Source organism: Ceratotherium simum, chromosome 7, assembly GCF_057802395.1.
Source record: "Ceratotherium simum simum isolate JZ-2026a chromosome 7, ASM5780239v1, whole genome shotgun sequence".
NCBI lineage: Eukaryota > Metazoa > Chordata > Mammalia > Perissodactyla > Rhinocerotidae > Ceratotherium > Ceratotherium simum.
Genome location: NC_141906.1, coordinates 38,411,086 through 38,532,981, shown reverse-complemented (window position 1 = coordinate 38,532,981; position 121,896 = coordinate 38,411,086). Strand labels below are relative to the sequence as shown.

Genomic DNA, 121,896 nt, shown 5'->3' with positions numbered 1-121,896 from the left:
TTCTTCATCTGTAAAACTATATAATCTTTACTTCAAAAACCTTAAAAAGATAAAGAAAGTAATGATGATCCTTTGGTTGTAGCACATATTAATGAACCTAAAAGCAACTTGGATACAATTTCTGCTCATAAAAAGAAAACTGAATATGACCATTAGTTAATGGTCAGAAGGCATGGTGTGATTTCCTCAAATCTACAAAGAACTGATAAAAGATGGCAGCACTATACAGCACTATAAGTACTACAAGTTAATGGAACTATGTTTCTAGGCTGCTTAGATACGCAGAGATGTGTTCAGGGCTGAGTTCTTAACCTGGGGCACATGAGTGGATTGCAGGGCGGCTGCAAACACTCCAAAATTATGGGTTTTGCACAAATACAGATGTGAAGGTGGTTAGGGCAAGGAGAGGGACTTGGCTGTTTCTTTTTGTGTATAGTGGGAGAGGTGACATCCTAGATTGGTCCATAGCTTTTACAAGATTCTTAAAGGTCCATTGACCCAAAGGACCACTACTCTAGGGCATGAGAAAAATCCCTATTTATTCAACAAACATCCACCAAACACTATGTAGAGGCACTATACTGTCTGTGCCCTCGTTGTAGCACATATTAATGAACCTAAAAGCAACTTGGATACAATTTGATCCAAGTTGAGAATGATATGAAAAACAAATATTCTGAATAATTCCAATGATTTATGGCTTGAAAGAATTTTTCTTCTTTTTGTTATCGGACAAATAGGCTCCCTTGGCGATGTCTCTCTACCTATCTGCCTATCTCAATGACCTAAAGAAGACAGGCATGTATAAAGTGCCTAGCACATAGTAGGCCCTGAAATGCTAGTTCCTTTCCCTTCATTTATCAGTTTAAATCCACATCCATCTCCCTCCCTTTTTCCCCTCTCTAGTGTTACTTTTAATATTCATTGAAATGAGATCTTGCTGTAAGAATATGTTAGCCAGGATTGGAATAGGAGGCATGGTGTGATTTTCTCATATCTATATGCCTATAAAGAACAGCAGCACTATAAAAGTCCTTAAACAACATAGGTCAAATACCCTACATTAAAAGTTCTGGCACACAGAAGGTACTGAATGAATAGTGACTAATATAAACAAAAAAATCAAAATCAGAAGAATAGGTGCAGATCCAGAAGAAGTGAGAATAGAAGTAACACTAGTAAGTTTTAGTAGGTTTCATAGTCATAAAATGTGAAACTGCAAGGAACCTTAGAGTATACACGGTCATTCTATAAACGAGAAGACTGAGGGTCAGAGAGCTGTATCACTGGAGGCCAATTCAGATCAGCCTTAACTTTGCTCTGCAGCTTCTGACATCACACTACATGAAATTTTAAGAGATCATAACACCGGATAGAGCTTATTTACTTTATCTACAGATGTGTCTCTCCAGTTACAACTGGAGGAAACTCAAAAAAAACCCACTTACACACACAAGGATTTTGCATCTAGTTGAACACTGAAATGGACTTTTGAATATACTTAATCCAACCTTATTTTTTATAGATGATAAAATTGAGGCGAAGAAAAGGGAAGTGACTTTTCAAGAATAAGTTACTGGCAGAATCCGTACCAGAATCCCAGGTCTGTAGCTTCAGATAAGGATAGATCAGTCTTTACATGAAGGCCATCCCTCTTTGAGACTCATCTCCTCTTTCTTGGATGCCCCCTGTCTTTGAGGATCCAGGGCCCTTATACTACTTAAAACACAAAACACACTACCCATATCTATCCTTCTATGCACATTGTTCCATGGTCAGGCCCTTCTCCACCTCCTGACCCCCATCCTCTTTCTAACCTAACACACAAACACACTACATACACCACAGGCACTCTACCTTTTCTGAGTCCTAATTCTTTTCAACAGCTTAATCTTCAAACTAAGGTGCAGATGACTAACAATGGTGTAATGATTTATCCCCTCCTTGGATATCAATATTTCTACAGAGGCTTATTAAAGGTACTGTATTAACCCAAAAGATATACTTTTCTGAATAAGAAAAAGATGTACATGGAACAAATATTACTTTTTGAAAAGTAAAATTATTTTTATCACAAAAAATTATAAAACGGGCAGCACAAGAGAATTTTTTGTTGTGTATCTTGATTGTGGTGGTGATTACATGACTCTATGCATTTGTCAAAACTCATAGAATTACACACCAAAAAGAGTGATTCTTATTGTATATAAACTTAAAAATTAACAAAAAAATTTTTAAAAGGGGAAAAAAGTAATTTCATAGCCCATTAATACCCCTTAGTTTTCCTGCCCAGAGGCAACCTCTATGCAATACTGGTCTTACAAAGAATGACATTTTAATGTGGACATTTAGTCACTGAGGCAGACGTATTGAGGAGATATTTTTGGAAATGATGAATTTTTCATTGTCTTAAACCAGGAAATCTCCTACTCTACTACAATATCATACTATAGTGCAGCATTTTTGGCTTACAGATCTATTTTTCCACCTCTCCCCTATGAGACTGTTAGACTTCCAAGGCCACGTCTGTGTTTAGTTATCTTCACGTCCCCAGAATCTACCTAGTATAATATCTGACACCTAGTGGATATTCAATGAATATTTGCTGAAGAAACAAAAGTCCTGTTTTAAGCACAGAGGGAAATGTGAAAATATATATGGTATAGCTGCTGCTTTCAAAGGAACTGACAACTTAGTGGTCATGTATCCTCAATATAGTGAGGAGTACACAAATATAAGTGAGAAATAAAAGAGGACAGAAGGTAGGGAAAGATTGAGTGTAGGCTGACTACAGAAGCCTTCAACCTATCTTAACGTTCTATTATGAACATTAGTGCTATAGTGTGTAACGGGAGACCCTTTAATGTCCTTTCATAGAGCTGTGGCTGATGATGAAAAACCTTACTGGGTAACAGGAAAATAGACCAGATGTAGGCAGTTTATCTAAAAACGCTTTACCTGACCAATTGCAGAGTATTTTTTAACTTTTAAAGTAATTGAGGATGGACAGCCTTTGACAAAATTGCATCATCGTGGAATTTATTACCATAAAGAATCAAGTCCCAAAGGAAAACAATAACAATAATTAATGTCACTAAAACCAAGTCATTGTGGAAACATTTCACAGGCTTCCTTTGGAAGATAAACTTAAGTAATGGCTTTATGGTCATATGACGTTAAACACATGATGACATAAAAGCTCAGCTATCAAGAAACAATATTTTATTCTCAAATATCATGGCCCTCTCTGCACTGGGAATCAAGGATTCCAAGTGTCTCCAGTCCAGGCCATGTAGGATTTCATGAAGCAATGTTCTATTTCCTTTATTGTCTGAAACAGTCTATTTCACTAGCACAAAATCTGTCACAAAAGAATCAGGTGATAAGGGGTGATGTAAGTCAATTATTACTTACAGAACTAAGCAATCCAAAGTTTTATAATTTAACTTATTTATCCCTTAAACAATTGCTGCATGCCTACTGTGTCTGTGCCAGGCAGAAAAAAGGAGCGTATTAACTACAGGTAACAATAATATCTGCGTGCCAAAGGCAGCTTACTGGTTTCCGAGCCAGTCATTTTGCGATTCTGTGCTAAAAGAGGAGAGTAAGAAGGTAGAATCAAGTTGTTTCCTCGACATTGTAATCAGCTTTTGGGGAATTTTAAAGGTGGTTTTCTAATTCTCTCCATTGGTCTACAATTAGTCACTGGTTCTACCTTTCTCAGTATATTCATAATTATTTTCTCCAAAATATAAAATTGTGTCATGTGATCTGCATAAGAACTACAAGTTAAAAAAGGATACTGGAAATTAAAATTGTTCTGTAAAGTCTGGGACATACTGTCACTGTGTTTATGCATCCAAATACCAAATCACCTAGATGACTATTCGAGAAAGGAAATGACTATAGGTCAACAATCCCTTATCCTAAACCCTTTGGACCAAGTATGATGCAAAACTTAGAAATCCTTAGAGTTTAGAATGGCAATAAAGTCCATATACCATGCATTATGGAACGTCCCCAGCAGGGTCTGGGGCAGCACACTGCAATCAAACAATATTTCTGCAGTGAAGTAAATGCATGCTCACACTAAGTAGCATGGGTAAAGCCTACAAATGGCTTCACATCAGTACAGGTCAGGCCAGGTTTTACTGCCCAGCTACCCAATTTATTCAAATGTAAAATTAAGTTTTATTCATCTTCTTCAAGTTATGGATTGACCAACATGATGGCTTCTGAGTTGGAATTGTAATAATCTGTATCATGCACTAATTTAGAGATATTTAGAGTCTAGCGTTCCCCATGTAGATCAAAAGGGCCTGGAAATCACTCTTCACTCTCGATAACATTTTCTTACTCCAAACAATGATGTTTTTGTCTAAGCTGCTTTACTGCCTTCTAAAAAAGCTATGTGAAAACATACCCACTGATATTGATAGGGGGTGGGGAGGTAGAAGGGGCATTAAAAAAATCCTTTTAGCTGTCAATTACCAGCACAAACCCCAGAAACCTTGAAATGTTTTTCTTGGAGGGTAGAATAGATGAAAAGATACCAAGTACATCGTGAAGGCAAAGCAGAGAAAATTATTGCAGCATAAACTACAGCTTATCTATACTTAAAGTTTTAAAAATATTATATATTTTCAAATAAGACTTATAAATGTGCTTTAAATAGTTATGGAACTTTTATTTCATCACCTGGTCTTAGTTTCCCATAGTTGTGTCTCTTTGGGAAATGTGGGAAGACCACAATTGTAGTCTTGGCCAAATGGAAATGCTTAGGTCTGGCACATTTACTTTGTTTCCTTTTGTTTCCCCTAAAGTAAAAGATACCAGTAGCAGTTCTTGTGTAGCAGATGTTTTTTTTTTGAGGAAGATTAGCCCTGAGCTAACATCCAACACCAATCCTCCTCTTTTCGCTGAGGACGATTGGCCTTGGGCTAACATCTGTGCCCCATCTTCCTCTACTTTATACAGGACGCCGCCACAGCATGGCTTAACAAGCGGTGCGTCGGTGCAGGCCCGGGATCTGAACCTATGAAACCCGGGCCGCAGAAGCAGAGCGCCCACACTTAACCACTATGCCACCTGGCAGGACCCATCTTGTGTGGTAGCTTTTAAAGGTTGAACAATCCTGGGTTCTATTCTCAACTCCTTTACTTGTTAATGGGTGACCCTGGGCAGATCTGTGCCTTAATTTTAAAATGGAGGTGATTCCTACCCTGAAGTATTGTCGAATGAAAATGGTAGCTAAATATATATTTACAGCAGTACTTATCAGCTTTCTGTTGAAAATAAAATATCCCTCTTCATTCACTTATTGAATGTCTACTAAGGAAGAAGAGATATTTTTCATTTCCACAGTTGGAGGTAGGTTAATGCTGAAATGTTTGAGCAGTGTCTAGAGAAATAGAGGTACCACAGATTTGAGGCTAAGCAGGTGAGGATAAACTAGTTGAGTGTACCAGGCACTTTCCTAGGCTTTTGGAATACATTAGGTACCGTGAACAAAACAAAAATCCTTCCCTCATGGAGCTTACACACCACTGGGACCACTTGAGGATGCTAGCCCTATTCTTTAATTCTACCTACAAGAGACAACTTGGGTTACAAACAACCCCTCCAATCTGTTCATTTATAGAGCAAATAGAGCTCTATAGTTAGCGGCTACTATGGTATTCTATTTTTCATGATGTACTTTGATGAATTCAATGTTCTCTAAAATTGTGAACCCCTTATCAAAAAGGTGCATTCATTTATTCTACTATTATTGAGCTCTTAATAATGCACCAAGTGTGGTGGATATAGACAAGATTGGATACTACTAAACCCGTACTTTCAGACAACTCTAAAGATCTTAATCAGGCCTTGAATACAACAGTGAAAAAGAGAAAGTTCCTATCATTAAAAAGTTTAACCAGGGTTCTTACACAGAGGTTCACAAATAGAATTCAGCGTGTCCATGAACTTGGATGGGGCATAATTACATCTCTATTTTCAATAGCTTCTAATAAAATTTGAATGTAGGCAACGGATCACAGTAGTGTGAACAGCAAATGTGACTGTCAGTTGAATTCTGATATATTCATATTATATTACGATTGTTGAAGACAACTTGAAATATCATTTATGCTCATCACTATGTTGAAATTATAGTAGTTATTAGAGCCACTGCTAGATCTTGTTAATGAGTTAATAAAGCATATATATTTCCAGATCAAAAATTTGCTTAAAAATTTTGTAACTATTTCAGTATTATTGGCTTCCTTTGTAATCCAATATATTGTAGTTTATGCATTTAAAAACATTTTTTTGAAGTGATCTATATAAACCACTACATTGACAAAAGGGTCCATGACATTAACAAGGTTGAATTTAATGGTCTAGAGGGTCTCATACTTGGTAACTACTCAGTACACACTTACAGAATGAAAGAAATGGATGTAGATCTGGTTGAAACTGTGCCTCCCAAATATTGACTTTGGATATCTATAATAGAATACTGTACGGCTTCTTATTTGAAAAAAATTTTTTTATCAAATGCTTTAGATGAAGACATGGATCACATAATTTGTTCATTTCCCTAAAAAATTTTTTTATTATACACTTTAATTAACCAATACTTGTTCATGCGGTTGGATTATATTCTTAAACATGTTTAAAATTTTGACGTGTGTTTTGGAATTGCTGTAGGAATAAGAGGTACTGAACAGAATGGAAAAAAGACTGAATTAGGAACATAAAAAAGAGAGGGCGCCTATTATTTAGAGGTCTGACTTTGGCGAATTATTTTACCTTGGTACTTTTAAGTAAAATTAGGTGGAGAGGAATGACCTGGTGAGTTTATTAAAAATGCAGATCCCCAGATCTCACCCGCAGATTTTTTTAAGCACCATATCTAGGCTGGGACACCAGAATCTGTGTTTTTAGCATGTATCCCAGGAGAGTCTGATGTTGGAAGCCTGCAGACCACACTATAGAACTAACATTACAGAAAACTATGTATTTGTTGTTCTATGTTAAATGCTACATTTTTAAAGATAAGGAAACAGATTCAAAAAGTTAATTTGCCTAAACTGACACCTTAGTTACTAATTACCAGACCAGGAACCCAGAACCCTGGCCTGACTCCAAGGCAGTTCTTTTGAGCTATGCCTTTGAAATTTCTTACAGATGTAACATTTTTCCAGTGGGCCATATAGCTTGAACTCACTTCAGGTATTTGCAGACCAAACCCTGAAAATGATTTTAGACAATACTTTTTTTATTTTCTCAATCTTTAAATTGTCAATGATAGAGTTCTTCAGTTAATTGTAAATCACGATACATATATATCATGATATATATATATATATGGTACACAAAAATTAGTGTATAACGTATCATTTACTAAGCTAGGTATTTGGTAAACAAAACTCGTGACATTGACGTACAACATCGAAGGCAGAGAAAATCATACTCTTCATGATAAAAAATGTTCTAATTTTGAAGGATATATGTACTTTCAGTGAATCCTAATCTATGCTGAGTAGACTTGTAAAACACTTGTTTTTGCCTCAAATAAAAAGTGATCTCACTTGTGATAGTGCTTTACATACTCATTCAGTTCTCACAGCAACCCAATGAAGAAGGTATTATGCCCACTGCATAGATGAAACTGGGGCATAGTTAAATAACTTGCTCAAAGTCAACACAGTAATTGGCAGAAGTGTGATTTCAACCCAGGCTGACTGGCTCTGAGACTACACTCTAAGCCACTATACTATACTGCCTTTTGAGTGCTTATTAAATGTTAGGCATTTTTCATATATTTCCTTAATTCTTAGGAAAACTCAATGAAGTTGTCAAATGTTTGTAGGAACGAAAGTCTCAGAATAATAAATATGCCCAAAGTCACAGAACTGTTGAGATTCAAACCCAGATTGTTCTGTTGCTCAAGTCCATCTTCTTAATGACTAAACCAACTTCCCACAACCATATGGTGATGATCTTAAGTGGATTTATCCGTAATAATGTATAATAGTATAAACAAATACATTGTCACAGGCTGTAATTCTATTTTGACTTCAACTAGTACAAAAATCTTTTAACAGCATGTCCCTGCCAGTGTTATCAGAGGAATTAATTTCAAGTTGTCTGAACTGTTAAATGCATTTTAAGTGAACTCCACAGTACCAAGCAAGATACATCCTAGAAATTTAGGGTTATCTCAAGCTACAATGGGTCATACATAACTTCTGGGTCTCTACTTAGATTATTGAAAAGCAGAATGGGCTCAGGCACATAAACAAATAGCCAACATGATATTTCTCTTATCTCAGACTATTGAGCAGGTATTAAGTTAATAATTAACAATGAAGTTAATAACTAATTACCTTAGCAGCAAACAGGGGTGTCAAATAGCTTTCTGAATGTGGGTATAGCTTTGGGCCCATGACAATAAACAATTACTCTATTAACACTTGTTTTCATGTCTTTCTCTCCCTCCAAATGGTTGAAATGGTAGGTGATTGCTGGACAGTCTTATGTTTTCCAGAACGAGGAATTAGCTTGGACACAGTCAAGTTTTAGCCTAAATTGGGGAGTCACACTGGATGTATGGGGCCTTGCACCACGCATTGTAGTTCAAAATTTAACTTACAGCAGAGAGCAATTTCAATGGTAGCCACAAGTTTGTCTTTTCTTAGAAATACCTCAGGGATTCCTCTGGTGCAAACCTCATGAAAGGTAATGAAATCACGTTTGGACATACTGGGTCACAGTGCCGGATCTAGTAATAACCAACCCCCTTTGATATATTTTTTGATTATACTGAATCTTATGTCTTAGCTGCTCCCCTTTTTTGCTGACATCTTTCCATTTATTCTGCCAGTTAACCTCTGAAGGGAAACAGCAGCTCATTTAAATTATTGAGTAATGGGATGACAGTGAGTTCAAGTTACAGAAAATTTAGTTCATAACTGTGTCAGAATTGGATTTTCCACTTTTTGTGGAGGGCTTTGTTGCCCTAAGGTGTTAGTTGTTTTTCTTTCCTTGTGCATTTTTCTGTATTTCTACTATCATACCTTCCCCACATTAGGAATCTAAAGAATTCAACTATCTCAGATTTCTCCTCCTCTAGGTAATGTATATTGATAACCATAGTTGGGTGAGAACAGACAAGTCCGGGTTTAAGTCTAACCCTGGTTCAACTGAACACCAACTGTTTTCCCTAATAGTGGTTGTGAGGATCCCAGGCAGATTTGGCTACAAAGTATTAATGATACAGGTATAAAGGGTGGACACCATATTTTAGAACCAGTAATTTCTCAAAAGCAGCTGAGGCTCATGGTTATTGCTATGCTTTTTTGGAATCATCATAATAATGCGCTATTCTTGGAGTACAAGTTTGGTTAAACAGGCAGCCATGAAAGACCTGGAAATACGTGAAAAGTGGGAAGTAAAAAGAATCAAATCAAATGAAAAGCATCGAGTATTATGTAGAAAAAATTAGTAAAGTACATTACAGCTCTTCCCCCTCTCCTCCTGGCCCGATTTCAGGGCAGGATAGAATTTTAAGTCCTGATTCCTTTGGGAAATGATCCGACTGCCCTAAAGTAGAAGGTGATTTTGAACTTTAAGTAGGAAGATTTAAATATAAACCATCTTTGGATCCCACATGCCCTCTGTAACCTATTATTTCTTGTCTCTTTCAGAGCCAAACCTAAGTTACCTACATTCAGAACCTACTTCTTTCCCCATTCCCGTTCATTCACTCCTCAAACCCCTGAAATCTAGCTTCTTCTCAGTACTCCACTAACTCTTAAGACTTTCCATACAAGCAACCCAGAACTCCAATAGGTCCCAAGAATGAGAAAGATGAGAGAGCAGAGTTTACCTGGAAAACAAGAAAATGCAGCAACCTGTCTCAGGCAGATACACTGCCAGATGAAAAGCAACAAAAATTGCTCATAAATTATCTCAGGAACAGCAAAAAACAGAGAGGCAATCAATCTTAGAAAGACAAACATGAATACAGAAAACAGAACAGTCATAGGACTTAAACTCGAAAGGGGCATAATGCCCAATATTAAAGATAGAGTAAACAGAGTTGAAATGCAGATTCTTGCATTGAGATTGTCAAACGCAGAAGTAATAAATGTAAAGTTCATCACCAAAAGTAACACTAATTTTTACTACATTTTTCTGTGTGTGTGAGGAAGATCAGCCCTGAGCTAACATCTGCCAATCCTCCTCTTTTTGCTGAGGAAGACTGGCCCTGGGCTAACATCCATGCCCATCTTCCTTCACTTTATACGGGACGCCGCCACAGCATGGCTTGACAAGCGGTGCGTTGGTGCGCACCTGGGATCTGAACTGGTGAACCCCAGGCCGCCGCAGCGGAGCGTGCACACTTAACCGCTTGTGCCACCAGGCTAGCCCCTTCACTACATTCTTAATTGTTGAGCAGGGTAAATGTTGTACCACATTATTGTTAGGAAAGCATTCCACTGAAATAGCAAGGGACTGGTAAAGGCCATGTACATTACACTTATGTAAGATGCTACTTAGTTGTATACAACTGTAATGGAAGTGCTCTACTACGCTATTTGCAATAGCATAGTTTTATACATTACCGCTTTGGCAATTGCTTTAATTCAGCATGTTTAGAAACTTAAGTTTTTCTGTATTTTTCTGTTTTGTATATAAAATACTACAAAACATTCACAACGAAACGGCTCTACATATGCTGACATTGAGCCAAAAAAACAAATGTGGTCCACCTTGATGCGGACAACTGCTAGGAAACTATAAAAGATCCCACTTGATACATTAATGACTAAAAGTCTGGTGAGGGAGGGTAAGGTAGGAGGAAAGCTGAATTTTATTTTGGCTCAAAGTCTTAAAAAAGTTTATCACTTAAGTTATGTCGAGGATTACGGTTACTGAATTTTATCTTCTGGTAGTGAAGTAGCTCAAACAGGTCTCCCGGCTATTCAATCTGAAAAGCACCTAGGTGCTAAACTCATCAAACGAGGAGTTAGGTGAAGAGGGTGACTCTGATGAACATTTCCTAAAATGTTTTAAGATAGAACTTACAGGATCCTCAAAGATTCTGTATCAAATTAAGAATTATGAATATGTACCTACTTACATAATTGCTTATAATTGCACATCTCTGCAGTTTCCTTAAATGGCTATATTCATGAACATATATTCAATTAAACTCATCTTCATATACAGATGGTCCCAACTTATGATTTGACTTACAGTTTTTCGACTTTATGATGGTGTGAAAGCGATATGCATTAAGCAGAAACCATACTTCAAGTATTGAATTTTGATCTTTTCCCAGGCTAGCGATATGCAGTACAATACTCTTTCGTGATGCTGGGTAGCTACAGCGAGCTGCAGCTCCCAGTCAGCCATGTGATCACAAGGGTAAACAAATCATACAACCATTCTGTACCCATACAACCATTCTATTTTTCCCTTTTAGTCCAGTATTCACTAAATTACACGAGATATTCAATGCTTTATTATAAAATAGGCTTTGCGTTAGATGATTTTGCCCAACTCTAGGCTAATGTAAGGGTTCTGAGCACGTTTAAGGTAGGCTAGGCTAAGCTACGTTTGATAGGTTAGGTGTATTAAATGCATTTTCAACTTACGATATTTTCAATTTACAATGGGTTTATCGGGACATAACCCCACGGTAAGTTGAGGAAGATCTGTACCTACTCTAGCAAAGAAATGTTTTCTGGTGCCACCTTAGTTATCCAAACCTATTAAAAATTGAGAAATAAAAATCATAGGATAGAGGGCTCACTTTTCTGGTTAATCATGAACTGTGGAATCTGGATTTCAAATCTTGACCTTGGGATATTTACTGCATTTACCTCTAGTGGCATATTAAATCCAGCTGCTAAAATTATGCGAGTTTGTTATAAACACAACAGTGGGTCCACTAAACAAGACTAGAAAATGTTTCAGTTCCTGAATATTGTTAACTCAAAATGTTCAAAATATGAAATATTAAGTTTCCAGAACGAGTTAAAGATCTTCCCTAGGGAAACTTCAACTGTTGAACGCTGAACGGCATGCTCATCTACGTCCACTTATACAAATGTACACTAGAAAATATTTAACTCAATCTAAGGTGAGGTCTGAAAAGGTATCTTTTGGTAAAATGCTTTTCTTTTTTCTCCCTTAAATTTGTTTGTCTCAACTCTGTGATTAGGTCAGAATAATTCTTAATGTAACTGCTAGGTCTATATCTCCTGAGTTACTGGCATTTCGTTTCTGAGACAGGTAAGAAAATTGATTCTATTTTGGAAACCATAAACAGAAAGGCAAACATGACAGATAGCTGTTCTCTCATAGCGCGGACTATAAAAGCATTACTTGAGAACTTTGTAAGGTATGAAGCATTTTTTGTAATTCAGAATATCATTTTCTTTTAGAGAATTAACTAGTGATTCTCAATGAAGACAGGGCCTGATTTTCATTAGCAACTGTGGGGCTTTTTCAAACTACACAGGTGCATAAGCAAAACCAGTTACTGTTACGTAATTTTTTTTACTTCAGCCACCCCAGGCACTACCATAATCTCTTAGTAACATAACTCGGAAACAGGAATTTTGTATTCCTTATTAAGTGATATGGGTTGAAAAAAATTGTTGCCCTATATCATCACTATATCCAAGGAAGAAATGGAACTGTAGTTGGATAAGAACTTAGTCACACAAGTTTCACTTATCAACGAATTGTTGAAAGAGTGCATCTGAGGTAATCCCTCGCCTTGGGGCCCTAACTACTCTGGGAGTACTTTTTTTTTTTTTTTTTGCTGAGGAAGATTCGCCCCGAGCTAACATCTGTGCCAATCTTCCTCTATTTTGTACCCAGGTCACTGCCACAGCATGGCTGACAAATGGTATAGATCTGCACCCATGAACCAAACCCACGAACCCAGGCTACTGAAGCACAGTGCGCCAAGCTTAACCACTAGGCCACAGGGGTGGCCCCTGGGACTACTTTTTAAAAACTTAAAAAAAAAAAAAAAATCCACAACAAATTTACATGTTTTAAAGTCCTCTGCTAAATGCTTTACATAGATTATTTTGTTTAATCCTCACCAACACTGCTATGAGGCTATTACTACTGAGGCTTAGAATGTTAGTAATTTCTGTGATACTGAGCAAGCCATTCAAGATAGATTTCAAACTAAAGCAACAGGAATCCAGAGGCCATGGTATTGTTCTCCAGAACACTAAAGGCAGTCAGTTTTCATATACCCTCTCTAAGAGGATCTTTTTCCTCCAAAAAAGATGGGCCCATTAAGTGTTTGAATCTTGGCGCTGCTTTAAAAATTTCAAATGCTTATTCTCTTGGGTCTTGTTTTTATTCTTTAGCAGGTATCGGATGAAAGAATGTTACAGGATTTTGAATGTAAAGACCCTAAATTTAGTAATTAAGTGAAAGAATTTAGAGCCAAAAAAAAGATTTCCATTATATATCATGCACCCAAACATCAAGAATACTAAGACAGGGGCCAGCCTGGTGGCGCAAGCGGTTAAGTGCGCGCGCTCCGCTGCGGAGGCCCAGGGTTCGCAGGTTGGGATCCTGGCACGCACCGATACACCGCTCGTCGAGCCACGCTGTGGCGGTATCCCATATAAAGTGGAGGAAGATGGGCACGGATGTTAGCTCAGGGCCAGTCTTCCTCAGCAGAAAAAAAAAAAGAGGAGGATTGGCATCAGATGTTAGCTCAGGGCTGATCTTCCTCACACACAAAAAAATAAATAGAGAATACTAAGATAACATCAATAATTTAAAAAATTTAGGATTTAAAGCAAGCAGTTATTAAAATTATTTTCAGAAAATTCTAGTATCTTGTTGCCTGTCTAGATACTTCTATTTCTTTTAAATATCTAAATAGCTTTACCATAATTTTGTCATAGCACTGAGTTCTTACTGGGTGTCTCTAACCATCAGACTTTCTCAGCATTAGGCTAAACCCTCACTCTAAGAAATATCCAGATTAAGTCAGGATATTGTGGTCTTCTTAAGGCTAAAACTGATCTTCTCTATCTTCCATCCCTCCCCCTCAACTACCATGTATAAACTGATCCCCAGGTGATTTCCTCGTCTAAACATTTTCAGAATTCATTTATGGATATTATTAGTAATAAATGTAAAATCTTTTGCCAAAACTTATTACTACCGTGACACACCACAAAAAAACACAAACAGGGGATGTGGAGGACTACTCTACCCTACCTCTGTACACTCACCTAGAGTTTTTTTTTTTTTTAAAGGTTTTATTTATTTATTTTTCCCCCCAAAGCCCCAGTAGATAGTTGTATGTCATAGCTGCACATCCTTCTAGTTGCTGTATGTGGGACGCGGCCTCAGCATGGCCGGAGAAGCTGTGCGTCGGCGCGCGCCCGGGATCGGAACCCGGGCCGCCAGCAGCGGAGCGCGCGCACTTAACCGCTAAGCCACGGGGCCGGCCCTCACCTATAGTTTTAAAAATACACAACAGCTGGTTCCAGCCCTGCAGATTAATATTTTGAGAGTTCTACAGGTGGTCCTGACACTTAACCCTGTTGAAAAAACCTTTGCTCTGTAACAACAATTGACTTGAGCTACCTATAATTTTAACACAAATCAATGTACTAATTCTTTTTTGAGAGATGAAAACGTAGGTTTCTTTATCTACCTAAGGCATTCCTGATTCCACTTTTCAAAGTGGAAAACTTCAAATTCCTAACCCAGTGTTTTCTCTAGGACACTGAGGTTATTCTTTCAGAAGCAGGCATCACCAACTCCTCAAATATTAATTTCGTAAATGAGATTTCTAAAGAAGAGTGTAGGATTTTTTTCCCTAAAAGTTAAGGGTTAAAAAATGGAGTCTTTTTTCAGATATTAGCTAGATTTGCTTCATTTCTTTATGGTTAGATGTCCATTGTGTATAAGGCCGGAAAAACTTTAAACTATGAAGTTACACATGACACATGATAAATTATAGCAATCACTACATTACACAGGTCTCATTTCTCACACACAAGATTTGAGAAATCCGCTGGTTTTTTACCTCCCACAAATCTGTCTTCCATAGTAACTCAAACTGAGGAGGTTAGTGCTTATATAAAGAAATATCTTACAAAATGAACAATATTCACTATAAGTTTGTATAAGACACAAGAACATCTCTGAATCACCAACCCCTAAAAATAATTTAAGAGTCTGAAACCAGGCCTAAATGTAAACCTGGCCAGTCTATTTTATTTCTATTAAGCTTAAAACAGTTCTATAATTATATTGAAGGTCAGAAAGAAAATAGTAAACATTTTGTTCCTTCTCCTATACTTACCACCAATACTCACAAAGAAGGTATTTCTAAACAACAGAAACATTTGCATGAGCCCTCCCCATTGTTGTATTCACGGATAAATGAAACCAATACATATTACCTATGTTTAAAAATGGAACAAAGCCACTTATCTTGTAAATGACTTGTTCCCTAAAACATGACATATAAGATCACTCTTGATAAAACTGGTTTAGCAGTTATCGGCATATATCGGAGACTGCTTCTACCATGTTTTTGTCATTTGTAATCACTCTCTTTAGCCTTTCTTTGATAGGAGAATCCATTTATCAGCTATAATTTTATTAACTCCTAACAGGTGAAGTGCACACCCTTACTGATCCAAATTTTGTTTTCAGAATAATGTGCAAAAGGGAGGGAGAAAAACAGCACAATATCAGCATTTTTAACCCTTCAGACACCCTCAGGAGGTAAAGAAATTTCCCATCTTTCCATAGTGTAGACAGACTCTGAAAAAGAACAAACACACAGCATTGTTTTAGTAACACAATTGGGGAAAAAATACAGTTCATTTGAAATACTGACCTAAATGACTTTCAGTTACTTACTTAAAAAAAAAAAAGTTCTTAAAGTAGTCGCAAATATGGAGTACCACAAATTAAACACTAAAGACATTTTTAAAATAAATTGGTTATCCATGCTGATAAACATCCCGTGTCCGCAGTATTTTACATACACTCTAGGTTTATCCAAGAACCCGTGTTACTTCGGAACCGATGGCCAGCCGTCAACAGGCCCATCATCAACATCCCCTTTCAACATCTCCCTGTTTTCTCTGGCAGGTATAAAGACGTCGTTTTAAACCGGTGCGTTGCTCCTTTAGGCCTCTCCTTGTCTTCTTAACTGTGGGGCCAATAGACCGTCCCTTTCCAGCTTGGCTACCTTTCAACATTGATTTCTTTGGACCCTTTTGCAAATCATTCCTATAAGAAAAACCAACGAGGGTCCGAAACCTTGGGGAACGGTCAGAAAGGTTAAAAATAAATGACAAGGAGATAAAAATAAATTTGGGATTTGGGAGGGACGGCCCAACTCCGTAGGTGGAAGGTTCTCCGACCAAAGGCGAGAGGGTGGCCGCCCGGAGTCCCCCTACCCCAACAAAGATACCAACCGCCCCGACTGTTACAGAGTCTAAATGATGCTCTGAACCAGAAGTAAGTTGACTCCTTCAATACCGCCGTTAGAAAATGGAGCAAGAGGCGTAAGGGCCCTGTGCAACCCCTGCAGGACCGTGACCCCGAGGCCCACTCGCCCTCTTGATGCCGCCTCCACCCGGACCCGCCCTACATCTGTCCCCAGATACCGCCTCCACCCCCCGGTTCCTAGGTTCGGGCCCCTGGCTCTCCCATCGGCTTGTCCTCCACCTCACCGTCCCCACTGCACCACCACTCGGCTCCCGCGCTCCCTAAAGCCACAGCCCGGCTCCGCACAATCGTCCCAACACTCCTAACATGGCTGCCGAGTTCCCTTCGTCCGCTCGGGGCGCGTCCGACCTTGGCGCATTTTGGGCATTGTAGTTCCGGCGACAGCCTCGTTGTCTCGCCAGGCCGTAAGAAGACTACAATTCCCAGAATGCAGCGCTCCTGAGCATGGCTATTGGGGCCTTTCGGACAGAGGGATGATGTCATTGCAAAAACCTCACTGCATTCATTGTGCTACGGTCTATCCACCCCCTTACTGCTGCTGGGCTTGCGATTGCCGCTCGCTCCAGCTGAGCTAAGAGTAGCAGCAGCACCAGGGCAGGGACTGACTCCAGCCCTTGGACTTAGGACAACGCAACACCTTCCCTTGCGTGCGAGACTCGTTCGCACATCATTTCTTTTTATGCCTGGGGTGGGGAGAAAAATCCCAAACCAGGTGAGTTGAAGTGCTTTATTCAAATGGTTCTACCAAGTTATTCCTCCCGCTTAGTTCTCAAGGCTTTCTTTTGGGAAGATGGGGGCGGGAGGATTGGGGAGGTGCTCGTAAGAGCTGCTAAGCGAAAAGCTCTGTGCAATTTGGGTCACTGCAAAGAACAACTCCAGCAACCTTCCCTCGCCAGAGGACCAATGCTTGCCAATTCCCTCATCGCAACTCTCCTCAACCTTTTTGAGGCTTGGACAGGGGAATGGGCTGGGGAGGATGTTGGGAAGTGCTCTTGGAAGATCAGAAGAAGGCAGAGGTGGAGGACTGCAGTCCTGTCACATACGGCCCGAGGGCTGAGGTTTGAGTGGGAAGGGGTGATGCGTGGGGAGAAACGGAGACAGTGATTTAATGTGGTCGCACTACTTTAGAACGTTTCTGTGTCGCTTGGGCTAGCACACACTATTTTTTAGATCAGCGTGCTTCTTCTGAGTAGGTTGTTTTGTGGGGCTCTATTTCATGTGTGTGTCTATGTCGTTTGTCTCGCCTTTTCTGCTAATTTGAGGTGACAGTGTCCTTTAATGGTGCACTCCGTGCCGGTCAGAAACATTTCACGTGTCTGGGAAAGGTTCTCTTAGGCTACGGAAGCAGCATTTTTTGTTAAGTGTTTTTCCTCTCCCGACTACAGGATTTCAGGATTGTTTGGAAGTGTTGTCGACAGATTTGTGCTTGTGTGAGTGTTTTAAATTACATTGCAATAGGCTCCTTGCCACTGAGAATGGTACCATAATGAGCTGCTATTTCCTGAGGCAAGTCACCAGTCACAAATAACGGTTTGGGGAAGCGATCATTAGGGAAACCTGGGTTCATTTTAACACATTAGGGAAAGGGATAGTTAGAAGCGCTGTTAACCTTCAAACCATTACTGAAAGCTACCCATGGAAGGGGGATCCTGGCCAGGGAAACCGAGGAGCATAGCAGTGTTTTTTTCCGTTTGTTTTTTGTTTTTAAACGAACTGACACTTTTAAGAGGGCAGAAAGCGGTCTGACTTGTATGATATTGGCTCTGTTCTTGTAAGAGTTATTAGGATGATTAGTACAATAAATATGTTACTTTGAGAAAAACAGCTGGCTGACTCCAGAACAGATGGGGCCAGTCTTTGCTGAGAGATCTACAACCTTGGAAATGAATGGACCTGGGGTCAACCACACCCCCTCTTGGAATGTCAAAAGAAGGAGAAATGCAGAGTGTTTTATGCTTAACTCTAAAGTACCAAACCTTTTCATAGCCAAGTCAGGCACAGGGGGAAAAGTCATTACTGGTTTTTTCCTGATGCTGAACCAATTTTGTTCATTCTAAATTCAGACCTTTAGGTCTCCAAAGTTGCAGCTGGGTGATGCTTCGTTAAATGCTGCTTGTTACTGAATGCAAGGACAGTCCATTGTATGGGCTTTGTAGGAGAGTGATTTATTGAGATACCATGAGCGCTTTTGGATTTGCAAAAAGATGGACTGCCTGGCTTTGCCTCTCTTTTCGTCTCTCTGTTGCTTACTGTCCGCTTTTCTGGGCACCCTACCCTTTTCCCCTGTACCTTCCTTTCCCCACCCGTCTACGTCGCTTGAAGTTCTTTCAGTTTCTTTCCCTGGTGTTTCCATCTGCAATTCTCATTTTTCTCTCTATTTCAAAATCTCCCTCTTAGCACCAATATATCACATCTCTTTCTCTAAGACTCTTTCCAGTCTCTGAATAACCTCCTCACCCAGAAAGTCCAGGGTGGATGTAGACTGTGTGAATATTTATTCTACAGAGTCCTCTTTGCCTTTTTTTTTTCTTGCAGTCAGTGCTAGGCAGGATGAGCAGCAACGAGCCTGACCCCTTGGCCTGGTATTGTGGCTTCTGTGACAGAAATCATTTGGCCCTGGCAGCATGTGGACAATGAAATGTTGCAATTGAGCTCGTGCCACTTTTCCTTTCATGGGTACCTGTATTAAGAACCGCCAGTGGGTTAGCAAGGTTTTCAAATGCATTATGTGAATTGTTCTCATAATTCTCAAAGAATAAGTAGACTTCAAATGGCTTCTGCCTCATTTAATACATTTTTTTTTCCTTATCCCTGCTCCAGTAAGTGGTGGGAAGGGTGTCTTTTCCCCTTCCTTCCCTGTCGAGTGTTGAGGAGCAGCCCAGGTGGCCAGACTGCCCGTTTGTTTTTTTGAAGACACTTGGAGCGGCAACAGCTTTCCCTCCTGTGGTTTCTTCTTTGTGGATGAAAGAGGTTTGTTATTTTGTACCCCCTCCTAAGGAGAAGGGCGTGGTGCTGGTTATGTTTGTTTAACATTTGTGCTTCTCTAGGCGTGGAAAGCCTTAACTGCTGTCCATCTGGAGGCAACTTGTATGACAGGGAGATTCAAAAGCTGTCATCCTGGACCTCTCTCTCACCATCGTCTCATTCCTAATTTTCGTCTTTTAAGATGCTCCCTCTCCCACCCACGCTTTTTAGTGTTTTAGGGAGGAGAAATGAGCTGAATGATGGATTAGATTTGGCCCCATCGCTACTATCTCTGTGACCTTGAATGACTGCATTTCTTTCTGCCTCAGTTTACATATTTGCAAAGGGATAATGGTCTTTGCACCTTGGATTACTTGGCCTCATGTCATAATCTGCTACAATCTGGCCCCAGCCTGTCAGTCTGACAACAAACATTAATTGAGCAGCTATTGTGTTCTAAAGACTGTGGATACATCAGCGAAAAGAGAAGCTTCACCTGCCCTCGTGGAGTTTATATTCTAATAGTGGAGACAATCATTGGACAAGTAATTGCAAGTGTGATGAATGTTACTGCCAAAGGGGGATGTACTACAAGGTGGAATAGGAGTGCCTACCTGGTGCTCTCCACTGGTCTGGGGGCATCAGGGAAGGTTTCCTGTTGAAGTGACATTTCAAGAGACTTGAAGAGTGAGTGGAAGTAATTTAAGACAGCAATAGGAGGTTCTTAGAGGGGGACAAAAAGAGTTTCTGATAGAGGGAACTATATGTTCAAAGTACAATGAAAAGAGTGGTATGAGAATTTGAAAGGAAGTCAGTCAGTATGGGGGCAAAACAAGGGGTGAGAGACCAGAATGAAGAATGAGGCTGGAGAGGTGGGCAGAGGCTAGAGAGTGGGCAGTTTTCTGAGCTGCAGGTGAATTCAGTCTTTATCCTAAGAGCAATAGCACCTAGTGAAGGGCTTTTAATGAGCTAGATGAGTTACATGTCATATCATTCTACTGATATTAAATGATATGATATTAAAAACATCACCATGGCTGTTAAGTGGGGAAGAAATTGGAGAGAATTGGCCAAAGTGAACATGTGAAGACCAAGTAGCAAGTCATTTTTGTAGTCTGTGTAAGGGATGATGGTGGCTTGGATCTAGGGTGGTGGCGGAAGGCTTGGAGAGAAGGGAAGAGATTGGAGAGACACCAAGTTTGAAGATTATAATTGATAAGGTTGTTGATTGATGAGATGTGGGGATAGGGAGAAGAGGAAGTCAGGACGACTTTAGTTTTTCCTGAGCCACTGGGTTTGCCATTTACGGGAAAGAGATGGGGACCAGATTTCTGTCTGTTTTTTTTGAGAAGGAGGAACTTTTGGACATGTTGAGTTGGGGGTTCCAGGAAGAACTCTAAGATCTTTCTCTTACTCATCCTGTCCGTGTGTGATGCAGCATGGTGGAATAGAAGAAAGCTCTGGTGAGGCTTTCTAAGACCGAGTATTACTTATTTATTAGCTGTATAATGTTGGACATGTCATTTTCTTTTTCTGAGCTCTAGTTTCCTTATCTGTAAAATATATTCATTCCACTAATTTGTACTGATCCCCAGCTATGTGTGTACTGTGCTGGGAATACAGCGTTGACTAAGATAGTGTTTGCTTTTGGAAGAATTTGCTCAAGTGAGGGAGACAAACATAAACAAATAATCACATACGGAGAGGTATGTAGGCCATGCTAGGAGACCACAGCCCCATGGGAGACTTTCATTCTTCCTTACTGGGGGGAAGGGCGGTGTCCACAAAGTGGCAGGTGACCTTTGACCTGAGATATGAAGGCAAGAAAGAACTCTCCAGACTGTGTTCTCAGGCACCTAATAGAGTGCCTTGCACAAATTAGGGACTCTGTGAATGTTTGTTGATTGAGTGAACTAACCTAAGTCACTAAGGGACCATTCAAAAGCAGGAAAGATCAACACATTGGAAGAGGGCAATTAGTAATGCAAATATCAAATGTAAAATGTTTTAACAAATGCATTAAAATGTATTCCTGAGACCTGCAGCCTTTGAGATGTCTTGTGGATGACTTTTAGGGAAATTCAGAAGTATTTCAGATCTGGTTTCTTTTTGGGCTGAACTTCCTTTATTCAAATTAGTTTCTCAAAAATAATTTTATTTGTATAGAGTTCCCTAAATCAATGGGTCTGAAACTTTTGAATTTTATAGATAAGTAAAATTACAAAAAATAAGATAAAATTGGATGAGCTGTTGACAATGGTTATTTTTCTATAGTAAAGTTATATTTTTAAAAATATCTCCCTTCACTTTTATTTCATAAAATAAAAGACATTTAATATCAAAAGTTGTAGGAAGAGCATAATTTTAAAATTAAAAAATATATTTAGCTTCAGAAAAAATTCTCTATTGTCTTTATTTTTCTCATTTTGTTACAGAATAGTAAAAAGCAAGACAAACAAACACCAGAATGTTATAATAGTGTGTGGAACCATTGCCCTATTTTCTTGGCTATGGTGGAAATGTAGCCCATCTCCAAATAAGAACATTTCCAAGTATGGAAGAATTTTATATGGACCGCAGATAATTTATTTTCAGTTTTTTCCCCATAGGAATTCAACTCTAAAACTAGGTATGCCTCCTCTAGCTTAGTCTAAGGTAGGGATTCTTAGCTTGTCCCCGGAGGATCCTAAGGGAGACCATGAACCCCTGAGATCATATTTTAAAGTGTGTAGGTGTGCATGTGTGTGAGTTCACATGTGCATACACACATTTTTCTATCACTACATGTATGTCCATGGGCAAATTACTTAACCTCTTTGAATCTCTGTTTCTTTGCAAGACTGTTGTGATGTTTATTTATTTATTTATTTATTTATTTATTTATTTATTTATTTATTGTGAGGAAGATCAGCCCTGAGCTAACATCCATGCCAGTCCTCCTCTTTTTTTGCTGAGGAAGATTGGCCCTGGGCTAACATCCGTGCCCATCTTCCTCTACTTTTATATGAGACGCCGCCACAGCATGGCCTAACAAGCAGCGCGTCCGTGTGCGCCCGGGATCTGAACCTGGGCCGCCAGCAGCAGAGCACGCGCACTTAACTGCTACGCCACGGGACTGGCCCCTGTTGTGATGTTTAAATGAGATAATATATTTTAAAATGTCTGGCACTATGCCTGGTATAGCTGGTGCTCGTGGTGGCTGTTTTTAACATTATTTATTGTTTTTAGTATTTTATTTATTAGCTGATGCTTGCTTAGTACCCACAGTGACAAAATGAAGAAACAGATATCTTAATGTAGCTAGACAACCTGATGCAGAATTCTTGCCAGAAATGTTTAACCTAAATCTAATCATGAGGAACTAATCGGGCAAATCCAGATCGTGAGACATATTGCAAAACAGCTGGCCTGCGATCTTCAAAAATGTCAATGTCATGAAAGACAAAACAAAATAAAACAAAATGTATGGGGGACTGATCCAGATTAAAGGAGACTGAAGAGCTGTGAATAGCAAATGTAAAATGTAACCCTTGGTTGGATCCTGGACTTAAACAAAAGTTATTAAAGACATTTTGGGGACAATTGGGGAAATTTGAATGGGAGCTGCATATTAGATAATCAGTAACAATGTTAGTTTTCTTGGATGTGGTAATGATTCCGTCTGCTTAGCCTGACATGCTGTGGATGTTGGTGTCTAGAACAGTTGCCATTCCTGAATGTCTTTAGGAATGTCACTGCAAAGCTAGAAGACATCAAGGGCTGCTTCAAAAGGCAGTGATTTTCTTGGTCACTGCAAGTATTTGATTAGCCTATGGGCTGGAATGCCACTTGTTGGGGATATTGTAAGTAATGTTTTATGTCGTTTCTAAAACATGATCCTGTCATTCTACAAGAGTGCAAACTTCTGCAGCTGGCACTCGATCTTTGATATTACTAGAGGTAGTAATGCAGGTGGAGCACTAGTTGTTTCCAAAGTAAAGAGGAAAGGACGGGAAAGGGCACATAAATATATATCTTAAATTTGGTTTTTGATTCTAGAATAACATAAGATTAATCAAAATTCTTTACAGAAACACGCAATGAACTACGTAGGGAGAGTTCCCCTTAATTCCACCTCACAAAGATAATCAACTGTTTAGATTTTTTTTTTTTTTTTTTTTGTGAGGAGGACCAGCCCTGAGCTAACATCCAATGCCAATCCTCCTCTTTTTTGCTGAGGAAGACTGGCCCTGGGCTAACATCCATGCCCATCTTCCTCTACTTTATATGGGACGCCGCCACAGCATGGCTTGACAAGCGGTGCGTCGGTGCGCACCCGGGATCCGAACCGGCGAACCCCGGGCCGCCGCAGCGGAACATGCGCACTTAACCACCTGCGCCACCGGGCTGGCCCCAACTGTTTAGATTTTGATGTGTATTCTTCTGTCATTTTTTCCCAGACATATACTAATGATATTGTTATATATTATTCTGCTTGCTCTCTTTTACTTAATGTATTTTGGGCATTTGCCCCACGTGTTTGCATATTACTCTAACCTTCCCATTTTAGTGGTTGTTGGACACTGCTGCAGCGAGCATTTGAGTACACATGCTTTTGTGATGAACTTGTGGGAATATTTCTGTAGGATAGATTTCTAGGGGTAGAAATGCTGGGTCAAAGGGCATGAACATATAAACCAATGTTACTGCAATAAAAACAAAACAAAACAAAGGGCATGAACAGTTTCCCTTTAGTTGTCCCCTAATTTAAGTTCTTATCGACAGTCTTTGTGCCATTTCTGCATACCTTTGCCAAGTCCATTAGCCATTTGGGCTAAACTCTCTTACTAAGGGAAGAAAGTTGTGATGGATGTACAGAAAGTGGGCAAAAATGGAATCAAGGAGTTCCTGCTGGTTTTTGTGATGGCTATAATAAAGGTTGATATGTAAATAGTGTGGAAACCTCTGGAAGTGAGAAATAAAATACATTATCCCTGCCTGCAACACAGCATGATGTTTGAAAAGTGAAGTGAAACAATAAAGCAACCAAGAGCTTTCCCCAGAAAATTCTGCAGAAAAATTTTACTTCGGAGTTATGGTTAACTTCACTAAAATGTGGATGCCATCAACCTTGAGATGAAAATAACCTCTTCTGCTCACTTCCTCTCCGTCTCAGTCTCACAACCACACTAGAAAGGGGAATTTAAGCTCTACTTTATAATATGTGGAGCAGGTGGTTAAAAGCCCTGATTGTTCATTTTTCTGAATATCAGTAGAAGCAATCCCAGGGCAGATTTTTGGCATTTTTCTGTAGAAAAAGTATGTATTTAGGAGTGGCCATCAGTGACTCACTCCGCCCAACAGAGGCCCTGGGGAGGAGATTGTAAGGATCATGAGCTGTGAATTATTTCCATTCCTTTAGCCAATCATTTCCATTCTTTTGTGGCTGTGTGGAGCAAACACAAATTTGAACTGTGTGCTATGTGAGTAATTTATCTTCTCCAGCCTTAGTTTCTTCATCTATAAAATGGGAATTAGTGTGAGTCTTAAATGAGATGATTTTTTTTAATCAAAATTTTTATCAAAATTTTCTTTATCAAAATTTGTGTGCACATAAATATGTGCTGTTGTTAAGGTGCTGCTGTCTCTGACTGCACCAGCTGATATTAATCTTTCCTTTAATTCCAATGGCATTTGTAGCCTGAAATGCTTTTTTTAGGCATTCTGTCTCATAATGTCTTATTGTTACTTCTTCAACCAATATTTGTGAGCATAAATGCAAGATCCTGTGCTGGGTGTTCTGATGGGCAAACAAAAGTGGAACCATCCAGGAGCTTTTCTTCTTCCCCACTTTTATTCTAGGAGGCTAATATCTTTTAATGAGAGTTTTCAATAAATGATGCTTTACAAAAGTGTATTATATATGCTGTTCTATTCTATTAATTCTAGGCGATATATTTTAGCTCCATTTTTCCATATAAATGAGGAAACAGTTCTTAGTGAGGTTAAGTAAATTGTTTTGTTTTTTAAAGTTACCTAGCTTAAAAAATTTGCAGATGTAGGCCCTAGGTAGATTTTCTGGAACCAAAACCATACTGCTTCTGCATTGGCTTCCTGTTTTTACCTTGCCCTCTGATCAAAAGTATAAGCTTCATGAAGCCAGGACTGGCTGGTGGCATTTACTTTGATATCATTCATTTTACCTACAGGCACCGGGGGAGGAGCTTTCTGTAGATCTATTGAGTTAGCTGAAGCCATGATGTGAACTGTCATAACATCTAACAGGTGCCAGGTGGTTTACATGTTTTATTTGATTTTTTCCCAATTTATTTTGAAAAATTTCAAACCTATAGAAAAATTGCAAAAATGTGACAGTGAACACCCCATACATCCTTCATCTAGATTCATTTACTTTCTTTTTCTGTGCACAGACACACAGATACACACTTTTTTTTCCCCTAAACCACTTGAAAGTGAGTTGTAGACATCAGCCCACTTTATCTCTCAGGGCTGAGCATGTATCTCTTAAGAACAAGGACATTCTCCCATGTAACCACAATATCGTTACATTGAAACAATAATGTTTTTTGAATTTCCCCAGTTGTTCCAATGTTGTTCATAACCTTTTTTTATGGACCCAAGATCTAATCAAGGATTACTTATACAAAGTAGTTGTGTCTCTTTAGTTTCTTTTAATGTAGCACATTACCTCTGCCTTTTTTGTTTTTTATGACTGTTGAAATTTTGAAGATTCTAAGTCTGTTGCCTTGTAGACCGTAAATTGTTTTTGTCTGATTGTTTTCTCATTATTAGACTCAGGTTAAACATTTGTGGTAAGAATTCCCCATGCATCACATTAGGTGACACGTAATGTCAGTTTGTGACATCACTGGTCATGTGAGGTTTGATTATTTGGATGAGGTGTCTTGCCAGATCTCTGCATTGTAAAGGTACCCTTTTCTCTTTGTAATTAGTAAAATTATCTGTGGGGTGACACTTTGAGATTGTTTGGATATCCTGTTCCTCAACAACTTTCATCCAGTGGTTTAACATCTTGATAATCCTGGCCTAGGTCAATTGGTATCTATAAAAGACTGATTTTCTAATGGTCTCTCTCCTTCTATATTTATTACCTGGCATTTTTCTTATGGATTGGCTTTCAGCTTCCCTCCTCTTTTTTTTCTGTTTTTTTTTTTTAGTATCACTTGGACTCCTGGATTCTTTTTTCTCCGAATATGTTATAATCCATTATCAACCTTCTGCCTTTTTTTTTTCCCCCAAACTTAGGCTTTTTGATACACAAATTGCCCCAAATTTGGCCAGTGGGAGCCTATCTTATCTTATTTAACCCTAAAAGCAACCTGATAAAGTAGGTGGGATTTTGCCCATTTTACAAGTGAGGAAATCAAGGCTCAAAGAATATAAGTAACTTTCCCAGAGTCACATAGCTAGTTAGCAGAGGCCAGATGCAGACTGAGTTCTGACTAACTCTAAAGCGGTTCCTGCTACTCACGCTGCCTCCTGGTAGTCTGGGAGCAGAATGTCACCTGATGAAACCAAGTTAATAAGAAAGCAAAAACATTGCATCATTGTTGCCAATAGCAAATGATTGGAAACAACCCTAAGTGTTCATCAGTGGGTAACCAGTTAAATAAATGGATATGTTTACACAAGGGAAAACTATAAACTGCAAACAAGAATTAGGATATTCTCCAAGTACTGATATGGAAAGATCTCCAAGGATCTATTAAGTGAAAGAAGGAAGGTATGGAAGAGTGTATATTTTGTGAAAGAAGTGGGGTAAGAAAATATATTTGAATTTGCACAAAGACACCCTGGAAGGATATAAAATAACAAAGTGGTTACTGGTATAGGGCGATAGAAGTCTGTGTGTGTGTGTGTGTGTGTGTGTGTGTGTGTGTGTGTGTGAGTGTGTGTATAGTGAGATTTCTCAAGATATACTATTTTATATAACACTGGCTTTTTTTTTTTTAATTTTTTTTTATTTATTTTTTTTCCCCCAAAGCCCCAGCAGATAGTTGTATGTCACAGCTGCACATCCTTCCAGTTGCTGTATGTGGGACACAGCCTCAGCATGGCTGGGGAAGCAGTGCGTCTGTGCACACCTGGGATAGAACCCGGGCTGCCAGCAGCAGAGCGTGCGTACTCAACCGCCAAGCCACGGGGCCGGCCCAACACTGGCTTTTTAAATAGCTTTATTGAGATATAATTGAAACATCACACAATTCACCTATTTAAACTGTACAGTTCAGTGGTTTGTGGTATGTTCACAGAGTTATGCAGCCATCACAAAATCAATTTAGAACATTTTCGTCATACCAAAAAGAAACCCTGTGCTCATTAGCAGTCATTTGCCATCTCGCTCACCCTGGCCTCCTAGACCCAGGCAACCGTTAATCTACTTTCTGTCTTTGTAGATTTGTCCGTTCTGGACATTTCATATAAATGGCATCAGGCAATATGTGATCTTTTGTGACTGGTTTCTTTCACTGGCATAGTCATTTCAAGGTTCATCCATGTTGTAACATGGATCAGTGCTACATTTCATTTTATTACCAAATAATATTCCATTATATGGATATACCACATTTTATTTAATCATTCATCAGTTGGTGGACATTTGGGTTGTTTCCACTTTTTGACCATTATGAATAATGCTGCTATAAATATTTGTGTATGGTTTTTAAGTGGATTTTTTAAAAATTTAATTTGCATCTATACCTAAGAGTACGATTGCTGGGTCAACTGGTAACTCTATATTTGAACTTTTGAGGAAATGCCAAATTATTTTCCAAAGCAGCTGCACCGTTTTACAATCTCTCCAGCAACGTATGAGGGTTCCGATTTCTCCACATCCTTGCCAACACTTGTTATTATGTGTCTTTTTTATTATAACCACTCTACTGGGTATATCACATTAAGTTTTGAACCACATGAATGTATTAGCAATGTAATGTCTACACCAAAAATAAAATAAAATTTTAAAAAATTTAGAAAGAAATGGCAACTCAAAAAGAAAAGTTTCAGATGGACAGCTGAAGGGTCAGTGTGTGGTGAGATGGCCTTAGGGTAGGTATGACTTCAGGTTGTCCTTCTCCCTTCAACCTGAGGTCCTGATGCATATACATTTCTATCTTCTGCTTTTTAATACTAGCTGATGTTTACTCCTTCAGCATTCTCCTGGGTTCATTGCCCAGAGAGTGGGAGGCCTGGGAATAAGGTGCTGGCCTAACGATTGCTTGTACTTAGAAGCAGCTCTAAATCAGAGTGGCTAAGACCATATTCATTTTTTGTGTTTTTATTTATTTATTTATTTTTTTGTGAGGAAGATCAGCCCTGAGCTAACATCTGATGCCAGTCTTCCTCTTTTTTGCTGAGGAAGACTGGCTCTGGGCTAACATCCGTGCCCATCTTCCTCTACTTTATATGGGACGCTGCCACAGCACGGCTCAACAAGCAGTGCATTGGTGCGCGCCCAGGATCCGAACTCGCGAACCCTGGGCTGCCGCAGCAGAGCGCGCACACTTAACTGCTTGTGCCACTGGGCCGGCCCCCATATTTGTTTTTAAGACCAGAGGAAGTACCAGGATTCTGTGGGCATGATGTCCTCACGTTAGTTTCCCCAATGAGTGCGGTGAGGGCATTGGACAAGGCTACTTTAGCTGTTGGTCACTGGTGTAGGAGGCAGTAGGATGCTTTGAAGAATCCCAAGTACGGGAGCCTACAAACTAGAGTTTGGATTTGTGTTTTGGTGTCTTTAAACTATGTGATCTTAGGTAAGTGACAACTTCTCTGAGCCTCAGGGTCCTCATCTATAACAGAGGAGCTTCATCTAAAGTATCTCCTCAGAAGATACTTATTAATTACAAAGGGGGAAAGAGTAACTTTATGGTGGATAAACATGGCAGACACTACATTTTTTTTTTTGCTGAGGAAGAGTCACCCTGAGCTAACACCTGTTGCCAATCTTCCTCTTTTTGCTTGAGGAAGATTTGCCCTGAGGTAACATCTGTTGCCAGTCTTCCTCTATTTTGTATGTGGGTTGCCACCACAGCATGGCTGCCAACAAGTGGTGTAGGTCTGTGCATGGAAACCGAACCCGGGCCACCAAAGTGAGTGTGCGGAACTTAACCACTAGGCGACTGGGACTGGCTCGATGCTACTTTTACTAAGTGATCAAAGTTAATACCAGTGATGAGACAAATCAACATCTGAGAAGGACACATCACTTTTGTGGCATTCCTGTCAAAAATGCATAACCTGAATTTAATCATGAAGAAATATCAAATAAACCCAAATTGAGAAACTTTCTACAAAATAAGTAGCCTATATTTTTCAAACATGTCAAGGTCATGAAAGACAAACACTGAGAAATAGTTCTAGATTAAAGGAGACTAAAGACGCATAGAAAGTAAATGCAGCACATGATTCTGGATTGGATCTTAGACCAGAGAAAATTTTTTTCTTTTGCCATAAAGGACATTATTTGATCAATTGATGAAATTTGAATAAGGGTTGAGATTAGAATATAATATAGTAGCAATATTAATTTCCTGATTTTGATAATCATACTGTGAAAATATAAGAGAATGTCCTTATTCTTAAGGAAATACTAAGTATTTAATGGTGGAGTAATATCTACATACAGAGAGAGAAAATGATAAAGCAAATGTGGTAAAATATTAACATTTGGGTAATCTGGGTGAAGGGTATATATGAATTCTTAGTAATTTTCTTTTTTGGTAAGTCTGAAATTAATTCAAAATAAAGAGGTAACTAGGAGGGAGTGGAGATGCCAGTACTTAGAGCATAGGATGGTTGTGAGGATTAAACAAGGCCCTGTTTGTCAAGTCTCAGCATGGTGCCCATCACCTGGCAGGCCTCGAAGTACGTGTGAGCATCCTGGATGGACAAGGCAGCTGGTAACTCTTAGCTGTTATTTGGGAACCAGATTACATTGACACGTGGCATATGGTGACAGTATTGTTCTGAATCCAAAATTGAAATTCATGGTCTGACAAAGAATTTTCTCTCTTATTTATAAATTCCTTTAATTGCAAAGTCTTACCAAAAAAAAAAAATGTGTATATATATGTATATATCAAATCTATTTAACAAATCATCTCGGTATAGTGTTAAATTTACATGAAATCATGATTGTCCTGGGAAAGTTAGGGGCTATGGTCACTTGGGGCCATATATGGGCCAGTTTTAGTGTTTGGGCAACTTTCTCTTACCTTCTCTTTTTCTTCCTTCCTTCTCTCCTACTCACACAACCAAGCTTCTGATTTGGTCTCAGAGAGCCATTTTAATTAGTCATGGCAAATATTGTTTTGGCAGACAAAAAGAAACTTGAATAAGCTTTTCCTCCTAAGACTCAAGAACTCTACTTTCTAAGAGCTAACTTTGGAAGGAATGTTTCTGGTCTGGAAAATTCAGATAGCAACCTCAAAAGGAATTCGTGTCCTAGAGGAACTGGGAGTGGGGTGGGCAGCTCAGTTTCCTTTGAGACAGATTGAAATAAATGCTTCTGTCTGAAATAGTAATAAAGAGCAATTTATTTCTTTCATCCTTGTGCTAAAAGCTTCAAAACATGAATTCGAAATAGATTTAGCCCAGGCACCAAAAAACCTCAAGTAATCCTTGTTAAAAAACACTTATGAGATCTTGGACAGGCTGCTTTGCTGAGTGAGATGATCCTTAGTATAATATTTAGGTCTCTCACCCATTGAAGTGACAAAATTTCCAACTCGTGGAGCTACAACAGTATAGCTCAAGATTCCACATTTGGTGGTACCAATCCTGATTCCTTGTTACTGCTGTGGGACTTTCTGTTTTGACTATTACTTGCTGTAAATTGTTTGGTCTCAGAGTTCTGCACGCTTTCTGCTTTTAAAGTTATCATGGCCCGGACGCTAAGTGGCATGTTTGTACGTGCGATTAGTAACTTTTATTATGTAACTTTATAATAACAATATTGGCAAACATTTTTTGAGTTTATAAAATGCTAAGCCTGTGATAACTTCTTTACATGTTATATTATTTAATTGTGGCAAAAACCACATGAGGAAACTGAAGCTCTGAGAGCTTAAGTAACTTGCCTAAGATCATTTGACTAGTAAGAGGCAGATCCAGAACCCAGAAATCAAGACTGTCTTGCTGCAAAGCCTGTGCTTTTTGCTGTGCGATACCACCATTTTGCAATGTCGTGTGGAAGGTGATTACCTTTTCACGTCATCTTTGAAGCAGAGTCCTGTCTTATTTACTTGATAGGTATTTACTGAGTGCCTATCCTGTGTCAGGCACCTTGAGAACTATAGAGATTATTGAGACCCAGTCTTGAGCATTAAGAAGTTTGCAGTCAAGTAGAGGAGGTAAAACAGATACCCCCCTGTATATCCATGTTCGTAGTAGCATTATTCGCAATAGCAAAGAGGTGGAAGCAATCCAAATGTCCATTGACAGATGAATAGATGAGCAAAATGTGGTATGTGCATACAGTGGAATATTATTCAGCCTTGAAAAGGAAGGAAATTCTGATGTCTGTTACAACATGGATGAACCTTAAGGACATTTTGCTAAGTGAAATAAACAAGACACAAATGGACAAATATTGTATGAGGTACCTAGAGTAGTCAAACTCAAACAAACAGAAAGTAGCATGGCGGTTGCTATTGGGGGGAGGGGGCAATTGGGAAGTTGTTTAATGGGTATAGTTTCAGTTTCACAAAATGAAAAAGATTGGTTGCACAACACTGTGAATATACTTAACGCTACTAAATTGTACAGTTAAAAATAGTTAAAGTGGTAAATTTTATGTTACGTGTATTTTACCACAATTAAAAAAACCCAAACAGATACATCCCTCTCCTACATGGTAGCAATTAATTAGTGAGACAGGAAGGACTGATGAAGTCATAGGAATTAGAGATGGCTTCCTAGACAGGGTAGATCTGGCTGGGCAATGGAAGATGGGTAAGATTTGTGTGGCGATGTGGAAAGTGGGAAGGGCAACCCAGGTGAAGGGAACAGTGAGCAAAGTTATAGAGGCTACTTGGTGCTGCTTTAAGATCCAGTCCTAGCAAGGAACAAATGTCCAAGTACATGGTTCTATAATTATGGGTGTCCCAGCCACCTTCCCTGTGGGCAGAGACTTAAATGCAAAGACTAAACCAGGTTCATGAAGTCGTGGTATGCTGGACAGGGACTCATTCATGATTCATTCAATAAACATTTAGTTAGCACATAGTGCCGATGCTATGCTAGGCACTTTAGGTATGTTGGCAGGTTTAATACCCCCAACAACTCTGAAGTTATTAATAATCCCAGTTAACATATGCAGCAATTGTAACTCAGAGAGATGATGTAACTTGCCCCAAATCACATGACTGATAGGTAGCAGGAGCAAGACTTCGCCTGTGGAGCCCATGCTGTGTCCACCAAGCTACACTGCCTCCCCTTGGGGTGAGTGTGAAGTGATGTCTGCCTTTGAACTCCCAGTCAAAATGGCATGTGACTGCCATCAGTTGTCACCTTCTTGCTGCTTTTGTGTCTATCTTGGCTGAGTTATCTTACAGCTCTGAGGCTCAGCTTCTTTATCTGTGAAATGAAGACCTTGTATTAGACCAGATTATTTCTAATGTTTCTCCCAGATCTAAAAACCCTATTCATTCATCCATCCATCTATTCATCCATCATCTGTCCAACACTAATTTAGTATCTCTTGTATACCAGGTACCGTGCTGGTGGGTACTGGTAATTGAGGTTTGGCAGAACACTGTTCTTGCCTGAAAGGAGATTATTGGCTAGTGAAGGAGACATAAAATAGATGATTATTGTACAGTATGGTCATAGTGCTGGTAGTGGTGTACACAGAAGACTGGGGCATAGAGGAGAGGCATCTGACCCTGTCTTGGATAAGAGACTGTCAAGAGGAAATGATCCCAAAGACCAGGAAGATAATGAAGAAGACCACAAGAACCTCATGCTTCCTATTGTCCTTATGGACATAAGCATGCTACGTATTTTTTTAAATTCAGTAAAGCTTTGGTGAACTCAGAGCTTCTTTTTATTTTAAGCCTTGTGGAAAGTTTAGTTGAATTTGACAGTTGTTAAGTGCAGCTATGTGCCAAATATCTATAAGGTTTGGATTCTCTTTCAGATTGGAGAAGGATTATAAGGTTGAAGAGAGACCTGGGAGTTAAATTTTTTTTTTAAAGGGAATTTAGGAAGCATGGAGTAGACTATTAAGAGGCCCAAGGGCCTGGAGTTATTTGAGATGTTCACAGCTAAAGTCACAGATGGTTATATTTCAAAGAGGCAAGTGAAATGGCCAAGATACTGAATAATATACATGATTCTCTCAAGACTACTAAGGACCAATGAAGTACTAAGAATTAGAATGCCTAAGTATTAGAATGACAATACTAAGGAATTAAAGTGTGGGTTGAAGGGGAAAAGTTAAGAGCTAACGTTTATTGAGCAGCTACTATGTATCAGGCACTATGCTGTGCCCTTTATATTCATAATTTTCTTTTATCTTCCCCACAATCCTATAAGGTAGGTATTCTTAATCCTTTACAGATATAGTAACTGAGGCTCAAAGAGGTTGTGACTAGCTGAAGGTCGCAGCTAACAAGAGACTGAGCAGTGGTTCAACCCCAGTTTTGTTAAAATCAAGACCTTTGCCCTTTTCACTACCCTGTGCTTCTTCAGGATCCTGGATTTTCTACTTCTGGAGGAACTGCGCAAAGGTACAGGGCTTCCCTCTCGTCCTCAGAGCCCGGGAAGTAGCCATATTTAGGAGAGGCCAGCTCTTCATGTTTTCCAACGTGCCGAATGACAGCTCTTCCAGTTTCCCATGTCTTTCGAGGTGGTGGATCACCAGCTCCCAGGGATAAATGGCTTTTACTAAAACAGTAATTTTTTTCTCCATTTTTGCTTTTCCCAGGTAGTGTATAAGTGTTTTATCTTGGCAATTTATCTCTTAGAAGTGGCTCATAAAGGGCCGGCCCCGTGGCTTGGTGGTTGAGTGAGCGCGCTCCACTGCTGGCGACCCGGGTTCGGATCCCGGGCTCGCACCGACGCGCTGCTTCTCCGGCCATGCTGAGACCGCGTCCCACATACAGCAACTAGAAGGATGTGCAGCTATGACACACAACTATCTACTGGGGCTTTGGGGAAAAAATAAATAAATAAAATCTTAAAAAAAAAAAAAAAGTGGCTCATAAAAATCCTCTGAGTGAATGCTGTTTCAGGCCAGCTAAGTTTATGTATTTGATCCCCTCTCCTTCCCCAAGAAAGGGTAACTTGAGCTCATTTGTCCCAGGTTCTATCTTTGGGGTCCTGAGAGAGCTTGTTGCCTGGCTCACCGAGGCCTCCAACTATGGTGTTCTGACAGGATCACATGGAGGTCTCAGCACTTCTAACCCGCTGCTTCAGGCTCCTTCCTCCTCTCTCAAGGCCTCCCTGTGGGTATAAGCTATGGTGTCTTGTCAGGGAGTGTTTTCCCAGCTGGTTTTGGAGGCAGGCCAGGCATTTATTCCAGGCCCTTTAACCACCCAGAAAGTTCCCACATGAAACATAGAAGACTAACCTCCAAATGGGTTGATGAATTATGGTGGGGAAATGTCTCCTCCAGCTGAGCCATTTCTCTGCCCTGGCATTCCGTAGTTTGGGCTACAGTGAAATGGACAGAGGATGTGGGGTCAGGAGATTGGAGCTCAAGTTTTGGCTCAAGTCACAAATCCTGGGGCTATGAGCACTTGACCTGTCTTAGCCTGTGTTCTTAGCAGTAAATAAAGGATTGATGACAATCTCAGCTTCAAACTGTTGTTGTGAGAGTCAAATGACTCAATGTATAGTATAAAAGTGCTTTATAACAAGCCCGTAGAATGTATTACAGATGTCAATGCTTGTTGTTATAAAAAAAATTTGGCTCAATGAGAGACATTTCTGGAAACTGAGCAGGATGCATTCTCTGACATCACTGGCCCCAAGTTCCTGGCATAGCTTTTCATTGCTCAAGTATGTATTCATGGCATCATTCTCCTGTTTATTTTTGTAATCTTTTCATTTACAGTCTTATAAAAGCTCCCAGAAGCTTTGGTGATTCTTGAATATTTATCTTTGAAAACTCTGGTCAGGGTCGTTCACTCATACCCAGAGCTATTTACCCCAGAGTAATTATTTGAGTTCTTGGAGCTCTATGTGCATCTATTTCCAAATAAAACCTGGGACAGAAGAGCTGGCTATGTATGATAAATGAGGTTTATCTTGCTTGCTAGAATTCTGGATGGTTGAGAACTCCTAAGAGTATTTGATAGTAGATAAACCCTAACGCAGGGCTATTACAACTTCATATATGCTTCTGGCAATGAAATAAGAATGAGGAGAGAGTATCTTACTATAAGTGGCTTATGAGTTTAGAGCTAGAAGCCTTTGGAAACTGAAGAGTCTTTTGTGTATTGTCATCAGTATGTTGGAATTATTACTCTGTTCTGAGAAATTTTCTAGGTGTTCCCTAGACACTCGGGGATCGTTGCTTACTTCTATCTTCTTGCCACTTCAAATGATTGCAATTCATTCTTCTTGGTTGTGTTCCTCATAACTTTTTGTGTTGTATGAAAGAAACCCAACTCAGACTAGCTTGGGCAAAGAGGTAATTTATGGGAAGAATACTGGGGTATTTCATGTAACCATAGGAAGGATGGGTGCAGCTGGAGCCAAGAGATATTAGAGCAGGTAACTGCCCTAACAACCCCCAAATTCCAGTACTTAACACAATGTTTATTTCTTGTTCATACAGCAGTTCAACATGGTTTTTCCTGGTTAGGCCACCTTCTATATTTCAGGGATCCAGGCTCCTTCCATCTTGTGGCTCCCTTCTCCTCTCGGTGTCTCAGAATTCTCTCCTTCTACCCTGCAGATGGAGAAAGAGATTGAAGGAACTCATGTGGGAGGTTTCCATGGGCCAGCTCTGGAAGAGAAATATGGCCTGTTTGCCCAGGAAGAAAAAGAAATGGGTTTGGTGAGCATGTAGCTAGTTCGAGCCACACAGGGAGTCAAATGATGTCAAGATTCTGTCTCTTGTCTTTGCTTTTCTCCTACATGGCAGGGAGGATGGCCATGGATTGCTTTTGAACTGGAAATCTCACTGTTGCTAACACCAGAGAAGAACTGACCTACACTCTCACTGGCTCCAAGTAAAAAATCTCAGAGTGATGATTGGCTCAGTTTGGATCATGTGACCACCCCTGCACCAGTCAGTGGTAGGTAGAAGAGCAGGGTCATCTAGCATAGAGGTGGCCACTGGGAGCCCCACATGGGCTGTCCTTAGAGAAGAGGGAATCATTGTGAGACAAAAAGCCCCTCCGTTTGCCAGCCACTAAAAAGATCCAACCCCTCTTTTTGTTTCTACTCTTGTAGAAACTTCAGTGCAGTTTTACAGTCATCTTTCCAACCCTTCTTACCACAGCCACGCTGAAAGGTTTTCACTGAATATACTGAAAGTATTTCACTGAATCTATGACACCATTATTTCTAACATGTATGATATTCTATGTACCACTGGGAAAGAAAGAGAAAATAAGGTTCCAGATAAACTCTGACACAATGCTAAGATGCCATCCATTGTAAAATCCATCCTAATTTCCAAGCTGTCGTCATGTTTTTCGAATTGATGAAAGATGATATTTATTACCCCATAACCAAGCTTTATACTTTCATGCCTGAGTATCACGGCTCTTTTGTTTCTTCAGTCTGTCCATTAATTCAAAAAATATTTATAGGCCAGGTAACAATGAATAAGACAGATTCAGGTTCTGCCCTCTTAATGCTCACCACCTCTCCCCCTTTTCCATCCTTGTTATGAGGTATCTGCTGTGTTCCAGGCAGTCTTTGGGGCACCAAGGGCTCAAGAAGGAATATAATGGAGTCCTTGTCCTCAAGACACTAACACCCTGGGGTGGTAGAGGCAGTGGGGTGTGGGGAGGCAATCATACAAACAAATGAGTAAATACAGAGTCATAGGTCCTGTTATTAAAGTCCTTACAGGGTACAGTGGGCCCCCAAAGTAGAGGGAATGGTCAATTCTGCTTTGAGGAATGTGAATGGTTGTACCATATTTACTAAGATGATTGTGCATTGTTAAAAGAGTAAGCAGTAGTCTATTTTGAGTATTAATAGGCAATTTTTCCATATATATCTGATAATAACTAAGTAGGCCAATGTGTTTTCCAGTGCCTATTTGAATCACCTCAAACTTCCTATTAAACTTGACATTCAGAAGGCACATGTGGGTCTTTTTTCTTTATGCAAATATTAATGAACAGTCTGTGAAGGCTTTTATAGAGACAAAGTGAGTAGACATCAGATTTATCTTATGGTGGAGGCAGTCTGCATTTCTGCACATTCATTACCTAGATTCCTTCCAGGGATTCTTTTTAACCATGTGATGATTTTTTGGCCCTGGTGGATGCTTTGGATCACATGCTCCAGCAGGAAAAGAGCAGGAGCAGCCAAGAAGGGCTGATGCAGCCACTCGGGGCCATGCTGGATCCTGAAGCAGGGATTACAGTGATGGGATCTGGAGAAAATGTAGGTGACGCTGTTTGGGCTGAGAGTCGGAGAACTGCCATTGCAGGACTTTTCCTTAGAGAGTGCCCGAGCTCTGACACTATAACGTTAGTGCTGGATCCTTCTCTGTCAAGCAAGGATGTCAGCTAAGATTAAACCCATTTTTACTGGTTGAAAAACACATTAAAAACAACAACAAGACTCTGGGAAGTAAAGGGATTTTTTTGAGGTTCATACAGAGGTCTGCAGAGGACCAGTGTCTGTTCTGGCTATTAGAAAAAGCTTTCCTAATGAGTCGGGGAAAGAATCCAAATTTTAACTGTTCTTCTCTCCTCTGGTTTATGAAGAGCCTGGAAATAAGCATTGAGATATACAGGATTTTTTTTTTTTTTTTTTAACTTTCCAGGCCGGAATGTCTGCAGCATGGTGTCTGGGGTAGGGTGGGGATTGAGATGAGTGAATCCACCTCGCCGTTGGGCGTGGGGGGCCTTTGGGCTTCTCTGCTCAGCTGAGAGAAGAGAGAGCTCCAAGTAGCTTCTTTAGAGGAAAGTAGAGAGGGCGGAATCTCTAGATCAACTTTGCAATTTCTAAGAAACAGTCTGACAACAAAGTGTGTGTCTGGGCTGTGCTGTACTCGTGCTGGGGCTGCTCGACTGAGAGATGGTGGAAAAGCACCCCCAGCCCCTTCAGAAGAACTCCTTGTAAATGCATCTAGAAAGAGGAAGGAAAAAGGAAGGAAAAAACAAAGAAACCCATCCTTTGACATCAGCAAAATGTATATCCCCAGGAGTGATTGACGGGTGTACAGAGGAGGAGCATTAAAAGAATAATTGCTGGTTGTTTATTTTGGAAAAGTATGTGTAGTGAGATTGGAGGCAGGGAGCTTTATTTTCTCTTTTACCTTATTCCAACTTCCATTAGTGTTAATAAGATCATATATTCTAGACTTTCCTTGGCTTGCTGCCCTGACATAAATGTTTGAATTCCTTGTTTTGGTATTATATACTCTTAACAACAGAGGGAAAGAGAAACAGAATGTCACGAGCTAAATTATTCTATATGCCTTATTTTGGATGAGATTTATTCCCTTGGGTCCATGGCTATTAAGATTATCTGTTCAGATGATCTGTGTTTCTGATAGCCACTTCTAGATAGCTTTATAATTTGCCCAAGGGCTTTGTTCAGGGGATGGCTAAATGTATTTTTTATTTGGTGGAACAAGGTAAGTCTTAATCCTGGTTATCTGAGCTCAGGCTGTTACGGATGCCTCTGCCACCCAAAGGGCCAGTGGAGCTGCGTGTTCTTGTTGTGGCAGGCCAATCCTGGGGGCATTTGTTAGGTGACATTTGATACACGTTAACCCAATTTACCTTCTTGGTGGGTGGTTTAGTTCTTAGGGTTATTGCTGCAGAATTCATTTTTTCAGTTAAACAAATAACAATTGAGCTCCCGCTTTGCCTCCAGTATCGTTTCAGACTTGGGAATACTTTGTGTGAAGAGCCAGAATCAAACTGCTCAAACCCCCCCAGCAGAATTAGAATGCTAAAATTTCTGGGTTTGCAGGGACCTTAGAGATTATGTAATTCAGGGTCAGCAAGTTTTTTCTGTAAAGGGCCAGAGAATAAATATATTTATCTTAGGGGTGTATATGGGGACATCATTTAAATGATGCGTATTTTTCTTTGTTTGCTTTTACAACCATTTAAAAATGTACAAATCATTCTAAACCTGGGGGTGGAGTGGGGCATAGACTGGATTTGGCCCATGAGCCACAGTTTGCCAACCCCTGATCTAATCCATTTCCCTCTTTTTTTTTTTTCCTTTTTGTCAAAAAGGAAACTGAGAGCCAGAGAGTGAAATGATCCCCTCAGTACCCCACAAAGTCACACATCTAGTTCTTGACATTGCTGGAGTAGTGACCTTAATAAAGGATCCCCAGAAGTTCAGGCACATACCTCAAACTGCCTAGTCGCTTTGAAAATGTATAGTTTTGGTCCTGAGGGAAGTATGAATTTTAGTTAATTATTAAGTCATTGAGTGCCTACCACATTCCAGGCACTGTGCTTGGGATTGAGGATGCAAAGTTAGTGTGACAAAGTCCCAGCCCTCAGTCAGCTTAGTTGTTGGTGCAGGCAGATAAGATGGCAGTGTGGCAAGTGTATGGAGACAAGTAGTGGGTGCCGTGGGGCACAGGAAGGCACTCCTCCCTCGGTGTGTGGATGCCTCTGTGAGTGAATGAATGAATCCATTCATTCATGGCACCTCCCCCACTTGTGTTTTGGAAGCCACTACCCAGCCTAAAGGAAGGGGACAGAGAACTGATTTCCTCCACACTTGCTTGTTTTTCTCTTTGGGGACTGATACCTCATGCACTTCCTATATATGCATGGGTGGGTTATGAGATTAAAGGAACTAAAGTGAAAAAATATTCAGTCACCAGAGAAAGGTGGTTTATTTGGCAGTTGCTTTGTTGTACCAGTTTATCTAGGCAATGGCCCTATGACACATATGAAACCATATAAGATCAATCATAGAGCCTTTTAGTGTTCTAGAGCTGGAAGGGACTTTAGAGATCACTTAGCAATATTCCTCCATTTAACAGATAAAAAGCATGAGGCTCAGAGGTGTTAAATTTCTTACTCTGGGTCGCACAGCTAATTCGTTGGATCTCAGGGTTATAAAGGACCTTAAAAGATATCTAGTATAACTACCCAGATAATAATAAAGAATAATAATCATAGCCAACATTTATTGAAGTTTATTGACATGTATAGTAATATATATTATCTCATTTAATTCTGACAATAACTCAATGTAATAAGTACGATTACCATCCCCATTTTACAGCTGAGGAAACTAAGCTTGAGCAGGTTAAGTAAAATTTGCCCAAAGTCACCCAGCCAGTTAAGTGGTAGAGCCAGGATTTAAGTCCAGGCTCAACTGCTCAGAGCCCTTTACTTCAGCTTGCCTAAGTGTTTGGACTGTGCTTTTCCATTGGCTCATGAGCTCCGTGTGGGCAGGGGCCATGTCCCCTTCATTGATGTTTCCCTATTCTGGGCTTGGCATGTAAAATTTGCTCAACAGATGTTTGCACAACGAATGAATCAATGAGTCAATCAGTCAACCCATACTTTAAGCACTTGACACTTTTATTGACAAGTGAATGGAAACTCAGTGGCTGAGCTAGACCCATGCCCTGGTCTGCTGATGTCTAGTCTCTTCACTAGTCTCATATGCTAATATGCAGGTGCGGGCCAGGAAAGCCTATTGCTCTGCAGCTGTCTTTACAGTGTCACTAAACAGTTTTGACAATTAATGTGCACAGTAGAATTCTCTTTGAACATTGAAGGTCCCTTGAAGATATGGCAGCCTGGTTGGTTTCTCTTAATCTGATGAAATTTATGGAGGCAACTGGAAGAATCTGTGTGTGGTACCTTCTTCCTTTTGCACAACCATTTTAATTTAAAGTTGTAGTTTCCAACTGTAGTCTGAGGCAACCTGGGGTTTGTGGGCTAGAGAATTGAGGGATTCTGTAAGAAAAATTGGGCATGGATTTGGCTTTGAGCCAATAATGCCTACAATAAATATCTTTGCTGCATTAATTTTTCAGTTCTGACAGATGAGAACAACTGACTCATTAGATGTACAGTACCTTGTGTGGTTTTCTTTCCTTTCTTATATAAGTTGAATGTTTTTCTTACCTGACAGTGGTAGTACATGAGCTTGCTTGATTGGAGTTTTTTGAAGTCAAAGATATTTTAACAGATTCATAAAGATTATTCTTTAAAAAAACCCCAAAACTCTGGCTAGATTACTATTTTTTATATAAAGAACAGCATGGGCTTTTTTTTTTTTGCCATTCATTGACAGCAGAGTTTCTCTATATGGCATATAGTAAAGCCAAGGATCTTGGATTTCAGCTCAGAAAGCTGTATCTTTTGAACCTAGGCCCCTGGGTTGGTTCGTATAAGTCAATACACAGCATTAATAATTGCTGCATATCACTTGAAGGAAAATTTAAATTAAATAAAGGAGGCTTTCATTAGGTTGTGAAAAAACAGATTTAGGCTCTATTGCTAAGAATCTTGAGGGATTTTCGGGGGAAGAGATGTAATACAAGATACTCTTCTCATTTGTAGGCGTTTGAGAAATCCCTTAAAATAGAGAAACACATGAATATTTGTTTTCTAACACACAATAATTCAAAGACCTGCCCATGTTTCTTGCCAAAGCTTTTTTCTTTTCAAGTTTCAGCCAATCTGCCACAATTTTTTTCTGATTATATCAGGGAGAAAAACCTCACTTGGTGACTGCTTGCTGTTAATACCTACTTTTAAACATTTTTAATCTATTAATGAATCTTTCTTTTAACTATACCCCGGTATTCCCCTGGTTTAGTGCAGTTTATATCTGTTCCACCTCCCTTTCAGCAGCAGTAGTTGGTTTCAGTAAAAAGGGGTAGGAGGTAGAGGATGGAACAAAAGGATGAGAAGGATCAGTTCACTACATGGTGGCATGCTGTGTAATCAGGTAAATATTCAGTGTCACCATGTTCTGGAGATAGGTGTGCATTTTTTCTTTCTAACTTTTTATTTTGAAAAATATCAAACGGATGGATTAATACAAAGAACACTCAAAAACTCTTAGATTTACTAATTGTTAACATTTTCCCACATTTGTTTTATCTTTATATATGCAGATTTATGTTTTTTGGGGGCAGACATCATGACCCTTTTATAAAGTATTTATCAATATTTATCTCCTAAATATAAGGACATTCTTCTGCATAACCACAATAGCATTATCATGCCCTAGAAATTGAACATTGATTCCATAATATTGTCTAATATACAGTCTATATTTATTTTTTGACTTCGATCAGTTACCTTTTGCTGCATAACACACCAAGCCGAAACTTTGTGGCTTAAAACGACCACCATTTATTAATGCTCATAATTCTGTGGGTCAGCTGGATGGTTCTTCCAATGTAGATCAGGCTCATCTCATCTTAGCTGAGCCCCTTCAATGTCTGCAGTCATCTGCTGGATCCACTAGGGGCTGGCTGGTCTAAGTTGGTCTCCATTTGGATGGCTTGTCTCTGCTCCAGAGAGTCTCTCATCCTCCAGGAGGAAGCCCAGGCTTGTTCCCATGGTATTTAGGCAGGTTCCAAGAGAGTGGAAGTGTGCAAAGCCTTTTTAAAAAAATTTTTTTTTTGTGAGGAAGATCAGCCTTGAGCTAACATCCGTGCCAATCCTCCTCTTTTTGCTGGGGAAGACCGGCCCTGAGCTAACATCTATTGCCAATCCTCTTACCTTTTTTTTTCCCCCTTATCTCCCCAAAGCCCCAGTAGATAGTTGTACGTCATAGTTGCACGTCCCTCTAGTTGCTTTATGTGGGACGCCACCTCAGCATGGCCAGACAGGCGGTGCGTCGGTGTGTGCCCGGGATCCGAACCCGGGCCGCCAGTAGCGGAGCGCCCACACTTAACCGCTAAGCCAGGGTGCCGGCCCCTGTGCAAAGCCTTTTGAGGCCTAGGCTTAGAGCTAGCACAGCATAACTTCTTTTGTAGTCTTTGGCCAAAGCAAGTCACAAGCTCTTCTCGATGGGAGGAGCTGCAAAGTCATATTGCTCAGGGACGTGGATACAAGTGTGTGAACAATTACAGCCATTTTTGCAAACAATCTATCATATCCCTATTATCCAGTTAATATTAATAATAATGTTAATAATATAATTATTGGTTTGTTTTTAATCCAAGATCCAATCAAGGATTGCACCTGAAATTTAGTTTTGTATCTTTAGCCTCTCTTTTCTTTTTTTTACTCTCTTTTAATCTATACATTTCCCTCTTTTTTCTGTTTAATGACATTGATTTTTTTAAGATTCCAGGCCTCTTTTCTGAAGAATATCTCACAATCTGAATTTGTCTGGTTATTTCTCCATGATTATATGCAGGTTAAACATTCTTGGCAAGAATTCTAAATAGCTGATGTTGTATATTTCCCATTGCTTTACAAGCGGAGGCACATAATGTTAGTTTATCCCATTATTGGTGATGCTCAGTGCAATCACTTGGCTAAGGTGAGGTCTGCCAGATTTTGTAATCATAAAGGTGCCATTTCCTGGAGATAGATTTGTATTAGTTCTAGACATTTGGTGCTAAAGTTGTTCCAGTCACATCAACATACATTTATTAGATACCTACTATGTATCTAGTCTTGAATTTAGTACTATGGCAAATCTAAATGGTAAGGAATGTTGCCTGTCTGAAGGAATATATAGTTTTCCTGATGTTGAGTTACTCTTTTAAGAACTGAACAAAGAGTACAGGAGTGGTGATTCTAAGTTAATAATCAGTTTATAAAAACTTTTTATTGAAGTATAATGTACATACAGAGAAATGCACATATAAGCCTATAGCTTGAAGTTTTCAAACTGAGCACATCAGTATAAGTAGCACTCAGATTAAGAAACAGAATATAGGGGCCGGCCCGGTGGCATAGTGTGCACGCTCCGCTGCTGGTGGCCTGGGTTCGGATCCCGGGCGCACACCCATGCACCGCTTGTCAGGCCGTGCTGTGGTGGTGTCCCATATAAAGTGGAGGAAGATGGGGACAGATGTTATCCCAGGGCCGGTCTTCCTCAGCAAAAAGAGGAGGATTGGCATGGATGTTAGCTCAGGGCTGATCTTCCTCACACACACACACACACACAAAAAGACTATAAGCACATCTCAGTAAGTCTGATTTTTAATTGTATAGAATTTATATCCAAATGATGGTTGTCCTTTTCAATACCAATTTATGAGTGGCCCAAGAAAATCAATACCATTTTAAGCTCCAAATAGTATTATCTAACTTGATTACTGTCTGTATTCATCAAGCTTGATTCAGAGTAACTTTCACAATGCCCATCCATTAAACTCTCTCCTTCATTCCTGTTGCAGAGCAGAAGGTGACCTTTCCTTTCCCAAGGGTAGCCTTTCTCCTGTGCGTTCTGTCCTGCCCGTCTTGACTTCTTTGGGTCTAGTCCTCCTTCTATTTCTTTCTTTTAGCTCCTCCTTCTGTCTTCTGTCTTTAGCTTTGCCTTTTCTTTTGGCTCCTACTCCTCACCTTCTACGCTTTATCAATAGTCTTTCTGTTCCTCCTCACCAGGCTGCTATTCACTCCCTCTCTTTTTTATCCCGGAACTTTTTAAAAGACTGCCTCCTCTTCCTCTTTAACCCATTCATCCAAATGCCCTTTGAGACTTGGTTTCTTTCCTAATTCGGGTGAAGTTCATCAGGAAACTCCTAGTTATTAAGCCAGCCTTTGTTTTCTTAGATTTCTGCTTCCTTTGGGAGTCTTACTTGTCTGGTCTTTTAGATTATCTCCTTCGTCGGCTTCCACTTATTATGTGCTCTTAGTATTCTGCCTGCTGCTCTGAGCACCCCTCTAACAGTTTCGACATCCCAAAGAAAGAACAAGAGTAATTCTGGCTTCTCTTGGTCTGTATGTGAATGATATTTCTTAGAACCTTTTTTCATGGACTATGGGTCATTATGTTGGCTATTTTTCTACAGTTTGAAGATTGTGGTTTGAATGGCAAACTCTCAATTAAACTGATGTAAATTCTATGTAACCCTAGTTTCTTGATGCTGTGCCTGGTAGGAACTCAATAAATGTTTGTTGGAATAATTCATTCATTCAGCTATTCATTTACATGTTCAATAAATATTTACTAAATGTCTAGTCAGTGAATTGAATTGTTTGTTAAATTTAACAGTAGGTTACATTTTAAAAATGATCTAGGGGCCGGCCCCGTGGTGTAGTGGTTAAGTGCGCTTGCTCCACTGCTGGCGGCCCGGGTTCGGATCCCGGGCGTGCACCAACACAGTGCTTGTCAGGCCATGCTGTGGCGGCATCCCACATAAAGTGGAGGAAGATCAGCACGGATGTTAGCTCAGGGCCAGTCTTCCTCAGCAAAAAGAGGAGGATTGGCATGGATGTTAGCTCAGGGCTGGTCTTCCTCACAAATAAATAAATAAATAAATAAAACAAAACACTGGATGGTTAAAATTAAAAAAAAATAATAATCTAAAGATTTTCTTTGTCTTTTTCTTTCAATCTTTGTTGAAGTTTGTTTATTTGTTTGTTTTTTCCTAATTTGAGTAATTACTAGCTATATGACTCTTGGATAAGCAACTTAACCTCTAGAAATCTGTTTTCTAATTTTTTAAATAGGGATAATAATAGTGCCTACCTTATGGGTTGTTGTAAGGATTAGATGAAAAAAATGCACATAGAGCATATAGCACATGCATAGCATATAGTAATGGCTCAATAAATGTTAATTATCATTATTATTCTTACTTTAATGTGTCAGACACCGGGCTTTGGTCCTTACAGCAAACATCCTGAATTTGGCATTTTGCCATTTTTCAGAAAGAGAAACTGAGACTCAGAGGATTTAAATATCTTGCCAAAGGTCACAGTGCTAATAAATTGCAGATCTGGGATATCTGATTCCATAGCTTTTGCCTTTTACTTACACCAAAAGCTCTTCAGCATTTTGTATGACACTTAGAAATGAACTAGGAGTCACTTCATAGTGATTGAAGTAAGCTAATATTGTTCTCAGTTGCCTTCTAAAAGGAAGGCCATACCAAGGAAATTCTTCCCTGTTAGGGAAGCTCCAGTCCTGAAGGTCAGATTAATCAAGACTTTATCTTAAAACCACAGAATTCTAGGGTTTAGGAGGATTTTTTGGTAGCATTTTGCCCACTCAGTTACTAAATTCTCTCTCTAACCATCTAGCCAAGGGGTCATCTGGTTTATTCTTTAACACTTCCAGTGACAGGAAGGCCATCATCACCCCAAGGCAGCTCATTCCACTTTCACAGCTCTGACCACGAGACAGCCCTTCCCTACATATACCTGAACTCGTTTCCTATGTCCGCCTTCTGCTCATTGGTCCCAGTTTAGCAGTGACGGATGGCCACATGAGGTAAGTGGAACCCCCGTTTCCTAAGGCAACCTTTCAGATTTTTGCTGTTTACTCTTCATTTTCACCCCCTAACACCTCTTCACCAGGTTAAGCAGCTTCAAGCCTTTAATTCACAGCTTCCCCTGAACAAACACAACTAGGTCTGCTTTGTTTTTCTTCATGGTGTGATATAGAATGCAAAGCATGGCTACCTCATAAGCATTTTGCTTTTCCTCTAGTCTTTCTCATAATACGTAATACCACCATCCACTTGTTGTTCAAGGTAGAAACCTAGGAGTTTGTTCCCCTCACTATTCACATACAATCCATCAGCAAGACTTTTCAGTCCAGTCTCCAAATATAAAATCCATCTCTGCTACCATCACCCACCCTGGACCGAGCCACCCTCATCTCTCCCTTGATTCTTAACTCTTGCCCCTCCCTGCACTCCCTTCTCCACACATCAACCGGAATTTTCCCTTTAGAGCACAAATCAGATCTTATCGCTGCCCTAATTAAAACTCTTCTTTGATTTCCCATTGCCCTTACGACAAAATCCAAATTCTTTTCTGTGGTCAACAGGCCCTGCTTCATCTCAGACATTCTTTCTTCCCTGTGGCTCACTCAGCCATGGTGGCTGGTGGCCTTTACGTTCTTCAGATGTGTCAAGCCTTTTTCTGCAGACAGCCCTCGCAGTTCTTGTTTCTTCTGCCTATGCTCTTCTTTTCCTAGTTTTGCAAATGGCAGGCTCGTTCTTATCTTTTAGGTCTCAGCTCAGATGCCACTTCCTCTGAAAGGTCTGCCCTGATCATTCATCATCCTGTACCTATCTTTCAGATTGCATTGTCTTCTCTCTTCATGAGAACATAAGTCCTTTGATGACTGGATCTAGGCTATCATGTTAACAGTCGTATCCTCTACAAGGGGCACAGTAAGCTGCCCATAGAAAGTGCTCAATAAATATCTGAGGAATAAATGAATGGACTCGTGATTGACTGGATTAAGAGCATGGGAGTCATATTAAAAATGTGTTTGATTCTGAGCTTTGCCACTTCCTGTGTGACTTTGGGCAAATTATGTTACCTCTATGGGCTTCAGTTGCCTCATCTGTCTAATAGCAGTCCTATCTACTTCACAAAATGTTGTAAAGATTAATTAAGATATCGGCTGTGAATGTACCTGTCACAGTACCTGGCACACATTAGCTGTTCAGTCCACCTCAAAGCCTGGTGCTTAATTCCGAACACGTATAGAACGGTTCTATCAAGTTTCACCCTGACAAATGGAACTGTTTGGTGTGCCTGTGTGTGTGTGACCCATAAGCCTGAGTGTAAGATGCCTGTGACTTCCCTCAGGTGATGATTGCCTGGCTGGGAAGACAGTTCTAACCCCAGATGTCAGCTGTTGAGCTGAGTGGTACTCAGTCTGATAACCCAGAGGTACTACGCTCAGAGCCTTCACTAGGGTGCTGAACACAGACCCCAAGAAAATAAATGATCAAACCTAACATTGTGTGGCCCATCTTTTGTCAAGATGGATTGGGATGCTCTGTCTAGACAGTCGTCTCCTTTGGGAAATCACAGTTGCTCTAAGAGGAGGCACGTGGTCTGCTGTTAAGAATACAAAACAGGTCTGTGAGCTGTTGGAGGAGGGGGCTTTGCTGTGAAGTGTGTGGGCCTGTGAAGCAGAGCTTGCTAAAGGAGCTGTCAGCGTCTATACTCACAGGTGTCCTGGGATCATGGTGGTAGCCTTCTCCTTCACACACGCGGTGTCAACAGATCCCACAGTCCTTGGGAAGGTGGAAATGTCACTGTCAGCCCTCCCAGAGCCAGTGATTCTGTGCCCCCACTGAGGAGTGCTCGGAGGAATTGAAAAGAAACCCTGGAACATAGATTACCTGCTGAGAAGGGGGCAGAAATCTCTAGGCAACTTGCTTTTTTGGCATGATGGCCTAGCTGGTTCCCCTCTGTAGGCTGTTAGGGTGAATGTTTTCACAGGTGAGCTCCAGAATTAGATAGACCTGGATTCAAATCCTGGCAATGTCATGACCTTGGCCAAATTACTTAACATCTAGCCTTAGTTTCCTCATCGAAAATGGGGATAATAACGACTCCTACCTTATCTAATTGCTGTGAGGATTAGATGATATGGTGCATACAAAATTCTTAGCTTAGTTCCAGGCACATAGTCAATGTTCAGTAAATGCTCGTTCTTTTTATTAGGACAGGTCAGGATTTTGAGTTTATTTCTGATGAGCCTCATCCATGTTGAACTTTGAGTCTTGGTTCCCCACCTGCCACCTGTGTGCCTTGGACAAGTTGTCTAACCTCTCTGAGTCAGTGTTCTATCTGTTATATGCAGTTTGTAATTCCCACCTCACAGTAAAGGTGAAATGAGATCAGAGCACCGTACACATAGTAAGTGCTCAAAATACTCATTTCCTCCACCTTTGGTTTTCAAGTATCTGAAATACGGTCCCTTTAAGCTTGTTAAGATTCCTCACTAGCCTTGCATGCAGCTGTGTTCAGACAGCTTTGGCAGAAGGAAAGAGGCTTTTTTTTTAAATGACTGTTTCATAATCTGTTGGCTCAGATCTGCTGCTGCCGCACCCTGTGTTTCTCAGGGTCCCTGGGTCCTATTGCAATTAGCTTATGCCTTGCTTCTCACCTAAATGACCCTGGAAAGTGGCTGCTATGGAAAATGTTGCTGAATGCAAAATAGATATTCCTCCCTGCTCTTTGGGGTGAAGCTGGCTCTGGGATTCTTAGCTGCAGGGGGAGGGGCTGGTGGGCCTGGACTGCAGTTGGACTTAGCAGCCAGGAGTTTTCTGGTTTTCATTAAAATTCTCTGGCTGTCTTTCGGGATTGCTCCATGGGATATAACTGTGCACTGTAGCCTATTCTCTTAGCTACGCACACCCATCAAATCACAGTGGCCCTGAGGATGAGAGAAAACTGAATGTGGGGAACCGGCTGGCTAAGGGTTCTTTCTCAGCAATCTGTGTGATAAAGGACCCCCATCTACAACTCAGAGCTTGAGTTTTGCAAAGTCTTCAATACAGATGGGGAAGCAGACATAGCTGAGCTGGGAATGGATAGCAGAGAGAATCCTCTTACAGCTTACTGACTTGCTCTCAAGGGCAGATAGAGGTTTCCTGGCAGCTGTCAGAGGGTCCCCAAATGTTACATTAATGAATGAAATCAGTCTGTTCTAATTATTTTTCTGAGGCTCTGATACCCTCATATGCCCAAGGGGGATTGGGTTGGGTGGCAGTTCCCTGAGGGTGACAGACTGAATTCAAGTAAAGAGGATTCAGTTGTTAAATGTTAATTTCTGGTAGCTGAAGAAATCTCACTTGAGATTGAAACTTGAATCTGAAAACCTAGGTTAAAATCATGACTCTGCTATTGACTTGCTTTGTGACCTTGGGTGAGTTACTTCCCTGGGTCTCAGCTTCCCAGTGGGGTTGTGAGGATTAAATGAGATAAATTATGTTAACCTCTTGGTATATCATATGTTCTTGGTAAATGGTAAATGTTGATATAAGTTGGGCTAGATTTGACCTGTCACTCCAGCTTGCCAAGATATATCCCAATTCTGTCATCTAAAACATTTTTTCTGCATTCCTCCCACCTTTGTATCATTTAAGGATTTGAGGCAAATGTGTTCCCTAGGGAAAGCTGAATCTTCTTTCACTGGAAAAATACATCAAAACTATATTATTATATTTCCCAGTGAGTCTTACAGTGTCGGATACTTCATCTCTAGGTAACTTAGTAGGTAAAAAAAGGGTTTTTCCTATCGTTCTTGGTGGATAGATTGTGAGAAAGCCATTTTAATTGATCTTGGGTATAAATGTACCCTGACGACACTCCCAAGACAGCATCACTGAGGCTCCCATTTACCTTCAGAGTAAACTCCATTTCCAGTCTTTTCTCTTTTCACTCTACTTTTCAAACCCTGTGTTCTAGCCACAGTGGACTGCTCACATAAAGGGAATTAATATGAAATATATCATACATACTAAAGAGTGTTTTAAATATAAATTTATAGTTTAAAGAAGAATAATAAAATGAAAATTGTGTATTCACCATCCAGTTTATCAAATTGAACATTATTGGTATCTTAGAATCTGCTTGTGTACCCTTTGCCCCCAAATCATGTCTCCTTCCCTCTTCATCAGAGGCAGTGATTATCCTGACTTTTGTGTTGATTATTCCCTTTCTTTTCTTTATGGTTTAACCACCCATGCTTGTATTACTAAACTGTATGTTGTTTAGCTTTTTTAAACAAATAAGCATAAATACAGCAAGTTTTGTAAGAAAAGGGGAGCATTGCCACTATTAGATCTAAAAATGAGCTCAACTGACTCAGGGTCATAGTCTGGCTTTAGCTTCCTTGGGGGTTGCAAAAGGTCCTAATGGGCAAGTTAGTGGGCAAGGTTGTAAGTGAATCCTAGGAAATATAAGGCTTACCACTATTGGGGCATCTGACTGGGCTGTAGTATGGGCCAGGCACTGGACATCTGGTAGGGTATGGTCACAGAGAGTGGACTGCTCTGTCTTTTCTGCCTCTAGTCCCTCCATGGCCTACCTCCAGCTCTCAGGGAGTAGGTCAAGGCAAAACTCTTCTGTGGGATGAAGTGAGTGCCATCAACTAACCCAGACAGATGCCATGGAGGGGGTGAGCAGGTACTTCATCAGCACATGGTCAAGGCAAATAGAGTCAGAAAAAAGTCTGGACCAGTTTACCTATCATTCTTTGTCAGGTTAAAAAGAGAGTATGCAGTACCACCTATGGAATATTCTTACCTAAAGTTGGCCTCTAAATCTAATCAAGCCTCTAGAGCTCACTTTAATTTGTTGGAAAGATGGGAGGAAGGATGACAAGTTAAAGTACATTCTAAGAAAGCAAGCGGACAAATTCAGAGTGTTCGACAACTGACTTGGCTTCTGCAACAAGTCAATGGCATGAAAAAAAATAATAATGTGACTTAAGAATTATAACCAAATGTAATGTATGAACCTTGTTTTGATTTGGATAGTCTGTGTGTTAGTTTGCTACAGCTGCCATAACAAAATATTACAGACTGGGTGACTTAAACAACAGAAATTTATTTTCTCCCAGTTCTGAAGGCTAGAAGCCCAAGATCAAGGTGCTGGCAAGATTGGCTTCCTGTGAGGCCTCTTCCCCTGGTTTTCAGATGGCCGCCCTCTTTCTGCCTCTTCACATGATTATCCCTCTGCACACATGTGGCCCTGGTGTCTCTCTGTGTGTCCTCATCTCCTCTTCTCATAAGGATACCAGTCACGTTGGATTAGGGCCCACCCTAAAGGCCTTGTTTTAACTTAATTACCTCTTTAAAGGCCCTATCTCCAATTACAGTTACATTCTAAGGTACTGAGGCATAGGGCTTCAACATATAAATTTTTGGAAGGGAACACAATTCAGGTCATAACAGTCTAATTATAAAAAAGCATTTTTGAGATGTTAGGAAAATTTTATTATGGACTGATATCAAGGGATTATTGTTAATTTTTCTAGGAGTGATAATAGTATTGTGATGTTAGAAAATGGGCAATGTAGAGATGGGTTCTGAAGTACATAGGGGTGAAATGATATGATGTGGAATTTGTTTTAAAATATTAAACAAAGAAAAAATAGAAAAAAGGGGATAGATTAAGTTAACATGCCAAAGTGTTCATAAATGTTGAATCTGGCTGATGGGTATTGGAGGTATTGGAGGTCTGCTTTTGAGTTTGAAAATTTTATAGTCATACATTTAAAATATTTAGAACACCACCACCAAAGAGGGTTTAATGGCACCCTCTATGGGGTTGTTGGTGATAACTGTCTTCAACATGTCTGTTCCTTGGCTTGTATTTCTCTGGTCTGGTTGGCTTCTTCATGTGGTAGTCATCTTGGGGTTCTCTGTTGCCTGTCTCTACTAGATCCTCTGTTTCTTGTGTATCGCTTAGTGAAGGACACCCTCCAGGAGCTTCTTATGAAGGGGTACATGCAATGTGAATATCTGAGATCTTGTATACCTGAAAATATCTTTGTTCTATCCTCATACTTGATCGATAGTTTGACTGGGTATTACATTCTCAGCTGGAAATAATTTTCCTTCAGAATTTTAAAGCTATTGCTCCCTTGTCGTCTTGTTTTTGTTGATGCTGTTGAGAAGTCGGAAGTGTTCTGATTTCTGATTCTTTGTATATAGCCTGTTTGTTTGATTTTCTCCTCTCTGACAGCTTGTTGACTGTTCTCTTTGTCTGCAGTTTTCTGAAATTTAACACTGTGCTTTTTGTGCTGGGCCCTTTCAACCTGGCAACCTGCACCCCTCAGTTCTTCGAAGTTTTATCAAATTATAGTATTATGATTGTTCTTTCTTTTTTCTTTCTCTCTTTCCAGGGAATTTCTCTTATTCAGATATTGGACCCCCTGTACTTGTCCTCTAGAGTATTCCTAACTTCTCTCTCCTGTTTTCTGTATCTTTGTCTTTTGATTTTACTCTCTAGGAGATTTCCTCAACTTTATTTTCAGTCATTTTATTAAATTTTTTATTTTTGCTGTTGTCAATTTCTAAGAGCTTTTTTGTTCTTGGTGTTTCCTTTTAATAGTATCCTGTTTGCACTTCATGGATGCAGTTTTATTTCATTTTTTTGAGAATATTAGTGGTATTACGTTGCTTAGTATCTGTTTCCTTCAAGTTGCTTTTTTGGGTCTGCTGTGGTCTGTGTCTTCATTAGAGGCTTTCCCAAGATGTTCCTCTGACTCTGATCCTTGGCTGTATTGCTCCTGATTAAGGGAACCACTGGGTGAGGGGGGGTGGGGGAGGTGGGCGTGGTAAAAAAACTGTTAGGACTTGACATTATGGTAAATGAAAGAAGCCACTCACACAAGACGACGTAGTGTATGATTTCATTTATATGAAATGTCCAGAATAGGCAAATCTATATAGGCAGAAAATAGATTAGTAGTTGCCTGGGGCTGGAGAGTGGAGGGAAGGCAAAGTGACTACTGATGGGTATAGAGTTTTCCTTGGGGTGATGAATATATTCTAAAATTGATTGTGGTTATGGTTGTATAACTCTGTGAATATACAAAACACCACTGAATTGTATGCATTAAAAGGGTGAATTGGGTATGAGTTATTAATAAAACTATCAAAAAAAATAAAAAGCTGTCAGGAAACTGAATGTGGGATGGAGATTATTAACTCTGAGCTTCACTGTGGTGTGATCTGGTGGGCTGTTTGTTGGGAGCCCCTGGGGCAGCATCTTCAGTTTTTCCCTTGGTTGCATTCACCTAGGAGGAGTCTCCCATGCTCCTTCGCAGAGTGCCGTCTACCTCACGCTGTTCTGGTAGTCGAGAGGAGAGGTATCATGGGAATATGTTGCTCTCCTCCTTCAGTAACGTAGTGCCCTGTCTTTATGTTCCCCTTCAACCGTGCTGGGTACTCCCAGGCCAGAGACACTCTTCACTTTTTATTATGGAAAATTTCAAAGATTTACAAAAGTAGAGAGGATAGTACAATGAACCCCTGTAGTCCCATCACCCAGGTTCACCAGTGATCACTTCATGGACATTTTTGTTTCATCTGTATCCCCCAACCTCTTCCCTAGATGATTTTAAAGTAAATACTAGACATTTCTGTTTTATGTTCTCCAGAGTCTAAGCTTCCAGAATTCTGCCAGTGAGGAGAGGAATCTAGGGATCTTTCTTCAAGCAGCTTTCCCTATTTATCGTCTTTATTTTAGCATCCTACACCCCTGCTCTAGGAGTACACAGTCTTGCCAGTCCTGGGCCTGGTAAGGATTCTGTGGTTTAAATCAGCTGAATTCTCAGCTTTCCCTACATCTGGTTTAGGATTCGGATTTCTTGAGTCTGCCAAGTCAGTTACTACTCGGTCATCTGCTTCCCAGGCTTCCAAAATTTGACACCATTATCTTCTCTCCTCTTTCCCTGTACTTGTACGGTTTCGTTATTTAAAAAAAAAAAAAGCACTCCACTGGTTTCAGGAGTAAGTGAAATTAAATGCAGCTGTTCACTGTGCCGTCTTCTCAGGAAGATCAGCTGCTCATTTTTTTTTTCAATCTTGCTCTATCCTACTCTATTCTGCTCAACCCTAGAACCCGATTTTTTTGATTTATATATGTATTGATTTATTTGTCTGGAAAGTTCCTTTCCAGTCTTCTGAGAACTAAGAGGAGTCTCCTTATTTTAACACGCTTCTCCCCTGACCTTAGGCCCAGGCAAAGTTCAAGAGTCCCTGCACTTCTGCCGCCCCGGCGTTCAGTGCTCACCTGTTATTACAGAATTGTTTGCTTGCACATCGCGTGCTGCATTGCAGTTTACCTGTCTGTCTTCCTGTTGGCCTGTGAAGCAGGACTTGAGAGGAGGGCTATGTCCTGTTTTTCTCTGTATCATGAGCACAATGCCTCGCTCCCAGTAAACATTTGTTAACTCACAGACTGGATAACTGAGCACTGTGCTTCCAGGGTGGGGACAGACAACCATACAATGCCTCTTTCAAGGCACCACTTTGGTAAATATTAAGGAGCAAAACATGCCTTGTCAGCTTGTTGTTATGCAACGTTGTTCCCTTTGCTTTCAAGTCTGGTGTTTTTTTTTACCCAGTCAGCAGGTTGGAGAGGGAGGGAAGGCAGCTATAGGACTGTAAACATCCTACCAAAGAAGGAATGGACTTGGTCAGAGATGCATTGTCTCCCTCCCTTGATAGAAAGGCTTGTGGTCTACACTCTGCCTCACACTAGGGAAGGAATGAATTTGTTCTGTCTTGACAGCTATGTAGTTCTGCAGTGTCTTCTATTGCTTTTTCCTTTATGAACATAATGCCAGGAGAATTTTTTAAATTGCTGATTACGTTGTTGAAAAAAACTGATGTTAAGATATTATCTATGAGAGGTCCTGTTAAAATGGAAAAATATAACTTTGAAAGGGTAACACTTAACCTGTTGTTTCTTAAAGTATGTTCCTCAAGATGCTATAAATATCCTCCAGGGGGGAAGAATTAGAGGACTAGTGTCAAACAAATTTGGGGTACTGGCTTAAACAAAGTTAAATAGGGTTTTTTACTTTCAATAGGGTTTTTTACTTTCAGGACTTCTCAGAGCCTTGCCACTGTGCATTGTGAATCTCCTAGAGTAGTATGGAGTAAGCAGCATTTCATAAATTTATTTTCCATCTGAGGAGCAGGAAATTTTGGTGTTGTGTTTTGTGGAACACATACAACTCTGGAAATAGCCTCTTAGCTTAAATCCATCCTTCGAGGTCCAGTTGAAATGCCACTTCCTCCAAGGCTTTCTTGTCTTCCCCCAGAGTTTTATAACATTTTCCTTTGAATTGCACTGCCTTCATTTGTCTAATTGTCTTCCTACCTCTTCCCTACCCCCAGAAGGTCATAAATTCCTTGTGCCTGTTACATTACCTCCTCTACCTCTGGGACATTGCCTTGTACAAATGTGCTCATGAAATGTTTGCAGTACTGCCTTGGTGCCTTAGCTGAGTCATCCTCAGAGTTCAGAGGGCACTGGCAGGAGTGAGAAACAGCTTGGGACCTTTCCTACTCAGGGATATGGAGGGAGGAGAGGGCTCAAATCAAGGACACAGGGCCAATGTAAGAGCCTGGTCTTGAAGGACAGAATAGGAATGCAAAATCAGGAGGTGCTGAGAATAGAAATCAAACATCCTGAAGGCTGGTTGTATGCCAGACACCCTGTGGTCAACTTGGAATATTTAAATTTAATCCCAGCCTTTCAAGTAGGTGATATTGTTTCCATTTCATAGATGAAGAAATGGAGCATCAGAAAAATGAAGTAGAAGTAAGCACCTGTATGTACCACACACTATGCTAGGGATACAAAGATGAATAAAACCCAGTCCTTTCCCCCATGGAACCTTTGTTTCATGGAGTAGACAGTCTTGTAAATAAACATTTACAAACACTGAGGTGACTGCAGTGATTAAGCTATGACTAGGGTATTATGGGAAAACCAAATACGAGAACCTAACCTGTGTATGGGGGGAAGAAGTGGAGGGTTTCAAATCCAGGAAAGCTTCCAGGAAGAGAGTCATGACTGAGCAAGGTGGAGTAAGAGTGCATGACTGACAGGATGGAAAAAACAAAATAATAGGGATGAGGAATTCATTGTTACTGGAGTATGAAATGTGAGGTAGGTGAGAAGTGAGGCTGGAGAAGTTGACAGGCCATTGTAAACAAGTTGAAGAGTTTTGGACTTGATTTTGAAAATCATGGGAAGCCATTGTAAGGTTTTCAGCAGAACAGTGAGCTGTCAGGCATGTTTTAGATACATACCCAGGTCTTGGGTGGTAGGTAGTATCATTCCCATTTTCTAAATGGGGGAACTGAGCTCAGAAAATGACTTGCCCAAGATCACTCAGCTTGTCAGAGGTGGAACAGAGCCACAATTGCAACTCAAATCCATCTGAATCTTTCCACTACTAAGCTACATCTCAAAGAACATTGGCCAACAATTGTATTGAATTTCCTACTGAAAAATACTCTTACTCTCACTCTGATATTTGAATCAGAGAATAGTTTTAAAACCGAATATGATCAAGAGCTAAATTTATGTAGTACTAGTACTAATGCTATAATGGTTCAGAGAAAGAGAGATCAGAGAGGACTTCCTGGGGGAGATGGCATCTATATTGCTCTGAAGGAAGAAGTAAACTAGAACAGATAACGGGAAGCCAGGTGAGAGAAAGATGGGGCTGGAGGGGTAGGGTTGTGCTGCCATGTGGTAGAGCAGGAGTGGGCATGGGAAACAGATGACAAGAGCACAACCATAGTCACTAGCTTCCTGAGATAGCCATGTAAAGAGGAAAGAAACAAAATGATCATGTACCTTAATTTCCATCTTCACTTTTATTGAATAGAAATACACAACTGACATTTAAAAACTATCTTTACTACCTTATTACAGTCACTGGGGAGTTTATTCCCTACAGTGTTCCCCCTTACTGCACTGTGATTTATCTCAGTGTCCCCATCCTCTCCTCAAACCCACTCTGAACATAAAAGGGCAACAATTGAGGGTCCTACAGCTAGTAGGACCACAGCCAGATGTGCAAACATAAATGACATTTGAGTGAAACTACAATAATAGAAGTCTATATGAGGAACAGAGCCTGCTTACCTAGAAGAAAGGGGTATGTGTTTGTGTTGGCTCTTCCAAGTTCTCTTAAGATTCCTTCCATTCAATTGTGCTGATTATCTTCAGAGCCTGGAGTTGGGATCTTTTGCAAATGCTACTGTATTATATTACAGTCAGTGGTGTCATGGAAAGAGATGCACATACGAGTCAAAACAGACCTGGATTAACATCCTAGTTCCCCTGCCTACCAATGCTTTTACCATTAGCACATTATTAACTCTGTTAAGACTAAGTCTTGTACTGAACAGACATTTCTCCAAAGAAGATGTACAGATGGCCAACAGACACATGAAAAGATGTTCAAAATCACTAACTATCAGGGAAATGCAAATCAAAACTACAATGAGATATCACCTCACGCCCGTCAGAATGGCTATAATTAACAAGACAGGAAACAACATGTGTTGGAGAGGATGTGGAGAGAAGGGAACTCTCATACACTGCTGGTGGGAGTGCAAACTGGTGCAGCCACTATGGAAAACAGTATGGAGATTCCTCAAAAAATCAAGGATAGAACTACCATATGATCCAGCTATTCCACTGTTGGGTATTTATCCAAAGAACTTGAAAACACCAATTTGTAAAGGTACATGCACCCCTGTGTTCATTGCAGCGTTATTCACAATAGCCAAGACTTGGAAGCAACCTAAGTGCCCATCAAGGGACGAATGGATAAAGAAGATGTGGTATATATACACAATGGAATACTACTCAGCCATAAGAAACGATGAAATCCAGCCATTTGTGACAACATGGATGGACATTGAGGGTATAATGCAAAGTGAAATAAGTCAGAGGGAGAAGGTCAAATACCGTATGATTTCCTTCATTAAGTAGTAGATAATAACAACAATAAACAAACACATAGGGACAGAGATTGGATTGGTGGTTACCAGAGGGGAAGGGAGGAGGGAGGAGGGTGAAAGGGATAATTCGGTACATGTGTGTGGTGATGGGTTGTAATTAGTATTTTGGTGGTGAACATGATGTAATCTATGCAGAAATAGAAGTACAATGATGTACACCTGAAATTTTTATAATGTCATAAACCAATGTTACTGCAATAAACAAAAAATTAAAAAAAAAATCAAAGGGAAAGACTAAACCTTGTAGATCTTTGATCTTGTAATTATGCCTACTCTCTCTGTCATCGTGAAATTTACACTCATCACTGGATAATTCTCAGGAGCAAATAAGCGTGTTCTACTATTTCTTATCTGAAAACAAACAAACCAAAAAAAAATCCCAAAATGTTTTCTAATTTTGTCTCTTAAATATTGCAAAACAAATTCATTATTTAATTTAAAACTCTGCTGACATTATATCCCCTGCTCTAGCTATCTTCTAGTTTCTTTGTTCCAATTTTCAGTAAAACTTAAAAGTTATCCATAGTTTTGGCTTTGACTTCTTCCCCTCACTCTAATCTCTTCCTCTTGTTCCACCAGGACTATTCTTGTCTGTGTTGACCAATGACCTTCATGTTGCCAAGTTGAAGGCCACTGCTTTGTTTTCATCTTAGTTATTCACTCAACAGCATTTGACAAGACTGATCACTGTTTTCTTTGACATTCTACTTTCCTGGGTCTCTTCCTACCTCTCTGGGCTCTTCTCAACCTCTAAATGATGATGCTCCTCATGTTCTGAAATGGCCTCCTTCTCTTCTCTATTCATTCACTCTCCATAGATATCCTCTTCTAATGCAATGGCTTTCAATAACATCCATTTGCTAATGACCCTCAATTTTTTTGTGTGTGTGAGTGAGGAAGATTAGCCTTGAGCTAACATCCATTGCCAATCCTCCTCTTTTTTTGCTGAGGAAGATTGGCCCTGGGCTAACATCCGTTCCCATCTTCCTCTACTTTTATGGGACACTGCCACAGCATGGCTTGACTAGCGGTGCCTCCGTCCGTATGTGGGATACGAACCTGCAAACCCTGGGTCGCCGAAGCAGAGTGCGCGAACTTAACCACTACACCACTGGGCCAGCCCCAAACGACCCTGAAATTTTTATCTGCATCCTCAGACTTTCACTGGAACTCTAGACTCATATCCAGATAGATGTCTAATAGGCATTGCAAATTTAACATGGCCGAAAGAGAACTTTTGATTTTCTCTCCACCTTGTACTTGCTCTTCCTTTAATCTTCCCCCGCTTCAGTAAGTGGTGCTAGTATCTCCCCAAGTGCTCAAGCCAAAATACCTAGGCATTACTTTTGATTTCTTTCTTTCTTCCCCATCATTATCCAGTCCTTCAGCAAGTCCTATCTTCTGTATCTTCAAAAACATTCCCAAATTTATCTCCTTCCCTCCATCTCCACTCAGCACCCTAGTCCAAGCCACGTCCTTTCCCACCTAGACTACTTGCAGTAACCTTCTAACTAGTCTCCTTGCTTCTTCTTGTATCCATACCACAATAACCTCCAACACAGTGACCAGAGAAATCTTTAAAAAATGTTAATCAGTTTGTGTCGTGCTCCTTAAAACCCCCAGGTGGCCTCTCATTGCAGTCAGAATGAAATTCAAATTCCTTGCCCTGGCTGACCAAGCTCTGTGTGACCTGCCGCACATCAGTGTCTCAACTTCTTCTCATTGACCATGCACCCAGACTCACCGTTTATTTTTGGTTCCTTGAATATGCCAAGTCCATTCTCACTTTAGAGCCTTTGTGCTAGCTGTTCCTTCAACCTGAAATGCTTTCTTCCAATCGTCATGTGCTTGGCTCTTTCTTATTCGTCTAGCCACCTCAGAGAGGCCTTCTCTGACAACTGGGTCTAACATAGCTCTCTAGTCATTCTCTGTCCCTTCTTCTTATTTTAATTCTCTACTAGCACTTGTCACTATCTGATATTTTTGTTGTTCACTTGTATATATGCTCATTTCCCCGTTCATTCATTGCTCTCTTTTCTGCCCAACTGGAATGTATGCTCTGGGGTGGGGGGGATTTTGTCTGCTTGTTCATTGCTGTATCCTCTGCTCCTAGATCAATGACTTGCACAGAGTAGATGCTCAGTACCAATGTGCGGAATGAATGAACATGTTTTTCTCATCTGTAAAATGGAGAGGCTAGTACTTATGTCTCAGAATTGCTGAGGACTTACATCATCTAATTTGATAATGCATGTGAAGTGAATAGTTCTGTGTCCAGCATGTTGTGTTTAATAAATAGAAACTATATTATCTTTTAAGTATCATAGACACTCAACAAAGATTAGTTCTTTTTCTTTCCTGCAGTCTGTGTCCCTTGCAGTATTTTATATTTAAATAACATGCACTCTGGACAAGGCGAAAGGTATTCCCCAGTCAGCTATGACTCTATGTTTTTTCTGAAAAACAGGTTTACAAAGCGCTCTTCTATGAATAGTCAACATCAGCTAGTTTAGAACCATTATTAATGTCACTTCTGTCTCCCGTTCTCTAATACACACAGAAACACTATGTTATAACAAGGTTTGGCTTTCTCTTGGGAAATTATAATTTTCTTCTTCCCTTTGGTTATTTGATCTTTGCCAATTAACTCTCCTTAGGATCCAAGTGTTTTGGGATTTGATTTCCTTGTCATGGTGTTTAGGTTCTCTGAAAAGTATTCCCAGCTTTTGTGTGTTGTGATCAATTTTTCTTTAGCATTTATTTAATACATATTTATTTGGGGTCTACTGAGTGCCAGGCAACGGGGATACAGACAGGAATCCACAGGGGCCTCTGTCCTTAAGGTCTGGTAGGGGAAGCAGGATACATAAGTGAGTGAAGATAATCAAGTGTTTGTGACGAGAGTCTCCGTAGAACGTAGTGGAGGAGTGGCTCCATACAAAGAACAGAGTGGCTAATTCATGTGGAGTGGGCAAGAACGCTTTCACAGATACGTGGTTGCTCACGAGGCAACAAGGAGAGAATGGCCATGTGGGTAAAGGTGCGGAGGGATGCATCTGTCCCAGGATCCACACTCTGGGAGCTTGGCGTGGCTGCGTGATCACAGTGGTGGTGGTAACTCAAAGGTCATGAGAAACAAAGCCAGAGAGAAGAGCAGGGACTGGGTCATGGATGGCACTGTATGCTCTGCTAGTGAATTTGAACTTGCTCCAACAATAACAGTAACAGGAGCAGCACCTAACATTTATTGAGCACTTCCTATATACCAGGTTGTCTTCTTTGTGCTTTACTGTATTAATTCTTTAATCTGCACAACAACCCTATGGGGTAGGCACTGTTGTTATCCCTATTTACAAATAAAGAAAGGTAGGCACCAAGAGGATAGGGAACTTGCTCAAGGTCACCCAACTCAAAGGGCAGAGGCAGGACCCAGACTCAGGCAGTTTGGCTCCAAAGTTTGCCCTCTTCACCGGGGCACTGTACTTCCTCTCACAGATGGCTTTGTGTAGGCAGCCAGGAGCCCCTGAGGGGATTTAAGCATGGGAATGATGTGGTCAGATTAGTTCTTTGGAAAAGTCACATTGCATCTTGCACAGAAGTTAGTTTCTAAAATCATCTAAGGCAAAAAAATGCAGTTACGTTTTTCCTTAAGGTGAGGAGTATCTGAGTGAGGTTTGCTACGTTGGCCGTGGCATCTCATGTCTCAGTCAACCCAATGCACCAGCTTTTCCCCTAGCCTCGGAATAGAGGGCAGTGTTTGGTAGACACACACATAAAAGATGAATGGTCGGTTTGTGTTGAGGGGCCCCGTTGTTTGAAAAGCACAAAAGCATCACACTCCAGCAGAAACTGAGCCCCTTCATGGTGACAGCAGACTCAGCCTCCTCTCTCACTCTCTCTAGGGCCCACAGCCACTCAATGGGCAGCAGAGCCCGTGCATTGCTTAGAGGGGGATTTTCTCTGTCCCTGTTTCTCCCCCTGGAGGAGTTCAGAGGGGCACGGATGGAAGTTAGGTGTGGGTGTGATGATAGCAGAGTGGAGGAAGGACTGCATGCGTGTGGGGAAGTGGGAAGAAGGCAGAGAGAGCAGGCAGAACAGGGCAGCTGCTGCCCAGGTACTGGAGGTTGACCCCAATAAAGGTCGGGCCAGGTAGATGGGAGAATAAGGCTGTGAGAGAGATAAAGGAGGTTAAATATTCTGGGCCTAATGACCTAATGATTGGATTTGTTCCCCTCAAGCTTTTTCTGATCTGAAAACTTAGTACATCATTGTATCTTTCTGTTTTCAAAGTCTGGTAAAATTCCTTCTAATTTCCAACTACGTCAGTTGTAGTAACACTCTACTCCCGCACTCCTGGCTTATGGCCACCGAAATAGGCCTAAGAGTCTTCTGCAGGTATTAGGAACTTTGACCAATCCATCTCTTGTGTCACAGTGGTGCAATATGTCTGTTTTTTGCTTACAAACAGACATTGTATTAGGTCAGTTCTCTTGATGGCACTTGAAAAACGCAGCACTAGGTGCTGTTACACGTCTTATGTTAAGTTCTCTGGTTTTTAAAAATTGAAATGATTTTGTAACAGCTCTTTTTTCAGTTATTTTATTGAGGTCATATTGGTTTATAACATTGTGTAATTTCACGTGTACATTATTATATATCAGTTTCTGTATAGACTGCATCATGCAGTCTGCACCAATAGTCTAATTTTCATCCATCACCATACATATGTGCCCCTTTACCCCTTTCGTCCACCTCTCAACCCCATTCCCTTCTGGTAAACACTAATCTGTTCTCTTTATCCGTGTGTTTATCTTCCACATATGAGTGAAATCATACAGTGTTTGTCTGGCTTATTTTGCTTAACATCATACCCTCAAGGTCCATCCGTGTTGTTGCAAATGGGACAATTTTGGTTTTTTTTTTTTTTATGGCTAAGTAGTATTCCATTGTATATATATACTATATCTTCTTTATCCATTCATTAGTTGATGGGCACTTGGGTTGCTTCCACTTCTTGGCAATAGTGAATAATGCTGCAGTGAGCATAGGGGTGCATAAATCTCTTTGAATTGTTGATTTCAAGTTCTTTGCATAAATACCCAGTGGTGGGATAGCTGGATTGTATGGTATTTCTATTTTTAATTTTTTGAGAAATCTCCATACTGTTTTCCATAGTGTTTGCACCAGTTTGCATTCCCACCAGCAGTGTATGAGGGTTCCCTTTTCTCCACATCCTCTCCAACATTTGTTATTTTTTGTTTTGGTAATTATAGCCATTCTGACAGGTGTAAGGTGATATCTCATTGTAGTTTTGATTTACATTTCCCTAATAGTTAGTGATGTTGAACATCTTTTCATGTGTCTATTGTCCATCTGTATATCTTCTTTGGAAAAATGTTCATGTCCTCTGCCTGTTTTTCAATTGGGTTGTTTGTTTATTTTTTGTTGAGTTATATGAGTTCTTTATATGTTTTGGAGATTAACCCCTTGTTGGATATATTATTTGCAAATATTTTTTTCCCAGTTGGTGGGTTGTCTTTTCGTTTTGTTCATGGTTTCCTTTGCTGTGCAGAAGTCTGATGTAGTCCCATTTGTTTATTTTTTCTTTTGTTTCCTTTGCCTGGGTAGACATGGCATTTGAAAAGATGCTGCTAAGACCAGTGTCAAAGAGTGTACTGCCTATATTTTCTTCTAGGAGTTTTATGGTTTCAAGTCTTAAATTCAAGTCTTTAATCCATTTTGAGTTAATTTTTGTGTATGGTGTAAGATAATAGTCTACTTTCATTCTTTTGCATGTGGCTGTCTAGTTTTCCCAACACCATTTATTGAAGAGACTTTCCTTTCTCCATTGTGTGTTCTTGGCTCCTTTGTCAAAGATTAGCTGTCCATACATGTATGGTTTTATTTCTGGGCTTTCAATTCTGTTCCATTGATCTGTGTGTCTATTTTTGTGCCAGTACCATGCTGTTTTGGTTACTATAGCTTTGTAGTATATTTTGAAGTCAGGGATTGTGATGCCTCAAGCGTTGTTCTTTTTTCTCAGGATTGCTTTGGCTATTTGGGGTCTTTTGTTGTTCCATATAAATTTTAGGATTCTTTGTTCCATTTCTGTGAAGAATGTCATTGAGATTCTGATTGGGATCGCATTGAATCTGTAGATTGCTTTAGGTAATATGGACATTTTAACTATGGTAATTCTTCCAATCCATGAGCATGGAATATCTTTCCATTTCTTTATGTTTTCTTCAATTTCTTTTAATAATGTTTTATAGTTTTCAGTGTACAGGTCTTTCACCTCCTTGGTTAAATTTATTCCTAGATATTTTATTCTTTTTGTTGCGATTGTAAATGGGATTGTATTCTTGACTTCTCTTTCTGCTGGTTTGTTATTAGAGGATAGAAATGCAACTGATTTTTGTAAGTTGATTTTGTACCCTGCAACTTTTTGTAGTTGTTAATGATTTCTAATGGTTTTCTGGTGAATCCTTTAGGGTTTCCTATGTATATAGAATCATGTCATCTGCAAACAGCAAGAGTTTCACTTCTTCCTTTCCAATTTGGATACCTTTTATTTCTTTTTCTTGGCTAATTGCTCTGGCCAAAACCTCCAGTACTATGTTGAATGAGACTGGCAAGGGGCCGGCCCTGTGGCGTAGTGGTTAAGTGCATGCGCTCTGCTGCTGGCAGCCCGGGTTCGGATCCTGGGCGTGCACCGATGCACTGCTTTGTCAGGCCATGCTGTGACAGCGTCCCACATAATGTGGATGTTAGTTCAGGGCCAGTCTTCCTCAGCAAAAAGAGGGGGATTGGTATGGATGTTAGCTCAGGGCTGATCTTCTTCACACACACACACACACACACAAAAACTGGCAAGAGTGGGCACTCTTGTTCCTGTTCTTAGAGGGATGGCTTTCAGTTTCTCACCGTTAAGTATGATGTTGGCTGTGGGTTTGTCATATATGGCCTTTATTATGTTGAGGTGCTTTCCTTCTATACTCATTTTATTGAGAGGTTTTTTTTTTTTATCATAAATGGATGTTGGATCTTGTCAAATGCTTTCTTTGCATCTATTGAGATGATCATGTGATTTTTATTCCTTATTTTGTTAATGTGGTGTATCACATTGATTGATTTGTGGATGTTAAACCACCCCTGTGTTCCTGGTATAAATCCCACTTGATCGTGGTATATGATCCTTTTAATGTATTGCTGTATTCAGTTTGCCAATATTTTGTTGAGGATTTTTGAATCTCTGTTAATCAATGATATTGGCCTGTAATTTTCCTTCTTTGTGTTGTCCTTGTCTAGTTTTGGTATCAGGGTGGTGTTGGCCTCATAGAATGAGTTAGGAAGCATTCTGTCTTCTTCAAGTTTTTGGAATAGCTTGAGAAAGATAGGTATTAAATCTTCTTTGAATGTTTGGTAGAATTCTCAGAGAAACCATCTGGTCCTTGACTTTAGTTTTTTGGGAGGTTTTTTGATTACTGTTTCAATTTCTTTACTTATGATTGGCCTGTTCAGATTCTCTATTTCTTCTTGATTCAGTTTTGGGAGGTTGTATGAGTCTAAGATTTTATCCATTTCTTCTAGGTTATCTAACTTGTTGGCATATAGCTTTTCATAGTATTCTCTTATAATCCTTTGTATTTCTGTGGTATCCATTGTAACTTCTCCTCTTTCATTTTTAATTTTATTTATTTGAGACTTCTCTCTTTTTTTTCTTAGTGAGTCTGGCTAAGAGTTTGTCAATTTTGTTTATCTTCTCAAAAAACCAGCTCTTAGTTTCACTGATCCATTCTACGGTATTTTTAAGCCTCTATTTCATTTGTTTATGCTCTAATTTTTACTATTTCCCTCCTTCTGCTGACTTTGGGCTTTGTTTGTTTTTCTTTTTCTAGTTCAGTTAAGTGTAGTTTAAGATTACTTATTTGATATTTTTCTTCTTTGCTGAGGTGGGCCTGTATTGCTATAAATTTCCCTTTTAAAACTGCTTTTGCTGCGTCCTGTAAGAGTTGGTATGTTGTATTTTCATTTGTCTCCAAGTATTTTTTAATTTCTCCTTTGATTTCTTCATTGATCCAATGGTTGTTCAGTGTCACATTGTTTAGTCTCCATATATTTGTGACTTTCCCAGCCTTTTTCTTTTTTTTTTTTAAAGATTTATTTATTTATTTTCCCCCCAAAGCCCCAGTAGATAGTTGTATGTCATAGTTGCACAGCCTTCTAGTTGCTGTATGTGGGACACAGCCTCAGCGTGGCCGGAGAAGCGGTGCATCGGTGTGCGCCCAGGATCTGAACCCGGGCCGCCAGCATCAGAGAGCACGCACTTAACCGCTAAGCCACAGGGCCGGCCCAGCCCAGCCTTTTTCTTGTAGTTGTTTTCTAGTTTCATAGCATTGTGTTCCCAAAAGATGCTTGATATAATTTCAATCTTCTTAAATTTATTGAGGCTTGCCTTGTTTCCCAACATATGGTCTATCTTTGAGAATGTTCCATGTGCACTTGAGAAGAATGTGTATTCTGCTATTTTTGGATGGAATGTGCTATATATATCTATTAAGTCCATCTGGTCTAGTATTTCATTTAAATCTACTCTTTCCTTGTTTTTTTTTAAATTTTTTTATTTTGTGAGGAAGATCAGCCCTGAGCTAACATCCATGCCAATCCTCCTCTTTTTTTGCTGAGGAAGACCGGCCCTGAGCTAACATCTATTGCCAATCCTCCTCCTTTTTTTTATTCCCCCCAAAGCCCCAGTAGATAGTTGTATGTCATAGTTGCACATCCTTCCGGTTGCTGTATGTGGGACGTGGCCTCAGCATGGCCGGAGAAGCGGTGCGTCGGTGCGCACCCAGGATCCGAACCTGAGCCGCCAGTAGCGGAGCGTGCGCACTTAACCGCTAAGCCACAGGGCTGGCCTACTCTTTCCTTGTTGACTTTCTGTCTGGGTGATCTATCCATTGATGGAAGTGGGATGTTGAGGTCCCCAACTATTATTGTGTTGCTATTAATTTCTCCCTTTAGGTCTGTTAATAGTTGCTTTATATACTTTGGTGCTTCTGTGTTAGGTGCATATATATTTATGAGTGTTAGGTCCTCTTGGTGGAATGTCCCTTTTATCATTATATACTTGTTTTTTTCTCTGAAGTCTGCTTTGTCTGATATAGGTATAGCAACACCTGCTTTCTTTTGTTTGCCATTTGCTTGGAGTATTGTCTTCCATCCCTTCACTCTAAGCTTGTTTGTCTTTAGAGCTGAGATTTGTTCCCTGGAGGCAGCATATTGTTGGGTCTTGTTTTTTAATCCATCCTGCCACTCTGTGTCTTTTGATTGGAGAATTCAATCCATTTACATTTAGAGTGATTATTGATATATGAGAGCTTAATACTGCCATTTTATCTCTTGTTTTCTGGTTGTTCTATATTTCTGTTGTTTCTCTTCCCTTGTATTTCTGACTGCCATTTCAGTTTGGTTGTTTTCTGTGATGGTTTTCTCAGTTTTCTCTTTATTTATGATTTGTGGCTCTGTTCTAATTTTTTTGTTTAGTGGTTATCATGACATTTGTATAAAAGATCTCATATGTGAGATAGTCCATTTTCTGATAGCTTCTTCTCTCCATTAGCCTAAGCAGGTTCCATCCCTTTTCTCTTCCTCTTCTGAGTTATTGTTCTCACAAATTATTCTGTTTTGTTTTGTGAGTTTTTGACCAAATTGAAGTGTTTATAGTTATTTTTGATGCTTTCCTTCCCTTTATCTTTTATGTTATAATTAAGTTTTTGCTAACCTGTTCTGGTAGAGAGCTGCAATTTTCTGATTTTGTCAGTCTATTTATCTCCTTGCTCCAAGCTTTGTAAACCTTTGTCTTTTTTATTTCAGGTAGGAGGGCTTCCTTCATCATTTCTTGTAAGGGAGGTCCGGTGGTGATAAACTCCCTCAGCTTTTGTTTGTCTGGGGAAGCTTTTATTTCTCCATCATATCTGAAGGATAGTTTCCCTGGGTAGAGTATTCTTGGCTGAAAGTTTTTGTCTTTCAGTATTTTGACTATATCATTTTATTCTCTCCTAGCCTGTAAGGTTCTGTTGAGAAGTCTGCTGAAAACCTGATAGGAGTTCCTTTGTAGGTTATTTTCTTCTGCCTTGCTGCCCTTAATTTTTTTTCTTTGTCATTGACTTTTGCCAGTTTTACTATTATGTGCCTTGGAGAAAGTCTTTTGCATTGATATAGTTCGGAGTTCTATTGGCTTCGTGTACTTGTAAGTCCAGTTTCTTCCCCAGGTTTGGGAAGTTCTTAGCTATTATTTCTTTGGACAAGCTCTCTGCTCCTTTCTCACTCTCTTCTCCCTCTAGAATAACTATAATCCTTATGTTGTATTTCTTAATTGAGTTGAATATTTCTCAAAGAATTTCTTCATTTTTTTCTGTCCTGTAATGTCAACTCTATTTTTTATGTTTTCTAGGTTATTTTTTATCTCATTGTGTTCTTCATGTCCAGAATTTCTGTATAGTTTTTTTTTAAGGGCTTTAATCTCTTTGGTGAAATATTCCTTCTTCTCATTAATGTTATCCCTGAGCTCATTGAACTATCTTTCTGAGTTTTCTTGTAACTTGTTGAGTTTCTTTATGACCACTATTTTACATTCTCTGTCATTTAAATTATAAATTTATGTGACTTCAGGATTGGTTTCTGGAGACATGTCATTTTCCTTCTGCTCTGAAGTGTTGCTGTAGTTTTTCATGGTGTTTGATGAACTGATCTTTTGCCAGGGCATTTGTGGTAATATCAGTTCGCAGATTCCACCTGCCACTGCTGGGAGGAAGCAGGAGCTGTGTTTCTGATCCTGCCTCGTCTGCTGGAAGTTGTGCAGGTATGCCTGGTCTGTGTTTGCGCAGGCTGGCTACAGCTGCTGGGCAAGTCACCCTCGTGGAGGCGGGGTCTCTGTGCTCAGTGGGCAAGTTGTGCAGGTGTGGTCCAGCACTGTACTCATGGTGGTTTGGCTTAGCCTCTGTACTTGGTGCACAGGGCACCTCTATGGCAGCTGAGACAGCTGCTCGGTGGAGAGTGTTCCCATTGGCGGGGCTGCGTGGCATGGTGGGCACTCTCATCAGCCAGGCTACCCCTCTGAAGGCGTTCGTGTGTGTGCTGGGCTGCCCCCACCTCCTCTTACAGTTTTGCTGGCCACTCTGCTTGGTGTGCAGGGCTTCTTCACAGGGGCTGAGCCATGACCACTCAGTGAGGAGTGTTCTCACTAGCAGGGCTGCCACGGCATGGTGTATGCTCCCATAGGCTGGGCTACCCCTCTGATAACGTTCATGTGCAGGCTGGGCTGCCCCTGCCTCCTCTTAGAGTCATGCTTACCACTATGTGAGGCTCCAGGGCCTGGCTTGCTGATGCCAGGGAGAGAGAGTGGTGCACTCACCTAGTTCCACTGCTTCCTGGGATCCAGTCCACCCACCTTCCGATGTATAGCTGGGTGGGTCTCTCTGGTGTCCTGTTGTGCTGTGTTGGTATCTGTTGGTTAATGAATGTCTGTTTAGTTGTAATTTAATGTAGAGGGGGAGAGACAAAGGGAACAGCTCACTCTGCCATGTTGCTGATGTCACTCCTATAACTACTTTAAAGAAAATGTTGACATGATTACAGTGATCAAAACAAAACAAAACCACCCAGTGCATAGGAAAAAGAGACAAGGAGGAATATATCAAAATACTGACAGTGATTATGCTCCTTTTGGTAATTTATTTTCCCCTTTTCTATATTTTCTAAGTTTTAAAAAATATGTCTATGGTACTGCAAAATGTTAAAAACGTGTTAAAAAAAAAAAAAGAAGGCAAAACCTAAAAAATAAAAAGCTCCCTGTAATACCATAATCCTAACACAATATATGTTCTTACTTTTAAAATGCCGTTGTTTACATACATGCTTACTTTTCATAGCTGCAGTCCTGACAAATGCAGCTTTGTGTATTCTTTTTATTTTACAGCCTATTGTCAACATTATTTCATATTTCTACATATTTTTCATAATTGGCATTTCTAATGGCTGCCCTGCATTCCATGGTGTTGATATTCCATACTGCGCTATCCCTTGTTGGACATTTGGATTGTTTCCCATTCTTTTAGATAAGATGTAATGAGCATTTTTGTTCATTTCACATTTTGAATGTGTTCAGTTCTTTCCTTAAAGTGAATTCCAAGCAGGGAGCTCACTGCAAGAAAAGTTTGAACTCTGTTATAGCTTTTGGTTTGTACCAAGTAAGATCCTGCTTTCTAGAAGAGACAATTTAATGTGGATGGTCACTAGCTGTATACATGTGTACCTGTCTCATGTTTCTCAGAGGCACCACTACCGAGCCTCTGTGATATTTTAATGAAGTGTATTGTTTGTAAATCAGTCATGTTTATTGAAGAAAATTTAGAAAAGATATAAATATACAAAGAAGGAAAAAAACTATCCATTTTAAAAATGTATTTCCTCCCAACTATATATTTCATAATGTTAACATCATGTGGCTCTATAACCTCGTCTCTGTTTTTGCATAGCGGTTTTACTCCTCTCCCTCTTTTGGGGTCTATTCTAAGTCACACCAGAATGAACTTTTTTGTGAATAAATCTTGGTGCACGTGTTGAAATCATTCCTTAGGAAAATTCCCACAAGCAGAATTGCTAGGTCAGAGAGTGTGGACATTGTTAAGGCTTTTGATGAATATAGAAAATTTGCTATTGAGGAAAGTTTTGCCACTTAATACTTCACCTGGTTAGAAGTCTATGGCAGACTGGCTGGGTGAGAACTGATTATGGCCTGAGCCAGGTTGGTGCAACAGGGACAAAGGTGGAGCAGAGGGGAAATTCAAGCTACATTTCTGACAAAATCTGCAGGCCTTGGTGACGGATGGCTTACGGCATGCTGTGTGTGTTTGTTGGGGGACCGTGTCCAGGGAGAATTTGTACCCTATCTTCCACATAGGAATTTGCCAGGATGCAGGTAAGATAATTTACAGGAAAGCACTTAGCAAACTTGAGGTGCCCTATAGATGAAAAAGCTTATTGATGGTAATGGTAATTAAGAAATCCTGCCCAACAGAGCTGTTTCAAGGATGAAACGGGCTGGTGTGTGTAGAGCACCTAGGCTCTAGACAAATAGTCATTCTCTTGAGTGACACAGGACCTGGCACAAACTTGGGAGACAAATGTGGGAGAATTCCTACATTTTATTCTCATCCATTTGAGTCCCAGAGCATGTGGACACTGTCTTCCCTTTTACTTTTCTCCGGCTTCCAGTGAGGAGGGAATCGGTTTAAACAGCTGGGGGAGGGGTCCAGCCTGGTGTGACAGTCTTCCAGGAGGGAAGGAGACACTTCTGTCCTTGGTAGGCCTTGGGTCCCTAAGGCAGAGGGAACCACTTGAGCCCACTTCTGGGCTGCAGCCCTGACCTCTGGCTGCCAGGCCAGGCTGCATTGTGTGCCCAGCCTGGGGGAGGAGACTGAAGATGCGGATAAGTGTTCCCTTCCGGTCCAGCCAAACAGGCGCAGGAAAGCCTCTGCAGAGGAAAGATTAGACACATTCTCCAATTTAGTGAAAACAACAGTGGAACAAACACGGCCCCTCCCAGGCTCTTTGCAAGTGGTATTGTTTATTATTGCAGGAGGACAACAGAGGGAGGCTGAGCTGCTTGTGCAGAAGACGGAAACAGCAAGTTGGGTCTGGAAAGGCCTTTTTTAGATCAGTTCAGCAAAAGTGTTTAGCAGACAGAAGCTCCCCATCTCAGAAAGGGATTAATGAGCGGGAAGGGTATCTTTCTTTTCCCCCAGGAAACAAGGTGCCAGTATTTCCAGGCAGATTCAAGACTCGTTGTCAAGCACCTGCACCCAGGTGCTATGGTACAAAACAAATCAGCTCTTCCTGGGGAGCTAACTGAAAGGGGGCCCACATGGGTCCCAGCAGTGGTCCTCCCTTCTCCTCTCACCTCTCTGTGGGAAACTGAATCTGTGCTCAGTGAGTGACGCCTTCTCACTATGGAAGGTGACAGAGCACTGTTACTTCAACAAGATAATTCAGACATTTGCTTTGGTTGATGCTGATGAGATGCTGTTTCCTGGATTAATTTTCATTTTCCTTACATGTCTGGTACCTCAGATCTATTGTGTATTTCTAGGAAAGAGGAAAATATAAAAGACATATATATAAAGAATAAAATAAGATATTTTATTGTCTTGCTTTTTTATTTTTGAAAATAATATTGTGGGGATCTCAGGCCTACTTTATTTTTTATTTTTATTTATCTTTTCCTTGTCTTAAAAAAATATCCCCAAGGACTGCTTTTGAGTTCCCTCTCATCTGTGGGTCCATGCCAGCCTCCCCTGGTGGTTATGCCCATGGCCTTGCCCAGTAGGGATTTATATTTGTAGACCTTATTTGTCCTGGCAGCAGCTCTGATTTGGAGTCAGGGGGCCTGTGTATGACCTTCTGGCTCTGTTGCTTGCATGCTATGTAGCCTGAGGCAACTCACTCTCCTGATTTCAAATCCCATCTCTGTTAAGTGGGGAAAAAAAGATGGCTCCTCCTGCTTCTTCAGGAAGATTCTGTGTCAGAGTGCAGTGAGAGTAATTTCTGAGTGGTAATACTTGATACAAATGTGTGAGAGTTTTGTTTTTATCAGTGACACAAATAAACTATTGTTCTACCTATTGGTTTTAGCTGTCATATGATGGATACTTGGTTTTGAGGGAAGTTGGTATGAAAGAGTGAATCCACCGTGTAGGGGACTCACTGTGCTGAGACGTGGTTTAACAGAGAACAATGGTATACACAATAAACTAGATAAAGCAACCCCAGAGTCTGGGTGGGACATTCCTTCCGTGTCACATGAAGGAGTGCAGCAGAGTAACAAATAGAAAGACAGAAAGATAGAAATACAGCATCCCAAACAGAATTTTTTAAAAAGGGCCTCTCTCACTGTATTAGGAAAACTGTCTTGCATTTTAAGCACTACTATAGACTGAATGGAAAGGCAGAGTATAATTTGTTAAGAGTTGGAGGTTATCTTCTTTCCTAGAAAGAGCTAGATACTACAGCCTCCCTAGAAGCAAACACCATTGCTAGTTTTCTTTTGTATCCTTCTGGAGATATTTTATGCATAAACAGATGAATAATTATATGCTCCCCTTTACGTACTATATACCCATCTTGCTTCTTTCACTTAATACATCTTGCAGATGTCCATAGCAGGCTGTGTGGTGCATTGATCTAGAGTTTCTGTAATCTCTGCAACCATTTTCCTGCTGATGGACTTTTAGGTTGTTTTTATATTTGCTATTATAAACATCGTTGCAGTGAATATCCTGCTCCATGTGTCTTTGTACACATGTATCAGAGTAAGTGCAGGATAGATTCCTAGAAATGGAATGGCTGGGTCAGAGGGTATGTAATAGCCTTTTTAGTTTTTAATCAATATTGCCCTCCAGAGAGGTTGCATTGATTTACCTTCCACCAGTGGTATACCAGTACCCCACTTCTTCATACTCTCTCCAGTGCAGAGTGAACTTTGCCAATGTGAGATGAAAAATGGCCTCTGATTATAAATTCATTATAATTTATAATGAAAACTATAATGAATTTATATTTAAAATTATAATTTATAATTGTAAATTCATTAGAGTTTTGAATTTACTCTTATGAATGAGGCTGATCATTTAAAAAAATATGTAAGTGCTATTTTTTTTTTTTTTTGGTGAGGAAGATCAGCCCTGAGGTAACATCCAATGCCAATCCTCCTCTTTTTTTTGCTGAAGAAGATTGTCCCTGGGCTAATATCTGTGCCCATCTTCCTCTACTGTATATGGGACGCCGCCACAGCACGGCTTGACAAGCCGTGCGTCAGTGCGTGCCCGAGATCCGAACCTGTGAACCCCGGGCCGCCGAAGTGAAGCACAGGCACTTAACCGCTGTGCCACCGGACCGGCCCCTGTAAGTGCCATTTTTATTTTCTTTCTTGTAAACTATCTGCTCATGTCCTTTGCCCATTTTTTCCTATTGGGTTATTCTAGTTTTCTTATTGATTTGCAGGAAGTCTTTATGCATTTAAGGAAATTAGCCCTTAGTTATATGTTTTTCAGATATTTTAATTAGTTCATCTTTTATTGTTTTGCCATGCAGAATTTTTTAAAAATTGAATTGTCAAATTGGTCAATCTATTTATTTTATAGCCTTGATTTTGAGTAATTCTTAGAAAGCCTTCTCCTACTTTAAGATTTTATACGTCTCATGCTTTCTTCTAGTACTTTTATGCTTTTGTTTTTAAAAGTCCAAATCTTTAATCCATCTGGAATTTATTTTAGTATAAAGAATGAGAGTTCCAACTTAATTTTTTCCCAGAAAGACTTGGGTTTTGATTCCTGACTCTTTTACTCATTAGCTGTGTTATTTTGAACAAATTAACCTCTTTGAACCTCAATTTCCTTATCTGTATAATGGGAATAATAATAATACCTACCTAGTGAGGCTGAGGCTGTTGAAAAAGTTAAATAAGATTATATATGGAAAACATTTAGCACAGTTCCTGGCACATAGTAAGTGTTTCAAATCATGGTCCAAATATGCAGGAACCTGGAAAAACATAGTGTGTTTCAGCAAAGGGGAGAAGTTCTAGGTGGCTAGGATACAGAAGTCACCTTGCAACTCACTAGTGTGTGACTTAGGGTACATCACTTCATCACTTAAACCCTCAGTTTCCTCACCTGCATAGTGAATGATAAGAACCAGCTCATGAGATTGTTGGCAGGTCCAGATTAGATCACCTCTATGAAAACATTTTGTAAACTGTAAAGAGCCATATAAAAATGCTGGAAATTATGGCCTAGTGAGTGAGGAACAGCCATGGCACAGGTGGATTTTTGACATCCCTGGCCAAGGAGAATAATTAACTTGCAATAACATGAAATTAGCAGCTGATGTAAAGCAAGTGAGCTTGCAGCAGTTGATGATAGTAATGGTTAGTAATTGCCTTCTCGTAATTAAGCAATAACGAGCTTCCTGAGACAGAACCTTGTTAGAGTGAAAGACAGATCAAATGCTTTCAGTTCAATGTATACATCCTGAACACAGCAGTGGGATACGCAGACATGAGTGTCTTGTTGAAATATGGTCCTTGTCCTCATGGTCAATAGGGGCAATAGACATGTAGAGCACGGCCCCCTTCACTGGGCAGACGCACACGTGGAGATGTACTTGGAGGAAGGTCCACAGTGCTCTGGGATCACCCGGGAGGGAGAAACTCACCTGCAGCGCTCTGTATGCCAGTCTGAACCCAGTCTCTGGAGTCTGGCCGAGATTCTAAAGAACCCCAGCTCAGTAATGCCTTCTTCAAATGTTTCTTGTTGCCCTTTTTTATTCCTCTGTTTGGGCGTTTTGGATTCGTCAGGTGTATCTTGTTTCTCATGCCCTGCTGTTCTCCCTCCACAGCTTCTGGGTGGGCCTGGTGGTGTTCCTAGGGCCTCTGTTTCTACTGGACCTGACTACTCAATTTTTCTCTGAGTACGGTTGCCAGGCAAAATATAAGATGTTCAGTTAAATTTGAATTTTAGGTAAACAACTAATAATTTTTTAGTATAATATGTCCCATGCAATATTTGGAACATATTAAAATTTATTTGTTGCTATCTGAAATTGAAATTAGCTGAGCGTCCTCTTTTTTCTTCCCTCCCTCCCTCCCTCCTTCCTTCTCTCTTTCTCTCTCTTTCTTTCTTTCATCTAACAACCTACCTGGGCAGTCCTGATTTCAAATGCTATAGAATAGCATTTACTACACTGATATTTCATGGAGCCCAGGTAGCAAGAGATATTAAAAGGTATTAGATGAGCAAAGAATTCTTAGCTAAAATCATGTTTGGTAAATCCAGGATTAAACAAAGTTAGCGAGTTTTCTTTATTGTGAGAATTTTTAAAACCTTTTAAATCTCCAAGATTGAGTTATAATATTTAGTATTTCTCAAAGTTATGTCACTGTGGAGCAATCCTCCCTCTTCCCCCTTCCTGAGTATTTAGGGTCATTGGAGCAAATGGTAAATGAATGCTGAGGATCTCTGGTAATCAGTTCTGTTTGCAGATCATGAATTCTGATTTTGGGTTTTGGGAAAACACCACTGTATAGGCAACAAAAAAACTTCATATAATATTATGATTATGTTTTTGTTTTAACAATCCTTAAATTTATAAAATATATACATAGATGTGAGTGTATATAAACAAAAAAACTAGAAAGATGTATACCAAAATGTTAACCGTAATTATCCCCGGGAGGAGGTGTGGGTAGGGAAAGAGATTATAGTGATTTTCTTTTCCTTTTTGTTTGGCTGTTATTTTTTGCAATCTTGTCAAAGGGTTATGACTCTTTGTCAAAAGGGTTAAAAAAATTTATTATAATTTTTAAAGAACACTTTTCCATGTGTTACCTTATTTGCTTTTCAATAACTCAGTGATATAGGTTCTATTATCCCCATTTTGTGGATAAGGATACTTTATACAGCTCTTTAGCAGGCTGAGGTCTCTTGATTTCATTGTGCATGCCGCCTCTTTGGTATGAGAGAATGGCAGCACACGCTGTCCTGAGAAGGGGCCGTGGCGCCTGTTTACCCAGCTCCCTCGTACAGACCAAGGTTGAGACCTCGAAAGGGAAAAGGACCTGAGTGAGACACATGGATTTTGAACAAGGCTAAGTCCTCAAAATATCTTTTCTTGAGCAAGGGCTGAGAGTCAGAAGGCAGGACGGGGAGTGGAGATCTGGCGTCTGTTCATGAGAAACCTTGACTTTCTGTTACACCGACCTCAAAGGGCAAGGAGAAAAATGTACTGATGTACAACAGTGAATACAGTTTTTTTTTTTTATAAAGGTCACTTTGATAAATGGTTTATGTTGCCAAAATCACATTGCTTAGAATGTTTTTTTGTTCTTTTTAAGCTTTTCATAATATATCTTGTTTCCTGTATCTTTTTTAAACTCATATTTTCTTTTTCTCATTTGTTTTTCCCTTTTTGAGTCTTATACATATATCCATTTATTTAGAGCTTTGGTGGTGATTATGATATTTGGGGTTTTGCTTGTTTATCTGAGTAGTGTTCTTGTTTATATCCCCTGTGCCTGGTACTTAGTTACATGGACAAATGATGACTGAATTGTGGGAGAAGTATGCAGGGCAAAAGTCTGGTGGGTCCAGTTCCTAGGAGAGACCTGGGCTCCAAGGGTGCAGAGAGGAGCAGGGCTTGTATGATCCGGAATCATTGTGGCCCTATCAATGTGGATGTGCTGCTTCCAGAACAGGGAGATTCTAGAACATTGCAGTTCAAAGGGACCTGGGATTCCATTCAACTGAGCCTCTGGAACCTCATAGCAGTTATAGCACAAGGCAGGGGATGGCAGCACCCTATTTCAGAAGGAGCCAGGCTTTGGAGTCAGATGGATCTGGATTTGAATTCTTGTCCTAAGACTAACTAGCTGTGTGACTTTAGCATAACCTCTCCGTGCCTCAGTTTCCTCTTCTGTAAATTAGGGATGATAATAATAATACCTACCTCATAGGGTTGTTGTGAGGATTAATTGAGTGAATACATGTAGAAGAGTACCTGACACATAATAAGCATTGAATAAGTGTCAGCTATTATTATGTTAACAATAATAGAATATAAAATCCCTAGAATAGTGCTTGGCCACTAGCATATCTTGCAACGTGTTTGCTCCCCAGACAAGGTATGAGTTTTATTGTCAATTTAGGGCTGGGGGTAACTAATTGCCTCTGAATGGGTTCCCCACTCCTGGGATGCTGTCTCATCGCCTGGTGATTGGTGATGCCTGAGCTGTTTCCTTACCTACCAAACAGAAGGGCTTCCTCAGGGTGTAGTTTCCAGAGAATCCTGTGAGCTTTTCATTCACCAATGTGTTTTCTATTTAGAGACAGAACGGTAACCCCAGCAGGTAACCTGCAGTTTACAGTGCAGCCTTAGCCACAAGACAGGCTGCATTTTTAGAGACCAAACACTTTTTTTCCAGAGGTTTATTTAAAAAACATTCAACAGGGCTGGCCCCGTGGCTTAGCGGTTAAATGTGCGCGCTCCGCTACTGGCGGCCCGGGTTCGGATCCTGGGCACGCACCAACGCACCGCTTCTCCGGCCATGCTGAGGCTGCGTCCCACATACGGCAACTAGAAGGATGTGCAGCTATGACATACAACTATCTACTGGGGCTTTGGGGGGGAAAATAAATAAATAAATAAAATTATAGAAAAAAAACCAAAACATTCAACAGAGCATTAAAGTAATTTCTTACAGAAAGGAGAAGGGCCTTAGCTTTTACTCTGTGGCTCTTTCCAGGTGGAAACCACATGATCCTTGACTAGGAGCACTGACTCTGACCAAGTGACTCTGTTGCCTTCTTTTCCTGAAGGTGTATAATTTGGGCCCTGTTAACCTTCTCTTAGGAGCCCTGTTTCTCAACTTTTTATTTTTGGACATTCTGCTCTGGATTATCTGCTTTGTTTCTTTAACTTCTGCCAAAATGGAGAAATAAATGTGTGGTAAACAATCAAAGCACAGAAAAAAGAACGGGGCCGAGTCCTGAGTTCCCTGCTCATTGGCTGATGAAAGCAGCGAGTTGTCGGTGTGTGGTGCACAGGGCCTCACGTCTTCCTGCTCTCCTTGTGCCTATCCTTGACTTGTATTTTCTTTTCACTTTTAACAGCTTTATTGAGTTTTAGTTGACATACCGTGTCCCTGAGTTTTTATCTGGAGTTTGACCTTGATTCTTATTTAAACTACTACAGTGTGGTAGAAAGAGTTTTGGATTTGAAGCCAGAGGGGAAGAGGAAAAGGGAATCACATTTATTGTTTGCCCTTCATCGTTCAATTCATCAGATCTTTCTTAAGCTCCTACTATGAGCCAGGCATTGTGAAGGGCACTACAGGGTAGTGGTTCAAGGATGAGGTGGGAGCTGGACCTGGGCTGTCTGGGTTTGAATTTCAGCTCCACCAGTTAAGGGAGACCCACTGTTAAGTGGGACCTTAACGACCTCTTATTTAACTTCTCCTGTGCCTCAGGATCCTCATCTGTCAGGTTAGGATGCTAATAGTGTCCACTGATAGCAGTGTTGTGAGGATGAAATGAATTAATAATATAGAGTGAGATGATGATGGTGATGATGACGATGATGATGACAATGACAGTGACGATGATGGAGAGGGATTGGGATCCGGACTTAATCAGACAGACACTTCATTGGTCTTATGCTGCTCACAGTTGTGTGCGTGTGTGTGTATGTGTAGGGCAAAGGTGCTGAGGGATGGACTTGGAGTGTGAGACAGGCATAAATAATTAAGTACAGTAAAGCATGGTGAGTGTTACCACACGACAGGGGAGAGTATTGCGGGAGTGTACAGCACGGAGCCCCAGCCTCCCTCACTGGTCAGAGAAGCATACTGGAGAGAGTGATGTTTAAGTGAAATTGAAAGGAGGAATAAAAGTTAGCTGGGCTGGGGGCAGTGAGGGGAGGTTGTGTTCTGTGTTTTGGGCAGAAGAAACAGTATTTGTGAAAGTCCAAAGAGAAGAGCAATCCTGTGGTATTTAAGGAACTGAGGAAATCCAGTGAGTCTAGAGCATGGGATGTGAGCAGAGTGGTGAGTGATGGAGCTGGCAGTGAAGTCAGAAATCAGACCATGGAAAACTTGTGAGTCATATTGAGGAGTTTGTGTGACTAAGAACCAGGTACTGTCCTTGGGGGTTTCCATTAATTCCTTCAAGCATCACAACTCTGTGATATAGGTGTTATTAGACCTATTTTGTTGATGGGGAAGTTGAGGCTCTAAAAAATTGTCACTTACCCAAAGGCACAGACTTAGAAGATAGTAGAGTCAGGATTTGAACCTAGGTCTCTCTGGCTCCAAAGCTAGAGTTCTTTTGATGACACTGTATGCCCTCTGAACTTGAAGTCTGGCTGTTAGCTTTATGACTTTGGGCTATCCTCAGTTTACTCACCTGTAAAATAGGTAACATATTAATAAATACCAGCCTCATAGACGTTTAAAAACAAATGGAAGTATACATAAAGTGCTAAGTATAGTGCCTGGCATATAGTGTGTTCAATGACTGCTTATGGACCTAGATTCTTGACAGAGAAATGTTTTTCCTTCACAGTCCCATGAACTGAGACAGAAACCCATGAGCTGCCACCTGCATGTTGGCTTGGTTGTCAGTCATCTTTCCAAGGACCACTTGAAATCCACATAGATATCACCTTTGCATCACCTTTGTAGAAGGGAATCTACTCCCCTAGCTACTTGACAGGCAGTGCAGAGGGCTCTCCTTCTGCCCTGCAACTCTGCAGTCATTTGAGTTTCAGTTCACTGGTAGGAGTCACCCTGAGGCTTCTCTAGCTCTCCCAAGCATCCTTCCCTTCACGGGCTCCCTGAGCATCCTTTTCCTCTTCCTCCAGAGTCCACCAGGCTTATTTTGTCTATAACTTTGTGAAATGAGCTCCTCTGCTGGTTTGAATTGTATTTAGCTTTGTTGGTCTCAAGCGCAGAGACTATCTCATCTCTGTATTTCCTATGATGATTAGCATAGTACTATAGGAGGGACTCAATGGATTACCAGTTGTTTTCACCAGGATAGGGCTTTATGGGTACCAAGGCTCTTTTGTATAGTTTTTTTTTTTTTAGTCTTCACAAGAGTCCTCTGAAGTAGACAGAACATAGAGGATTCTTTTTAGCACAATTGGAGAAACTAAGGCCTACGCTTAAGCAATATGTCCATTAATTAACTCTTTAATTCTATAGAGTGAACATTTACTAGGTATAACTCTGTTGCATGGGCTAGGAAGAGAGCTGAAGGATGTAATCCCTTCCTTCAAGGATAAGGTACACAGTTGAACGAATAATTGTACACAGCAAGTGAAGTTTTAGGGCAGAGGAATGATGAAGGTGTTTAACTTTATTTGGGGAAGATCAGTGAAAAATTCAGAGAGAAAGAAATGGTTGCATTGAGCCTTAAAGGATTGACTTCACGCCACAGAAGGGGTGGGAGGGAGGGCATCCCAGGCAGAGGATATACCGCAGCTCATAGGAATGAAAAGACAGGTAGTCTGGGAGGCTCTACAGCATCAGCGGGGCTGGCAGGAGGTGCATAGGAATGAGGTGGTGGTAGAAGGGAAAGATGGTGATCACTCTCACTGCCAAGACCCCAAGACCCCCAGGACCTGCAGGAGACTGAGAAGGCCCTTCCTAGTTCCTTCCCTGTCATTCAGTCTCCCAGTCCCTAGGCCTTCTTCCTAGAGCCATACACAGCACTTACGTAAACTACTTTAGACTTTGGAGGGGCTCTCTTTTCTCCCTGCTTCCTTGTACTTCCAGCTTGTCTGCACATAGATTGTAGTCTCCTTTCCCCGCTAAAAGAAAGCATCTTATCACAGGAGCGACCTGTGACCTGACTACTTGGAAGAATAAAGGTTACCAGGTGAAAGGACATATGTGTCATCTACTGTCAGTGGCGTGAGGTAACTGAGAAGGCATACAGTCCATCTGTGACCAAACACCTGTGCTCCTCTTTCACTGGCAGAGTCACCAGAGGGGAGCATTAAATTGCTCTTCAAATGAGTCAGACCTGTTGTTCCCAGGAGACTGGGCTGGCGTAGTGTGAGCTCCGTGGGCAAGTCTGACCAGGCCCCATCTCACGCTTGCCTGTGTTTGCCTTGCAGCTGTGTAAATGAGTATGGAAGATTATGATTTCCTGTTTAAAATTGTTTTAATTGGCAATGCCGGTGTGGGGAAGACGTGCCTAGTCCGACGGTTCACTCAGGTAAGACAACTCGCAAGGCCGGGGTTGGGTTTCCCAGTCTGGCCTGAAGGGTTAGGGGAACCTAATAGGATGAGTGGTTCCAGTGCCAGGCTCCTGGCTGCCAGTTCTTAACATGCACTTTGAAAGTGCACCAGCTTTGCAGCCTAGACTAGTTTTTTAAACCATCTCAAGGGGGTATGGCTGTGTGGGTCACCCTCCCCCGCCTGCCTCTGTTGCTTCCTTTGATGAAAGGGGCAAGTGGTCTTGCTTTCTGTGTGCAGAATCAAAAGTAGATTACTAGATAAAAAATAGATGATTAGGGCCGGCTCCGTGGCTTAGCGGTTAAGTGCGCGCGCTCTGATGCTGGCGGCCCGGGTTCGGATCCCGCGCGCGCCCCGAGGCACCACTTCTCCGTCCAACCCGGGGCCGAGTCCCACGTACAGCAACTAGAAGGATGCGGACCTATGACGTACAACTATCTACTGGGGCTTTGGGGGGAAAAAATGAATAAATAAAATCTTTAAAAAAAAAAAATAGATGATTAGTTAATAATAATCCCAAGGTAGAAACCAATGAATCTGGACATCAAATTATACTTAAGTATTAATTTTTTAAAAACTCAAATACAAATTAAACCTTTCAAACTGCCTGCCTATGCCTTCTCATGTCCTTCCAGAAAACTGAGTGAATCATTTTGGTTTAGAACCAAATATGCTGATTTTTCTAGATCTATTAAATGGGAATGAAATTTGTATGATCGAAGAACAATTTCTCTTTGGGGCTTCCCTTTTGAGAATTACTGCCAGCGATTATACACCTGTTTTTATACAGAAATGAGTAGGAAATCATTCTGAGATTGACTCTCTTTTGTGTTTTCCCAGAAAAATATGAATGGCATCCTTTTCAGGATTGCCATGCATGCATCTTGCATTTTCATAAAGTGCTAGTTGGAAAAGTTGAGACTAGTTCTTATCTCTAAGGCATAGGGCAACCTGGTGCCCTGGGAAGAACACTGGCTCAAGAGTTGAGACACAGGTCATAGTCTTGGCTCTGCCCCCGGCTCATCCTGTGAGCCTGAGTCAGTTCCCCACCCTTGCTGGGCCTCCCTGCCTCCCTGCTGCACATGAGGGGCCTGGTGATCTCCAAGGCCCCTTCCAGCTCCAACAGTCTGTGGTTCTGTGGAAAACTGGAGAGGCAGATTGGATAATACAAACAGCTTTAGGGCAGAGAGTCACCTTTGGAAATGCCAAGGTTTTTCCTGTGATAATGAGCACGTGCTTTTTACTAAGCCTTGGCCTGGTTGAAATCAAAAGTAGCAAGCTAACAGGCATCTGGGCTCAGTCAACCATCATGGCGTTATGTTGGAAACTCCAACTGGTTTTACTTCCACTTAACGTTAGTAATCTTTTCTGCTTTTGGCAGGAGGACAAGACTGCAGAGACGTAGAGAAGTTTTCAGTCCCTCCATCAAAAGTTCCCTTGACCTTGTATTATTACTGGAAGATCCCTTAGAGATTATTCTGGCCACTCCTCTCATTTTACAGATGAAAAACTCAGGTCTAGATGGGTGAAATGACTTAGCATCTTGTATCATGTTAGTGGCAAGGCTAGGATTAGAACCCAGGTCTCTTGGTTTTCAGCCTGATCATTTTTATTTTCTGCATGTTCTAACCTCTGAGACCATAGAAATCCGGCTTTTCTCTTTAAAAACGTAAACCTTGTCATTAGAGGTAAAAATGCTTCCGTTTTTGAACACTAATTTTTACCAATAAGCACACCACCCCTTATTTTTCTATCTACTTTTTACCCCGCCCATTCCCTCATCTGCCCCAAAAGTTCGTATTTCATAGACAGGATTATGTTTGTTTTTGCTATTTAGTAGACAGTTACAATGAATTGGATTCAGCTGTTTTGAGGGCATAAGGAGTTGAGGAACAAAATGATGGGGGAGATGTTGGGAAGGATTTGTTTTATTTTTTGGCATTTGTTAGACTGTGAAACAGCTGGAGCTATAAACTTGACACTTGGCAGCCTTGTGTTTGAGCCAAACCAAAATAGAAGAAAATTGATTCAATATTTGTAAGTAAAGTTATGAATGTTTATATTTACATCTTTTGCAGACATGCAATGGAACATTTTTTGTTGGTTTGAAGCTCAGTCTTTTAAGTTCAAACTTTAATTAAAGAACTCTCTTGTTAGGGAATGAATGTAATTAAAGATGCCCCAACCTTAGCTGCCAGAGCTAATAAAGTCCATTGTACTTTAATTTCTGGAAATTCTGGAATATGAGTGAAGTGGAAAGAGAAACGAGGTGAAGAGTTTTTTCTTGGTAGAATTACTCCCTCCAACTCCCTCCCTAAGCTTACAGGAAATATTATGTAACAGTAAATTATGTTATACATGTAATTTTGCTAAAATCCTTTCTCGTTCAGCTTTCAGTTTGAGGTAAGGCTTTTTTTTGTTTGTTTTGAAATGCTTACCTCAGCCTCAAACTCATTGAATTCGAGCCCAGGGAGGGGGCCTGGTTTACCTGATGTCACACAGAGATCCTAAGGCTGCTGCCTCCTGATTTAGTGCTATTTCTATTATATTTTCTCCCTGAATGACTTTTTTTTCTTTGATTATCTTCCCAGTGTCATTAGCCCTGATCTCATGTAATTATATATGTATGGTACATTGCACTGAGGCGAATAGTTATCACCCTCAGGGCAGAAGGAAATGCAAAAGCTTAGCGGTCTCGTTCATGTTTCTCGTACTGAGTTCTTATTTGTTTTTTCATATTGGCTGTCCATGCCCTAGACTGATAACCAGTTTTAATCTTCCTTGATTTTGCCTCTTTTAAGCACCTATCTGTTTTGCCCCCACCCTCACAATCCTGATCTTATCCCTGTGGCTCCATGCTCCTCAACCGTATCCTTGTGTCTGATTTTTCTGTTTCATTCTTTGAAATGAGATCCCCCTGCCCTTTCCCAGTTCTCTCCCTTCGCCTTCTTTGTCTTTCTCCCCCTTTCCCTTTCTTTCTTCTTTCAAGCATTTCTCTCTCCCACTTTTTCCCTCCTCCCTCCTCCCCTCAAAACATATATACAAAGTTAAACAGGACTCCCAGGACACTAAAAAGAGTTCTTTTTTCTATGAGTTAACTCAGCCAAAATAAGGGGTTGGCAATGGGTACTGATGGGAGAGAGGGAGGAGAATTTCTTTTAATTGAAAGATTTGCTTAATTGTTATTTTCCATTATTTCTTCTTTAGGGTCTTTTCCCCCCAGGTCAAGGAGCCACAATTGGAGTTGATTTTATGATTAAGACAGTGGAGATTAATGGTGAAAAAGTAAAGGTAAGATGCTAAGTGTTCAATAAGGCTTTCATTGTGCTGTGTGAGAGGAAGTAGTGTTTTCATAACATTTATTAAATCTCCTCGTTTAAACCCCTATTGAAATGATATACTAGGCCATGGCAGCTTATTTCCAAACAGAATTCTTCTCTCTCCTTTATGGCGGCAGGAAGAGGTTGTGGATGATGTGTTTACAGATGGGAAGACAGAAAGAGAGGGGCTCAGGCAAGTTGGTCCTGTCTGCTGTCACGTCAGAGGTGCTGGAAAAACAAAGAAGAAATTTCTCTTTGGGATCTCCTGAGTTGGGCCAGTAAGCAATGCTACCTCTTCTGAACAACAGCCCCATGAAAGCCCCCTGATTCCTACGTTCATAATGGGTCATTCAGTCATATGTATCATTTACTCGAGTTATTCTGTCTCCCACCCTACCGCTATCCCTAGTAAGAGAGAAATACTAAATGAGGGGCCCAGGAGGGATCCATGATCTCTCTCTTCCCCTTTGTGCCTCTGAGGGTTTGGTACCTGTAAGAACTATGGTATGTCCAGTAGCAGGTGGAGGGAGGTAGTTTTTATTGAGGGCCTAATATGTGTTAGGCCCTCTGCTAGGTGCTTTTACATGTGCTGTCATATTTAACTTAATCCTTACTGTAAAGCCTGTGAGGTAAGTGGTAAATTATCTTCATTTTATAGGTTTCAGAGCGGCTGAGTGACTTATTTATCCATGGCTTATCAGTTAGGAAGGGAGGTAGGCAGGGTCTGAACCAGTTTAGTGAGCCAGTGTACTCACTGCCTCCCTGCAGTCTCCTCTGCCATGAGAGAAAAGGGGAATGAAGGCACAATAGGCCTGTCACCTTGGAGCAAGGAAAGGGGGAAGGTGATGGGAAGAAATGTGAAGCGAGACTAAATTATATGGAAGGAGAATAGAGAGACTGATCTTTGGCACCATGCTCTTCCTGCCCCTCCAAGTTAGTGAAATTCCACCGTCAGATCTCTCAGAGCTGAGGCCTGTGGAAAGAAGTGATGACCCTGGCATCAGCAACACAGTGAAAAACGTGGCATCAGGGTTCCAGCTAGATTGCAACCTAAGCATCCCAAGTTTGAGTCCACATCATTTGCACCCTTCTCTCATATGTACCTGCACTCCTGCCTTCAAATGCCTCGGGAAGGGCAGAGAAGCTCCAGGGTGCTCATGATGCATTTCATAGACATACAGAGAAGAGTTTAGGATGAGGCTCCTGAGTGGGGGCCGGAAGCTCTCCCAATGTCTCTTCCAGCCCTGACTCCTCAAAGTGGTTTCTTACTGCAGACACTTCTACGCCAAATATGATAGTCATGGAGAGCTGGGGCCCTGGAAAACAAAAGCAGGGTGTGAAATCCATGTATATGCCGACGAGAAAGCTCAGAAAAATAGTGCATTGGGGTGGGGAGAAGGAGCTAGGGTGTGGGATAGGAAGGAGACAGGAGTGTGCACCCAAGAGGCATTGGCAGGAAAAGCCACTTGTAGCTTTCTATTGTTTCAGCAGAACGGAGGTGATTGCCCTCCTGAGGGCAGATAAATACTGTAAAATATTTAAATAAAGGTAAATACTGTAAAAATCAGGCATTTTACTTCTAAATGTTTGGGTTTCTCGTTTATATACATATATTGTGTGAGTTCATTCCTTTGACCAGAGATATTAGTGCCTACCATGTGCCAGGCACCAGGAATGAATAGAGGTGGATAAGAAACCATCGCCACTGTTAAAGAACAGGCTTAGTTTTCTTTCCTGAATCGCCTAGGTTTAGGTATTACATTTATTCCCCTTTCTGTGAACCATAGCCTCATTTTTAAGTGTTTATTATGCTTAGCACTTTTTTTGATAACATTTGACTCCACCCTGAGCCCACAGGCTCCCCAAGAGCCAGGTTTGTGTCTTACTCATCTTGTGTCAGTACAGTTCCTGTCCCCATCATGGCATTAGGCCTCTAGACCTTCATCTATAAGAAGTGAGAGTTGGCTAATCTCCCAAATCCAGTTCTAATTAATTCGCCTATGGTTCTTTGTAGCTGTATATGTAGATTCAAGATAAAAGTGACCCTCTTCAACCACATTAATTCAATGACTTCATTAACACTCGGACACATGAGGAGCAACTTCTTAGTCCTTCAGTAGAAGAGGGCAGAGCTGCCCAGGCTTCACTAAGGAAGCAGTTGTTTTATTGTTGTCCTTGTTCTTTAACATTTAGTGAATACCTCTTCTTGGTGATGTTGAAGTGTCTTCTTGCTGGTAGTTTGTAGGCTTTTTCAGAGCCCCATAGAGGCAATGGAAAAGGGAATCCACTAGTGGTTTGTACAGGATTACCTGCCACATGAGTGCCAGGGTAGGACAAGAACCTAGGTCTCTCTCCTGACTTCTCATCACCCCCCTCAGCCTCTTCTGTTGTCTCCTTCTTTCTAGGATGGCTCCCAGGAATGAAAGCAGGGAATCAAAGGTATTAGTAAGATGTTTGTAGCTATTAAGGCTTACTGCCAAATCAGTAAAGGCAAAGTTGAAGAAGAGGCCCTTCTCTTAAAGTGGTCTGCATTATGAAGGTGACTTGGGCAGAAAATATAACTAAAACATATATAGAATTTTCTCCTATCCATTGATTTTTTTTAGTTTATCATAAATTAATGAGTAATAAGCAAAACTCTAAGCTCAGACTACAACATTTTAACCTTAGGAGATTAGTTATAATAAAAATAGAAGATTCGCTGAATTTCTCTCTAATTGGGTGTATATGGCGTAGACAAGAAAGTCTTGAAAGTATGCACATATATTTGCTCCTTTGACCATCTCTCCATCTTGTGTTATAGTGGATGCTTTGTGCCGAGCACTGTGTTAGGTAAAGCATCTTTGCTCCCTAGGAACTTACTACCATCTAGCTCAAACATTTTATCTGTGAAACCTTCTTTAATACCCTACTAATCATCGCATGGAATTAATCAAGCCTTCCTTTGTGATTCCACAATCTTTTGTTCATTCAGTTAGCCACCATTCAAATGTGTCCACCATGGGCCAGGTACTATGTTAGGAAGGCACTGGGGGTGTAATGTTAGATAAGAGACAGACTTTGCCCTCAAGAACTCAGTCTAGTAAGGAGGCACACTGGTAAACCAGTGATTGCAGTACGTTATTGTGACAGTGAGGCAATAGAGGTGTAAGTAATAGTGCAAAGAGGAGAGTGGACGAACAGTGTAGCCCCATGCTGGAGGTATGAGGGTTAGAAAGCCCATGGCTGTGGTATTAAGAAAGTATTGATTGGCATGAGACTAACATTAGGAGACACTTTCTCCTGCTGGTGCCTCTTTAGTAGAACATCTCATATTTTATCATGGTTAGTTAACTGTGTGTTTGTCCTTCCTATAGACTGTGAGCTCTTTGAGATCAGGGATCGTGTTTTATTCATCTTTGTATCCTCCCTGTGCTTAGCACAGCACTGTGCATTTATTAATGACCTGTAAATACTGAAAAGGAGCAAAGGAATTGCAGAGAGAATGATGAACCAATTGAATGATAAAGGCAGCGTAATATGGATATCCTCAAGAATCAACTATAAGGCTAGAAACAGGCAGCCCCCTATAAGAAAGCAGCATCCATCTTGGCAAGGCCATACAATCACTATTCTAGAAAATATCTCAGTGGTTTGATTCTCAAAGCTCTTCTCAAGATGTGCCAGTCATGAGAACATACTGATTTCTAAGTATTAAATCCAATCACAAGTGTTTTTGGAGGCTCAACGTGGCATTAAAACAATAGTCTGTTGTTCTAATACACATCCTGGCAGAGGGGAACCATGTCCCTAGGTTTGAGGCAGGGCAGAGAAATAGCTTTTGTCCCAGCAAAAGCCATAACATCTGTATGGTGGCCTTCAGCATACACAGACTTTCATGCACATCATTGAAGAGCAGCTGCAACTTCAAATCAAAAGAGAGCCTTGTGCCGCTCGCTGGGGGCAGGGACTACCGGTCACCCACCAGTCTCAGCTAAACTGGTGTGAGGAGAGGGTAACACCAACTACCTCATCCTCTTGGGATGCAGATGTATATTTAAATCAGTCTCGGGGCCAAAGGCAGCATGATGGTATAGAATGATCTGTCAACTGGGAATAAGAAGGCTTGGGGTCTGGGTCCCAGCTTTGTGAGTTAGGAGAGTGAGTTTCCCATTAATGAAGGGGAGGCATAAACTTGCCATAGCTCACTGGGTTGTTGTAAGGATTAAATAAGATGGTCAATCAGTATTTGAATATTCACTACTTGCCAGACACTCTATTTGATGCCGGGGATACACCTGTGAGTAAAATGAACCCCCACTTCCCTCTCATGAAGCTTTCAGTTTAGTGAGGAAGGCAGTTATTAAACAAATTAGTACAACTAAATAAATGATTCAAGTATGTCAGGTGCCACGAGGGAACATTACAGGGTGGGTTGTAGGAGAGAATATGTGGGTATGGGGGATGGGGAACCTGGCCTAATCTGAAGGTTCCCGAAGGCCTTCCCTGGGGAATTGATGTTCTGTTAATGGGAGTGAATGCATCTTGGGACATATGAAATTTACGCAATTAGAAGGGAAGATTATTATTGTTGTTGATGTTATTTCTCAAGGCCTTGTGATTTGTTCTACACTCAGCGGTCTCTCTGGAGAACAGTTCTCTTCCAGTCGTCTTCTGCTCTGTGCAGGGAAATTCAGGGAGAAGTGAGAGGCATTCTACCTTCTTCTTTGTTATTAGAACCATCAGTTATTAGGTCTTAGAACTGGTAGATGACTTCAGAAAATGTGAACTGTCAGCTGGTTGCATATTATTAATCTCTTTTTTATAAAGAAACCACTGAAGGCCAAGAGATTAAGTGACTTGCACAATGTCACAGAGCTTAAACGTGGTGGAGGAAAATTATTTTCTTTGCCATGGCATTGTTCCTATGTCATTAACAAAGATAATACCTTAATATGTTCATTTCAATTTTGACCTGGAAAAGGTGGTGAAGTTGGATTTTCTCCCTCTCCAGTTGCTGACTGAAATGCCAATAATCACAAAATGACAGCTTGCCCTATATCCTGATTTTTGTAATACAGCGTTGTGGTTAAGAGCATGGAGTCTGGGATATACTGGCTGTGAGATGCTGAGCAAGTTAATTAATCTCTATGTGCCTCAGTTTCCTCAAGTGAGTAATGGATATAGTAATAGTACCTACCTCACAGAGTTATTATGAGGATTAAGAGAGTTATTACATGTAAAGTGCTTAGAATAGAACTTGGCACATGATAAATGCTCAGTAAGTTTTTTTTTTTTTTTTTTAAAGAATAAAGGGGAAACTCTTAAATAATCTAAAAAAGAAAAAAAACAAAAAACAAAGCAAGCCCCTCTCCCAACCCAGACACACTCAACAAATTAAAAAAATTATAAGTGCTTTATTTTTAGGGCAGAAAATAACCATGAAATTATTTGGGTGAAGTTGTTCCCATTTCTAAACTAAAGCAAGACAATGCTTGCTTTCTTTTCTGCTTCTCCAACCTGATGCTTCTCTTATGCCTTTACAGCTTCAGATCTGGGACACAGCAGGTCAAGAGAGATTTCGATCCATTACCCAGAGTTACTACCGAAGCGCCAATGCCTTGATTCTCACCTATGACATAACTTGTGAGGAATCCTTCCGTTGCCTTCCTGAGTGGCTGCGGGAGATAGAACAATATGCTAGCAACAAGGTCATCACTGTGCTAGTGGGTAAGTAAGGACTAATGAGGAGGGAAATTGAGTTGTGGGCATCAGAGAATTTATAATCACATAACGCTTGTGTCTTGGTACCTTCCAAGAATATAGTCTACAGCTATATAATTCATGCAGTCAACCTTCAGTTCTTCTGCAATTGAAGAGAAAATTAAATAGGTCCTATCCCATGGTGATGGTTTAGGAAAGCAAAGTAGAAAATATTGCTGGTTGATTTTTCTATCAATGCAGGCTCTAGGGAAGAAGGTGGACTGCCGTGAAAGTTATGTGGGCTGCTAAACATTTTCAGAAATCCACTTATGAGATCACGGAAACTGCTGGTCTAGGAGTAAATATATGTCTTAAGTTGATAAAGAATTCATTATTGAAGCAATTACTTATTGCCTAAAAAATACACTTTGGTGTATTATTTTCCTTCTTACATTTATGCTGATTTGAGAGATTCTGATTTTCAGAAAGAATGCACCAAAGGCAATTCTGCAGTTTATTTCATCTTAGAGGAAGGTAGAATCTCTGTTTAGTAAGGGGAAAAAGCAGAAAACAACCCATAATTTTCTATGGTGACAAATACCCCCAATTAAAAATGGAATTGCGGTGAAATGGACCATATCATTAAAAACTCTTCTAGTGGTGATGGAAAAATGTTAATAATATATGGTTGTTAAAATGTTTTCTTCCTGGGAAGGAACAATTGCTGTATATTCTAGCAAGACCCGAATTTTGGAAACCCGGGTAGAGAACCTCAGAAACCTTGTTAAGTTACAAATTATGGTTAACAGTAAGCTAAGTAAACACTTTATAGTAAGCATTATAGCTAAGATATATGTGCCAGGAATTATACTGGGAACTTTATATGTCATGATCCCTAATTTATAGATGAGGAAACCAAAATCCAGAGAGGTGAAGTTCTTTGCCCAAGGTTGCACAGCATGTAAGATTGACTCCAAATCCCGTATTTGTCCAACTGTAATGTGCTGCTTTGTAACAAATTGCTGGACTTTTCCCTCAGCCTACTGGGTTAGATATCTGCCTCTCTATGAGCTAGTGCTCCATGCCCAGTCCTGAAAACTCTCTTGTGCACTGGAGAACCTTTGCCGTGAAGCACTTGAAAGCCCCCAGCTCTGGACTTGGGCTTGCTTTCAGTTTCACAGAAAGCCCTTGAGAATTTGAGTCAAAACATAACTACCTGGGATTCTATCTAAGGAAGTTAAATGAAGATTTGAGGAGTGATAATTAGTCAGTTCAGTATGAAAGAGGCACTTGGCTTTGTAAAAACTTTCTATTATGGAAAATTTCAAACATAAATAAAAGTAGAGAAAACAGTGTAATGAACCGCTACGTACACATCTCTCAGCTTCAACAATGATCAAATTCTTGCCAATCTTATTTTATCTGTTCTCCATCCATTCCGTCTGCTCTCCCCCTCAGGTTATTTTAAAGCAAATCCCAGATGTCGTATTAATTCATCTCCCAATATTTCAGTGTATATCTGTAAAAGATATCTTTTTTTTAAAAAAAGAACCTAACCATAATGTTATTTTCATACCTAAAAAATGTCAATTCTTTAATAGCATCAAAAATTAGACAATGTTCAAATTTCCTTGATTGACTCATAATTTTTAAAAATTTGTACAAATCAAGATCCAGATAAGATCCATATGTTGTAATTGATTTTTATGTCCTTTAATTCCCCTTTTGTCTGTAGGTTACCCCTCCATTTTTTCTCCCTTGGAATTTATTTGTTTAAAGCATTTGTTTGTCCTACAGTTTTCTAGGCTGAATTTTGTTATTTCACCCCTGTGGTGTCATTTGACATATTCCTACATCATCTGTATTTCTTGCAGATTTGTAGGTAAATCTAGAGGCTGGGCAGATTCAGTTTTTGTTTGTTTTTCTTTTTAGCAAAAATACCTTATAATTGGTATTCTGAGGTATAGTTTTCACAGGACAGTCAAGAAAAATTGCTTGATTCTTTCTTTTTTATTTACTACTGTTCAAAGTAATGAGCTTGTTCCAAACTAATATCTTCCAAAACTAACTAGTGAAGTTTGTTTGTGTTTTGAATATCATTACAGATTTCAATATATTTGAAGTATTCTAGTCCCTTGCAATTATTATTATTGATGCTTCAATTATTCCAACTTTGACAGTGGAGCTTCTTAAAATGGGCTCCTGAGTGGTTTTGATGTGACCCCAGGAATCTTTGATAATTTTCTTGCTTTCTGGTATAAGTGTTCCAGGTCTGAGGCCTGGAATTAGCCATTTCTTCAAGAAGCACTGTTTCTTTTTAATGGAAATTTGTATTTAAAGGCCACAACCGAGGTGATAGGAATCCTCCTTACCAGTGGATGAGTCACTGCTTTTAGGCCTATCAGTGGACAAAACTACCATGTATGTGAAGGCCGTGAGGTCTGTAGTGTCCACAAGGGATTGTCTTATTAGGCTCTACTCAACATTTGACTCACAAGACTATCATGGGCCACACTTGGCATCACATGCTCTCAGAAGGATACAGGACAGGAAACACTGCTTAACAGCAGGTCAGCATCAGCCATTCCTCTTCAGTGGAAGTAGTCCTCACAGCAGTCCACATAGCTGTCCAGGACGTCCCGGACAGTCAAGTATGAGGGAAAAAGGCCCACTTAAGGAAAGTGCAGGATCTGCCCTGGCTAGACGCCTCAATGCCCCATAGGAGCCAATTTCCCTTATAACAACTCCACAGTCCTAATGTTCAGGGTCTCTTCAAGTGAAGAATTGCCACACTCAGGGAAGCCCAAAGTTATGGCTTTCCATTAGATATTTATAATTCATACATAGAATTCCCAGGCCAGATGGAATTTATCAATCAGGGGTCGCTTTTACCATAAGCAATGTTGCCAAGTAACACAGTTGACATATCACCTTTGTCAGGTTTCCAGGAGAATAGAGGTAGAAAATTTTTTAAAGATAAAATACACCATGAATTATTTACACCGATTCCCATTTATAATTCAGGACTGAAGAAATTTTACTTCACCTCATTAATCTTATATCTGTATTTCCTTTTTCCCAAGCCAAAAATCACAGTCCCAATGACACCAGCATAATTACTCATTTGCTTTATCCCCTAATCCATATATAGCAGCCTCAGGATAACAGTATCGACACTACCACTGACAGGATGATTACTGCAATGGTTCAAGATTTTTTCCTTCCATTCTTTTTGTCCTCAGGGTATATACCACTGGGGATGGATGCATGGGTAAATTACTGTATATATATATATTTTTTTTTGGTGAGGAAGATTGGCCCTGAGCTAACATCTGTTGCCAATCTTCCTCTTTTTGCTTGAGGAAGATGGTGCCTGAGCTAACATCTGTACCACTCTTCCTCTGTTTTGTATGTGGGATGCCACCACAGCATGGCTTGACGAGCAGTGTGTAGGTCCATGTCCGGGATCTGAACCCACGAACCCCAGGCAGCCAAAGTGGAGCGTGCGAACTTAACCACTACACCACCAGGCCAGCCCCCAATTACTATATCTTAAACTTACTTAAAATAGTTTCTCTCCGTGTGGTTATGCCACTTCATGATAAATAGGTTCATTTGTTTAATGTTGCTTTCAATTTTAGGAACTTCTTTTCAAATTTAATTTCATATTATATAATTATAATTAATTGTATAATTATATAAAACATTTATAACATTCTGAAATCAAATCTATAAAACAAAGTATATTTAGAGAGGTCTAGTTTCTATCTCTTCCTATCTCCCAACCTGGTTCCTTTCATGGGTAACCATTATCTTTATTTATTTTTTTTAAAGATTTTATTTATTTATTTATTTCCCCCCCCAAAGCCCCAGTAGATAGTTGTATGTCATAGCTGCACATCCTTCTAGTTGCTGTATGTGGGACGCGGCCTCAGCATGGCTGGAGAAGCGGTGCGTCGGTGCGCGCCTGGGATCCGAACCCGGGCCGCCAGCAGCGGAGCGCGCGCACTTAACCGCTAAGCCACAGGGCCGGCCCTGTAACCATTATCTTTAAAATTAAGATTTTGGTTTATTCTCCCATTATAAAAATAAGCAAAGTGTGTGTGTGTGTATTTTTTCCATCCCTTTTTGTAGATACACAGTAGTATATTATATACACTTTTTTCTACTTTGCTTTTCTACTGTCTACTTTGCTTTATTATATCCCAGTGTCTCATTCTGTGGCAGCATATAGAGATATTCCTCATTGCTTTTTACAGTGGTAATTAAGTCCAAATAACTATGGATGCACCATAGTTTATTCAGCCAATGCCCAACTAATGGACATTTGGGTTGTTTCCCGTTCTTTGCCATTACAAATGGCACTAATATTTTAAAAATAAACATTCCAGTGATCACAGTCACACTGGCTTTGCTTTACTTGCCCATCTGGCTGGTTTCACTTCAAATATGGAATTGAATTTTGATGCTTTCGAGCCTACAAAAAGTCAAATGATGATTCCTTCTTTGATTTACTCCTTTTTTAGGCAACAAGATTGATCTGGCTGAAAGGAGAGAGGTCTCCCAGCAGAGAGCTGAAGAATTCTCAGAAGCTCAGGACATGTATTATCTGGAGACCTCAGCCAAGGAATCCGATAATGTGGAGAAACTCTTCCTTGACTTAGCGTGCCGCCTCATCAGTGAAGCCAGGCAGAACACACTTGTGAACAATGTGTCCTCACCCTTACCTGGAGAAGGGAAAAGCATTAGCTATTTGACTTGTTGTAATTTCAATTAAAGGCTGAGGCAAGAAGCAAAAGGAATCAGCGGCTGCCCCGATGGGCCACGAATTGCTAGGGAGATCTGGCTATGACTGTGGCTCCTGCTCTCGGACCTTCTGACTCCTGTGGGCTCCTGAGCTTACAAAGCATGGCAGGCCAAGGGCCTTGTCCACAGGCCAGCATTAGCAGAACATATAATGGTTTCACCCTTTTGCAGTCTGAGTCGGAGCAAGGAGAAAATTTGCACTAGGCGCTCCATGATCTGCAGAGCATGTTGCTTTTGTTTTTTTAAAAAAGCAAGTAAAAGTGCATTCCTGAACACAGTCCAGGGGGAAATGTACTGTAGGGATCCCTCCTGCACGTCGGTGGGTGCATGTAGGGGCTGTGCTTTAGGGTTTCTGGGGGCCCTGGTTTTCTTGTCTACCAGATAAACCAAAACTGGGAAGGCCAAGTACTGTCTCTGTGGTGTGTGTTGATGACCCCATGGAGATTTTCAAAAGTGTTATTTCTCTTGTCCATAGGCACTTTCAAGAACTTTGGGATGTAAAAATGAAATGAAACCTTTACCCATGACCAACAGTAACAGTCATTGTTTTAATATATACAAGCTCCATGACTCCTTTTGGTGCTAAGGATTCTGCTCTATCACACACAGACCAAACATTTTAGTACGTTGATGTCCTTAAATGTATTACTTAGAAATAAAAAAAAAAATAAGGGAAGTCCATGAATCAGCACTCTTTCTCAAAGTCTCATTACTACCTTTTCTAGGGTGGATTTTTTGGACAAGAGAATACTTTCCTTTCATGTTCCCCTCTAACTCTCTACCATTTTCTTCTTCTATCCTCTCATTTTTCCTGCTGTTTAAGTAAATGAAAAAGTTTGAAAAATGAAAAAATAATGATGGTTTGATGATATTCCAGTATAAAAGAGTAGCTCTAAGACATTATGAGTAGTATGAGAAAACAGACCAGATCCGACCAAATACTGTGGATTAATGGACTGCAGTGCCGAGTTCAAGCAGAGCACAGTCCTTGGTAGCAGGTCACATCTTTTACTTCCTGGTACTATCCATCTTGGACAGACCAAGGCTTAGGATTTTGTAGATGTTTTTAGTATGATAAGTGAGAATAGCATCAGATGAAGTCTCACGAACCATTTTTGTATCTTCAATGATAACCGTAGAAAAATTTTGCTTGTGGAAGCAGGTTGAGTAGTCATTTGTCACCTCTTTCTTGTAGTAATGTTACTCTCAGACTCATGACATACATTCTTTCCTGTTTCTTTTTCTTTTCCTCTCTCTCTTTCCTGGTCTCCTCCTCTTTTCCTCCTCTTCACCCTCCCTTCCTTATATGCATGTGTTACTGCAAATCTCCAATTCAGATGGAGATGTATATGCGTTTACTTAGCCAATTTTAAAACAGGACTCAAAATGGAAGATGTGCTGCTGAATATGTGTTACTATTTCTTCAGTGCCATACTTTGATACCTTCTAATTTGTTTACTGATATAAATGCAAATTGGGAAAATAATTAAACCTGTATGCTGTTGATGCTGTCAGATGTTTCTGTAGCTTGCTGCTTAGCATAACTGCAGGATGAGAATTGAATTAGGGTATGATATGTAATTTCACTGTTGCTGTAGATGGTGGCAATCTCGGTCCTGATATGTTGATGTTTGAAAGCTATTTAATTTTAGAGAAATGAGTCATATAGAGACATGATCTTGACGCAGCATTTCTAGCATTTCTCTAGCAGGTTTCAGAGTGACCAATCTCTTGCACGTAGGGATTATACATATTGTTTAATGGGCTGATACTTTTGATTGGTCTCACTGTGTTTGTCCTGATCCTATGGGTAAGAGAAGATTTCCCAGAAGTTTGGATTGCTTTTATTTTAGAATCTATCTCTACAGGAAAGAAACATCATTTTCATAAACACCAACCAAAATAATTTATAATCGTTGCCTTTCCCTCCCCATTTTCCCCACTAAGCCAGCAACTAAACGTATTCAGAAAACAAGTTGATCAAGGTGGCAGAAGAACTTCTGTTTTTAAACTGTGAAGAAATGTTCTTAAGTTTGGATTTTTGACCTAAATGCAAGATGATAAATCTAATGTCCCCAGCACAACATGACCCAACTTTGTCTCGCAGCAGAAAGTGTGTTGAAAATAAAGTTGCTTTGTGAACTTAGATGATAGGACTTTGTTAGACTGGACAAATTTTATCATAAGATAACAGCTTCTAGGACCACTCTTGCATTCTGAAATTCTTATTCCCCAGAGCTCAGCCTCCTCTGTCTACCCTTGCCCACTCTCAGAAGGGGATTAGAAGGCTCTGCTCTTGGCCCCTTTCTTTCCTGTTACTCCTCCCAGCCTTCCTGTAACTTACAGTCACCCATCCATGGCCCGTCAGCAGGGACACAGAGAATGTAGGGCTTTGTTTCTTTTTTTTCCCTTAGTTGTGTGAATTCCAGGTTAGGCCTTCTGGACATATGTTCACTGAAGTTTCTCAAGTTTTAGAACAATTCCTGACCATATTGTAGGTGCTCGATAAATATTAGTTGAATAAACAACTTAGTGCCAAGAGGAGCTTTTCTGGTTAAATAGAAATTTCTCAAATAGAACTTGAGACAGGATACTAATTAAATGTGGTTATCTTAACCCAGGCCAAGACCTAAACTTATTGGTTTGCCTACTAGTTCTTATTGTCATGGCAATATTTGCTAACATGAGCCTTCTTAAATAAAAATGAATTATCGTTTAGTGGTGGATGAAGAATAGAGTTGCTTTCTCATAATTCAGTTTGGCTTGATCTGACTCATAAGACTTCCAGAGTCCATGTCTGCTTCCATTTTTGGTGTGATCTTTTTCTTCTTTTAATAAAGTTACTAAATATATGGCAAAATTTTTTTCAATTTCCGATGAAAATCCATTGTATTCATGTCAAGGAGCCAGGTTTGGGAGAATCTGTGAAATCACATAGCTTACTGATATTAATGATATTATGGCTTTGTGTAGACTGTAGCCTTTAAGGATTTTGTGCTTTCTCTTTACCTGTGAAAGGCTTTTTATTCCTTTATATGCTTTTATTAGATCTAGTGAATTCTATTAACATTTAATTTTAATTATACTGGGCCATTTATCCTTTCTGTGAATTACTTACATTAGGCCATTGGCCTTTCCTGGCCTTTTTCTCCCCTTTTTGTCATTTCATTTTAGCATCTCTTCCTGAGTAAAGTAGCAAGAATATAACTAAAAATGAAAGTCAAAAGGATTGATTTGACCATATGTCAATTTCTGATTTAGAGTTTGGTAAGAAAGGTAAAAAACACTGGCCAAAATAAGATATTTGGATTAGGTTATTTATTTTAAGCAATTTAGACTTGTTGGAGGGAGGAGGCAGAATTTAACAGAGGACTGGATTCTTCTTCTTTCTTCTTCTGTCCATGAATGTATGCCTTTTGATGACAATAGTGACTTACAGTGTTAGATCAATGATTTGCCTCCTTTACCCTTTAAGCTATCCTGTTAATTCTTCCAGATCCAGCATCAAGTTTCAGTAAATGATGAATGATGATTCAGATGATTAATCATTCTGAATAAATACCAGTTGCAAGTGATTTTGAATTGGTCTCCTGACTAAAGTGAAAACATGTTTTTTATAAACCAAGCCACATGACTGAGATATCATCTTATTATAATCAGAAAAAAACTTTATTTTTTCCCACATATCAAACCAATGGCTTTAAAGATAGACATTTTCTATTTCTTAAGCCTGCAGAACTCTATCTCATGGTCATAAGTACTTTAGGGCTCACTGTCCTATTATTCTCTGAAAGAGCTCTTCTAGAGTTTGCCATTTCTTTTTTCTAGAATTTTTTTTAACTGCAACTGGTTACTTACTTTCCACAACCATGGTCCTGACAGATGTGTTTTAATGTAACTATAATAATACTTTTGAGACTTAACTAGAAGATCAAAAGCAGTGAAAAAACATGTGTATCTCTTCCTTCAGACAAAATGTATTCCACATAAGCATTATGGTTGAACACTAATTTTGGAATAAGAGAGAGATATGTTTTCTTTATTCTTTTTGGATTTCATTTCTGGGACATAAGCTTATTTGTGTTTGGAAGGAAAGCTGCCTTCCCTTACATTCTTCACATTGGGTGTGAAGCATACTGAATTAAGAAATTTTCATCCCTTCAAATAGCTAATTAATGTCATGTTAGAATGAGGTTGATGACACTGCATCTCCTTTCCTAAGTCCATGATGTTGGCATGATACAGTCATTTTTGGGAGCCATACTTTGAAATTAAAAACAAATTGAGGCATAACAAAGATGGTGAAGGAATTTAAAATTTAAGACGTTTCAAGAATATTTGAAGAATTTTTGCAGATTTAGACTGGGAAAGAGAGAAATACCATTAGTCCATTAGAGCAAGACTCTGGTTGAAAGAGATGGAATGAGGCCCACTGAACAGATGCCAAAAGGCCACAGATTTGGGCTCCATGTCAGGGAGAACTTTCTCAAGAAGTGGGTTCACCATGGAAGGGGGCTGCCTTGGGTAATAGTCTCCGGCAAGCAGAGGCTAGATAAGAACTCGGCAAAGATGATGTGGAGAGGATCCCAGCACTAGTTGGGGGTTGGACCAGATGACCTATTAACTTAAAATTCTGTGATGCAGTACTTTGCCCCTTATAACATGTTCCATTAAATATCTGTTGACCCACAGCTATTTTTTCAAAAAAGCCTTTGCTTTTCTGCCAAAAGTACATCCCACCCTCCAGGAAGGAGGTTGGTTATAGGTTATTAGGGCAAGAGACTGGCTTGCCATTATGCCCTCAGGTGGGATTGCTTTCTTAGTCCATTCACTGATGATCTGTTGAAATCACAAACTGGTTCTTGACTTAAAAATAAAAAAGTATTGTTTTAGTAGAAGTTACATGAAATCATGGAAATTATGTATTTATTATTTGCCAAACATAGGTCATGCTCACTTTAGTGAATTATTGGTGTCTCTTCAGAATTTCAGGATAGGCCTTTTCAATAGAGCAGAATTTTCAGTTAAAGATCCCATAAATATACCGACATGAAGTTTTGAAGTTCCCATCAGAGATGGGCTGGTGGGTCACTGGCATAAAGCAGTCCCCAAGATCTGTTTTGGAAAAATCTAAAATGACATTTGTTTGATTGTCTTGAAAAAATATGATCTGAAAATGATTTTAAAAGAACTGAGGCCAAATTGCTTCATATAGAAAGTAACAAAACATAAGTCTTTGATTTGAAAATCAGAGATAACTATAAGTAGCATTTGCTAACAAAACCTATGACCCAAATGATTCCACCTGCAAGATAACTTGTATCCTTGCTGGGCTGATGGCTCTTCCTTGGTCTTTTAAAAAAAGCCATTGCTCTTGCATCAGTATGGTAAGAACATACTTGAGATTGGGTGAAACTTTGAATCCTTTGGGTAAGAGGTCAGAGCACGAAAGCTGGCCACCTCTCCTTCTTTAATTGACTTCCTGAGATGCAAGAGTCAAAATTTTACTTTCCCACTGAGTAAAAGCAGAGTTTTTGGAGATGTGTTCTAGTTCCTGATGGAATCTTTAATGGGTTGTGACTTGGACACTTCAAGGAGTGGTGTAGGGAGGTGTATGGAAGGGGGAACACTAGGCTAGGTGTGAGGAGTTCTAGTACTGCCATGAATTAGCTGTGACTTGATGCAAAGCACAATCTCTTGAGCATCAGTTTCCTCATCCATGAGATAGACTTATATCTGTCAGGATTATTAAGAAAATTAGGTGAGATAAATTGAAAGTACAGTGCTTGGTAAGCAGCACTGAAATATTAGTTCTTTTCTCCTTGATTAAGAGCTGACTTTGGATGGTCTGATACAGGTATAGATTCTTAGGACAAAACAAAGAACCCTTCTTGACTTTGAAGAAAAGACCTCCATTCCTGAAAGGGCCTTAAAAGGAAGTCACTTATTTTATCTGTCCTTCTGCCTTTGGGCATTACTATTACCCAAGAGACTCTTCACTTTCTATACTTCAGGCAACGTATTCTCTCTCTCTTTCCCAATAGGCAATTCCAGGGTTGTAAACTCCTCATTATCAGGAAACTTAACCTTATTACTGAAATACCTCACAGTGCAATTTAAACCTCTTTCTTCTTGATCTCATTCTCTATGGGAAGAAAAATAGGGGTTGATCCTATCCTTTTTTTAAGGGGCCATGTTTGCCATTTATTATTGCCCTTTTGCCTCATTTTTCTTTTTAAATGACAGTCATAAAAAGGTCATCAATGATTAATCATTATTCCCTTGGGGAATGTCAGGCTAGGTATTCATAAACTCTTAGCTTCTTCTTGGTATCAGATACAATCATAATCGCACTGTTGATTAACTCTTCAATTATACATGTATTTTTCTTCTTTAGTTATAACACAATTGATAACAAAGTGTGCTTCTGGAGAATTCTGGTTGTGTGGCTCTTGTTTCCTCCTCTTGGTAAAAATGGAGTCATGAATCCCAGTTTTGTCATCTGATTTTAGAATTAATTTCATATATGACATTATTTGATGCACATAATTACCAACACCCCAATTTAGCAGGATTTCTTTCCCTTTCTACTTGTGCACTAAGTTCCCTTTCCCTGTGCCTAAGTTCTGAAATAAAATTGGAGTCCCAAATGCCTAATAAATAAAAAATTCATGTACAGAATAACAAAAGATAAGAAGCTGGTCTGTTGGCATAATTTGTCACTAGTTGGTTGAATGGTGCACAGCTTTTGTTTAAAGTTACTCAGTTATGCCTGGATTAAATAACAATAGCAAAACTTGATAAGCCCTCTGAAAAACAGCTGCTAAACATATTGCTTTCTGGAATGTAATCTTTAGGAATAAATATTCTCTTGTCCTATACAATTGCAGAATGCTAGTGGAGCTTTCTTGTAGGCTATTTGATGATGAATGTCAATTGATTTATTTAAACAGATATTTTGTTAATCCTCTTATCCCTTTAAGGCGTGTTGGGGCTTTCATGTCCCTGTTGTAGAAAATTTCAAATGACTGGAATGCTGGCTTCTAATTTCTGCTCACTGAAGTGTCCTCTAGACATACCATGTGGTTGGAGCTCCTTTGATGATATGTAAGGGAGCTACATAAGTGTATCTGAACTAGTATGTGAGTAAAGTTGCTGTTTTCAGCAAAAAAACTGCTCAAAATTTTAGATAAGAAAGGGTTAAGAAGAGATTTTTGATCATCTAAAGGGAAAAAGTATGCCCCATATATATTGTTGCACATACTTTAATGCATGACTCTTAGCATAGGGATGAAATAAAATGCAAAATATATAATTCTGGATGTCTTCTCAGCAGCTAGTTAAAATATTTAGAGAAGCTGTTTTATGAAGACTTAGAGAATCCCTGTTTTCCCTCCTTTTCCTATCTCTTTCCTTTAAAATGTGGATCTTTAACATACACAGTTTTAACAAACATGTTAATCATCAGATCTTATGAAATCGATTCTTAATATTTGGCTGTTGGTTTTAGGCATAAGTTCTCAGAGTAATATCTGAATATACCAGTATATAAAAATCTAACCATCAGCTTCAATACAAGCATAATACTTATTTTAAATGATAATATACAGATATTAACAGTACACTGTATCATGTCTTATGTGTTTATGTATTTTTTTTCTTAATAAAAAGCCTGTTAGAAATATAAGCCCATAAGGACCTGAGTGCAATTAGCTGAAAACATCCTGTAGAAAGATGATTGTATGAAAACTTCAATCAATCAACATTTAACAGAGGGGAGAGGAAACAGGAATCTGAACAAAATATTTTTAAATGAAGATGCATCTCGCTTTTTTAAATTAAGAGATAAGTCACACACCATACAATTCACCCCTTTTTTTTTTCTGAGGAAGATTTGCCCTGAGCTAACATCTGTTGCCAGTCTTCCTCTATTTTGTAAGTGAGCCACTGCCACAGCGTGGCCACTGACCAGCAGTGGAGGTCCATGCCTGGAAACCAAACCTGGGCTGCTGAAGCAGAGCACACTGAACTTAACCACTAGGCCACTGGGACTGGCCCACAATTCACCCTTAAAGTGTACAGTTTGGTATCTTTTAGTATTTTCACAAAGTTGTGCAACCATCACCACTATCTAACTCCAGAGCATTTTCATCTGCAAAAGAAACTCTGTACTCATTAGCAGTCACTCCTCCAACCCCAGCATCTGGCAACCACTAACCTACTTTCTGTCTCTATGGATTTGCCTATCCTGGACATTTCATATAAATAGAATTATACAATATGTGGTCTTTTGTATCTGGTTTCTTTCACTTAGCATAATGTTTTCAAGTTTCATGTTGTAGCATGAATCAATACATTTGTTTTATGGCTAAATAATATTCCATTGTATGTATATACCACATTTTATTTCTTCATTCATCAGTTGATAGACATTTGGGTTGTTTTCACTTTTGAGCTATTATAAATAATGCTGCTATGAATATTTGCATACAGGTTTTCTGTGTGGGCATATGTTTCCATACTCTTAAAAGCAATTAGTCTAGCAAATCAAGTCATTTGTGTTTATTTAGAGAACCTCTTAAAATCCTTAGAGAATTCAATTTATAATCTTACATCAATTGGTCAATTAGGAGACCCCTGAATAATGGATAACTCCCCAATATGTCCATAAAAATTTTTCATTGAGCCTTTCATTTAGATATATGATAATCAATTTCATGAACCCTGCTTCAATCTTGTAGAAATTGAGTTGTCATTACATAGAGAATTTCTGACGTCTTCTGCATTGTTTTAAAGGACAGCTACAAATCATACTGGAGAGAAGTACTCATTCAATCTTCTAGGATTCAATGAAGGAGCACTTTTAATATACACTTTTCTTTATACATCGACTGTCTTTTAAAGTTTGGATTTTCCTTCCTGAGAAAAGACTGTCAAATCACCAAACCATCTGACTGTTCATTGTAGCTTAAGTTTTTATTATTAAGAAATAATTCATACTGAGAGTAAAAGTAAAAAGAATGTATTTTGTGTGAAAAGGATGAATGTATTAATAACTTTTTATTTGTACAGAATTTTTTAAAAAGATGAATGGAAATTGCTTTCCCATGTACTTGTATATAAATAAACATTTCTTGTTGCTCACATTTGGAGGATCATATGCCATCAAAGTATGTAAAAGGCAAATAAGTTTTAAGTACACTAATGTCCTTCAGCATGATGTGGAATGTGCTCTGGATTTGGGGATCAGGACACCTTAGTTTGAATATTGATTCTCTAACTGGCTGACCTTGGACAAGTCATTTAACATTTTGTACTGTGGTTTTCTCCTCTGTAATATAAAGGGCTAAATTGAATAATCTTTAAGGCCTCCTCCAATTATAACACTAAATAAGACTATTATATTGAGGATGTAAAAATTATATGCTAGTTATTTCTAATGGTGAGAAAGATGCTTTGTCCTATGATATATTGGGAGGAATGTTACACTGAGAAGCGGGAGTCATAAATTTTAGTCCCAGCTCTGAGAAGCTGTATGACTTTGGGTTAATCATTTAATTTCAAGCCTTAATTTTCCCAACTATAAAATATGACACTAGATTAGATATGTTTAATGTCCCTTCCAGCTAAAACACATTATATGGTTCTATATTCTTTAGAGATATCACTTAAGATATTATCCATCATAATAAGGAATAAGACTACTTATTCATTACTATAAGGTATTCATTGACTCACCCATTCACTTATTCACCATTTATAGAGCATATACTATAGAGCAGGTGCAGGAATCTGCTTTTAGATGTCCCCCAGCTCTACTGCAGGAGTCATGGATTTGCACATTTTCTTGAAATTCATCCCCACTCCAATCCTTGCCTCTCACCCTCTGCCTTGGGACATGCATTTGAGAGACGAATGTCTTGGATTAAGAGTGAGTACAGTGGGTCATGGAGCATGGTAGAGTTAACAGGCTGACAAAGGGATCAAACATATGACTTTGGGCTCCCTGGCATGGTGTTCTTTACTTAACTCAGCACAGGCAATCTGTAACGTTATTTGTCATTATCATTTAGCATTTATAAAATACTGGGCTTTGCAAAATCACTTACTATAATTTTATATTATTGTCCAATGACAGCTTCTCTGCAGTTGGTATGAGACTTATTTTTGCTGTTTTAGCACTTTCATTAAAGGATATGTTTGCAGAAATTTCTCTTCTGAATTTACACATGCTGTGGTTTTAAGTCTTCTATTAACGTTAATTTGAACCATATGAAATTGTGTTTTTCGTAGGTCAAAACCAGTCAGATATTGACAATTTAATATGATTCTAACATGACTTTGAAAGTCGTAAGCAGCCAAGACTGGGAGGCAAGTACAACTACCTGATGGAGAAACTTTGACTCTTAAGTGTTTTTATTCTGTTTTATTTTGTTTTGTTTTTTTGCCACTAAGGGCATTTGGACAAGTTATTTCACCTCGCATATTGTTTTTTTCCATTAGTTAAATTGCAAACTTGAATAGAATTTTTAAATGCTTATTAATGAACAGATCATTATAGATCACTGGAATAAATGTGGTTTATTCCCCAAATATCTAAATGTTTAGGTCATTGTGCTTTTTATTTGGGCAATGTAATTCTTCAGAAACACAATTCCTAGGCAAATGGGAAATCAGTGTTTTGAAAAAATTTGAGGATCACTATCATTAGTTGACTCAATTATCCCACATCTGCTAACTGGCAGACTACGCCTGATATATGCTCTCTATATACCCCAGACACATCTACACCTGAGAGACGAAACCTGGAGCTATGTTCAAACCACAATTACGTGCTTGTGCTTTTGGCCAGGTGCTCACCTCTGAATATTTCAGGAACTGAAATATCTTATTTCCATTACTTGCAGGAAACCACATGTTATCTATCCCATCTAAATTTTCAAACCTGAAATTTACTCAGGCTTCCCAGAGAATAGTTGTATTTTCACATCTAGATAAAAATAAGCCTGAAGAAACAGGCTAGTCTTTCTGACTTTGATCTTAGAATTTAAAGCACAAGAACTAACAAGTATATGTGGTCTAACATTCTACAAAGTTTATTGATGCTCATATTCACATTTAATCCTCACTGTAACCTTGTGAACTGCTTTCAGCAGCTGGAGTAGAAAGTACACGCATTTTGATTGAAGACAGAGATTAAGACCCTGCTGTGAACATGGAAAGCATTCTAGGCAAAAGGAATAAAGAACACAAAGACTTTAGGCCAAAGTATCTGTATTACTTTGGGCAAGTGACTTAGCCTCTTTTTACCTCATTTTCCTCATTATAAAATGAAGATCTCAATGCTGGCCTTCATTTATTTATCAGATACCTACTATGTGTCAAGCAGTGTCCTAGTCACTGAGACCATAGCAGGGAAAAAGTCAAAACTTACTTTCTAGCCCTCCCATAGAGGGGTAGAAAATAAAGAAATACATAGTAATATCAGGTGGTGATAATCACTACAGAGAAAATAAACCAGGGCAAGGGAGAGAAGCAGCAATGGTCGAGTTGTCACTGTTTTATATAAGGTGGTCAAGGGAAGGCCTCATTGATAATGAGTCACTGAAAACAGACTTGAAGGAAGTGAGAGAGAAAATGGTGTGCATATCTCCATGAAAAGTGTTCTAGGCAGAGGGAACAGAATGTACAAAGGCCTTAAGGCAAAAGGATTCCAGCTAAATAAAATGAACGAGTGAGGGGCAGAGGGTAGATGAGGTTTGAGGGGAGTGGTGGCATAGGCCATAGCCAGGAGGCCATTGCAAGGACTTGGGTTTTTACTGAGTGAGATGGCAGCCCTTAGGTTTTGAGTAGAGTAGTGATCTGACTTATATTTTAACAGGATCACTCCACTGCTGTGATGAGGGTAGACTACAAAAGGGCAAAGGTAGAAGCAGGGAGACCATTTAGGGAGATGACTGCTATAGTCCAGGTGTAAGAAGGTGACTTGGGCCTTAGAAGTAGGTGTGCAGATTGTGGGAAGTGCTCATATTCTGGCTATATTTTACTTAACTTTTTAAAAAAATTGAGGTATAATTGACATATAACATTATGTTAGTTTCAGGTGTACAACATAATATTCAATAGATGTATATATCGTGAAATGATCACCACAATGTCTAGTTAGCATCCATCAACACATGGTTATAATTTTTTTTCTTGTGAGGAGAACTATTTAACTTTGTAGTACAGAAAATGTCGAACATAGATAAAAGCAGAATAGTATAATGAGCCTCCAAGTACACATCACCCTCCTTCAACAATTATCAGCTCATGGTCAGTCTTGTTTCTTCTGTATTCCCACTCATTTTCTCCATTCTGTATTATTTTGAAACAAGACTCACATATCACATAGTTTCATCTAGAAATATTTTAGTATGTATCATTAAAAGATAAGAGTTTTAAAAACAACAATATCATAATCATAGCTAAAAAGTTTTAAATAATTTAATATCCTTAAACATGGATTCTGTATATATTTTAAGGATAAAGCCTACAGGTCTTGCTCGTGGTTTAGATGGAGAGAAAGAGGAGTCAAGGGTGATCGTGGGGTTTTTGGCTTAAACAACTGGTAGTATTATATTGACATTTATTCAGGTGGAAAACACTGCAGAAGGAGCAGTTATGGTGGGTAGAGTGAACAAGGAGATTGGTTTAGGACCTACTGACTTTGAGATATCTATTGGATATTCAAAAAGAGATGTTGAGTGGGCAATTGTATATATGTGTCTGAAATTTGTGAAGAGATCAGGCTGAAGATAGAAATTTGGGAGTAAATGGCATAGAGATAGTATTGAAAGTCATAAAACTGTTTGACATCACCAAGGAAGTGAGTATAAGTGGAGAAAAGGCCTGAGGACTGGACCCTGGGGCATTCCAACATTTAGTCAGGGATAAGAAAGAACCAGCAAGGGAGACAGAACACAGGGGCAGGCCCGGTGGCACAAGCAGTTAAGCGTGCGCGCTCTGCTGCGGTGGCCCGGGGTTTGCCGGCCTGGATTCTGGGCGCACACCGACACACCGCTTGGCAAGCCATGCTGTGGCGGCGTCCCATATAAAGTGGAGGAAGATGGGCACGGATGTTAGCCCAGGGCCAGTCTTCCTCAGCAAAAAAAGAGGATTGGCAGTTGTTTGCACAGGGCTGATCTCCTCACAAAAACAAACAAAAAAAAGGGAGACAGAACATATGACCAGTGAAATAGGAAGAAAACAGTGGTTTTCTGAAAGCCTAGTGAGGAAAGTATTTCAAGGATGCTGTGATTCAACTGTGTCAGATGCTGCTAATGAATTAAGAAAGATGAGGACTAAGAGATGACCACGGATTTAGCAACACGAAGGTCACTGGTGACGTTGAAAGGGTTATTTTAGTGGAGTGATGGGGATGAAAGAACGCCTTGCATGGGTTCAGGAGAATTAGAGGAGAGTAAATGGACAATGACTATAGAATAAACCCATTTAAGGAGTTTTTGCTAATAAGGGGTATTGAGAGGAATGTGAGGCCAAAAGAGTTTGTTTTTAAAGCAGGACATATGAGCACTGATGGGAATGATCTTGGAATGATTCATGATACAGGAGAGAGGAAGGCAATATCTGGAGTGGTGTCCCTAAGTGCACAAGGGGAAGGATTGACTTTAAGTATCTCAAGACATGTCATAGAAATAAGCAGGAGGGAATGCAAGGTCTATGGGCACCTAGGTGCATGAGGAGTGAGACAGTAAGAATGTGAGATAATATGAGGTAATATATATGAGTACCTAACATATAGAAGGCATACAAATGTTAGTTCTCTTCTCTTTGGGGTTTCTTTTTTATTTTTTATTTTTTTAAAGATTTTATTTATTCATTTTTTTCCCCCCAAAGCCCCAGTAGATAGTTGTATGTCATAGGTTCACATCCTTCTAGTTGCTGTACGTGGGACTCGGCCTCGCGTTGGACAGAGAAGTGGTGCCTCGGGGCGCGCCCGGGATCCGAACCCGGGCCGCCAGCATCAGAGCGCGCGCACTTAACCGCTAAGCCACGGAGCCAGCCCTGGGGTTTCTTTTTTAGAGTTAATGCTAACAACTTGGAGCCACAGACAGCTGTTTTTACTAATCAGTGAGTTGTTGAGAGCAGAATTATTTGGTTTTAGAAAATTGTGCAAGGCAAAATGTGGGTGGAATACTGATACATGTGTAATACTGGATAGGATTATTTGGCTGTATATCATTAAAAACACAAAGAAAACAAGACAGGGTTTCTTTTTCTCATGTGAAAGCAGTCTAGAGGTTGGCAGCCTGGGACTAGTAGTGTGGTTTCATGATGTCATCAGGGACTAGTACTGTGGTTTCATGATGTTGTCAGTGACCAGGGCTATCCCTCACTCTGGTTTCTATTTTCAAGACACCTTATTGTCCAAGATGGCTGCTAGAGCCCTAGCCATGATGTCCCTGTCTCAGCAGCAGGAAGAAAGAAGGAGAAAGAAGGAAGAAGCGCCTGACCCCTTCATTATAAGGAGACTTCTTGGAAGTTCCACGCAACATTTCCACTTCTATCTCTCTGGCCAGAACTTGGCCTACAAGAGAGGCTAGAAGATACACTCTTTCAACAGGGCATATTGTTCCTCTGATCCTCTGAATAAAATATGGATTTTATTATAAAGGAGGAAGCAGAGAATGGATATTAGGGTAGGCCTTAGCATTTGTGGGAAGAGCATGATTTTATAAACAAAAGACCAATGTTTAAACTCTAGCTCTACCATATACTGGTTGTGATGTTGAACAAGTTATTTTTATCTCTATGTCTCAGTTTTCTCTCCTCTAAAAGTGAGCTAATACAACCTACTACACAGTGCTATTCTTTTTTTTTTTTTTTTTTTAAAGATTTTATTTATTCATTTTTTTCCCCCCAAAGCCGCAGTAGATAGCCGTATGCCATAGGTTCACATCCTTCTAGTTGCTGTACGTGGGACTCGGCCTCGCGCTGGACGGAGAAGCGGTGCCTCGGGGTGCGCCCGGGATCCGAACCCGGGTCGCCAGCATCAGAGCGCACGCACCTAACCGCTAAGCCACGGAGCCGGCCTACACAGTGCTATTCTTGAGGATTAATGAAATAATACAAGTGCCATAGCGTCTGGCATGCAATAGGCACACAGTAAATGATAGTAATACTATATATATGGAAGAAAAACTTAGTCATCTTGCAGGCCTTTGAAAGATGGCGTCTTAGTGTTTTCAGGCTGCTATGACAAAATACCATAGACTGGGTGCCTTATAAATACCAGAAATTTTTTTCTCACAGTTCTGGGGGCTGAGAAGTCCAAGATTAAAGTGCTTATAGATTCAGTATCTGGTTAGAGCCCACTTCCTGGTTCATAGATGGCGCCTTTCCACTGTGACCTCACATGGCAGGAGTGAAGGAGCTCTCTGTGACCTCTTTTATGAGAGCACTAATCCTATTCATGAGGGCTCTGCTCTCATGACCTAACCACCCCCCAAAGGCCCCACCTCCAAATACCATCACAGTGGGGATTAGATTTCAACATATGAGTTTTGTGGGACACAACATTCCGTTTATAGCAGATAGTGTCTAGTTAATTGGGCTGATTTGCTACTCAGAGTTACCGGTTTAATATCAGAGTAACCATATCCACTCCCCCATTGTTATGTAAGAAAGAAATACCCCAAGATCAAGGAGAGTTGTAACACATTGTCAATGGCATTTATTGACTCCACTTAAGCATATTCATTCAGCTTGTTCACATTGATATTTGTTCAAATGCTCTCAATCAATCCCCTCAACTGGTACCAAACTGCAAGCCCTGAGACAAGTAATCCAGTTAAGATCTGCTGAAATATGACTTTTTTTTACCAAACACACATACCTTAAGTTTAGATCTTCAGAGTGGGAAAATGCTTCTTTAGCCACTGCTGATTTTTAGGTCTCTGTTTTAGCTTAGATAATATCTATTTTCATGATGCTTTTGGTTGGTTGATTTTGTAATTACTGGAGTCATAGTCAATAGCCACTGTATACAGCACCTGGATCTGATTATAGGCGCTGTTGTGTCTACCAACCCAGGCCCTGAGCCCTTGTAGTTACTGTAGACAAAACAAAAAAGCCGCTGGTCAGCCCTGGGGTTTGCCCGGCCATGAGTTATCACTTCCCACTCAAGGCAGGCAAGGGATGGACCAACAGTTGGCTCTTGGCAGAGCTAGTGCCTCTAGCTGAGTCAGCAGAAAATGCCTCAGCCAGTGAAGGAGATGCGTGGAAGAGAGACAGGCCAAGTGGGCATACACTTCAGCTAGGCACCTAAAGGGAACTGCAGGAAAGAGACTGAATTCTATTAGAGAAAAGGCAAGATTTTTACAGGTGAGATTATTTCTCTCCCATGGAGACAATTTTCTCTTATCACATCACAAATTAGGGTGAAAGGGCAAGTGACGGATCAGATAAAAACACTGCAGAATACTTAACCTATGTTTGACCTTTATTTACATAGTTGTAGCCCTTGGTCTGCAACAAGGAGAGTGATTCACAGAGAAACGCCTAGCCCAAGAAATGAGGGCTTATGCAGCATTCCCCCTAAGCCTCATGAGAGGCAGTGCTGTATATTGGAAAAGGCAGAGCTTTGGCTCTGCCACTAGTCAGTGATGTGGCCTTGGCCTTGCATGAGTCACTTGACCTCTGTAAACTGAGTCTTACTGAATTTACAGGGATGATATCTTCCTCAATCTTCACAGATTACTTGTAAGGAATAAGCAACAAAGTATGTAAAATACCTAAGAGGACTGGCACATAGAGAGATGCTCCACATAACAGTGCCTTTTTCTTCCCTCGTTACAATGCACATACTTACATTCTTTTCAATTATTTTAAAAACATTTTTAATATAAACTAAAACATGAATACAGAAAAACAAATGTATCATTTAATAAACTATTATAAGGTAAACACCCTTGTATTTGAGTCAGAGAACTGTGCCAACTATCCCTGAATGTCTTCTTTCCTCCTCGAAGAAACTGCTATCTTGACTTTCATAGCAATCAAGGAAGTGACACACATAAGTGCACTTCTCAAGGCACTAGAGTTTAGTCTTGTCCATTCAAAAAAAATCTCATGTGACTTTTTCTTTTTTGTGAGGAAGATCAGCCCTGAGCTAACATCCATGCCAATCCTCCTCTTTTTGCTGAGGAAGACTGGCCCTGAGCTAACATCTGTTGCCAATCCTCCTCCTTTTTTTTTCCCTTTTTCTCCCCAAAGCCCCAGTACATAGTTGTATGTCATAGTTGCACATCCTTCTAGTTGCTGTATGTGGGACGCCGCCTTAGCATGGCTGGACAAGCGGTGTGTCTGTGCGCGCTCGGGAGTGGAGCACATGCACTTAACTGCTAAGCCACAGGACCGGCCCCTCATGTGACTTTTAAATGATTTACAGGTTCCTTTTCCATCTTTCATTTCCTTACAATCATCTGTTGAAGAACATGGGCTGTTTGACATGGAGTTTCCCATAGTCTGGATTTTGCTGATTTCATTTTTATGGTGAAGGTCCTCGTGTTCTTTTGTCAGTTGTGTATTTTGCAAATTGACAGCTAGATACAGATGCATGAATAGACTCAGGTTGAATCCCTTTGGCAAGATTAAAGAAAGTGATATATTCTTTCATCAGGAAGCATATAATATCTTCTTGTGTATTTTTGGAATGTTAGCAGCCATTGATGCTCAATGAGTACATCCATTATTCATTGGGTGTTGCAAAATGGTGGTATTCCATTTCTATAATGTATTAGTTGGAGTATTTTTATAAAGAGAACTTCCCCTCATTTATTTGGTTATCCAATGGTACAGTTCATATAAGAAAAGATAAATGTTTAATCCTTTCCCTTTTTTTTTTTTTTTTCGGTTTTCAAGATAATGAATTGGTTCTCTATCATTGTTTGGAGGAGACTAGTTTTTAAAATATCATCATGAACTCATAAAACATATATATGTACATATATCTGTGTGTATATATTTGTGTGTATTTATATATATATTTTAAATGTCATATACTTCAATCTGTACCTTTTTTCACTGGTTTTTGTGTATCTTTCTAGCTATATTCTACACATATAAAATCATTTATACATATAGATCAATATTTGTTTCACTATTTTGCCATTGCAAACAATGCTGTATGAAATATCTTTCTTTTATATTTCCTTATATATATTTGTGGGATAACTTCCTAGAAGTGGAATTGCTGGTTTTAAAAGGGCACATGGATTTAAAAATTTCATAGATGATGCCAAACTGTCTTCCATAGAATTCACACCAATTACGTTGCCCCCAACAATGTACCAGGGATAAGGCATCTTTAAAAAAAATACTTTTGGTTTCAGGGCGGAAGCAGGGGGTCAGAAAAGAAGGACTGAATTTTAAGAGAGAGAAAGATAGGGAAAGGCCACAGTGGAGGTGAGGAATTGGAACTGGGTAAAGGTGCTGTGACTATAGAGCAAACGCTAATTCGAAATGGTATCTGAGGTGGAAGCAAACAGAAAATTCTGGTACTGACAGGTGTGGTGGTATGGAAAGAACACTGAATTTGATGGCAGGAACCATGTTCACAGTCATTATCTTATTTAACTGTCACAGTAGCTTTAAGAGGTATTATTTCTGTCTTACAGATAAGAAAGTAGAGGCTATGGAGATGACAATACCTATTTCACAGGATTGTGTGAGGGTTAAATGATATGATGTATGTGACATCATCTATTCGAATATGAGCTTCTCGAGGGCAGTTATCTTAAGACTAGAACAGTGCCAAGTACATTCTGGAACTCAATAAACAATTTGCTGAATGTTTCTAATGAATGATAGAACCTAACACAGGGTCTGCCACGTAAGTACATGCTCAAGAAATAGTTACTGACTCTTTAAAGATTAGCAACTAAAAGAAAAGTCTAGTTGGTCACAATACCACATAAGATTGTGGCACCTATGCATAATCAGTCTTCTAATAGGTATAGACATGAATTTCAGAACTGATAATTATCAAAGAATATCAATAAAAATGAATAATGTTGATGTAGAAAACAGTGTATCTCAAATTTCTCCTTTAGATAACTTTATGAGTCTATATTTTATGCTTCCCTTGCTAAACACTCAAGGGAAATAAAAAACAGCAGTTTACAAATATTTTACTCATTAAATGGTAGTAATCTCTTAATGAATTGAGGTTGGAATAGGTTTTTAAATTTATGTATAAAAATTTACTTCACCATTTTCTTTCAAAAATAATCTAAGGCATTTTTATAATAAAGGGCATTTATACCATACTGTTAATATAATAAAAATGAAAATAAACTTCAGATCACTTAAAAGGAGGGAGCAAACTACAGGACCAATGCGATGGTTATAACTAAACATCATATTTGGCTTGGGATTCCTTATAAGAAAAAGGATAAGCAGTCAATGATGCAGTACTTGTTATTAAAAAATAAACACCTCAGTTTTTTTGTGTGAGGAAGATTAGCTCTGAGCTAACATTTGTTGCCAATCTTCATCTTTTTGCTTGAGGAAGACTGTCCCTGAGCTAACATCTGTGCCAGTCTTCTTCTATTTTGTATGTGAGACGCTGCCACAGCACGGCTTGATGAGCAGTGTGTATGTCCGTGCCCAGGATCTGAACCTGTGAACCCCGGGCCACCAAAGTGGAATGTATAAACTTAACCACTATATCACCAGGCGGGCCCCAGCATATCAGTTTTAATGGGAGACAGTTTTTTTCTTTCCTAGCGGTAAATTCTAAACAAAACATTTTGTGAGACCTTAGGTAGAGGATCCAGACCAGGTGGCAACTTCAACAACTTTAAAGGACAAATGCTAACTAGATAATCTTTATAGTTTCCCAACAGCTCTCTTTCCAATCTCAGGTTTCCACGTTTATCTTTCTAGTCAATTATTCTATCATCAGTGTCAAGCACACAGAAAACACTTCATGTTTGTTGTATGAATTCTTGAATTAAAAGAAATGTTTATTTAACGTTTAATAATAAAGGAGGCAGACTGGGGTAACAGAGCCCTGGATTATGAGTTAGGGTACCTCACTTACTAACTTCGATCTTATGTTATGTGAATGTGGCCTTTGGGAAGACTTAGCATCTCTGGGCCTCAGTTTCCTCATGTATGAGGTTTAGCTCAGTGCTTTTTAACCTTGGCTTTACATTAGTATCACCTAAAATTTTAAAAAACTATTGATATGTGGGATTTACCCCCATAAATTCTGATAAATTTGGTCTGGGATGGGACCCAAGTATTGCTATGGTTTTAAAAGGTCCTAGGTGATTTAAATGAGCAGCCCATGGATGAGAACTGCTGATTTAGAGGATTTCCAAGGTCCCTCTGGTCTAAAATGCTAAGAATTGATTATATCCAATATTTAGGAATTTAATGACTATTTTAACAGGATAGTAAAGGTAGCTGCAATCTTGGGGGTCAATTTTTTAATCATCTAAAAAGAGTAGAAATCCTGGGCTATTTATTATTCAATGATAATTCACGGCAGGTCATACATTGTGATACACTCACAAATATTATTCAGCCATAAAAGATGAACAAAATGCTCAGGGGATAATCTTAACCCAGGTTTCGTGGTCATGTGGGACATGGTGGACAGAAGATAAAGAGCAGAACTTGCTTACGGTAACGAATTTAATAGGATTAGGAATTGCCCATTAAGGTGGGACATTGGAAGGTCCTCAGTGTAGGGGGAATCAGATATAAACCCTCAGTAGTAGAAGAAGAAAACTGTCCCTAAGAAGTTACAATCATAAACTGACCACTCTATGGTTTAGCAACCTAAATTCTCCTCATTTGGTGGATCTAGAAAAACTTCAGACTGTGACTTAGTTTAAGTGGTTTTAGATTGGTAGTGCTTCCAGGCGCTTGGCAGAAGCAAATGGAAATCTTCTCCAGAAAACACTGTCCTAGGCCTCAAAGAATTCTTATAAATAATTTTCCAAAGAAAACACGCAGCTCCAGGTAAACTAAGCCTACAAGGATACACGGTACCATGAGTGAGAACTAGCAGAAGAAAAATATGACAATAGGGACCTACCAAGACTTGAGTTACTGGAACTGTCACAGAATATAAAACCATGCTTACGGTGTTAAAGCAGTAACAGACATGTTTTTTAGGAAAATGTCTGCAGGAAACAGAAAACTTTGAGATGTGATATAGCAAATTAGAAAAAAAAATTCAGATTTCAGAAATAAAATATATAATTTTTGAAACAAAAACTCAATGGATAGACAGTAAAGTACATTAGACACAGCTAAAGAGGTCAAACGAAATCATATTGAATGCAGTAGAAACAGAAACAAAGATGGAAAAATATCAAGGAAAGGTTATGAGACATGGAAGATAGAGTGAGAATGTATAATATGTTTAATTAGAATTCTAGAATGAGAGGAGGGAGAGAATAGAGGCAATATTTGAAAAGATTATGGCTGAGAATTTTTCAGAATTGAGAGAAGGCACTTATCCACAGATTCAATAAACTTAACAAATCTCAAGTAGAGTAATAAAAAGAAATCCATATCTCAACATATCATTAGTAGAACTGAGGAACAGTAAAGACAGAGAACAAAAATACCCAGAAAAAAAAATCTTAGATTACTTCCAAAGAAAAGGCAGTTAGGTAGACAGCTGACTTCCCAGCAGCAACAAAGGCCAGGGACAGATGAATGGCATTGTGAGTGGAAAGAAAATAATTTCTAACTTAGAATTCTACAGCCAGAGGAAATAACCTTTCAAGATTGAGGGTGAAATAAAGACATTTTCAAATAAATAAATAAATAAGCAAGCAAGCAAAGAAGCAAAAATTGAGTTTTTCACCAAGAGAATCACAACAAAAGAAATTCTGAAGGATATATTTCAGGCCAAAGGACAGTGATGGAAGGTCTGAGATGCAAGATAAATTGAAGAGCAAAGGAAATGGTAAATATGTGGGTAAATCTAAAAGGACAAAAAACAAAAGTAAAAAATGGACTGTAGAAACTAGTATTTTGTGGGGTTAAAAATACAGAATTAAAACTCATGACAAACGTAATTCAAGAGAAGAGTAAATGGGTAAAAAAATATTTAAGGCCTTTGGAAAAGGATCATAAACATTGATTATCTTTATTCTTTGATAAACTACTCATGCATGTTACAATTCCTAGGATAAAAACAAAAAGAAACATTATTTAACTTCCAAACTACGATAAAGAAAAACAGGAATGATAAAAAATAATCAACAGAAAAAGAAAGAAAGGAGAAGAAAGGAAACATTGAATAGGCAGGATAAATAGGAGGCATGAAATATGATAAACCCAAATCAACACGTATTTTAATTATTACATTAATTGTTAATGGAGTAAGTGTTCCAGTTAGAGGACAAATATTGTCAAACTGGACAAGAAAACAAAACCTAACTACATGAGGCTTACAAGAAGCACATCTAAGACACAAAGATCCAGAAAGATTGAGAAAGAAATGAAAAACAAAAACAAAACCAAAACTTTTTGCAAACAATAACCAAAACAAAGCTAATGCAGTACAGTAATAACAATTAGATTTTAGGACAAAAAGCATTAATAGTGATGAAATAGGACTTTCATAATGAACTTTTCAGCCCATCAGGAAGATATGACAAGATTGAATTTGTACCTAATAATATAGTCTCAAAATAAAATAAAAATAGAACTAAAAGGAGAAATATACACATTCACAATCATAGAGGGACATTTTAAAATCCCTCTTTCAATAATTGATAGAACAAGGGAAAAATCAGTAGATATAGATAATTTGAACAATATGGTTAACATATCTAATACACATATAAAATTCTGTGCCCAACAACTGCAGAATACATGTTCTTTGCAAGCCCACATGGAACATTTACAAAAACTGACTATACACTGGGCCACAAAAGAAGTCTCAACAAATTTCAAAGGATTGAGATAACATAGAATAAGTTTTCTCACCACAATGTAGTTTAGGTAGAAATGACTCACAAAGAGATGGCTAAAAAAATCCTTTATGTTTGGAAATTAAGAAACACATTTGTAAAAAACTCATGGGTCAAAGAAACCACATGGAAATTATAAAACATTTTAAATTGAATGATAACAAAAACACTAACAGGGCCGGCCCCGTGGCTTAGTGGTTAAGTGCGCACGCTCCGCTACTGGCAGCTCGGGTTCGGATCCCAGGCGGGCACTGACGCACCGCTTCTCCGGCCATGCTGAGGCCGCATCCCACATACAGCAACTAAAAGGATGTGCAACTATGACATACAACTATCTACTGGGACTTTGGGGAAAAAAAAAAGGAGGAGGATTGGCAGTAGATGTTAGCTCAGAGCCGGTTTTCCTCAGCAAAAAGAGGAGGATTAGCACGGATGTTAGCTCAGGGCTGATCTTCCTCACAAAAAAACAAAACAAAACAAAACAAAAAAAACACTAACATACAAGTTTGGTCTCAGGAGAAAGTCTAGGTAGAAGATAGACTTCGGATTAAACAGTTTATGAGTAGTAACTGTAGATAAGTGGATGAATTCAACCAAAGAGTACATGTAGAAGGGCCAATAATAGAATACTAAGAGGCAGCATCTTTTAAAAGGCAGGCAAATAAGGAGGCGGTCAAGACAATAAGGGGAGATGATCAGACAGTACCTCTGAGACCAGAGTAAGCAAGGACCCAGCCCCAGGCCCCCATGCTTCAGGGAGACTTGTGCTTTAGATTGCCTTCTTCAAGATGTCCTAAATCCTCTTCCAGTTCCTGGGACTAAGCAGGGCACCCTGAGCCTGGATTAGGTCCCATGTGGGGCCTGGTTGCCAGAAGTCTCTCTTGAAATTTCCTAAGTTTCGCTTTGGTGCCTGGGACAGGTGCCGTTTCTCCCCTTTGAGGCACTCTCCAACCCTCTAACCCATGCTTGGTGTGGATCCAATGCCCTGAGGAGCTCTGGGTCTTGCACCTATGGAATTGCCCTGGGTCTGAAGAGTGGACCATTCCCACTTGGCTGAAGCAATATTTCTTTCACACAGCAGTATGAGATTGGTCTGCCAGAATGGTACTTCATGCTTTTAGGTGACTCTCATATTGGGTACAGGATGAATTTAGGGTTCTAGGTCACCAAAGGTCACCACTGACCTTGGGATTGTGTTGTGTGTGGGGGCCTGTGCATTGGCTCTCACTGGTCTATGTTCCAACTGTGGTGCTGCCTCTGGGCTGTAGACCCCCAGGCTTGTGAGGGTGGTGGCATTGTTCCTTAGCCTGTTCACCTCCTGTTATTGGCACCAGGGAAGTCAACCTACCCCATTCTGCAGGTTCTGCAGAACCTGTTAGGCCAGGCCCATCTCATCTGAGATCTCTCAAGACTGTTGCTTCACCAAGCCAATTGGCCCTTCAATCAATGTCTTTTCTTGTTTCCAGTTGATAGTGACATTGTGCTCTCCAGGTTTGGGCTTAAGCCATGTTGATGAAGAAATGGACATTCCTTGTACAAATGAAACCATTTTTTTTGCTCCACTCATAGGCCTCTTGTCTGTTCTTCCTGGGTGTGGCCAAGAGATCACAGTCTAGGAATGCAGTAATTATAGACTAAAAAGTTCAGGAGAAGACATGGTTGGAATATGTGTTCTACGTTTACGCTAAAAAAGTCCAAATGGCAAATATAATATGACCAGAAAATAAATTATTACTCACATTTTCCTGTATATTCTGGGTAAGACTTGCATTTTTGGTAATCACCAATGAAGCACAGTAACAAACTTTGAGTCACTGGAAGCCAGTACTCACACACAATGGACACAGAATCATGAGTAATGATATAACCAGCATTAAATAAATGGAAACTGTAGAGGAAAGATCTGTATAGGTCAATACAAACAGGTTCGAAAGAGTCATAGCATTGTGAATAATAACAGCATTACTACTCTTTTATCACAGTGGGAGATATGAAATCAGCCAGGAATGGCACATTTGACAATAAAGAACATGAAGAGACTATTTCCTAGGACTGAGGAAGAGATGGTGCCCATATACTATAAAGAATCTTTACGAGCACTAATTGGACAATAAACGTGCACTTTTTCTCTATCCATTA

The 121,896-nt window shown here is 39.8% G+C and overlaps 1 protein-coding gene and 1 long non-coding RNA gene across 3 annotated transcripts; one reads left to right on the top strand and one right to left on the bottom strand.

Annotated features, from left to right (window-relative positions):
• Positions 1–15,634: 15,634 nt before the first annotated feature.
• On the bottom strand, positions 15,635–16,836 carry LOC106802425 (uncharacterized). 2 transcript variants are annotated; one of them, XR_001391638.2, is made up of 3 exons: positions 16,743–16,836; positions 16,050–16,326; positions 15,635–15,822 (listed from the first exon to the last, which is right to left on the bottom strand). It is a non-coding gene; the product is annotated as an uncharacterized LOC106802425 (long non-coding RNA). The 2 variants fall into 2 exon arrangements; XR_015552705.1 differs by having other exon boundaries at positions 16,050–16,296.
• Positions 16,837–17,051: 215 nt separating this feature from the next.
• On the top strand, positions 17,052–101,653 carry RAB30 (RAB30, member RAS oncogene family). The gene is made up of 5 exons (XM_004434047.3): positions 17,052–17,230; positions 82,823–82,923; positions 86,151–86,234; positions 91,789–91,972; positions 96,472–101,653. The coding sequence occupies exons 2-5, from the start codon at positions 82,831–82,833 to the stop codon at positions 96,720–96,722; spliced, it is 612 nt and encodes a 203-aa protein (XP_004434104.1). The 5' UTR covers positions 17,052–17,230; positions 82,823–82,830; the 3' UTR covers positions 96,723–101,653.
• The last annotated feature ends 20,243 nt before the right edge of the window (positions 101,654–121,896 follow it).

Excerpts from the sequence above, each read along its gene's own strand:
- RAB30 (XM_004434047.3), top strand. The coding sequence starts at position 82,831 with ATGAGTATGGAAGATTATGATTTCCTGTTTAAAATTGTTTTAATTGGC. Across the intron at positions 86,235-91,788 it reads TTAATGGTGAAAAAGTAAAG|CTTCAGATCTGGGACACAGC; the intron begins GTAAGATGCTAA and ends ATGCCTTTACAG. Across the intron at positions 91,973-96,471 it reads GGTCATCACTGTGCTAGTGG|GCAACAAGATTGATCTGGCT; the intron begins GTAAGTAAGGAC and ends CTCCTTTTTTAG.